Source organism: Oncorhynchus clarkii, chromosome 33 (assembly GCF_045791955.1).
Source record: "Oncorhynchus clarkii lewisi isolate Uvic-CL-2024 chromosome 33, UVic_Ocla_1.0, whole genome shotgun sequence".
Classification (NCBI taxonomy): domain Eukaryota; kingdom Metazoa; phylum Chordata; class Actinopteri; order Salmoniformes; family Salmonidae; genus Oncorhynchus; species Oncorhynchus clarkii.
The window spans coordinates 3,724,957-3,835,388 of record NC_092179.1 but is presented as its reverse complement, the minus strand read 5'-3'; the positions used below and the strand labels follow the sequence as shown (position 1 = coordinate 3,835,388).

The 110,432-nt window shown below is 43.9% G+C and overlaps 3 protein-coding genes and 1 pseudogene across 4 annotated transcripts; 1 reads left to right on the top strand and 3 right to left on the bottom strand.

Moving 5' to 3' along the window:
- Positions 1-6,235: 6,235 nt before the first annotated feature.
- Positions 6,236-23,218, top strand: LOC139392906 (septin-5-like). Its single transcript, XM_071141230.1, has 12 exons — positions 6,236-6,320; positions 12,946-13,347; positions 15,390-15,486; positions 15,646-15,732; positions 15,899-16,022; positions 18,342-18,476; positions 18,616-18,733; positions 21,358-21,459; positions 21,574-21,670; positions 21,933-22,095; positions 22,279-22,390; positions 22,575-23,218. The coding sequence occupies exons 2-12, from the start codon at positions 12,997-12,999 to the stop codon at positions 22,644-22,646; spliced, it is 1,458 nt and encodes a 485-aa protein (XP_070997331.1). The 5' UTR covers positions 6,236-6,320; positions 12,946-12,996; the 3' UTR covers positions 22,647-23,218.
- A 3,257-nt stretch (positions 23,219-26,475) lies between these two features.
- LOC139392910 (MAX network transcriptional repressor b) lies at positions 26,476-42,958 on the bottom strand. The gene is made up of 5 exons (XM_071141234.1): positions 42,668-42,958; positions 36,416-37,025; positions 34,744-34,897; positions 30,675-30,867; positions 26,476-27,275 (listed from the first exon to the last, which is right to left on the bottom strand). The coding sequence occupies exons 1-5, from the start codon at positions 42,738-42,740 to the stop codon at positions 26,509-26,511; spliced, it is 1,797 nt and encodes a 598-aa protein (XP_070997335.1). The 5' UTR covers positions 42,741-42,958; the 3' UTR covers positions 26,476-26,508.
- A 681-nt stretch (positions 42,959-43,639) lies between these two features.
- Positions 43,640-44,376, bottom strand: LOC139393290 (coiled-coil domain-containing protein 43-like; annotated as a pseudogene).
- Positions 44,377-49,878: 5,502 nt separating this feature from the next.
- LOC139392737 (lissencephaly-1 homolog B) lies at positions 49,879-93,602 on the bottom strand. 2 transcript variants are annotated; one of them, XM_071140950.1, is made up of 11 exons: positions 93,411-93,602; positions 79,627-79,778; positions 76,780-76,864; positions 76,562-76,636; positions 71,853-72,059; positions 60,808-60,976; positions 54,409-54,511; positions 53,957-54,185; positions 51,621-51,722; positions 51,155-51,311; positions 49,879-50,980 (listed from the first exon to the last, which is right to left on the bottom strand). In XM_071140950.1, the coding sequence occupies exons 2-11, from the start codon at positions 79,656-79,658 to the stop codon at positions 50,907-50,909; spliced, it is 1,233 nt and encodes a 410-aa protein (XP_070997051.1). In that variant the 5' UTR covers positions 79,659-79,778; positions 93,411-93,602; the 3' UTR covers positions 49,879-50,906. The 2 variants fall into 2 exon arrangements, with proteins under 2 accessions (XP_070997051.1, XP_070997052.1); XM_071140951.1 differs by lacking the exon at positions 93,411-93,602 and adding an exon at positions 93,286-93,338.
- Between the last annotated feature and the right edge of the window lie 16,830 nt (positions 93,603-110,432).

Here is a 110,432-nt window from a genome sequence, read left to right as displayed (position 1 = left end):
TACAGGGTGTGTTAAGTAGTGGTGTCCCATCCTTTCAGGCTGAAGTAGAACTAAATAGATTCAAATAGTTGAGTATGGTATTTATTATTATTTTTGGTGACTATAGTGTTAGATGGTAGGGTATTTGTTGTATTTGTATTATTATTATTATTATTATATACATGTATATATTAAGCAAAGTATATGCGAGTTATACACCAGTCTTGTAGATGGTGATAATGCAACATTTATTGGATGCCAACCATCGTTAAACCTCATTGAAGAAGAAGGCCCCATACTGGTGCCCACAAGTCGTGATGGATGGAGGCTAACAACATTTTTGTCTAAATAACACTATAGTGACTTGGAAATAAGATATTGCTGAAGTAAGCAGATGTTTAGTAGGAAACAACTTTCCCATCATTAACATGTCGTCAAATGAATGGCAATGTTGTCAATAGCTAACAAAGTTATCCCAAAATAGCCAGCAATGTTAACGGTAGCTAGCTAAAATCCGAGTTGGAAACCGAGTTGGTCTCCCCCCAATCTTAGCTAGCTAACGTTATACTGCATCTGAAGTCAATTCGGATGACATTGAAATTATGACTAAATGTTTTCCTACACATTTTTATACTTTTTATACTCCCTTTAACATTCTTATTTTCAATGGCTGCCTACCCCAGCCAAACCCTCCCCTAACCTAGACGATGCTGGGCCAGTTGTGCGCCGCCCTATGGGACTCACGATAACGGCCGGTTGTGATACAGCCTGGGACCGAACCCGAGTCTGTAGTGATGCCTCTATCACTGCCGGTGCAGTGTCTTAGATCGTAGCGCCACTCAGGATCCCTTAGTAATGTCGTTGTATTTCCAAGCCACTGTAACACGGAACCCAAACCGGCTGCGTGCGTGCGCCATCGTACATACATTTATTTTGTCCCCCACACCAAACACGATCACGACACAAAGGTTTAAAAAAATAAATAAAAAAAACTGAACCAATTATATTAATTTGGGGACAGGTCGAAAAGCATTAAACATTTATGGCAATTTAGCTAGTTAGCGTGCAGTTGCTAGCTAATTTGTCCTTTTTAGCTAACATTGAACGGTCAACTGAATCGTTTCTAGTCATCTCTCTCTTCCAGGCCTTTTCTTCTCTTTCATAAATGAGGTGCATTACCGCCACTGACCTCGTTCATCTTTCAATCACCAACGTGGGTATAACCAATGAGGAGATGGCACGTGGGTACCTGCTTCTATAAACCAACGAGGAGATGGGAGAGGCAGGACTTAAGGCGCGATCTGCGTCAGAAATATAACTGATTTTATATTTTAGCCCTTGGCATCGCAGACGCTCGTTGGCGCGCGTAATAATTGAATAACATAGATTTCAAAATGTATTTTGCAACGCGAGTGGTGGAGTCAGACTGTAATGGACTTTTGATTAAGTTAGCGCTCATCGAATATGCTCCACCAGTCAGTCGGACATGCTTCTCAGATAGGGGCTTGCTTGTTCTTGAGAATAGCCATAGCTAGCTACAATAGTGATCCCCTCGAGAGTAGTTCATTTCAGTGCATCATTCAGATAAAGCTTTCTAACTAGTTGGTTGTGCTAGAGAATATATAATCATGCTAGCTAATTGTTTCACTGTTCAAATATGAAATTACAAGACAAAAAGGACACTTACCTAAACTGTTCCTCTATGTCCTCTTAGTGGTGAAGGTAAGGTAGCTAGCTAGCTGATCTCCTTCCCAGAGACTTCTGCCCAATGCAGTCCATGGGGTCTAGAAGTAAATGTCTGACTTTGTTTTGGGTCACCACATAAATGTATCAGAACGGGTTAAGATGCATTAGTTAGTATCCATGAAATGTCCCATGTCCGTCCAGTTGATCAAGAAGGAATAACGTTATGTTAAGGAGGTCCGATTGTTTTTCCATCTGCTGTAGAGCAATTGATAACTCACATTTCACCGCAATGTATGTAAACTAATGACAACACCATCTACTGTATATTGCTCAATGACACTAATATCTCCAAATGCCTCAAACCAAGGACAAAATAAAAGTTGATTAACTCAAGCAAACCATCCACAATATGATCCTGTGCATGAGACGAAGCCAAGCTTGCCAAGTAGCCTATGCTAACGTTTTAATAAAGGCCATTTTGCAAAATAATGTACAACTGGATGATTTCTTTCTGATAATAACGAGACAATGGACTACTTCATTATAATGAGTTATTTAATTATTTCATAACGTGATCTTATCTTATCTCATATATATATATATATACACACAAGTTGAAGTCAGAAGTTTACATAAACTGAGTTTAAATATATTTGGCTAAGGTGTTTCTCAATTCCTGACATTTAATCCTAGTAGAAATGTCCTGTCTTAGGTCAGTTAGGATCCCCACTTTATTTTAAGAATGTGAAATGTCAGAATAATAGTAGAGTGATTTATTTCAGCTTTCATTTCTTTCATCACATTCCCAGTGGGTCAGAAGTTTACATACACTCAATTAGTATTTGGTAGCATTGCCATTAAATTGTTTAACTTGGGTCAAACGTTTTGGGTAGCCTTCCACAAGCTTCCCACAATAAGCTGGGTGAATTTTGGCCCATTCCTCCTGACAGAGCTGGTGTAACTGAGTCAGGTTTGTAGGCCTCCTTGAGACCAAGCTTTAACTTCCTGACTGATGTATTGAGATGTTGCTTCAAAATATCCACATAATTTTCCTCCTCATGATGCCATTATTTTGTGAAGTGCACCAGTCCCTCCTGCAGCAAAGCACCCCCACAATATGATGCTGCCAACCCGTGCTTCACGGTTGGGATGGTGTTCTTCGGCTTGCAAGCATCCCCCTTTTTCCTCCAAACATAACAATAGCCGTTATGGCCAAACAGTTCTATTTTTGTTTCGTCAGACCAGAGGACGTTTCTCCAAAATGTACGATCTTGTGGCTTCTTCCTTGCTGAGTGGCTTTTCAGGTTATGTCGATGTAGGACTAGTTTTACTGTGGATGTACACTGCTCAAAAAAATAAAGGGAACACTTAAACAACACAATGTAACTCCAAGTCAATCACACTTCTGTGAAATCAAACTGTCCACTTAGGAAGCAACACTGATTGACAATAAATTTCACATGCTGTTGTTCAAATGGAATAGACAACAGGTGGAAATTATAGGCAATTAGCAAGACACCCCCAATAAAGGAGTGGTTCTGCAGGTGGTGACCACAGACCACTTTTCAGTTCCTATGCTTCCAGGCTGATGTTTTGGTCACTTGAATGCTGGCGGTGCTTTCACTCTAGTGGTAGCATGAGACGGAGTCTACAACCCACACAAGTGGCTCAGGTAGTGCAGCTCATCCAGGATGGCACATCAATGCGAGCTGTGGCAAGAAGGTTTGCTGTGTCTGTAAGCGTAGTGTCCAGAGCATGGAGGCGCTACCAGGAGACAGGCCAGTACATCAGGAGACGTGGAGGAGGCCGTAGCAGTGCAACAACCCAGCAGCAGGACCGCTACCTCCGCCTTGTGCAAGGAGGAGCAGGAGGAGCACTGCCAGAGCCCTGCAAAATGACCTCCAGCAGGCTACAAATGTGCATGTGTCTGCTCAAACGGTCAGAAACAGACTCCATGAGGGTGGTAATGAGGGCCCGACCTCCACAGGTGGGGATTGTGCTTAAAGCCCAACACCGTGTAGGATGTTTTTCATTTGCCAGAGAACACCAAGATTGGCAAATTCGCCACTGGCGCCCTGTGCTCTTCACAGATGAAAGCAGGTTCACACTGAGCACATGTGACAGACGTGACAGAGACTGAAGACGCCGTGGAGAACGTTCTGCTGCCTGCAACATCCTCCAGCATGACCGGTTTGGCGGTGGGTCAGTCATGGTGTGGGGTGGCATTTCTTTGGGGGGCCGCACAGCCCTCCATGTGCTCGCCAGAGGTAGCCTGACTGCCATTAGGTACCGAGATGAGATCCTCAGACCCCTTGTGAGGACCATATGCTGGTGCGGTTGGCCCTGGGTTCCTCCTAATGCAAGACAATGCTAGACCTCATGTGGCTGGAGTGTGTCAGCAGTTCCTGCAAGAGGAAGGCATTGATGCTATGGACTGACCCGCCCGTTCCCCAGACCTGAATCCAATTGAGCACATCTGGGACATCATGTCTCGCTCCATCCACCACAGACTGTCCAGGAGTTGGCGGATGCTTTAGTCCAGGTCTGGGAGGAGATCCCTCAGGAGACCATCTGCCACCTCATCAGGAGCATGCCCAGGCGTTGTAGGGAGGTCATACAGGCACGTGGAGGCCACACACACTACTTTTAAAGAATGACCAGGCATCCTCAACTGACGGGATGAGGTCAATATCCTTTGAGAAGACAGTCCCCATGAGTGACAGAACACTGAGCCAATCACGGCGCAACTAGAGAACATTACCAACCCCTACACTCCGTATTTTCCGCTGGTTGCCCCACAACAGCTAGCACTGATCTAGGCTTAAACACCTGCTTTTGTCCAGACAGCATCATGGTCTACACATACGGAGACAGAGGGGCGCTGTTTCGCTCGCTTTATGCTTTATGTGAGATTGATGCATCTTTCTGTTGGCGCGCCTCGTCAAATAAATGATCAATATTTTACATGGCCAGCCCATAATGCCGGCCCTGAATGTCCTGTGTTTCTGTTAACCATGGCAGCCAGCATTGGGATCCTTTCCCTTAATGTATTGTATTAATGTAGGTAGGGATGTCCTTGTCTCATCGCGCACCAGCGACTCCTGTGGCGGGCCGGGCGCAGTGCGCGCTAACCAAGGTTGCCAGGTGCATGGTGTATCCTCCGACACATTGGTGTGGCTGGCTTCTGGGTTGGATGCGCGCTGTGTTAAGAAGCAGTGCGGCTGGTTGGGTTGTGTATCGGAGTACGCATGACTTTCAACCTTCGTCTCTCCCGAGCCCGTACGGGAGTTGTAGCGATGAGACAAGATAGTAGCTACTACAACAATTGGATACCACGAAATTGGGGAGAAAAAGGGGTAAAAAAAATGTCTGGACCTCCTTTTGTCCAGACAGCATCATGGTCTGCACATACGGAGACAGAGGGGCGCTGTTTCGCTCGCTTTATGCTTTATGTGAGATTGATGCATCTTTCTGTTGGCGCGCCTCGTCAAATAAATGATCAATATTTTACATGGCCAGCCCATAATGCCGGCCCTGAATGTCCTGTGTTTCTGTTAACCATGGCAGCCAGCATTGGGATCCTTTCCCTTAATGTATTGTATTAATGTATTTTTAAAGAAACACCTTTATTTCAATCTCTAGTTCTGGTCACGAAGTTCCAGAAAATTGCGGTAAACAGTGCCACACAGACAGAAAACTGAATGTTCTATTCTAAGCCAGGACCATCTTTTTAAAGTAAACATGATTTAATTATCTTTCTATTTGAACATAATAAGTAGTACTGTCGTGAATATTGTGATCACAAGAACATTCTAACAATTGAGGTAAAGAGCGTCACAGTCATGCAGAAAATTCTGTATGTGAGAACAATTAGTTTCCCTGGCTGACATTTAGCTGCTACTTAAAATACTATAAGAGTAAATTAATAGATGATATTCAATATAAAAATTGCATAGCTAACACAGACCCACCGGAGTGACCGGACCTTTGACAAAGTATCTGTGTGAAAAGGCATCCCATGGTTTTTGTCAACGAGCTCAATGAATTCCAAACATTGGTGGTAACCAGATGATCCCAATAATTTAGTTAGTAAAGATGCCTCAGTTTCTGACTTAGAATTCCAAGTTGGATGACGATTTCTCCCCAGTCGGATCTAGATTTCTTTCAAAATTCAGAGTTGTCTTGAACCCACTGAAATCAGATATGTCGGCAACTCTGGTCTTGGAGTGGTGCAGGCACTTCATATTAGTTATTTAACCGACCCCGGAAGAGCAGGCGTGTTGAAGTGAACTGATGAATGAAAAACGGGGAAGGGCTGGGTTGTGGGTTCAAAATTCACCGCTGCCCTTTTAAATAGGTCACTCTTTGCTGCAAGCCACACCCCCGCACACATCTCAAAGTCTGTTCAAGAACGTTTTGGGAAAACGTACAAAGTACAAACTGTTCTGCAGCGTAGCAAACGTTCAAGCAAACTGAACGTACCCCTGGTTTAGGGCCAAGTTGGAACAAAATCCGGTCAATGACGGAGCGAGATTGTTTTGACAGACACCGAAGGTACGCGATCTTAGCCGTCCGATGACCAGCTGACAGCGCACTGCACCGCAACATGGACCACATGTCGTCGCCTGTCAGGTTACGTAGCAGCTTCAAACCTGGTAAATTCTGGGTGCAGTCATGGGATCTAGCCCTTTGAAATAGCAACTGCAATATTTTTTTTTAAATAGCCTGATTTAACATTTTCTACTTTTACTTGCAGTTATGGTGTAATGTTGGATGTTTTTTGTGCAATAGATGGTCTATAATTTAGTTTATTCTGCTGTCTTTTTTTTTCTTCTGATATCCGTTTGGCCAGGTCAGACAGTTTTACATTGATCAATTAATCTCTTTATTGATTGAACAGCATGTTATCTTCCCATAACTTCTTGTGTCCTCCATACTCTCTCCTATGGTCTCTTCTGCACTCTGTTCAGACATCCAGGTAGGACCTTTAGTACCCCATTTATAGACTTTAGTGCCTATAAACGATAGTATCTTTATTAAGAGCCCAACACATCCTCTAATAACTCGCACTGCTTGCGGTACTGTTTTGGAAACAAGGAATATATCTTTCATATCAGCAAGAAGTGATAAAACAACTAAAGGTAAATTACTACACACCTTTTTTATAGGGTTAAGATTAGTGTTCCCACATTGCCAGATCTCCATGTTTACAGGGCTTGTTTTCGGGAAAGACTGGCCCCCACCTATGCTAATTAGCTAACTGCTTTGAACACCTGTGTGTAGTTAACTTGGGGGGAAGTGTAGTTTCTCAACTGGAGGCACACACATTGTATGGATCTGTGCAAAACTGCTACAGTAAGTGTCTCTTTTTAATTTGAAATATTATTTCTCGCTTAAATGAAAGATAAGAGGCATATCAGTATATGTTTAGGAAACCCTTATTGAAAGCGCTGATTTGACGTTTCTAAACGTTAAAATAGTGTCAATTGTAGTTTACACAGAGCCAAATGTGGGCAAATGTAATTGCTGAAAACCCTACATACGGAGAAGAGTTTAAGATATATTCCTTTAGTTCCATCTATATTTGTAGAATTGTTGTAGGTTACAATGTACTGTAGTAGGTAAACAAGTGTGTGTGCTAGACTAAGTCTCCAACCCCCCCATCCTCTTACCGGAGATCAGCGTATTAGAGAGAGCCTAGCGTTAAGCCCGTTGTAGTGGGTTGTGGGTAATATGATGTGACGGGTACGATTGGGCCCATAGAATTAGAATGATTAAAACAGTGGTAACCAACCGGTCACAATCGACCAGTCGATCTTCAAGGCATTCTTAGTCGATCACCAAACATTTTTGTAAAAAAAAACGAAAACCTTGCATTACAATTTTTTTTTTTTTTTGCGCTGTCAATTAGCAGCCCTCGCGCTGGAAAGGCAAATGGTGTCCAGAGAGCAAATCATCTCCGATCACTGTGTCTGTACAGCAGAGATCATCAACTAGATTCAGCTACGGCCAATTTTTTTCTTGAGCAGATGGTCGGGGAACCGGAACATAATTGCAAATCATTTGTTGACTGCAAATTGACAGCAAGAAGCCCAAACATATGTTTGACTAAAACATACATTTCCAACCTTGCTTACATTTTTACACAATCACGTGTCTCTTTATTATGTATGGGAATACTTGGGAACAGATTTCTGAAATAAAATCATATGGAGCTTATTTCCTGGTGTTTTTACAGTCTTATGTCCAACAATAAATAAGTGTGTGTGTGTGTATGTATATATATTACACACAATATACTAGTCAAAAGTTTGGATGCACCTACTCATTCCAGCATTTTTCTTTGTTTTTACTATTTTCTACATTGTAGAATAATAGTGAAGACATCAAAACTATGAAATAACACATGGTATCAGTTAGTAACCAAAAAACTGTTAAACAAATTAAACTATATTTGAGATACTTCAAAGTAGCCACCCTTTGCCTTGACAGCTTTGCACACTCTTGGCATTCTCTCAACCAGCTTCATGAGGTAGTCACCTGGAATGCATTTCAATTAACAGGTGTGGCTTGTTAAAAGTTAGTTTGTGGAATTTCTTTCCTTCTTAATGCGTTTGAGCCAAATAGTTGTGTTGTGACAATGTAGGGGTGGTATACAGAAGATGGCCCTATTTGGTAAAAGACCAATCCATATTATGGCAAGAACAGCTCAAATAAACAAGGAGAAAGGACAGTGAAGGATAGTCAATCCGGAAAATGTAAAGAACTTTGAAAGTTACTTCAAGTGCAGTCGCAAAAACCATCAAGCGCTATGATGAAACAGGCTCTCATGAGGACCACCACAGGAAAGGAAGACCTAGAGAAACCACTACTTAAAGACACTAATAAGAAGACTTGCTTGGGCCAAGAAACACGAGCAATAGCATTATACTGGTGAAAATCTATCCTTTGGTCTGATGAGTCCAAATTTTTGGTTCCAACCGCCATGTCTTTGTGAGATGCAGAGTAGGTGAATGGATGATCTCCACGTGTGGTTCCCACCGTGCAGCATGGAGGAGGAGGTGTGATGGTGCTTTGCTGGTGATGCTGTCTGTAATTTATTTAGAATTCATGGCACACTTAACTGGCATGGCTACCACAGCATTCTGCAGTGATACACCATCCCATCTGGTTTGGGCTTAGTGGGACAATTATTTGATTTTCAACAGGACAATGACCCAAAACACACCTCCAGGCTGTAAGAGCTATTTGACCAATGAGGAGAGTGATGGAGTGCTGCATCAGATCACCCGACCTCAACCCAATTGAGATGGTTTCGGATGAGTGAAGGAAAAGTAGCCAACAAGTGCTCAGCATATGTGGTAACTCCTTCAAGGCTGTTGGAAAAGCATTCCAGGTGACTACCTCATGAAGCTGGCAAGAGTGTGCAAAGCTGTCATCAAGGCAAAGGGTGGATACTTTGAAGAATCTAAAATATGTTTTGATTTGTTTAACACTTTTTTGGGTAATACATGATTCCATGTGTTATTTCATAGTTTTAATGTGTTCTCTATTATTGTACAATGTAGAAAATGAAGAAACACCCTTGAATGAGTAGGTGAGTCCAAACTTTTGACTGGTAATAAATATATATATCAGCAAAAAAAGAAACGTCCTCTCATTGTCAACTGTGTTTATTTTCAGCAAAATTAACATGTGTAAATATTTGTATGAACAAAACAAGATTCAACAACTGAGACATCAACTGAACAAGTTCCACAGACATGTGACTAACAAAAATTTAACAATGTGTCACTGAACAAAGGGGGGTCAAAAGTAACAGTCAGTATCTGGTGTGGCCACCAGCTGCATTAAGTACTGCAGTGCATCTCCTCCTCATAGACTGCACCAGATTTGCAAGTTCTTGCTGTGAGATGTTACCCCACTCATCCACCAAGGCACCTGCAAGTTCCCAGACATTTCTGGGGGGGAATGGCCCTAGCCCTCACCCTCCGATCCAACAGGTCCCAGACGTGCTCAATGGGATTGAGATCCGGGCTCTTCGCTGGCCATGGCAGAACACTGACTTTCCTGTTTTGCAGGAAATCATGAATAGAACGAGCACTATGGCTGGTGGCATTGTCATGCTGGAGTATCATGTCAGGATGAGCCTGCAGGAAGAGTACCACTTGAGGGAGGAGGATGTCTTCCCTGTAAAGCACAGCGTTGAGATTGCCTGCAATGGCAACGAGCTCAGTCTGATGATGCTGTGACACACCGCCCCAGATCATGACGGATCCTCCACCTCCAATTCGACCCCGCTCCAGAGTACAGGCATCGGTGTAATGCTCATTCCTTCGACGATAATTGCGAATCCAACCATCACCCCTGGTGAGACAAAACCGTGACTTGTCAGTGAAGAACACTTTATGCCAGTGCTGTCTGGTCCAGCGAGTTGGGTTTGTGCCCATAGACGACATTGTTGCCGGTGATGTCTGGTGAGGACCTGCCTTACAACAGGCCGGTCTACAGACAGTCTGAGCACTATTGGTTGAATTGTGTGTTCCTGGTGTAACTCGGGCAGTTGTTGTTGCCATCCTGTACCTGTCCCGCAGGTTTGATGTTCGGATGTACCGATCCTGTGCAGGTGTTGTTACACGTGCTATGCCACTGCGAGGACGATCAGCTGTCTGTCCTGTCTCCCTGTAGCGCTGTCTTAGGCATCTCACAGTACGAACATTGCAATTTATTGCCCTGGCCACATCTGCAGTCCTCATGCCTCATTGCAGCATGCCTAAGGCACGTTCACACAGATGAGCAGTAGAAAGGCCTCTTTAGTGTCCTAAGTTTTCAGAACTGTGACCTTAATTGCCTACCGTCTGTAAGCTGTTAGTGTCTTAACGACCATTGCACAGGTGCATGTTCATTAATTGTTTATGGTTCATTGAACAAGCATGGGAAACGGTGTTTAAACCCTTTACAATGAAGAACTGTGAAGTTATTTGGATTTTTACAAATGATCTTTGAAAGACCGTGTCCTGAAAAAGGGACCTTTCTTTTGTTGCTGAGTGTTTTTTATATATATATACACACACACACGAATACAGTTGAAGTCGGAAGTTTACATACACCTTAACCAAATACATTTAAACTCAGTTTCTCAATTCCTGACATTTAATCCAAGTAAAAAAATTCCCTGTTTTAGGTCAGTTAGGATCACCACTTTATTTTAAGAATGTGAAATGTCAGAATAATAGTAGAGTGATTTATTTCATCACATTCCAGGTGGGTCAGAAGTTTACATACACTCAAATAGTATTTGGTAGCATTGCCTTTAAATTGTTTAACTTGGGTCAAACATTTTGGGTAACCTTCCACAAGCTTCCCACAATAAGCTGGGTGAATTTTGGCCCATTCCTCCTGACAGAGCTCGTGTAACTGAGTCAGGCTTGTAGGCCTCCTTGCCCGCACACACTTTTTCTGTTCTGCCCACAAATGTTCTATAGGATTGAGGTCAGGGCTTTGTGATGGCCACTCCAATATCAAATCAAATCAAATGTATTTATATAGCCCTTCGTACATCAGCTGATATCTCAAAGTGCTGTACAGAAACCCAGCCTAAAACCCCAAACAGCAAGCAATGCAGGTGTAGAAGCACGGTGGCTAGGAAAAACTCCATAGAAAGGCCAAAACCTAGGAAGAAACCTAGAGAGGAACCAGGCTATGTGGGGTGGCCAGTCCTCTTCTGGCTGTGCCGGGTGGAGATTATAACAGAACATGGCCAAGATGTTCAAATGTTCATAAATGACCAGCATGGTCGAATAATAATAAGGCAGAACAGTTGAAACTGGAGCAGCAGCACAGTCAGGTGGACTGGGGACAGCAAGGAGTCATCATGTCAGGTATTCCTGGGGCATGGTCCCAGGGCTCAGGTCCTCCGAGAGAGAGAAAGAAAGAGAGAATTAGAGAGAGCATATGTGGGATGGCCAGTCCTCTTCTGGCTGTGCCGGGTGGAGATTATAACAGAACATGGCCAAGATGTTCAAATGTTCATAAATGACCAGCATGGTCGAATAATAATAAGGCAGAACAGTTGAAACTGGAGCAGCAGCACGGCCAGGTGGACTGGGGACAGCAAGGAGTCATCATGTCAGGTAGTCCTGGGGCATGGTCCTAGGGCTCAGGTCCTCCGAGAGAGAGAAAGAGAGAATTAGAGAACGCACACTTAGATTCACACATTTTTTTCTTTGTAGGATAGCCCAATACCAGATTGTGGCTTTAGCTAGCTATGAAGTTGTGCCTTGTAAGACCGCTACAAAGATAAAGCCAGGCACAATCCACATTCAGGTATGGGCTGAATAAAGTAGAAACATCCTCTTCATTATGCTTGTTTTAATATTATTGTTGGCTGCCAAAAGAGCTCTGTAAGCAACCTGGTTAGCCACAGAAGATCTGTTAACTAGCAAGCTATTTAACAACAGCATGCGTCAAGGTAACTTAGCTAGCAAGCAGATGATGGTCCTCTTCGTCTGGGCGCAGCTGGTTTCTTCCGAAGACCTCTTACAGTCAATGGGGCAAGTTGGGGTTCATTCAGGGGAATTTGTGCATTCGGGTAGGTCAGGTTGTGTGTTTTGATTATGTCAGGCCATTCCTTGAACCAGGGAAATATTGTTGACATATTCTGGTCGGGTGTACTGGCACCCCCTCAAAATGCAGTTTACATACAGATGTCCACTTACTACTTTTACGTCTGTCATTAAAGTGTTCCAAATTGCTTGTTGTTTTGGGTCAGTCGGTAGTTGGTGAAATTGCACGTTGTGTCATGTGGAATCCAACCGGCAGTAGGGTACACAGCAGTTTACTTTGTTTATGTTGTGTCAGCTGTGTTGTGTCAGTTGTGTTTACCTCAGACTTTGCAAATTTACCACCTATCGATCCCAGAGTGAAAGCGCTGTTTAAGGTGTGAAGTAGGGCAATTCTATGGTTAACTAGTGTGAGAAGGTAGACGGGCCTGTTGATCAGACGGTTCGTGTGTGCTGAGTCTTCCCTACGAAGCCCTGCATTCAGCACAAGAGGCTTCCTTTACTCATGTCCTTCAACATGAAATGACGAGACAGATGTTAGTAATGTGGTGGACAATCTGTTCTGCAGGTATATATCCTAGTTTCCCTCCTCCACTATGTTTCTGCTTTGCTTGCGCTTCAGTGTCTAGGCCGGTATTTGTTAAGCACTTTCAGACAACTGCTGATGTAACAAGGCTATATGATTGATATTTGGCTTTATAACCCCCTCCTCCCCCAGTTGTCCAGTCTGTCTATTGAGGAGCCAGAGGATGCAGAGCTGGCCTACACCATGAGAGACCTTCCCCCCACCCCCCCACCCCGGGGTGCATCTGTGGACCAAAACACAACTCCGGGATGCCACACACCTGTCGTTGACCGAGAACCAGAAGGAACTGGGCTTGAGATGGGGCGATCCCCTCACACCCCAAGAGGGACACCCCTGCTTTCTCGGCCCTCCCCTAGTGGCCCCCCTCCCTTCACCCCCCCCAGGACCAAACGTGCCCCACTGGAGGGAGAGTTTGAGCCGCTGAAGTTGAGGAAGTACCAGCTGACCTCTATGGGGTCGCGGTCCATGGACTCCTCCCCTCAGTCCCGGCCACGCAGCCCCTGGGGACACTTTGACCCTTACGACTCTGCAGAGGTGGGTGAGGTGTGGATACGTGTGTGAGTGAGACCTATGTGTGCACTGATGTAGTGCTAGAATCATTATGAAAACTTCAGGAAGAGTGTGCAGAAGTGTGATAACATTTTTATCTAATGGTGTAGTGACCAATAAGCATCTTTTATCACGTGAAACTACAGTGCATTCGGAAAGTATTCAGACCCTTGACTTTTTCCACATTTTGTTATATAACAGCCTTATTCTAAAATATATTACATTGAGGAGGAAAACAATCTACACACAAGTGAAAACAGGTTTGCAAATGTATTACAAATAAACATACCTTTATTTACATAAGTATTTAGACCCTTTTGCTATGAAGACTCTAAATTGAGCTCCGGTGCATTCTGTTTCCATTGATCATCCTTGAGCTGTTTCTACAACTTGATTGGAGTCCACCTGTGGTAAATTCAATTGATTGGACATGATTTGGAAAGACACACACCTGTCTTTATAAAAGGTTCCACAGTTGACGGTGCATGTCAGAGCAAAAACCAGGCCATGAGGTCGAAGGAAATAAACGTAGAGCTCCTGGACAGGAATGTGTCGGCACAGATCTGGGGAAGGGTACCAAAAAATATCTGCAGCATTGAAGGTCCCCAAGAACACAGTGGCCTCCATCATTCTTAAATGGAAGAAGTTTGGAACCACCAAGACTCTTCCTAGAGCTGGCCGCCCGACCAAACTGAGCAATCGGGGTAGAAGGGAGGTGACCAAGAACCAGATGGTCACTCTGACAGAGCTCCAGAGTTCCTCTGTGGAGATGGGAGAACCTTCCAGAAGGACAACCATCTCTGCCGCACTCCACCAATCAGGCCATTATGGAAGAGTAGCCAGAAGGAAGCCACTCCTCAGTAAAAGGCACATGACAGCCCACTTAGAGTTTGCCAAAATCCAACTAAAGGACTCTCAGACCATGAGAAACAAGATTCTCTGGTCTGATGAAACCAAGATTGAACTCTTTGGCCTGAATGCCAAATGTCACGTCTGGGTGAAGCATGGTAGTGGCAGCATCATGCTGTGGGGACGATTTTCAGCGGCAGGGACTGGGAGACTAGTCAGGATCGAGGGGAAAGACGAATGGAGCAAAGTACTGAGAGAGCGACTCCGGGATGCTGGCCTTTTAGGCAGAGTTGCAAACAAAAAAGCAATTTCTCAGACTGGCCAATAAAAATAAAATATTAAGATGGGCAGAAGAACACAGACACTGGACAGAGGAACTCTACCTAGAAGGCCAGCGTCCCAGGGTTGCCTCTTCACTGTTGAGGTTGAGGCATGTGTTTTGCGGGTACTATTTAATGAAGCTGCCAGTTCAGGACTTGTGAGGCGTCTGATTCTCAAAGTAGACACTAATGTACCTGTCCTCTTGCTCAGTTGTGCACCGGGGCCTCCCACTCCTCTTTCTATTCTGGTCAGAGCCAGTTTGCCCTGTTCTGTGAAGGGAGTAGTACACAGCGTTGTACAAGATCTTCAGTTTCTTGGCCATTTCTCACATGGAATAGCCTTCATTTCTCAGGACAAGAATAGACTGATGAGTTTCAGAAGAAAGTTCTTTGTTTCTGGCCATTTTGAGCCTGTAATCCAACCCACAAATGCTCATGCTCCAGATACTCAACTTGCAGTTTTCAGCTGTGCTAACATAATTGCAAAAGGGTTTTCTATTGATCAATTAGCCTTTTAAAATTATAAACCTGGATTAGCTAACACAATGTGCCACTGGAACACAGGAGTGATGGTTGCTGATAATGGGCCTCTGTACACCTATGTAGATATTCCATAAAAAATCTGCCGTTTCCAGCTACATTTGTCATTTACAACATTAACAATGTCTACACTGTATTTCTGATCAATTTAATGTAATTTTAATGGACAAAAAATGTGCTTTTCTTTCAAAAACAAGGACATTTCTAAGTGACGCTAAACTTTTGAACAGTAGTATATGTAAGTGAGATATTTCTGTATTTCATTTAATACATTTGCAAACAGCGTGTTTTATGTCCCGTCTTCTGTCTTCCCTACAGGACATGGACAGGGAGTATGTGGGCTTTGCCACTCTACCCAACCAGGTACACAGGAAGTCAGTCAAAAAGGGTTTTGCCTTCACCCTCATGGTAGCAGGTGAGACATCTAAATTACTCAGATTACTACTGAAATGAATTATAGACAGAAAATAACCTATTCCAAATAACTTTGTTTTATTTAGGTGAACATTGCCCAACATTTATTTGTGCAGAAAAAAGTAGATAGAAGAATGACTGACTTGCCTTCTTTCTCTAGGAGAGTCTGGTCTGGGTAAATCCACTCTGGTCAACAGTCTGTACCTTACAGACCTCTACAACAACAGGAAGGTGCTGAATGCAGAGGGTGAGACAGAAATATTGTCAGTAAAACTCATTTCTCAATGTGTTCATTGCTATTAACTACTATTATTGTTTTGCTATAACAGCAAGTTGTGTCCTTTTTGGAATGAATTGCCTGTTCTATTACAACCCTGATCTTCAAGATTGCTTTTATACGTGTGTGTGTGTAGAGCGGATCGTGCAAACAGTGTTCATCACCAAACACACCGTGGGTATCGAGGAGAAGGGGGTCAGACTCAGACTCTCCATCGTAGATACACCAGGGTTTGGTGACGCTGTCAACAACACAGAGAGGTACATGGGTTATCTAGGCTGGAATCATGATTATCTCATGATGATTTGCTGCTATCATAGTCCCTCATGGAATGACGATTCAGTGGCCACGCCCCTCTACTGGGGGCACAGATGTATAAAAAATGTTTTTAAAAAATCCCTCATCTGCCCGTTGGCACCAAATCACATTAGTCCCAAGGTTGTCTTGTTAAATCTTGTTCCTACTTTTAAATTAAATACTCATTAGCTAGGAATGCTGTTTGAAATATCTAAAACAGAATACTTTGGTGACATTATTATCAACCTGCTGCATACCCCTTAAAAATATACATTTACGTGTGCAGGTTGTGCTAACACTCATTAATACAGACTGGTAGATTAGCTAGCATAGCTAGCATTCACTTGTTAAGTAACTTGAGTGTAATGGAGTTGACTGGACTATGACATATACAGTGGGGCAAAAAAGTATTTAGTCAGCCACCAATTGTGCAAGTTCTCCCACTTAAAAAGATGAGAGAGGCCTGTAATTTTCATCATAGGTACACTTCAACTATGACAAACAAAATCAGAAAAAGAAATCCAGAAAATCACATTGTAGGATTTTTAATGATTTTATTTGCAACTTATGGTGGAAAATAAGTATTAGGTCAATAACAAAAGTTTATCTCAATACTTTGTTATATACCCTTTGTTGGCAATGACAGAGGTCAAACGTTTTCTGTATGTCTTCACAAGGTTTTCACACACTGTTACTGGTATTTTGGCCCATTCCTCCATGCAGATCTCCTCTAGAGCAGTGATGTTTTGGTGCTGTTGCTGGGCAACACGGACTTTCAACTCCCTCCAAAGATTTTCTATGGGGTTGAGATCTGGAGACTGGCTAGGCCACTCCAGGACCTTGAAATGCTTCTTACGAAGCCACTCCTTCGTTGCCCGGGTGGTGTGTTTGGGATCATTGTCATGCTGAAAGACCCAGCCACATTTCATCTTCAATGCCCTTGCTGATGGAAGGAGGTTTTCACTCAAAATCTCACGATACATGGCCCCATTCATTCTTTCCTTTACACGGATCAGTCATCCTGGTCCCTTTGCAGAAAACAGCCCCAAAGCATGATGTTTCCACCCCCATGCTTCACAGTAGGTATGGTGTTCTTTGGATGCAACTCGGCATTCTTTGTCCTCCAAACACGACGAGTTGAGTTTTTGCCAAAAAGTTATATTTTGGGAGAATGTCATATGGTCAGATGAAACCAATCTTCTTCTGGATCATCCAAATGCTCTCTAGCAAACTTCAGACGGGCCTGGACAAGTACTGGCTTAAGCTAGGGGACACGTTTGGCACTGCAGGATTTGAGTCCCTGGCGGCGTAGTGTGTTACTGATGGTAGGCTTTGTTACTTTGGTCCCAGCTCTCTGCAGGTCATTCACTAGGTCCCCCCGTGTGGTTCTGGGATTTTTGCTCACTGTTCTTGTGATCATTTTGACCCCATGGGGTGAGATCTTGCGTGGAGCCCCAGATCGAGGGAGATTACCAGTGGTCTTGTATGTCTTCCATTTCCTAATAATTGCTCCCACAGTTGATTTCTTCAAACCAAGCTGCTTACCTATTGCAGATTCAGTCTTCCCAGCCTGGTGCAGGTCTACAATTTTGTTTCTGGTGTCCTTTGACAGCTCTTTGGTCTTGACCATAGTGGAGTTTGGAGTGTGACTGTTTGAGGTTGTGGACAGGTGTCTTTTATACTGATAACAAGTTCAAACAGGTGCCATTAATACAGGTAACGAGTGGAGGACAGAGGAGCCTCTTAAAGAAGAGTCTGTGAGAGCCAGGTCTGTGAGAGCCAGAAATCTTGCTTGTTTGTAGGTGACCAAATACTTATTTTCCACCATAATTTGCTAAATAAATTCATTAACAATCCTACAATGTGATTTTCTGGATTTTCTTTTCTCATTTTGTCCGTCATAGTTGAAGTGTACCTATGATGAAAATTACGGGCCTCTCTCATCTTTTTAAGGGGGAGAACTTGCACAATTGGTGGCTGACTAAATACTTTTTTGCCCCACTGTATACTTGTGTATGTGTGTTTACTGTATATCATTCACGACATTTGGACGGGAGCTATAATTGGAGAAATGCTTTTAACTATGCGTGTTGTTATTTCTTGAATTCGGGCTTGGCTTGACTACTTTCAATGGGGAAAGATTGCTTCTATGCCCCACTTCCGTGATTTTTGTAGAAAACGTCACTTTGCCGAGTGGAGCTATAGTGGAGAGTGTACATCTATCATCATGTTGATCCACCATGTTTGTAGTTTCCTCTGAGTGGTGTTTGTGCTCTTTATAGCTGGAAAGAGATAGAGGACTACATTGACCAGCAGTTTGAGCAGTACTTCAGAGACGAGAGCGGCCTGAACAGAAAGAACATCCAGGATAACAGAGTCCACTGCTGCCTCTACTTCATCTCTCCCTTCGGACATGGGTACCAGACTACACACACAATACATATTTTCTTTCTCTCTCTCTCGACACAAGTATGAGGTAGATACACACAGTTCTTTCACAGTAAACCTGCTTTTCAACAATTATTTAAATCATTTTGCCTGTGTGTGACTCTCCAGTCTGCGGCCGTTGGATGTGGAATGTATGAGGGCTCTGCATGAAAAGGTGAACATAGTCCCTGTTCTGGCCAAAGCTGACAGCCTCACACCCACTGAGGTCCGCAGGAAGAAGATGAAGGTAAGAGACTGTACCTGTGCTATGGTAATCTTTAATTATCTTTACCAGTGCTAATTTTACCTGTGATATTCCTATCTGTGCTACAGAATTTCTGTAATCTATATCTGTTCTATAATGTTGGGGTATATACTTGCCCTGTGCTATTAATGTTGGAGTATATACACTGCTCAAAAAAATAAAGGGAACACTAAAATAACACATCCTAGATCTGAATGAATGAAATATTCTTATTAAATAGTTTTTTTCTTTACATAGTTGAATGTGCTGACAACAAAATCACACAAAAGTTATCAATGGAAATCAAATTTATCTTCCCATGGAAGTCTGGATTTGGAGTCACACTCAAAATTAAAGGGGAAAACCACACTACAGGCTGATCCAACTTTGATGTAATGTCCTTAAAACAAGTCAAAATGAGGCTCAGTAGTGTGTGTGGCCTCCCTACAACGCCTGGGCATGCTCCTGATGAGGTGGCGGATGGTCTCCTGAGGGATCTCCTCCCAGATCTGGACTAAAGCATCCGCCAACTCCTGGACAGTCTGTGGTGCAACGTGGCGTTGGTGGATGGAGCGAGACATGATGTCCCAGATGTGCTCAATTGGATTCAGGTCTGGGGAACGGGCGGGCCAGTCCATAGCATCAATGTCTTCCTCTTGCAGGAACTGCTGACACACTCCAGCAACATGAGATCTAGCATTGTCTTGCATTAGGAGGAACCCAGGGACAACCGCACCAGCATATGGTCTCACAAGGGGTCTGAGGATCTCATCTCGGTACCTAATGGCAGTCAGGCTACCTCTGTTGAGCACATGGAGGGCTGTGCGGCCCCCCAAAGAAATGCCACCCCACACCATGACTGACCCACCGCCAAACCGGTCATGCTGGAGGATGTTGCAGGCAGCAGAACGTTCTCCACGGCGTCTCCAGACTCTGTCACGTCTGTCACGTGCTCAGTGTGAACCTGCTTTCATCTGTGAAGAGCACAGGGCGCCAGTGGCGAATTTGCACAACCCCCACCTGTGGATGTCGGGCCCTCATACCACCCTCATGGAGTCTGTTTCTGACCGTTTGAGCAGACACATGCACATTTGTGGCCTGCTGGAGGTCATTTTGCAGGGCTCTGGCAGTGCTCCTCCTTGCACAAAGGCAGAGGTAGCGGTCCTGCTGCTGGGTTGTTGCCCTCCTACGGACTCCTCCACGTCTCCTGATGTACTGGCCTGTCTCCTGGTAGCGCCTCCATGCTCTGGACACTACGCTGACAGACACAGCAAGCCTTCTTGCCACAGCTCGCATTGATGTGCCATCCTGGATGAGCTGCACTACCTGAGCCACTTGTGTGGGTTGTAGACTCCGTCTCATGCTACCACTAGAGTGAAAGCACCACCAGCATTCAAAAGTGACCAAAACATCAGCCAGGAAGCATAGGAACTGAGAAGTGGTCTGTGGTCACCACCTGCAGAACCACCCCTTTATTGGGGGTGTCTTGCTAATTGCTTATAATTTCAATTTGCATAACAGCATGTGAAATGTATTGTCAATCAGTGTTGCTTCCTAAGTGGACAGTTTGATTTCACAGAAGTGTGATTGACTTGGAGTTACATTGTGTTGTTTAAGTGTTCCCTTTATTTTGTTGAGCAGTTTACTTGCCCTGTGCTATAATGTTGGGGTATATACTTGCCCTGTGCTATAATGTTGGGTTGCAAAATTGGATTTAAATGGATTTGTCTTTTTAATTTTTCAATCTACACAAATTACTCTCAACATGGAATAACATTTTTAACATTTGTAAAAAAGAATATGAAAAATAAAACATCTTGATTAGATAAGTAATCAACCCCCTTGAGTAAGTACAGAATTACCTTTAGCAGTGATTACATCTGAGAGTCTTTCTGGGTAAGTCTCTAAGAGCTTAACACACCTGGAATGTACAATATTTACCCATTATTCTTTTCAAAATTCTTCAGCTCTGTCAAATTGGTTGTATATCATTGCTAGACAACCATTTTCAGATCTTGCCATAGATTTTCAAGCAGATTTAAGTCAAAACTGTAACTCGGGAAAATGCACTGTCTTCTTGGTATGCAACTCGTGTAGATTTTGCCTTGTGTAGTAGGTTATTGTCCTGCTGAATGGCGAATTCATCTCCCACTGTCGGTTTCTCTAGGAATTTGCCTGTGCTAAACTTAATTTATTATTTTCTCCTGAAAAATGACCCAGTCCTTAACGATTACAAGCATACCCATAACATGATGCAGCCACCATTATGCTTGAATATATGGAGATTGAAACTTGGTAATGTGTTGTGTTTAAGGTAAATCCAATACAACACAACATTTTTTGCAGTATTTCTTTAGTGCCTTGTTGCAAACAGGATGCAAATTATTGTGACTTGTTAAGCACATTTTTATTCCTGAACTTATTTAGGTTTTCTTAACAAAGCGGTTGAATACTTATTGACTCAAAACATTTCAGCTTTTTATTATGTTATTCATTTGTAAAAATCAAGACAAAAAAAATCTATTTGACATTATGGATGCAATTGAATCCATTTTAAATTCTGTCTGTAACACAACATCGTGGAAAAGGTCAAGGGGTGTGAATACTGTATGCGTGTGCCTGTGTAGATCCGAGAGGAGATGGAGAAGTTTGGCATCAACATCTACCAGTTCCCAGACTGTGACTTTGATGAAGATGAGGAGTTTAAACAGCAGGAGCAGCTGCTCAAGGTGACTTCAGACCTGGGGAGGATAGAGGGCTATTAGGGCATCTCTATGTTTTGTCCATTGCATATAGCACTGACCACATGGCTTAACCATGAAAACCTTGATCTCTCTCTCTAGGACAGTATTCCTTTTGCTGTAATAGGCAGTAACATCCAGGTTGAGAGTAAAGGACGCAAGTTCAGAGGTCGGCTCTACCCCTGGGGTGTAGTGGAAGGTACGCTGCACAGGCACACCTTCACGTTTACACTACAGATCTCACACACACACACAACTGAACTTTCGCTGCGGTGAACAGCAGAGTTGGGCCTCACTGAGCTTGCCTGTAAAAAATACACATTCGCACAGATTACCGTGACTGCAATCTCCGCGAACTACAAGGAAATTACTTGTCGACAGTGTACTACCTTCGATTGAATTCCAGCCTAAATGTCTTTCTGTGAAAACACACTGACCTAATAGCAGTGTTGTGTTGTCAGTGGAGGACCCGGCCCACAGTGATTTCCTGCTGCTGAGGAACATGTTGGTGAAGACTCACATGCAGGACCTGAAGGATGTCACCAGAGAGACACACTACGAGAACTACAGAGCACAGTGTATACAGAACATGACACGCATGGTGGTGCAGGAGAGGAAACGCAGGTTGGTACTACACACACACACACACACACACACACATAGAATAGACGTACACAGAACTACCCAGACCCATACACACTAAAGTTGTACTGATGTACAACACATTTGGCACAACGGTTGTGCTACAAGGTTATTCTGCACAAAAAGAATGACAATTTATTTGACCTTTGTTTTGTTCTGTGTTAGCTTGCGTGATAAGATTCAGAGTGAGAGCAGCGCTGACTTCCCCATGACCCCACTCCCACTGGCCCCTGTAGACCGCGAGACAGAGAGGCTCATCTGGGAGAAGGACGAGGAGGTGAGAACACCCACGTGCACTCCTAGACCGACAACACACACACCCGTACCTGGATGTATTGCACTGCATAGAAGTTGGTCTTCTTCCAGTCTACGTTTTGGAACGTTCTTCTTCAGCGTCTCAAAAAACCTAGACCGACCGACACACAAACACTAACTTTCCTTACCTTCTCTCTCCCCTCTAGTTGAGGAGGATGCAGGAGGTGTTGGAGAGGATCCACGAGCAGATGCAACAAGGACAGAAACCAGACTACTGATTTACCAACAATCCTCCTGGGCCTCTGAGGTCCATTCCCGTAGACACCTAGAAAAGGGAAGGAGGGAATTTGCATCAGAGGAAGAAACGTGACAACCTCACTCAAACCAGCACCATTCTCCTCAGTGGTGTATCAGCCTTCGAGGTCTCCATGGCGATGAGATGGGTCAGGAATCCTCTGCATCTGAATGTTCTGAACCCATGTCGTTTTTGTTCCCGGAGAAATATGGAGGTCCTGTAAACGTTGTTAGTAATGCTGTGGCCTAGTCTAGATTACCGACATACCTGAGGTGTCAACTTAGACCGTTGAAGTGTCAGAAAGAAAGAAGCAGCACAAACAGTGTGTAGTAAATGTAATATGATTTATTAACAATCTTCATTATTATTTGTTTTCATCATACTTTTGTCCTAATGAATAGTTTGTAGTACTGTTGTTATCTTTAAACATGGTGGACAGTTGGATCCAAAAGGCAGCCCAAAGTGTACAGGCGATATATAACTTCAACTTTCTCCATAGGGAAAACATCTGTGTTTTATATTTATATATATAATAACATTGTAGCATGAGGTCCAAGATCCTGCCCACATCCATACAATATTGTACATGGTCCCAGAAAGAAACATACAAAAAAAAAAAAATACATTGAAACGGAACCTAAATCGCAATCTACATGCAAGGTTAAAGAGTAAAATACACACATGTATATGCAAAAACAACGTGCATACAATCACACATATACAAAAATACACCCATACGTACCTACATACATATATTAGAAAAGTCAAACATCAGAGTGTTCTAAAGAGAAAATATTTAGTCCCCCCCCCCCCCCCCCCCCACCACGTTTCAGTCGCTCTCCTACCAAACACACACACTTGAACACAAAAGGGACATCACACCCACTGCTTTTCTGCTTGCTCTCAGATCATCTCCGGGTGTAGATCAAGGTTGTCACAGTGCTATGGTTGAAGGAGAATGTTATGACTGATTACACACCGACAGGAGCGCGCTGCATGCACACACACACACACACACACACACGTCAAATTGCTACAACAGAAATAGAACCATGCACCAGGAACAGTAGATTTATCCACCATAGTGTAGAATAGAAAACCTACTGAATATAGGCATACGCGCACACACACACACACCTGAAACAACCAGTAGGACCATATGAGATTGCTTACATACATATATGATGGTGACTCGAACGTAGTCAGACATGCATAGGCTGGCAAAGGGGCATATAATTCACTATCTCTCACACATACACAGCAGGTATGCTATGTGTCCAGCCCCCAGAGCTGTTCCCTTGTTCTAACACCAGGATAAGGTTTTCAGTGGCTATGATGGGAGACTGGCAGCAGGGGGGGCTATTGAGCAGGAGAAGAGCAGTCCTGGATGAGGCTGCAATGTTGTGGTACGGTTTTATGAATGAATGAGTAGGACCCCTGATGCCTGAGTGAATATTCATCTTATGTTAGTGCGTCTGAGGAGATGAGAGAGGGAACGAGAAAGACTGGCGGCGGGTAGACTGAACCTGTGTCTACAGGTGACTTCTACCCAAAGCAGGCTCTGGCTGTAACAGGAGTCGGTGTCCTCGAGAACAATTCATGTATGAGTTCATCCATGGATCTGTCCCAAATGGCATCCTATTTCCTATTCACTTCCTATTTTGACTAGGGCCCATAGTAGTGCACTATATATGGAATCGGGTACAATTTGGGTGCTACCCATAAGTCTTGAGAGTTAATGTTCTGGGGAGGAATGTTCTGGTCACAAATCCTGTAGTCTGAATCAACCTGATCATGTACTCCTTGGTACCTGGGATCAATGAGCACCAACGGCTTCACTCGCTCTTTCTCTTCCTGCCCTCTCTGTCAGATTGTGATTTGAGTCCAGGGTTGCATTCAGTACGACAGAACGGTGTGCAACGTTGAATTCAGCGGAAACTGTACTGAACGACCAGTTGATAAGCTTTGTGATCACAGAGGCAAAGTTGAACTGTCGCACCCTCCCTCCCTCTCTCTCGCACCCTCTCTCTCCCTCCCTCTCTCTCTCTCCCTCCCTCCCTCTCTCTCTGTCGCACCCACCCTTTCTCTCTGTCGCACCCTCCCTCTCTCTCCCTCGCTCTCTCTCCCTCGCTCTCTCTGTCGCACCCTCCCTCTCTCTCTGACACACCCTCCCTCTCTCTCTGTCGCACCCTCCCTCTCTCTCTGTCGCACCCTCCCTCTCTCTCTGTCGCACCCTCTCTCTCCCTCCCTCCCTCTCTCTGTCGCACCATCCCTCCCTCTCTGTCGCACCCTCTCTCTCACCCTCTCTCTCGTTCCCTCCCTCTCTGTCCACCCACCCTCTCTCTCTGTCACCCTCTCTCTCGCTCTCCCTCTGTCGCACCCTCCCTCTCTCTCTCGTGTCGCACCCTCTCTCGCACCCTCCCCCTCTCTCTCTCTCTGTCGCACCCTCTCTCTCTCTGTCGCCCCCTCCCCCTCTCTCTCGCACCCTCCCTCTCACCCTCTCTCTCTCGCACCCTTTCTTTCTGTCATACCCTCTCTGTCGCACCCTCTCTCTCTCTGTCGCACCCTCTCTCTCTCTCTATCGCGCCCTCGCTCTCTCTGTCGCGCCCTCGCTCTCTCTGTCGCGCCCTCGCTCTCTCTGTCGCGCCCTCGCTCTCTCTGTCGCGCCCTCGCTCTCTCTGTCGCGCCCTCGCTCTCTGACGCGCCCTCGCTCTCTGACGCGCCCTCGCTCTCTGTCGCGCCCTCCCTCTCTGTCGCGCCCTCGCCTCTCTGTCGCGCCCTCCCTCTCTGACGCGCCCTCGCTCTCTGACGCGCCCTCCCTCTCTCGCGCCCTCCCTCTCTGACGCGCCCTCGCTCTCTGACGCGCCCTCCCGCTCTCTGTCACCCCCTCGCTCTCTGACGCGCACCCCCTGACGCGCCCTCGCTCTCTGTCGCCCCCTCCCTCTCTCTCTGACGCGCCCTCTCTCTCTCGCGCCCTCCCCTCTCTCTCTGCGCACCCCCCCCCCTCTCTCTGTCGCACCCTCCCCCTCTCTCTCTGTCGCACCCTCCCCCTCTCTCTCTGTCGCGCCCTCCCCCTCTCTCTGTCGCGCCCCCCCCTCTCTCTCTGTCGCGCCCTCCCCCTCTCTCTCTGTCGCCCCCTCTCTCTCGCCCCCTCCCCCTCTCTCTCTGTCGTGCCCTCTCTCTCTCTGTTGCGCCCCTCTCTCTCTCTCTGTCGCGCCCCTCTCTCTCTCTGTCGCCCCTCTCTCTCTCTCTGTCGCGCCCTCTCTCTCTCTGTCGCGCCCTCTCTCTCTCTCTGTCGCGCCCTCTCTCTCTCTCTGTCGCGCCCCTCTCTCTCTCTCTGTCGCGCCCCTCTCTCTCTCTCTGTCGCGCCCTCTCTCTCTCTGTCGCGCCCCTCTCTCTCTCTCTGTCGCGCCCCTCTCTCTCTCTCTGTCGCGCCCTCTCTCTCTCTCTCTGTCGCGCCCTCTCTCTCTCTCTCTGTCGCGCCCTCTCTCTCTCTCTCTGTCGCGCCCTCTCTCTCTCTCTCTGTCGCGCCCTCTCTCTCTCTCTCTGTCGCGCCCCTCTCTCTCTCTCTCTGTCGCGCCCTCTCTCTCTCTCTGTCGCGCCCCTCTCTCTCTCTCTCTGTCGCGCCCTCTCTCTCTCTCTCTCTGTCGCGCCCTCTCTCTCTCTCTGTCGCGCCCTCTCTCTCTCTCTCTCTGCCGCGCCCTCTCTCTTTCTCTCTGTCGCACCCTCCCCCTCTGTTGCACCCTCCCTCCCCCTCTCTGTCGCGCCCTCCCCCTCTGTCGCCCTCTCCCTCCCTCCCTCTGTCTCTCGTGCCCTCTCACTCGCTCCCCTGCCTGTCCTGTCTCTCAGGCCAGTTTGAGTGTGCTAACAGGGAAGGGTGGTACAGTCACCATGGTGACTGGGTTGAGGACGGTGGTTTGTCCCACCAGCTGTGGGTGGTGATGGTGGTGGTGGTGGTGGTGGTGGTGGGCCAGCATGGTTGTGGGCTTCCCCAGGGACGAGCCACACTGGCCAGGCACAGCCGCCCCATTGACCTGGGGCACGTTAGCGGTAGCATGGCTAGCCTGGACGTGGGGAAGGGTGTGGTGGGTGAAGGTGTGGGTGATATGCCCCAACACCGTGGGCTGGGAGACCGTCAATCCCTGGGGGTACATGTGGGGGGGCAGGGGACCCCCCAGGTGGGCCACAGGGTGGACGGTGATGTGTCCGATGGGCTGGGCCGTGATTGTCTGGTGGGCAGCGGCGGCGGCTGCTGTGATTGGCTGCGAGATGGAGGAGGCAGGACTGGGAGAGGGAGCGATGTGCGTAAGGTGTTTGTGATTAGCCGGGAGGACGTGATTGACAGCCTGGATGACGGAAGGGTGGGTGATGACTTTGGGTGAGACTTGGACGGTCGGATGGGGGTGAGGTGGGGGGGCAGGGGCGATGGCTTGGGGGTGAGGAGGGGGGGCCAAGAGGGAGGGGCTGGTCAGAACCCCAGAGGAAAGGGTCTTGTGTGTGATGGAGAGGTGAGGAGTGAGGAATGATTTGGCCTGTATAATGGGGAGGGAGAAGGGTGGAGGAGGAGGGGAGAGGTCTTCATCAATGTCCTGGTCAAAGTTGTCTTCTCCTTCTGAAAGAGAGGGAGAGCGATTACTCATACAGCACATGTCACTATAAGAACACATCACACATATTGACATGTATGTCTACACCAGGGTTTCTGTGGCGCTGTACAACGTGAACGGGAAGATTTTAATATACCGTCCATCCGACAAATTTACCGGACCCATATGCATTGGGTGCGTAACCCATTAGGGCATCCACTCACGGTGCTCAGAATGACAGAAATCACATATAGATTATGGTCATTCATTTTAGAAGCACATGCAACTCCTGTATTGAAGTAGCGAATAAAACACAATTTTCAAACCAAAATGTAATTTGAGGGAAAAGTCCATTCTAAACAGTGAAACTGAGAAGAGCAGTTTGTGATAGAGATGAAAACGTGTTAAAACGTAGATTTGTTGTTGACTAGGTGCCTTTTGGCTTCTGGACGACGGAAGAAAGTTGATATGAAAACACATAGAAGAGGAGAGAAATGGCACATGAAGTCTTTCATAGGCGGCGAGTCAAATAGGCTAGGAAGTAGACAAAATTATAAAATAATTCAAATTATAAATAATTACTTCTGTCTATACATAAATAAAATAAATCACCAGAAAGCATGACTTAGCCACAAAGGAATCGAGGATCATTTTAAAAAAGTGTTTTATATAGCTGTGGATTGTTTCAAATCACAAGCTTGTAGGCCTATGTCTATTTGGGATCACAGCAATCTGGGCAGAGTGCATGGCAATAGGACTCGCCGATTGAGTTGCGGCTGTCAGTGAAAAGTATCTAAGATATGTGGCTCAAGTATAATTTCTAATGTTGAGACAAGAAGAAGGGAAGAGGTGTGTGGCATAGATAAGAGGTGAGTCTCTCTCCAGAATGGCTGGCTCAGCTGTCTCCTGACAATTCTTGCACATTTACTGTGTAAATTATTTGCCCTTTTGAATGTTAATTTTTGTTGATCAATTCCCCCATTGCATATGTCCCCAGCAGTAAACGTATGTAGGCCTAACGGGGAATTGACCAAAAAGAGAGGAAGGGGGGGGCAGTGAGGCGAGTAGAGAGGTGAATCAACCTGAATTGATCATGTTTTTATTTGTTGGTTTTATGCATTTCGACTTAGTTGACAATGGGAGTTCTAGGACTACCGCTGCATTGGCCTATAGGCTATGAGTTGCGCTCGTTTCTTTAACTGCCAAAGGATCACGTGTATCAATGTGACGTGCTCTCGCATTAGTTACATTTTTTTACTTTTACATTTCTACGATGAGCCACGTGACAATGACTATGAGAAACAAAAAACGGTTTTATTAGAAAGAAACTGTTCCACGAAAATGTGCATATGAAAATCATGACTGGCACACAGATCGATAGAAATGGGAGGAGAAATTATAAGGTACCCCCAAATTTGAAACTCACGCATCGCCTAAGACGTCTATAAAAGATTTGCCTCCATGTTTCCATGGTCAGATTTGCCTACAGGCTCCTATGAAGCAAGGTTAGACGTTCCTGGTCAGATTTGCCTATAGGCTGCTCTGCTATGAAGCAAGGTATGACGTTCCTGGTCAGATTTGCCTATAGGCTGCTCTGCTATGAAGCAAGGTAAGACGTCCATGGTCAGATTTGCCTATAGGCTGCTCTGCTATGAAGTAAGGTAAGACGTTCCTGGTCAGATTTGCCTATAGGCTGCTCTGCTATGAAGCAAGGTAAGACGTCCATGGTCAGATTTGCCTATAGGCTGCTATGAAGCAAGGTAAGACGTTCCTGGTCAGATTTGCCTATAGGCTGCTCTGCTATGAAGCAAGGTAAGAGGTAGATTTGCCTATAGGCTGCTCTGCTATGAAGCAAGGTAAGACGTTCCTGGTCAGATTTGCCTATAGGCTGCTCTGCTATGAAGCAAGGTAAGATGTTCCTGGTAAGATTTGCCTATAGGCTGCTCTGCTATGAAGCAAGGTAAGACGTTCCTGGTCAGATTTGCCTATAGGCTGCTCTGCTATGAAGCAAGGTAAGACGTTCCTGGTCAGATTTGCCTATAGGCTGCTCTGCTATGAAGCAAGGTAAGACGTTCCTGGTCAGATTTGCCTATAGGCTGCTCTCCTATGAAGCAAGGTAAGACGTTCCTGGTCAGATTTGCCTATAGGCTGCTCTGCTATGAAGCAAGGTAAGACGTCCCTGGTCAGATTTGCCTATAGGCTGCTTTGCTATGAAGCAAGGTAAGACATCCCTGGTCAGATTTGCCTATAGGCTGCTCTGCTATGAAGCAAGGTAAGACGTCCCTGGTCAGATTTGCCTATAGGCTGCTATGAAGCAAGGTAAGACGTCCCTGGTCAGATTTGCCTATAGGCTGCTATGAAGCAAGGTAAGTCGTCCCTGGTCAGATTTGCCTATAGGCTGCTCTGCTATGAAGCAAGGTAAGTCGTCCCTGGTCAGATTTGCCTATAGGCTGCTCTGCTATGAAGCAAGGTAAGTCGTCCCTGGTCAGATTTGCCTATAGGCTGCTCTGCTATGAAGCAAGGTAAGTCGTCCCTGGTCAGATTTGCCTATAGGCTGCTCTGCTATGAAGCAAGGTAAGACGTTCCTGGTCAGATTTGCCTATAGGCTGCTATGAAGCAAGATAAGACGTCCCTGGTCAGATTTGCCTATAGGCTGCTATGAAGCAAGGTAAGACATTTATAATATGAAGTAAAACAGTCAGGTTTCAAACTATTAAGTAGGGTTGTGTTTTCAGAATGCATACTGCCTCCATCTCACATTGTAAAGTGGTGGTGACCCACTGATAGCCTGTTGCCTGCACTTTAATGGTGAATGGGAGGCGTGCTTCAATTAGGCTACCAGTTGAGAAATAAAAATAGTAAGCCTAGTTCTTTTTAATTGTTCACCAAAACTTAACACAAGATTGCATTTCAAATTGTTGCACAATGAACGGGCTTTTACAAAAGCACGCGTTGTACTTCAGCAGCACCAGCCGAGGAGCTGCAGGAGAAACATCCTGCTCAAAATAGGCTCTGTATGCTGTGTACGTGTGACAGTTGTGTTGGATAAATAAGATAGGCTACATGATGACTAACGAAAATACACACACAGCAATTTAATTCCACTATATTATGCAAATGAACCTGTAGACCAGCATTTCCCAAACTCTGTCCTGGGGACCCCAAAGTGTCCCTGTTTTGGTTTTTGCCCTAACACTATATAGCTGATTTTAAAATAAAGCTTGATGATTAGCGGATTGATTTGAATCAGCTGTGTAGTGCTAGGTGACCCTTTGGGGTCCCCAGGACCAGGTTTGGGAAATGCTGCTATAGACTGATAAGCATGACGGTCAAATGTGTTTCTAACGGAAACCCTGGTATGCACACAGCATGCTTTCTTCTGCAAATGTATGTGTGTGTGTGTGTGTGTGTGTGTGTGTGTGTACCTGAGGCAGTAGAAGTAGAAGCCTGGTCGTCCTCTGGTTGTACGGTCTGTCTGAGGACCTTGTCTATCTCCATAACATCCATACACTGACTCAGCTCGTTCTTCAGCTCAGCCAGTCTCTGCTGCGTGGAGATCTTCTCTCTCGCCAGACGCTCCATCTCGTGTTCATACTCCTTCTCCTTTCGCTTCAGAGTCTGGGGGACAGGGAGACACACACACACACACACACACACATCAGCATATGTAATACCAACACACTTGTTACACATTACCGTAAATTAAACTCATTCTCAAAATCTGAGAAAAGGACATTAACACACTCCTTGCTCATAACACACATGCAAACACACATTTCACGTAAACCAATAACAGCTGCCCAGAACTGACCCAACCGTGTGCGTGTGTGCACTCCAGACAACATGGAGATGAGAAGAGTAAACTTATGACAGGGAGCGAGGGGAAGACGTGATGGAGGAAAAGGGAGAGAGAGGCGTGCAGTAGTCATGCAGACAAATGGTTCTCGGACCAAGTTACTGAGTGGTCTGAGGGGCTCCTAAACACAGGCACACGCAACTCTCTGCTGAGAGGGAGAAAGGGGGAGTGAGAGAGGAAGAGAGAGCACAGGGTGGAAAGAAAGAGTTAGAGAACAGAAGATCACAAGATGGCGGCGATAATATAGATGGGATAGAGGAGAAGACGGATAGCAAACAAACAAAAAAGGGAGAGAGAGGGACATCACATGATCCGACTACAGGGCACTGAGTTCAGTGAGCAAAGCGGTTTACTCTTAGCAGGCACGTGATGGAGTCCACACGCAAGGTCAGTTTCTCTCCCCACCCCTCCAAATACACTACATTCACTGCTAGCCAGGAACACGTCATTCCGGCTCAACATTCAAAGGGCTCCCATTTCTCTCTGCAGAGGTGTTACTGGAGCTTTGTAAGAGAGATATGTGTGTATGTGTGTAGTCCAGTGATAAGGAGTAGCCTATACGCTTCTACAGTCTGTGTGGTTTGTTGTACCATTAATCATTTTGATAATCCTATATCATGTGAGACAAATCATTCATTTTTTACATTTGCATATTCATTCATCAATATCAGCGAAGAAATGAAACAAGTCATTTTGATAGCTATATGTATGATAGCCTTTCCTTCTCTCAGTGCACCACTGACTATTCATTGACCAACTGGCTCGGTGTCTGGTTGCGAGTGTGTTTGTCTAACTGTGTGTATTGGTGTAATTGTGTGTGTTGGTGAACAGACCAGCTCAACACACACACCTTCCCGATAATGACACGCATGGTGGTGCAAGAGAGGAAAACGCAGGTTGGTGTGTGTGTGTGTGCTCATTAGGTCTACTTGCTTCTCCAACACCACGGCAACAGCTGCCACACATAGCCGTTTCCTTGGTAACAACATCCACAAGGGTTTCTGCGGTTGAGCAGGAGAGTGACAGTTTATAAGGAGGAATCTAATTGGACGATATATAAAGGTGGAATTTCATCTAAAGAGTCATGTAATTGGTTGTTTTCCAGCTTACTGATCCAGCTGACGTCTCCCCTCTCTTCCTTAATCTCCCCTTCAATCCCCCTCTCCTTTCCTCCATCCCCCACTTCCATATACACTATAAGGCCAAAAGTATGTGGACTGGTCATTGAACATCTCATTCCAAAATCATGGACATTAATATGGAGTTGGTCTCCCTTTGCTGTTATAACAGCCTCCACTCTTCTGGGAAGGCTTTCCACTAGATGTAGGAACATTGCTGCTATAACAGCCTCCACTCTTCTAGGAAGGCTTTCCACTAGATGTAGGAACATTGCTGTTATAACATCCTCCACTCTTCTGGGAAGGCTTTCCTCTAGATGTTGGAACATTGCTGCTATAACAGCCTCCACTCTTCTGGGAAGGCTTTCCACTAGATGTAGGAACATTGCTGCTATAACAGCCTCCACTCTTCTGAGAAGGCTTTCCACTAGATGTAGGCACATTGCTGTTATAACAGCCTCCACTCTTCTGGGAAGGCTTTCCACTAGATGTAGGAACATTGCTGTTATAACAGCCTCCACTCTTCTGGGAAGGCTTTCCACTAGATGTTGGAACATTGGAATCAAGTCCCCGCAGCATTCAGCTATGAGCGTTACTGAGGTCGGGCATTGATGTTGGGCGTTTAGGCCTGACTTGCAGTCGGTGTTCCAATTCATCCCAAAGGTGTTCGATGGGGTTGAGGTCAGGGCTCTGTGCAGGCCAGTCAAGTTATTCCACACCGATCTCAACAAACCCTTTCTGTATGGACCTCACTTTGTGCATGGGGGCATTGTCATGCTGAAACAGGAAAGCACAGAATCATCTAGAATGTCTTTGTATGCTATAATGTTAAGATTTCCCTTCACTAGAACTAAGGGGCCTAGCCTGAACCATGAAAAACAGCCCCAGTCCATTATTCCTCTTCCACCAAACGTTAGTTGGCACTATGCATTTGGGCAGGTAGTGTTCTCCTGGCATCCGTCAAACCCAGATTTGTCCGTGGGACGGCCAGATGTTGAAGCGTGATTCATTACTCCAGAGAATGTGTTTCCATTGCTCCAGAGTCCAATGGTAGCGAGCTTTACACCACTCCAGTCGACACTTGGCATTGCGCATGGTGATCTTAGGCTTGTGTGTGGCTGCTCGGCCATGGAAACCCATTTCATAAAGCTCCCGACGAACAGTTTTTGTACTGACGTTGCTTCCTGAGGCAGGTTAGAACTCGGTAGTGAGTGTTGCAACCGAGGACAGACAATGTTTATGCGCTACACACTTCAGCGGTTCTGTGCTGTGAGCTTGTGTGGCCTACCACTTCGCAGCTGAGCCATTGTTGCTCCTAAATGTTTCCACTTCACAATAACAGCATGTACAGATGACCAGGGCAGCTCTAGCAGGGCAGAAACTTTGCAAACTGACCTGTTGGAAAGGTGGCATCCTATGGAGGTGCCACGTTGAAAGTCACAGCTCGTCAGTAAGGCCATTCTACTGCCAATGTTTGTCTATGGAGATTGCATGTGTGTGCTCGATTTTATACACATGTCAGCAACGAGTGTGGCTGAAATAGACATCCACTAATATGAAGTGGTGTCCACATACTTTTGGCCATGAAGTGTATCTCCTACCACCCTCTAAGGTTCCCTCATCTCTCTTTGCTCCCCCTCTCTCTCTCCATCACTAGGATGGAGATCTCCTGCCGATACCCTCCCAGAGATCATTGTATCAGTGACCAGTGTGCTTCCGGAGATATCTTCCTCAAAACAACCACAGCACCTATTTTTGAAAAGCCTTCGTCATCATGATCCTCATCATCAATCAGCATAATATTTTTCATTTTGTGCTGGTGTGAGTACAAACCCTGCAGACTTAACACACAATTCCACAAACACATCCTTGTATAAATACACCCGGAACACAAACACACACACACACACACTGAGTAAAGAATTGGACATCCTGCAGTGTTCTGACCACCTGCCGCCTGTCTCTATGGTTACCAAGTGTTCTAAAGGGCAGAAACTGAGAGGGGGAGGAGAGAAAGAGAGGAAAAGGGGGAGAGAAAGGGATGTATAACTGGAAAGAGAGAGCATGAGAAGGAAAGAGGGATGACAGTGCAAAAAAGAGAGAAACAGGTAGACAGAAAGAGAGAGAGGGAGGTAGAGACAAAGAGCTGAGCAGCAGCAGAACAGAGTGTGCTCAGTGTGTCTCTCTCACTCTGCCATGTGGGTGAGGGAGGGGCATAGCCAAGCGGGGCAGAGGGAGGGAGGGGGGTTGACGTCACTGAGCTCGCGTTAGCCATGTGCTCTCAACTCACGTGGCCAAGGATCCAGGAAAAGAGAGGGAGGGAGGGAATGAGAGAAAAAGGAAATGGTAGCTTAATTAGAATACAGCTCTAATCGCTATGTTTTCTGTGAATTTTGGCTAATAAAGAAAAAAACATTTATTTGAATTGGGAGTGAGAATGAGAACAAGAAAAGCAAGATAAACGGCAGAGGGAAAGAGAAAAGGAGAATGCACCACCCTAACATCACACACGTAGCCTACCTGTATGTATCGCAGGGCACTGCGTAGAACACTGAGGTTGGAGGTCTTCTTCTCATCAACGTTTGGAACGTTCTTCTTCAGTGTATCAAAACAATCCTTCAAGTGAGCTCTTCTGTTCTTCTCCAGTTTGTTGTGCACCTCTCTGGTTCCAGCTCTGCAAAACGCAACATCTGTATAAAAACTGACTTCCGCACCAATTGTTGGTGTTTGATGACATGCCGTCATGTTTGACTACACTGTGCGTGTTCGATTACATGACATGTTTGTGTTCGACATGTTTGATTACACTGTTTGTGTTCGATGACATGCCATCATGTTCGATGACATGCCATCATGTTTGACTACACTGTTTGTGTTCGATGACATGCCATCATGTTTGTGTTCGATTACATAACATCATGTTTGACTACACTGTGCGTGTTCGATTACATGACATCATGTTTGACTACACTGTGCGTGTTCGATTACATGCAATCATGTTTGACTACACTGTTTGTGTTCGATTACATGCAATCATGTTTGACTACACTGTTTGTGTTCGATTACAGGACATCATGTTTGTTCGATTACATGACATCATGTTTGACTACACTGTTTGTGTTCGATTACATGACATGTTTGACTACACTGTTCGTATTCGATTACATGCCATCATGTTTGACTACACTGTTTGTGTTCGATTACATGACATCATGTTTGACTACACTGTTCGTGTTCGATTACATGCCATCATGTTTGACTACACTGTTCGTGTTCGATTACATGCCATCATGTTTGACTACACTGTGCGTGTTCGATTACATGACATCATATTTTACTACACTGTTTTTGTTCGATGATATGCCATCATGTTTGACTACACTGTTTGTGTTCGATTACATGACATCATGTTTGACTACACTGTGCATGTTCGATTACATGCAATCATGTTTGACTACACCGTGCATGTTCGATGACATGACATCATGTTTGACTACACCGTGCATGTTCGATGACATGACATCATGTTTGACTACACCGTGCATGTTCGATGACATGCCATCATGTTTGACTACACTGTGCGTGTTCGATGACATGCCATCATGTTTGACTACACTGTGCGTGTTCGATGACATGCCATCATGTTTGACTACACTGTTCGTGTTCGATGACATGACATCATGTTTGACTACACTGTGCGTGTTCGATGACATGCCATCATGTTTGACTACACTGTTCGTGTTCGATGATATGCCATCATGTTTGACTACACTGTGCGTGTTCGATGACATGCCATCATGTTTGACTACGTTTGTGTTCGATGACATGCCGTCATGTTTGTCTACACTGTTTGTGTTCGATTACATGACATCATGTTTGACTACACCGTTTGTGTTCGATTACATGACATCATGTTTGACTACACTGTTTGTGTTCGATTACATGACATCATGTTTGACTACACTGTGCGTGTTCGATTACATGACATCATGTTTGACTACACTGTGCATGTTCGATGACATTCTAATTTGTTCAACTACACTCGTGGTGTTCCACTGTTGACTGGCTGATCTACAAATCACCTTACATCCTAAATAACTACTCATTATTATATTCGTTATTATTATCCTTAGTTGGTGATCAGTGAAAATCCATGCAAAATGTATGCCCTCAAAAGCGAGGACTCTCTCACCCTCCAGGTCGTCTCTTCCCGTCCAACCCTCTCAGGTCATCCATGATGGTTCCGTTTGGGCGTGGCTGCGTGGGAATGGCTTGCTGTGGAAGTAGTGCATGTTGGGAAGCGGCTTTGGTGATGATGGAGGTTGGGTACGGAATCTGAATTGGAGGTTGGGATTGGCTAGGGCTTCCGCCCGTCTGTGGTGTCATCGAGTTAGGCTCCGCCTTCACCTGGGCTGCCAGCTGGCGCTGGATTGGCTGCTGCTGAGTAGGGGAGGAGCCTCCCTTCATCACCTGGGTGCCTCCGAGGTGGAGCGAGGTTGCCGCAGCAGCGATAGTCGTGATGACGGGAAGAGGCGGTACAGAGGGCGTAGCTGTGACAACGGGTACCATGGGGATGACAGCGATGGAGATGGGGGGAGGAGGGAGGGAGAGGGGAAGAGCGTGAGAGGAGGGAGAGAGGTGCTGGTGCTGACAATGTTGTGATGACTCAGGCCAATGCTGTGATGGCCCCCAGGTGACATGGTTGAATCTGATTGGCTGGTCCGCACAGGTCACAACCTCTGCTCGTCTGGACTCTGCCTCCCGGCTGTGAAGCTCCGCCTTCTCTCTGCAACGCTCCTCCTCTTTGGGCGAGGAGAAGAATAACATATAAGAGGAAAGAGAGAGGGGGATGATGGTTAGAAATTTAGGCACTTCAAGGCTTCATCTCGTATAGCAGTACAAAAATGTAGTAGAATTCATATTTCACAGACAAAACTGTCTTAGGTGAAGTGGTGACTTGGTCCAGGCCTGTGATAGGCTGGTGGGTTGAATGGGTCTACTCAGCGGTGTCATTGGAGCCGGCAACATGCGCAATGCACACCAAACACGGTGTAGCTAACACGCATATGCACACGTACACACGCAGGTCAACACATATGCACATCAATAAACACAGCACACAGCAGACACACAGGCAAGCAAAATCACACACACACTAGACAAAAGGGGTTTGTCTTAAATGAGCATGTTCAAAGAAACGTCAGTAACCATAGATCCAAGGCAAAATTAGATGCACACGACACGAGGGATCCCACAGGCAAGAACACTAACTAAAAAAGGTGACACCACGGAGTTCACTCATGCTTAAATGTACTACATATCAAATATACACTGTACATACAGTTACAAAACCAACTGTGTGAACATTGCTAGAAGTTTGACAGACACACATTGAAAAAAGGCACAAGTTTCAGTTTGTTCCACCTGAGCGAGTCTGACCACAAGTCAGAGACCATATGGATGACACACCAAATGGGTTTGATGAATCGCGGGAAAGGGCTTTTGTAGGCTACAGTCCAATGGTGTGACTGCTGTCAGTATCCAAGGATTATCCAGTACATCCAACTGGAGATAAGGACGACAGCAGGGGTGTGGCCTACGGGCGATATGGATATCACTTATTGTTGATATATCTACATAGCCCAATGATGTGAATCACACTGCTGCTGCTCTCTCATTTAGCTAATTGCACCTTACGGTTTTTATTTCAACCTTAATTTAACGAGGCAAGTTAGTTAAGAACAAATCCTTATTTACAATGAAGGCCTACCCTGGCCAAACCCAGGCCAATTGTGCAACGCCCTATGGGACACCCAATCACAGCCGGAAGTGATTCAGCCTGGATTCGAACCAGGGTGACGCCTCTTGCACCGAGATGCAGTGCCTTAGACCGCTGCGCCATTCAGGAGCACGTTGTTGTGGAAGGCTGTAAACAAATGTAGGCCTATGTCTGTATTTGAACCCAATAATGGTTGAATTGTAGAAGTTTAAGCTGCCTTTCAAGCATTGTTTTTGCAACCATTGGACAGCCAGTGAAAAATGTGCTCTTGCAACAGCTGCATAGTGAGTATCCAGTCTGTGTGGAATAAACGTTTGAGGGTGTTCCTCCCTTAACTCCTCCGTGGTATTGTGCTTTACATACGGGCAAAAATTAGTTTCATATAACACGACCATGACTGGGGCTTTTATTGCTCAATCTAATTTGTCCTGGGATTTTTTCCATAGGCCTAACATGCTCATGCTCACTTTTGATAGACTTTAAACAGCTGCAAATGATCAAGGTATCAAAGTGTAACCAACAAAAAACGTGAACAATAGGCCTATAACAAATGTAGCATATTTCATTCATTTTCACATGCAAATAGGCCGTCATTGGAAATAAGAATTTGTTCTTAACTGACTTGCCTAATTAAATAAAGGTACCAAAAAAAAATTGGGTAGTGCATAAAGCATGCCATTCCATGAGAGCAGTATTTATTTTGCAACTCGAAGCAATGAGCCCAATCAGTTCTTCATGACAACAAAATCCTAAACAACAGAGTAGGCTAATAAGTCCTTAGTTTTACCTGAGCATAACCCCAAAACAATTTGGCTAATCTATATATTTCTAAGTCCAAGTCTTGAAGATCAAGTGGTATTAAATTCATTGGAATGACTTGAAATCTGACAGCCTAAAGATATAGCCTAATCAAATGAATATCTCTATTGAAGTAGAAAGCAATGAGTTAGAAGAATCCTACATAAGCACACTTTCCAGACTCCCTGACCTTTCTCTTCCGCTCTGAAAAAGTTCTCACACATACATACAAAAGTTTGTGGTCGCCTTTTCAAATGACTGGATTTGGCTATTATTATTTTTTTTGTTGTTGTTTTTTTACCCATTTTTCTCCCCAATTTTGTGGAATCCAATTGTTTAGTAGTTACTATCTTATCTCATCGCTACAACTCCCGTACGGGCTCGGGAGAGACGAAGGTTGAAAGTCATGCGTCCTCCGATACACAACCCAACCAAGCCGCACTGTTTCTTAACACAGCGCCATCCAACCCGGAAGCCAGCCGCACCAATGTGTCGGAGGAAACACCGTGCACCTGGCAAACTTGGTTAGCGCGCACTGCGCCCGGGCCGCCACAGGAGTCACTGGTGCGCGATGAGACAAGGATTTCCCTACCGGCCAAACCCTCCCTAACCCTGACGACACTAGGCCAATTGTGCGTCGCCCCACGGACCTCCCGGTCGCGGCCGGTTACGACAGAGCCTGGGCGCGAACCCAGCGTCTCTTGTGACACAGCTGGCGCTGCAGTACAGCGCCCTTAACCACTGTGCCACCCGGGAGGCTAGGATTTGGCTATTTCAGCCACACCCGTTGCTGACAGGTGTATAAAATTTAACACACAGCCATGCAATCTCCATAGACAAACATTGGCAGTAGAATGGCCTTACTGAAGAGCTCAGTGGCTTTCAACGTAGCACTGAGCAGCCACACCCAATCACCATGTGCAATGTCAAGCATTGGCTGGAGTGGTGTAAAGCGGTGTAAAGCTTGCTGCCATTGGACACTAGAGCAGTGAAATCGCATTCTCTGGAGTGATGAATCGCGCTTCACCATCTGGCAGTCCAATGGACGAATCTGGGTTTGGCAGATGCCATGAGAACACTACCTGCCCCAATGCATAGTGCCAACTGTAAAGTTTGGTGGAGGAGGAATAATGGTCTGGGGCTGGTTTTTTGTTGTTCTTTTTTTTCCCTTTTCGAACTGTACAACCGTTTTCTCCCCAATTTGTAGTTGTGATTTTGTCTCATTGTTGCAACTCCCCAACAGGCTCGGGAGAGGCAAAGGTCAAGTCATGCGTCCTCCGAAACATGACCCGCCAAACCACGCTGCATCTTAACACGCTGCTCGCTTAACCGGACGCCAGCCGCACTAATGTGTCGGAGGAAACACCGTTCAACTGACGACCGAAGTCAGCTGGCAGACAACCGGCATCGCTTGAGTGCGATGGGCAAGGAGGACCCCCCCCCCCCAGCCAAACCCTCCCCTAACCCGGACGACGCTGGGCGAATTGTGAACCGCCCTATAGGGCTCCTGGTCACGGCCGGCGGTGACACAGCCTGGGATCGAACCCCTGGGGCTGTCTTTCATGGTTCGGGCTAGGCCCCTTTAATTCCAGTGAAGGGAAATCTTAACGCTACAGCATACAATGACATTCTAGACAATTCTGTGCTTCCAACTTTTTGGCAACAGTTTGGGGAAGGCCCTTTCCTGTTTCACAATACCCCTGTGCACAAAGCCAGGTCCATTCAGAAATGATTTGTTGAGGTTGGTGTGGAAGAACTTGACTTGCCTGCACAGAGCCCTGACCTCAACCCCATCGGACACCTTTGGGATGAATTGGAACGCCGACTGCGAGACAGGTTTAATCGCCCAACATCAGCGCCCGACCTCACTAATGCTCTTGTGGCTGAATGGAAGCAAGTCCCCACAGCAATGGTCCAACATCTAGTGGAAAGCCTTCCCAGAAGAGAGGAGACTGTTATAGCAGCAAAGGGGGGACCAAATCCATATTAATGTCTGTGATTTTGGAACGAGATGTTGGATGAGCAGGTGCCCACATACTTTTGGTCATGTAGTGTACATGCATGCAACACACACACTGTTTCTGTTCAGCCCTGCTCCAGATTTAAAAACATGCTAACATTAATTACATAACTCTTTCATTGAGAGAGGGAGAAAGGTGTCCATATACTTTTAATTTGAAAAAAAAAGGAAGAGATAGAGGGAGAGAAAAGGGGGGGTTGCCCTACTTTCCCCCCACTGTGACCTGTGCGCCAGTCATTCTGGCATGCACGTGGTGGTCGGGGGCAGGTCCTCTTAGGCACACGGTATACATGTGCCACTGGGGGCGTGTGGATGAACTGACACGTCACCAGATGAGTGAAACAAAAAGCCTTCTTCCCAATATGTGGTGATAAATCACCAACCGTCGATGAAATATCCTGTGAATAACTGTGATTCAGTTCACAACCCCGTTAAACGGACACCCATGCTGTGTTTGACGTTTCACACACACAGCTGGACAGGGAGTAAGGTTGTGTGTGTGTCCCGCCCCGGAGTGTCATAAGATATCTGAGCAATGTCAGAGCATTATGTAAAAGAGAGAGCCTGCTTGCAGGAGCCTCTCCGGTTGTTCTGCTGCCTGCCACCGCCCTATGCAACCTGGTATCAGATAATTTTGTATTATTCTGTACGTAGACAGTCCATTTAGTATGATATGTTATGTTTTGTATGGTATGTACTAATTTGTGGATGTCCAGCACCCATTTCGTACGATATGTTACAAATTACAATTCATAATATATGTTACGAATTTGCTAAACATATGATATGTTACAAATTCTAGTTAGGTGGCTAACGTTAGCTAGGCCAGGGGTTTGGGTAAGTTTTTAAGTTAACTAACATGCTAAGTAGTTTTAAAGTAGCTAAAATGTAGTAAGTAATTGAAAGTTGCTATTTTACAAAAATGATAAAGTTGTCTGTGATAAAATTTGAACTGACAACTTTTGGGTTGCTAGACTTCGCATTATACACCCACCCGTGTCCACCTCAACCAACCACCCTTCTTTCGTTTTTGCCTTAAGTAACCATCTGTCTTATGTAACCATACCAAACATAACATATCATGTTAAATAGTGTCTCAGATTTATTTAACGAATAATACGAAAATGCTCTGAGACCAGATTGCAACATCGACCATCAATAGCCTTGCCAAAATTCTGCAATCATTAGTCTACTACTGCAAAACAAGCTACAAATATAACCCTACTCGACCTATCTTTTACGCCCAAAACATGTTAAGAATTTCCAAGAGTATAAAAGACTGAAGACTAATGACGACATAGTACATGTAATGTACTGTTGTAACATAGTAACACGCGTGTGTGTGATCCACAGTTGCAACATTGTAGCAAGCAACAACACATGCTTTGGAGCCAACCCGAAACAAATACAGAAGCGTTCTGGAGTGCAGAACGCGCGGCAATATGTCAGTAGATACAGCGTAACTAGCCACACATAGACAGAGTGCGCATATTAGTAGCAGCAAAGCTATATATAGCTGGGATTTAACCCGGAAACGGAGGTAGAAAAATACCTCCTGCTCCCGTATTGATAAATTAAAATAAATGCATTAGTCAAACTATAGAGGGTCAGTCAGGCTATGTTCATGAATGACCGATAAAGGGTCCATGAACAGGCTATTGAGTGAAAACAATGTTTCCCAGCAGGACCTAGGCTGATCGGTGGGAATGCATGACGGTTCGGGGTTAAAGTAGGTGTGGACCCCCCAATATACCGACCAAGCCTAATCCTGCTATTCCAAAGGTTTACCTAGACTGTAAACTCCCGCAGGCCCCCCGCCGGTTCCCACCCGAGTACCCCTTTCTTACCATGTGTGATCTGTTGTTGCTGGGCTTGCCATTCCAGATATCTGGCCGCTTCCAGAAGAGTATCGATGCTCATCGTGCGCCCCTCACCGTAGGCTACCCGATCGCCCAGGACAGAAGAAAAAAGGCACAGCCGAGATCCGCCGGGGAGCACTGTCTGGAACGCAGCAGACACGAACGCGCACTTTGTTTATTCCTTTCTTCCTCTCACCGGAAAGAAAAGGAGTAAAAATATATTCCTTGGATAAATCCTTTCTCACACGTAAAAGAGGGATTGCAACAAGATGGCGATGCGATCACGGGAATACATTACAAGGCGAATGTAGTCAAGGCCCGCCCTCCACGTTTCTACCCCTCCCTGTTACTACAGCCTGGGGTAAAAGACGGCAGGGTGAGCGCTACTGTATGTAGAGGACATCAGAACCAAACAGAGGGGTTATACCGCCTGTGGCCTGCTGCCTGCACACACTACAGGCCAGACACCGTCGCTCCAAAAGTCCAACTTTATTGCGTCTATGAATATGAAAGCGTTTGGGTCGCTTTTTGACATTAAACTGCGTGGCATCAACGCCTGGCGGGACTCTGAAGTCCCTGAGAGATTCCGTCCGTGTGATCCACTCGGGACCGCTCTCCAGGGTTTAGCCCTTCCCCTGGCCCGCAGCGCATTAAAACATGTCGATGCGAATTGGCCAATGAGTGCACAGAACAACAAGGCATGGTGCCTGTCCACATGGGCACCCGCTCCGCCCGAGCGCGGCTCATTTACATGCGCTCCCTCTCGCCCGGACCTGTCAGTCACACAGAGGGGGGCGGGGCATCTGCTCGACAACATAAAGATGTCATCTTATATTTGCAATAGTGCTAATCTGCTTTTAATGTCTATAGTGCTCCTATGGGATAGGCAAAAATAGACGTGTTTTTGTTCGGGAACAAAACATTTCATCTAACAGTGTCCCAAAGTGTCATTTGTTTTTCTTATCTTTTGTGTTTCCCTTTTTGTGTGCGTTTCTTTTCGTTGCCCTTCCTGTCCTGCTTGGCTAGTTTATCCTTTTCATTATGTATCTTGTCTGTTTCTTTCTTCTTATGTAAGTCTTAGCCTGGTCCCTCTGCCACTTCCTCCTGTTCAGAACCTCCTCCATGTTGGAGTTGTTTAACAGGGATTTATCACCACTGGGGGGGAAAGCAGCTATTGGCATATTGAGCCAGGATTGCTTCTTTGGTTTATTTCCTCTTTCTGGACTTCTGGTTCACCACAATCTGCGCCTGCTAATCTATTCGACTGGCAATGGTCAATACGTCAATATCATATTTGTTCTTGGTTGCAGACTGAGCACAGCTCTCTACCCACATTCTAATGATCTCTCTGCAGACGCCTTCAAGTTTCTCGCCCTCCAAAAAAAGCGCAGATAGCCTTCCAAGCAGTGTGTCGTCCTTCTTTTCGTGACTCTCCTCCTAACCTAACATAGCAGGCGTACAAGAAAACGCTTGAGTGGAGTTCCCACATCCGGTTTTCAGCAAAAAAAAAGGAAGCTAGGATGAATTAGCTGTATCCCTGAAAACCCAGAATCATTTGCTTGTTAGCAACTCCGCTAAGACCACTCTCCTACTTTTAAAATATAAGCTCCACACACCTCCTGGTCAACTTCTAAGGAGTCTAGTCGTTCATTCAGGTACTTCTCAAACTCCTCGGTATCTGCTATGGACCCGGCCATCTTGGCCGTTCCACATCCTACCCGACCACTATGACCAACAGCAGAAAGCAGCACTAATGGATCTCACTGCCCATTTATTTACTTTGTAAAAAATCGGATGGTCATTGTCTTGATGTTAAAGCATTTTTGTAGTTGTTGCCACTTGCAATACTACCTCAATGGCCAGCCATTCTCTCTCTGTCTCTCTCTCTCTCTCTCTCTCTCTGTTTCTCTCTCTCTCTCTCTCTGTTTCTCTCTCTCTCTCTCTGTTTCTCTCTCTCTCTCTCTCTCTCTCTCTCTCTCTCTCTCTCTCTCTCTCTCTCTCTCTCTACCATTTACTTTCTATTTCTCTACCATTTACTTTCTATTTCTCTCTCCCTAACTATTTTACGTTATGTCGCTCCCAGCTACTCTCTTTCACTCCTTCTTCTACTTCTCTCACCTCCCACACGCTCACCCCTAATGTTGTCATTTTTGAGACTTGGGGGATGGCTCAGAGTTTCAACACAAGCGAGGGAACCAGTGTGTGTGTGTGTGTGTGTTGTTGGACATGCATGTGTGTGTCAATATGAGTTGTTGACTATGCATGTACAGCGTGTGTGTGTGTGTGTGGATGTGCTGGTACAGTGTGTGTCCCTGCATGGTAACAGTCTGTGATTGGACAGAGCTCAGTGGAATACCCTCTGCTCTCATCACAGAGTCGGACTGTCTCGACCAATCATAACAACTGTTCAGAAGTGCGTAAGGGCTGCTCTAGCTTTACTGCACGCTCGTTCTCTCTCTCTTTCTCTCTCACACACACACACACACACACACACACACACACACACACACACACACACACACACACACACACACACACACACGTGCGTATGGATAAGCCATTTACCCTCCTCATTAACACTGAACCCAGACATTATCCCCTACCACCAATGTAGGTGTGAAAGAGTATGTGTTTGTGTGTGAGCGTTTGTGTGTGAGACTCAATGAGCACATTGGCCTCAGAAAAAGACACAAAATGCACACATACCAAAGCCATGCATGATTCACTATGATCAGTTCAGGGAGAAATATTCTACCTCCATGTTGATTACAGACAGAAAAGGTGCTGATCAATCGATGAGTGCAGATATATTTATGGTTCAGCCATTTACCCTCCTCGTTAACACTGAACACCGACACTACTAAAGGGAGGGAAGAGAGCAATATAGATGAGAGCAAGCAAGAAAGAGAATATAGAGACAGAAGGAAAATGCTACAGATTCATGAAAGAGACAGGGAAAGAGCACAAGCGAATGAACTGGGGATAGACACAGACAGACACGTACAAGCCAAATCTGTTGTTCTCCGTTCTGAAAAAATAACAATCAAATCAACTGATAAATACTGTACCAAATTAGCATGTGTATGACAACAAACCAGGATTATCTCTGGGATTAGTCTCACAATGTTGCGGGTGTGGAGAAAGAAGTAGGCTAGAGTTTCTGTTCTAGTGGTTCTCTGGAGAAACAGAGTTCAGCTCAGGGCAACCTGGGTCTAGGTAGGTGTCTCTCCTCTAACCCCTTCACACTCCATCCTTCCTCTCATCCCCTTTCTATCTTCTCTCTATCCTTCAACTCCACCTCCTTTACTCCGTTCTCTCCTCCCATTTCCCCTTTTTGATACAAAATTGTAGGAAGAAAATAGTGTATTTGTATTTATTAAGGATCCCCATTAGCCAAGATGCCAAGGCAGCAGCTACTCTTCCATGTGTGCGTGTTTGTAGAGTGTGTCTTATCATATGTATGCGTGTCAGTGCCTGTGAGTGTGTCTCTTCACAGTCCCCGCTGTTCCATAAGGTGTATTTTAATGTTTTTTAAAATCCGATTCTACTGCTCGCATCAGTTACCTGATGTGGAATAGAATAGTACTGTGTGCCTCCCATAGTCTGTTGTTGACTTAGGGATTGACAATCCACCTCTCTCTCTCTTTACAAAGGCTGCAAAAGGTGCTCATGCATTCACCGTCGTGGCAACTGTTGCCAAGATACGGTCCTCCGTGATACAGTAATAGCTCTGTGGGTGAATGAGGGAGGGAGTGAGCAGGTGTGTTTGAGCAGTGAACGGTGCATTATTAATAAGGTGACCTGAAAATTTGGACACGCCCACTCATTCAAGGGTTTTTCTTAATTTTTTACTATTTTCTACATTGCAGAATAATAGTGAAGACATCAAAACTATAAAATAACACATATGGAATCACGTAGTAACCAAAAAAAGTGTTCAACAAATCAAAATATATTTCATATTTGAGATTCTTCAAAGTAGCCACCCTTTGCCTTGATGCCAGCTTTGTACAATCTTGGCATTTTCGCAAGCTTCATGCGGCATTTTAGGCCATGATTGTAAATAAGAATTTGTTCTTTACTGACTTGCATAGTTAAAGGTGAAATAAATAAATACAAATATTGAGGTAGTCACCTGGAAAGCATTAGAATTAACGTGTGCCTTGTTCAAAGTGAATTTGTGGAATTTCTTGCCTTCTTAATGCGTTTGAGCCCAACAGTTGTGTTGTGACAAGGTAGGGGTGGTATACAGAAGATAGCCCTATTTGGTAAAAGACCAAGTCCATATTATGGCAAGAACAGCTCAAATAACAGAGAAATAACAGTTTCTTAAAAGTGCAAGTGCAGTCGCAAAAACCATAAAGCGCTATGATGAAACTGGCTCTCATGAGGACCGCCACCGGAAAGGAAGACCCAGAGTTACCTCTGCTGCAGAGGAGAAGTTCATTAGTTACCAGCCTCAGAAATCGACAATTAACTGCACCTCAGACTGGAGCCTAAATACAGTGGGGCAAAAAAGTATTTAGTCAGCCACCAATTGTGCATGTTATCCCACTTAAAAAGAAGAGGCCTGTAATTTTCATCATAGGTACACTTCAACTATGACAGACAAAATGAGAAAAAAAATCCAGAAAATCACATTGTAGGATTTTTAATGAATTTATTTGCAAATTATGGTGGAAAATAAGTATTTGGTCAATAACAAAAGTTTATCTCAATACTTTGTTATATACCCTTTGTTGGCAATGACAGAGGTCAAACGTTTTCTGTAAGTCTTCACAAGGTTTTCACACACTGTTGCTGGTATTTTGGCCCATTCCTCCATGCAGATCTCCTCTAGAGCAGTGATGTTTTGGGGCTGTTGCTGGGCAACACGGACTTTCAACTCCCTCCAAAGATTTTCTATGGGGTTGAGATCTGGAGACTGGCTAGGCCACTCCAGGACCTTGAAATGCTTCTTACGAAGCCACTCATTCGTTGCCCGGGCGGTGTGTTTGGGATCATTGCCATGCTGAAAGACCCAGCCACGTTTCATCTTCAATGCCCTTGCTGATGAAAGGATGTTTTCACTCAAAATCTCACGATACATGGCCCCATTCAGTCTTTCCTTTACACGGATCAATCGTCTTGGTCCCTTTGCCCGGATCAGTCGTCCTGGTCTATTTGCAGAAAAACAGCCCCAAAGCACGTTTCCACCCCCATGCTTCACAGTAGGTATGGTGTTCTTTGGATGCAACTCAGCATTCTTTGTCCTCCAAACACAACGAGTTGAGTTTTTACCAAAAAGTTCTATTTTGGTTTCATCTGACCATATGACATTCTCCCAATCTTCTTCTGGATCATCCAAATGCTCTCTAGCAAACTTCAGACGGGCCTGGACATGTACTGGCTTAAGCAGGGGGACACGTCTGGCACTGCAGGATTTGAGTCCCTGGCGGCGTAGTGTGTTACTGATGGTAGGCTTTGTTACTTTGGTCCCAGCTCTCTGCAGGTCATTCACTAGGTCCCCCCGTGTGGTTCTGGGATTTTTGCTCACTGTTCTTGTGATCATTTTGACCCCACGGGGTGAGATCTTGCGTGGAGCCCCAGATCGAGGGAGATTTATCAGTGGTCTTGTATGTCTTCCATTTCCTAATAATTGCTCCCACAGTTGATTTCTTCAAACCAAGCTGCTTACCTATTGCAGATTCAGTCTTCCCAGCCTAGTGCAGGTCTACAATTTTGTTTCTGGTGTCCTTTGACAGCTCTTTGGTCTTGGCCATAGTGGAGTTTGGAGTGTGACTGTTTGAGGTTGTGGACAGGTGTCTTTTATACTGATAACAAGTTAAAACAGGTGCCATTAATACAGGTAACGATTGGAGGACAGAGGAGCCTCTTAAAGAAGAAGTTACAGGTCTGCGAGAGCCTGAAATCTTGCTTGTTTGTAGGTGAACAAATACTTATTTTCTACCATAATTGGCAAATCAATTCATTAAAAATCCTACAATATGATTTTCTGGATTTTTTTTTCTCATTTTGTCTGTCATAGTTGAAGTGTACCTATGATGAAAATTACAGGCCTCTCTCATCTTTTTAAGTGGGAGAACTTAAACAATTGGTGGCTGACTAAATACTTTTTTGCCCCACTGTAAATGCGTCACAAAGTTTAAGTAACAGACACATCTCAAAATCAACTGTTCAGAGGAGACTGCGTGAATCAGGCCTTCATGGTCAAATTGCTACAAAGTGGTGGTGTGATGGTGCTTTGCTAGTGACTCTGTCAGTGATTTATTTAGAATTCAAGGCACACATAACCAGTATGGCTACGGTCATGGAAATTCTTACACAGGGACACTCAAAGTCAATCTTAAATGAATCATCCTTTATTGGTCAGTGCGCTGGAGAGGTTCCAATCAACTCAATGCAGCATGGTACATGTAAATCAGGAGCTCACTTTGGGCAAACCCAGCAGTTGTCTTATATACGGCTATACACAGACAAGTTATATATATGCATGATTTAGCATAATTCATTAATCATTATCGTTTTGTTTCATAACATGTGACAGACCAATACCGCACAAGGCTTCTTCTCTCCAAGCCGAGACCTTGAAACTGATATATTTTGTTCTCGTTCTCAAAATAAGGTCTGGGCGTACTGCCAAATTCCAGATACTGTTAAGTGAGGATTCGTTAAATCAGTCACTTGCATGAACACATCCATTGGTTATTAGAACACAGAAATGAGTTTTAAGAAAAGCACAAACATTTAAATTCCCATTACACTACCAAAGCATTCTGCAGCGATACGCCATCCCATCTGGTTTGCGCTGAGTGGGACTAAGGAAAAGCAGCCAATAAGTGCTCAGCATATGTGGGAACTCCTTTCGAGACTGTTGGAAAAGCATTTCAGGTGAAGCTGGTTGAGAGAATGTCAAGAGTGTGCAAAGCTGTCATCAAGGCAAAGGGTGGCTACTTTGAAGAAACTAAAATATATTTTGATTTGTTTAACACGTTTTTGGTTACTACATGATTCCATGTGTTATTTCATAGTTTTGATGTCTTCAATATTATTCTACAGTGTAGAAAATAGTACAAATAAAGAAAAACGCATAAATGAGTAGGTGTCCAAACTTGACCGGTACTGTAGTTTGGCGTCCCGAAGCTGTGCAAAACTTGTACAACATTGATAAAAAAAAAATAAAAAAAACAAGGCCAAAGTTATATTTACAGATTTTTATTTTTTAATTATGGTGCAAACAATGACATCCAGATATATTGATACACAATTTTACTGTGCGTGTGTATGTGCATCTGTGTGAGTATGAGTGTATGTGTATATGAAAAGAGAGAAATAGCGAGCGAGCGCACAGAACTTAGTGAGCATACTCCTATGAGTAGCTACTAGAAGCCAGTCAGTCAGTCAGAAAGAGAGGGAGTAAAAACAGAGGGAAAGAAGCCTTGCCTCCACAGAATTCTCTACATCTGTATAAACAGACGACCACACAGAGAGAGAGAGATAATGATAAGAGGTTATCCTATGTACACACGTACAGTACGCATTGCACGCACGCAGATGAACAAACGCGCACACACTATGTTAATTTCTATTTTTTGTCCCCCGCTCCCCCCCCCCCACATCTTTTTATTCTACTCCTTCTCCTCCCCACTTCATCCTCTCTTCCTTCTTTCACACTCCTCTCCTTCCCTCTCTCCCAGGTAGCGTCAGACTATAACAGCGGAGGCAAGACACTAAATAAAACCCTTAAAGGACATACGTGATTGGGTTGCGTGCACTCTGTCACAATTACCCAGCATCCACTGGGACAGAACACAAACCATTTACCCCCATCAGGACGTCATGACAACGGTATGCAAATTTACAGTTTACAAGTTTTGGGTGAATTCACCATGCAAGGAATACTTTTCTCTTTTAGTGTGTGTGTGAGAGAGAATGTGTGTGTTAGTGTGTAACATTTATTAAGCGTACTCTATATCCAGAATAATTTACATAAAAGGACAATATTTATTTGAACAGGGCAGGGCGGAAAGCCTGGGTAACCATGGTATGGAGTGCGAGAGTTGGGGCTTAGGTGAGTGTCAAAGAGACAGGGTAGGATAGGGGGGGAGGGGGGGTTATAGGGCTGCTGTTTGGGGGGGATAAAGGAGGAGGCTGCGGTGAGTTTTTGGGAAAAGAGGTGGTTGTGGGGTAGAGAGGAGGATGAGGATAGGGAGGTTGCAGGGCAGACTCAGCGACACTCCCACACTTTGACTGTCTGATCAACGCTGCCTGTTACCACGTATGGAGCAGTCCGGTGCATATCTGGAAGACAGAGATACAGATGTAAGAGACAATGGAAGATGGACTGGGTGGAGGCAGAACTGTGGAACTGGCAGAAGTGTGTTGGAGATTACACACAGAAACAGGTGGTTGTGACGAGACGTACAACAATGTGAGGGAATGCCCACAGACACGTGGATACAAACACACTCTTACCCAGAGAGGTAACAAAGTGTTCGTGGGCACACAGGGTCTTCATGCAGCGCTTGTTCTTGTAGTCCCAGATCCTCAGAGTCTTATCATCAGCACAGCTCACTATGAACCTGCCTCCAGGGTGCACCAACACACCACGCACCCAGTTATCATGACCCACCTAGACGGAGGATAGAACACGTTACACACACTAGACCAGTGTTTCCCAACTCCAGTCCTCGAGTACCCCCAACAGTACATGTTTTATTGTATGCCCAAACAAGCACACCCGATTCAACTTAATCATCAAACCCTTGACTTGAATGAGGTGTGTTTGTCTGGGGCTACAATGAAAATGTGTACGGTTGGGGGTACTTGAGGACCGGCGTTGGGAAACACTGTACTAGACCAACCTGTGAAAAAAAACACTGGAAACCAATCGGGTTACCTGATTAGGAGGTCACACACACACACACACACACTCTCTCACCAGAGTCATAAGGCACATGCCAGTGCTGATGTCCCACATCTTGATGGTCTTATCTCTAGAGCCAGAGAGAAGGAACGGACCAGACTTCCCATTCTTCTTACTCTACAGAGAGAGAAAGAGGGAGGGGGAGAGAGAATATGCTCATCATTTAAAAACAAGTGTGTATGCACCGTTACATTGTTAACCTACAAAAGTACCCAAGGTTTTGAAATTAATATCTAGAAAATTACAGAGGGTTACAGAATGGTTTGACACTAGCTGCCCTTTTCATTTCTCATGGTTAAAATCCTGCAATCTTGTGGCCTATTGGTCTTAAACCACTGCCTCTGGATCACATTTACCGCTGTCACATGGGTTTGAATCCAGCCCACTGCTATTGCACCAAAAATCATCGTTCTACTGTCTCTTCTCTATCCAATAAAGCATAAAATGCCAAAAATATGCCTTTAAAAAAAATCTGCTATCTTATTGGTTGAGCTCTGGTACTATGTTCACTGGTTTTCAAAGACACCACCAGAGAGTCTTTAAATTCCAGGTTTCACAGACACCCTGGTTGGAGGCTTACGGATTTCCTGCTTATTCCTGCCTGATTCTGGAAATCCTCCAACCAGGATTTCTGGTAAACCTTGGAATTTTGGTAGAGTTACCAAATCTTTGCAACCCTAACCAAATGTGACTCACCATCTGGATTTGGTCTTATGTAGCAACATTTTAAATTGTGTTTTTTTACATTGGATAGTAGAGACAAAATGGTACATCATACACTGATTTTTTGTGGAACAATGGGAAAGTAATTCTGCTTTGAAAGTTGCTAAACTTGTAAACTCACTTTTGAGAAAATGGACCTTGAATATTTTGGTACCTACTATAGAGCTCTTATTTGTCTAAACCCATTCAGCATCGTTCACACCCTCTTAAGCTTTAGCCCCACCCATCTCCTTGCGTTCAGAGTGCACACTTGAGGCTCTGGTCAATGATTTGTTTACCTCTGGATAACATGAAAACAGCCTAACCAGCTCTGCTGGCAACAATTTCATTACACTTTTATTGCCGACGTTTACTGACACTGGCTATATTCAACGCGTGCTGTATCCTTTAGCTTAAGACACGTAGCTAGCTAGCTAGGTAAACAATGAACCTAGCTAGGTAAACAATGTTCAAGATCAGACACACAAACACACGTCACATAACGTTAGCTAACGAGCCAGCCAGCAAACGTTAGCTAGTTAAACAACAATGAACATAGTGCCAAATCATGCCGTTACTACCCTGCATGAATCTGCAGGGAGCTAACCAACCAGGTTCAATGTTAGCTAGCTAACATTAGTCTTTAACTAGCAAAGCAAACGGTTCTGGGATACGAATAGTCATACACATAATGTTAGCTATGGAGCCAGCCAGCTAACGTTAGCCAACTAGCTAATAGTACACTTTAGCTTGAAATTAAACCACTTTCTGTCAAAATTTGAAAATGAATATCTGAAAACATAGCTAGCTAGACTATCTTACCTATATACATCATCGTGCATGGACGTGTCTCCCTGTCATGAAGACCATGCCACGGTTCCCCTTAGTTTGAAGATGTAATCCGGAGGCAGGTGTTTCCTCCATCTCTTTAACTATCATACTCTAATTCCACTGATTTCAAAACTTGATCCTCCAGGAAGTGGAGAGGAAGTGGAGAGCAACACTTATGCAGCTCCACTACACAATACATTTAAAAAAAGCTGCGTTCGACAGGATTACCAACACAGACTGACCAGCTCAAATAGACCGAAGCCTTCTATATGGCAGACCAATTCAAACTCCTCTCTCTGCATGTCCAGCCCACTCATTATCTCAGTCAATAATGGCTAGTGGGAAGGTTGCTGGATTTTTCTGTGTGCTTAATCAACAAGGCTTGTAATGTAACAATTGTATTCGTATTTACAGATGGCATACAAGTTTGTTATTAAGGCACATGAAAGTTTACATGTTCAAGATGGTATTTCTGCCCAAAAAAGCATTTTGATAAAAAATGAATGGCTCTCTTGTGAAGTTGATACTTGCGACATACGCCAAGTTTCCTGAAACGGGTCACAAATAGGGTTACTGCAGTGTTTCCCAAACTCGGTCCTGGGGACCACAAGGGGTGCATGCTTCGTTTTCTGCTCTAGCACTATACCGCTGATTCAAATAATGAAAGCATGATGATTAGTTGATTAGTTTGAATCAACTGTGTAGTGCTAGGTGAAAAACAAAATGTGCAACCCTTGGGGTCCCCAGGACAGTTTGGGAAACGCTGGGTTACTGAGTCAGGATTAGGGTTAGTGTGTGTACATAGAGGTTCTCCTCACCTCCGAGCTGGTAGCCTCCAGGATGGTAGGGTGAGCGGTATCGGGGGCCCAGGCGATACACTCCACCACGTGTTCGTGCTCTCGCAGCTCAGCCTTACACTCCTTGGAGGTGGCCACCCACACACGCACCGTCTGGTCGTTGGAACAGCTGGCGATAAGAGAACCATCCTGGTTGGGCCGGACCATCCTCACCCACTCCCTGTGGCCTGTAAATGTCTTTACACAATACCTAGAGAAAGAAAACACTCAAGAGTTATATACATACACTACTGCAGCAACACTCATATACGAGACATTTTGCAACACCAGAATGTGTCTGCCACTAGATTAATAAAACATGAGATTAAGTATTTCAGCACCTGATAAGTGAGAAGTCAATCAAATGTATTTCAATCAAATGTATTTATAAAGCCCTTTTTACATCATTCGATAAGTGTGTTTGTGTGTCTCACCCAGTGGCCACCTCCCACATTTTGATGGTCTTGTCTCTGGAGGCGGACACTATGTGGTCTCCGTTGGGCATGATGGCTACAGACGACACGTTATGGTCATGACCTGAAACAGACGGCGGAGAGAGGGAAAGAGATATCAGTAAACCTAATACAAAAGAAACAGTTCCACTTTACAGTAATTACATAGTAGTAACCAAATTATATAGAATAATTATATTTCTTTTTAGAAATATTTATTCAGGGTTTTCAGGTCATGTTTCATACATACACTACATGACCAAAGTATAAGGACAAATGCTCTAACATTTAATTCCAATATCATGGGCATTAATATGGAGTTGGTCCCCCCTTTGCTGCTATAACAGCCTCTACTCTTCTGGGAAGGCTTTCCACTAGATGTTGAAACGTTGCTGCGGGGACTTGCTTCCATTCAGCCACAAGAACCTTAGTGAGGTCCAGCACTGATGTCGGATGATTAGGCCTGGCTCGCAGTCGACGTTCCAATTCATCCCAAAGGTGTTCGATGGGGTTGAGGTCAGGTCTCTGTGCAGACCAGTCAAGTTCTTCCACACCGATTTTCAACAAACCATTTCTCTTTGGACCTCGCTTTGTGCACGGGGCATCATCATGCTGAAACAGAAAGTGCCTTCCCCAAACTGTTGCCACAAAGTTGGATGTCATTGTATGCTGTAGAATTCAAGGCACACTTAACCAGCATGATTACCACAGCATTCTGCAGCGATACGCCATCCCATCTGATTTGCGCTTAGTGGGACTATCATTTGTTTTTCAACAGGACAAATGACCCAAAACACACCGCCAGGCTGTGTTAGGGCTATTTCACCAATAAGGAGAGATTGATGGAGTGCTGCATCAGATGACCTGGCCTCCACAATCACCCAACCCAATTGAGATGGTTTGGGATGAGTTGGACCAAAGAGTGAAGGAAAAGCAGCCAGTGCTCAGCATATGTGGGAACTCCTTCAAGACTGTTGGAAAAGCATTCCTCATGAAGCTGGTTGAGAGAGTGTGCAAAGCTGTCATCAAGGCAAAGGGTGGCTACTTTGAAGAATCTAAAATATATTTTGATTTGTTTGATTCCATGTGTGCTATTTCATAGTGTTGATGTCTTCACTATTATTCTATATTGCAGCAAACAGTAAAGAAACCCTGGAATGAGTAGGTGTGTTCCAAACCTTTGACTGGTACTGTATGTGTATGTATACAGTGGGGAGAACAAGTATTTGATACACTGCCGATTTTACAGGTTTTCCTATTTAGAAAGCATGTCTGTAATTTTCACATTGTATGATTTTTAAGTAATTAATTTGCATTATATTCCATCTTTCACAGTTGAAGTGTAATAAATAAAATGCTAATTAATTATTTAAAAATCATACAATGTGATTTTCTGGATTTTTGTTTTAGATTCCATCTCTCACAGTTGAAGTGTACCTATGATAAAAAATTACAGACCTCTACATGCTTTGTAAGTAGGAAAACCTGCAAAATTGGCAGTGTATCAAATACTTGTTCTCCCCACTGTATAAAAATAATACATATTTCATGGTTTACAATTTCAGATAACTTCAGTTAGATACAATGCATTCGGAAAGTATTCAGACCCCTTGAATTTTTCAACATTCCTACGTTACTGCCCTATTCTGAAATGGATAAAATACGTTTTTCCTGAATCGCCACAATATCCCATAATGACAAAGCAAAAACAGGTTTTTAGAAACGTATTAAAAAAAATACCTTACGTAAATAAGTATTCAGACCCTTTGCTATGATGCTCAGGATGGTCGGAATACTTTCCAAATGCACTGTATCTTTAGATGGGTTATGTACATGTAAGGATTTGGACATTTTCACATTGTTAGACGGCAGTGCTTCTGTTGTCCCGGGGACCGAAAGGGGAGAATTTGTCAGCACGTCCAACTGGCCTCACAGACCACGTGTAACCACGCCAACCCAGGACCTCCAATCAGGCTTCTTCATCTTCGGAAGCATCCGAGACCAGCCACCCAGACAGCTGATGAAACTGTGGGTTTGCACAACTAAATAATTTCTGGAGGCACATTGTCATGCCATTCATCTGCCGCCATCACATTTTTCAGCATAATAATGCACGGCCCCGTGTCAAGCTGAAAATGTTCCAGTTCTTCCATGTCCTTCATACTCACCAGACATGTCACCCATTGAGCATGTTTGGGATGCTCTGGATCAACGTATACAACAGCGCATTCCAGTTCCCGCCAATATTCAACAACTTGGCACAGCCATTGAAGAGAGGGACAACATTCCGCAATCAACAGCCTGAGATGCGAAGTAGATGTGTCACACTGCATGAGGCAAATGGTGGTCACATCAGATAATGACTGGTTTTCTGATCCACGCCCCTACTTGTTTATTTTTTTACGGTATCTGTGACCAGAGGTATATCTGTATTATCAGTCAGACCCTAATCTATGGATTTCACATAAGTAATTTATTTCAATTGACTGATTTATGTACAGTGGCAAGAACAAGTATGTGAACCCTGTAGAAATACCTGGATTTCTGCATAAATTGGTCATAAAATTTTATTGGATTATCATGTAGGTCACAACATTAGACAAACACAGTCTGCTTAAACTAATAACAAACAATTATATATGTTTGTCTTTATTGAACACACAGTGTAAACATTCACAGTGCAGGGTATGTGAACTTTTGGATTTAATAACTGGTTGACCCTCCCTTGGCAGCAATAACCTCAACCAAACGTTTTCTGCCGTTGCGGATCAGACCTGCACAGCGATCAGAAGGAATTTTGGACCATTCCTCTTTACAAAACCGTTTCAGTTTAGCAATATTCTTGAGATGTGTGGTGTGAACTGCTCTCGAGGTCATGCCATAGTATCTCAAATCGGGTTGAGGTCAGGACTGACTGGGCCACTGCAGAAGGCGTATTTTCTTCTATTGAAGACATTCTGTTGTTGATTTACTTTTGTGTTGTTGTCCTGTTGCATCACCCAACTTCTGTTGAGCTTCAATTGGCGGACAGATAGCCTAACATTCTCTTGCAAAATGTCTTGATAAACTTGGAAATGCATTTCATTGATAGCAAACTGTCCAGGCCCTGAGGCAGCAAAGCAGCCCCAAACCATGATGCTCCATCCACCAAACTTTACAGTTGGGATGAGGTTTTGTTGTTGGAGTGCTGTGCCATTTTTTCCTCCACACATAGTGGTGTGTGTTCCTTCCAAACAACTCAACTGTAGTTTCATCTGTCCACAGAATATTTTGCCAGTAGCACTGTGGAACATCCAGATGCTCTTTTGCAAACTTCAGACGTGCAGCAATGTTTTTTTTGGACAGCAGTGGCTTCTTCCGTGGTGTCCTCCCATGAACACCATTCTTGTTTAGTGTTTTACGTATCCTAGACTCGTCAACAGAGATGTTAGCATGTTCCAGAGATTTCTGTAAGTCTTTAGCTGACAGTCTAGGATTCTTCTTAACCTCATTGAGCGTTCTGCGTTGTGCTCTTGCAGTCATCTTTGCAGGATGGCCACTCCTAGGGAGAGTAGCAACAGTGCTGAACTTTCACCATTTATAGACAATTTGTCTTTCTGTGGACTGATGAACATCAAGGCTTTTAGGGATACTTTGTAACCCTTTCCAGTCAACAATTCTTAATCTTAGGTCTTCTGAGATGGTTCACATCAGGCAACGCCTCGTGAATAGCAAACTCAAGTTTTGTGAGTGTTTTTTATAGGTTAAGGCAGCGTCTACATTCTCGTCTCATTGATTGGACTCCAGGTTAGCGGACTCCTGACTCCAATTAGGTTTTGGAGAAGTCATTAGCCTAGGGGTTCACATACTTTTTCCAACCTACACTGTGAATGTTTAAATTATGTTTTCAATATAGTTAATAATGTGTGTGCTATTAGTTTAAGCACACTACGTTTGTCTATTGTTGTGATCAGATCACATTTGATGACCAATTTATGCAGAAATCCAGGTCAATCCAAAAGGGTCATACTTTTTCTTGCCACTGAATATGAACTGTTACTCAGTAAAATCTTTGAACTTGTTGCATGTGTATATTGTAAGAAAGAAAAGAAAAAAAGAATGAAATCAGCGATAAACCTTTGTAAGACATTCATTTTCACAGTATTTATGCATCCAGATAAAAGGGAAGAAGCAACCAGCGCTCAAAGTCAAGTTCTAGTACCTTCTTAAAGTTTGCCTTTAGGTCTTTAAAATGGCAGGTTACAGACAACCAGTATTCAGACTCACTTTTTGTTAAGTTACAGACTTATTCTAAAAACGTCTTAAAAACATTTTGTCCCCGATTCAAACTACACACAATACCCCATAATGACAGCGCAAACAGGTTTTTAGAAAAAAACAAAAAAACAGAAGGTATTTACATAAGTATTCAAACCCTTTGATATGAGACTCGAAAATGAGCTCATCCTGTTTCCATTGATCATCCTTGAGCTGTTTCAACAACTTGGGAGCCTGCGGTAAATTCAAGTGATTGGACATGATATGGAAAGGCTATAGTTTGTTCAGTTTGGCTGGGCGGCCAGCTCTATGAAGAATCTTGATGGTTCCATACTTCTTCCATTTAAGAATGATGGAGGTCACTGTGTTCTTGGGGATCTTCAATGCTGCAGACATTTTTTGGTACCATTTCCCAGATCTGTGTCACGACACAATCCTGTCTCGGATCTCTACGGACAATTCCTTCGACCTCATGACTTGGTTTTTGCTCTGACATGCACTGTCAACTGTGAGACCTTATATAGACAGGTGTGTGCCTTTCCAAATCATGTCCAATCAATTGAATTTACCACAGATGGACTCCAATCAAGTTGTAGAAACATCAAGGATGATCAATGGAAACAGGATGCACCGGAGCTCAATTTCTAGTCTCATTGCAAAGGGTCTGAATACTTTTGTAAATATTATTATTTATTTTTTTTGCAAAAATGTCTTAAAACCCGTTTTCGCTTTGTCATTATGGGTTATTTTGTGTAGATTGATGGGAGAAAAAATGCATTTCATCCATTTTAGAAAAAGGCTGTATTATAACAAAATGTGGAATAAGTCAAGGGACCTGAATACTTTCTGAATGCACTGTATAATATTAAACAGGTGTCTCAAATTTGAACAATAATGCCTGTTTTTAATTAATCCTGTCTGATCGGGGTTAATTATGGAAGGTAAGTGCTAGGGTTTTAGCTTAATATCCAATCCAAAAGCGAGAGAGGGTCCTTATCTTTCTTTCGGATGAGTGATATAGTGGCATGATAAAAAGTCTGGAGTATAGAGATTTATCAAAGCAGTGGGAGTAGGCTGAAGCTAGTAGTGGACAGAGTTGTTTAGAAAATGTCTTAAAATTCAGCTGAGAACCCGTCTGGTCCCGGTAAAAATTCTGAAGTGGTAAATGGTTTATCAAGACCCATTCTCACTGCATCTGTTAGCTTGGGTATTGGTAAACTTGAGAGGAAAGCATCTGTCAAGTGATCTCCAGAGGCTTCAGTGCGATATAAATCAAAACTCATTTGAGATCAACCCTGCTTCGGTACGATATTAGGTGGGAGGCTGTGGATTGTCTTAATTGGTGGGCTAGAATTCTGCTAGAATTCTATTTCTATGGTAGGAACCATGTAAGTACACTAACAGTGTAGGTAGGTCAGGGTTTCTGTTAGCCGGTAAATGCCGGCTTTAGGACATGCTGTAGCGGTTTGTCACATGCAATATGCTTTGTGGACTTCACCAGACAGAGGTTACTCTCCGGTTTTGTGAGTAAACAAAAAGGTGTGGTGAGGTATCTCCTGATTGTTTCGGCCTTTAGGCATATACAACGGCTCAATCATGGCTAGAAGGGATCCAGCTTTTGTCAAATTAACGTCAAAAGTAGATTTTCTTTGCATTTTAGATAACCCCAACTCCGTTACCCTTACCTTTTCCTAACCTTAGTCGGTTAGGATTATTCGGTTATGTTAATTATCCTAACCTGCAATGAAAAGTCAAATATGACGTTATTTGACAAAAGCTGGATCGCTTTAAGCCATGACCTGCTGGCCCTGCTGTTCGCAGACAGTCATGTTTTGTTATTTATTAGGCCTAATTAAAATTGTTCATGCCTAGGCTCAATTGAAGAGGCCTAACATTTTCAAACAAATAGCCTATAGGACAAGTCGTTTGCAAATAATATTATATTTTGAAGTAGTGCTTTATTACTGTATATACATATGGATGTCCAATTAATTCTAATCTTGCTGGTCACATTGTCCGGCGCCAAAACATAAATCCTGAGGTAGGTAGTGCTTGTTATGCTGTTATACCACTTGGAGGAACACACACACACACACACACACACACACACACTCAGCCCCTCACCGTGCATGGTGCGGATGCACTCGAAGCCCTGGAAGTCCCACAGCTTGATGGTCATGTCTGCAGAACAGGAAGCCAGCAGCTTGCCCGTCTGGTCAAAGGAGATGTCCTGGACAGAGTCTGTATGGCCCTTCAGTGTCCGCTCAAAGTCCCCTGCCTCATAGTCCCACACCTAGAGAGATACACACACATTACAAACACACAGTCAGTTAATATCACTTTGAAACCTTTTCAACATTACAATAAACGTCCTCCGGATCAATGCAAATGAGCATACAATGTTTTGGAAATTGGAATCATACCCAATGCAAATGAGTGAGAGAGAAAAAGAAAGGAGAGACGACAACAAAAATATAAAGAAAGAGTAGAGGGAAAGAGAGACAACGAAAGAAAGGAGAGAAAGGCGGTGAAAGAAAGAGCAGGAGAAGATTTGCATGTATCCCAGGGTACAGTACTCGGTGCTCTGCCAGCGTTGCCCCTGGTTACCAGAGCATCACCCCATCTCAACGTAGATAAGCAGTGACACAGCAGAAAAGAGGGAGGGAGATTGAGAGAAAAAGCAAGAGAAGAGGCTGAATGAACAACAAAACACTGATATGAAATTGTATGAAATATTTTTGGGAATGGCCTCGTCTCCGAGGGACGACGGCAGGTAGCCCTAAGAGATATTCTGTTGAATCTGACAATTAATCTTAATGGTTGTACAGTCGTCTCAAATAAAACTGTGAAGGACCTCAGCGATAATCTGGACCCTGATCTCTCTTTTGACGAACATATCAAGACTGTTTCAAGGACAGCTTTTTTCCATCTACGTAACATTGAAAAAATCAGAAACTTTCTGTCCAAAAATGATGCAGAAGAATGTATCCATGCTTTTGTTACTTCTAGATTAGACTACTGCAATGCTCTACTTTCCGGCTACCCGGATAAAGCACTAAATAAACTTCAGTTAGTGCTAAATACGGCTGCTAGAATCCTGACTAGAACCCCAAAATTTGATCATATTACTCCAGTGCTGGCTTCCTGTCAAGGCAAGGGCTGATTTCAAGGTTTTACTGCTAACCTACAAAGCATTACATGGCCTTGCTCCTACCTATCTCTCTGATTTGGTCCTGCCGTACATGCCTACACGTACGTTACGGTCACAAGACGCAGGCCTCCTACTTGTCCCTAGAATTTCTAAGCAAACAGCTGGAGGCAGGGCTTTCTCCTATAGAGCTCCATTTTTATGGAATGGTCTGCCTACCCATGTGAGAGACGCAAACTCGGTCTCAACCTTTAAGTTTTTACTGAAGACTCATCTCTTCAGTGGGTCATATGATTGAGTGTAGTCTGGCCTAGGAGTGTGAAGGTGAACGGAAAGGCTCTGGAGCAACGAACCGCCCTTGCTGTCTCTGCCTGGTCGGTTCCCCTCTTTCCACTGGGATTCTCTGCCTCTAACCCTATTACAGGGGCTGAGTCACTGGCTTACTGGTGCTCTTTCATGCCGTCCCTAGGAGGGGTGCGTCACTTCAGTGGGTTGAGTCACTGATGTGATCTTCCTGCCTGGGTTGTGCCGTGGCGGAGATCTTTGTGGGCTATACTCAGCCTTGTCTCAGGATGGTAAGTTGGTGGCTGAAGATATCCCTCTAGTGGTGTGGGGGCTGTGCTTTGGCAAAGTGGGTGGGGTTATATCCTTCCTGTTTGGCCCTGTCCGGGGGTCTCATCGGATGGGGCCACAGTGTCTCCTGACCCCTCCTGTCTCAGCCTCCAGTATTTATGCTGCAGTAGTTTGTGTCGGGGTGCTAGGGTCAGTTTGTTATATCTGGAGTACTTCTCCTGTCTTATCCGGTGTCCTGTGTGAATTTAAGTATGCTCTCTCTAATTCTCTCTTTCTCTCTCTCGGAGGACCTGAGCCCTAGGACCATGCCTCAGGACTACCTGGCATGATGACTCCTTGCTGTCCCCAGTCCACCTGGCCGTGTTGTGCCTGTGATTATTATTATTTGACCATGCGGGTCATTTATGAACATTTGAACATCTTGGCCATGTTTTGTTATAATCTCCACCCGGCACAGCCAGAAGAGGACTGGCCACCCCTCATAGCCTGGTTCCTCTCTAGGTTTCTTCCTAGGTTTTGGCCTTTCTAGGGAGTTTTTCCTAGCCACCGTGCTTCTACACCTGCATTGCTTGCTGTTTGGGGTTTTAGGCTGGGTTTCTGTACAGCACTTTGAGATATCAGCTGATGTACAACAGGCTATATAAATAAATTTGATTTGATGTGGGGCTGCTGGCATCGAAACCCACCCCACTGGGGAAGAGGAGCTCCAATGATGTGCCTTAAGGTTATTATAGCTGGTGGTGGTGAGGGTGGTGGATGGTTGTCGAAAACTGTTGCTGAAAAACAGCAAGTGAGACAACGAGGGTAAGTTGACATATACAGTTGAAGTCAGAAGTTTACATACACTTAGGTTGGAGTCAATCACTTCACACATTTCTTGTAAACAGTAGTATACTTGAACAATTGCAGCCCATAAAACGGAACTCCTTCCAAATAATGGCGCCATTCTCAACTGCCCACAACACACTACTTTCCCAAAGTAGAGTAGTTGTACTCTGCCCCTTTCAGACCTCTGGAGGAATATGCTATGACCCTCTCATCCCATTGATTTTCTGTGTCAGGACTGCTCCCAAGACCCACGGTGCTGGCGTCAGTGTGTACCTGGAAAGGCAAGGTCAGGTCAGGTTGTGAGAGCCGGAGGCTTTTCTAGGGCGATGCAGCTGGTCCACACACTGCTGGCATTTCTCAGTCTATTCCCACTTCACTCCTTTCTGCATGAGGTTGTTCAACGGAGAGGCAAGGTCAGCAAAGTGGGGTATACAGTGCATTCTGAAAGTATTCAGACCCATTTACTTTTTCCCCATTTTGTTACGTTACAGCCTTATTCTTAAAATAGATTAATCCAAACACAATACCCCATAAAGAAAAAGCGAAACCAGGTTAAGATTTTTTTGCAAATTTATAGAAATACCTTATCTACAGAAGTATTCAAACCTTTTGCTAGAAGACTCGAAATTGAACTCAGGTGCATCTTGTTTCCATTGAACATCCTTGAGATGATGTTTCTACAACTTGATTGGAGTCCACCTGTGGTAAATTCAATTGATTGGACATGATTTGGAAAGGCACACACCTGTCTATATAAAGGTCCCACAGTTGACAGTGCATAAAATAGCAAAAAACAAGCCATGAGGTTGAAGGACTTGTCAATAGAGCTCAGAGGCAGGATTGTGTCGAGGCACAGATCTGGGGAAGGGTACCAAAACATTTCTGCAATATTGAAGGTCTCAAAGAACAGTGGCCATCATTCGTAAATGGAAGAAGTTTGGAACCACCAAGACTCTTCCCATTGCTGGCCGCCCAGCCAAACTGAGCAATCGAGGGAGAAGGGCCTTTGTCAGGGAGGTGACCTAGAACACGATGGTCACTCTGACAGAGCTCCAGAGTTCCTCTTGGAGATGGCAGAACCTTTCCAGAAGGACAACAATCTCTGCAGCACTCCACCAATCAGGCCTTTATGGTTGAGTGGCCAGATGGAAGCTACTCTTCAGTAGAAGACACCACAGCCCGCTTGGAGTTTGCCAAAAGGGAGCCTGAAGAACTCTGACCATGAGAAACAAGATTTTCTGGTCTGATGAAACCTAGATTTAACTCTTTGGCCTGAATGCCAATCTGGAAGAAACCTGGCACCATCCCTACAGTTAAGCATGGTGGTGGCAGTATCATGCTGTGTGATGTTTTTCAGCTGCAGGGACTTGGATACTAGTCAGGACAGAGAAAAAGGTGAACGGAGAGATCCTTGATGAAAACCTGCTCCAGAGCACTCACACATCAGACTGGGGTGAATGATCACCTACCAAAAGGACAACGACCCCAAGCACACAGCCAAGAAAATGCAAGAGTGCCTTCAGGACAAGTCTCTGAATGTCCTTGAGTGGCCCAACCAGAACCCGGACTTGAACCCGATCGAACATCTCTGGAGAGACCTGAAAATAGCTGTGCAGTGACACTCCCCATCCAACCTGACAGAGCTTGAGAGGATCTGCAGAGACGAATGGGAGAAACTCCCAAAATACAGGTGTGCCAAGCTTGTAGAATCATAACCAAGACTCTAGACCGTAATCGCTGCCAAAGGTGGTTCAACAAAGTACTGACTAAAGGGTCTGAATACTTATAAATGTAATTTCAGTTTATTTTTTATTACATTTGCTAAACATTTCTAAAAACCTGCTTTCACTTTGTCATTATGGGGTATTGTGTGTCGATTAATGAGGAAAAAATGCATTTAATAACTTTTAGAAAAAGGCTGTAATGTAACAAAATATGGAGAAAGTGAAGGGGTCTGAATACTTTCGGAATGCACTGTAGGTTTCCAGGGTCCACACAGTACCATGCCACACAAGTGAATTGGGTTTTTCAAATAAAATCAAACTTTATTTGCCACATGCGCCGAATACAACAAGTGTAGGCTTTACCGTGAAATGCTTACTTACAAGCCCTTAACCAACAGAGCAGTTCAAGAAGAAGAAAATATTTACCAAGTAGGCTAAAATAAAAAGTAATAATAAAAATTAGCACAATAAGAATAACAAGGCTATATACAGGGGTACTGGTACTGAGTCAGTGTGCAGGGGTACAGGCTAGTTGAGGTAATCTGTACATGTAGGTGGAGGCAAAGTGACTATGCATAGGTAACAAACAGCTAGTAGCAGTACCCCCTATAGCTAGTAGCAGCAGTGTACAAGAGGGATGACTGGGTGGGGGGGGGGGGGGGGGTTAATAAATTGTTCAGCAGTCTTATAGCTTGGGGGTAGATGCTGTTGAGGAGCATTTTTTTGTCCTAGACTTGGAACTCCGGTAACACTTGCCGTGTGGTAGCAGAGAAGACAGTCTATACTTTGGTTACTGGAGTCTGACAATTTTCTAGACTTTCCTTTAACACCGCCTATTATATAGGACCTGGATGGCAGGAAGCTTGGCCTCAGTGATGTACTGGGCCGTTCGCACTACCCACTGTAGCGCCTTACGGTCAGCTTCCTTCAGCTGTGTCTGTGTGTGAGAGACTTTCCATCAGTGAGCACAAAGGCTCTGGAATCCCACGTGATGAGCTGGTCACGTGGTTTGGGCAACTGCTACCATAGCTGCTTCTGCATCAAGCTTAAGGTGTATCCTGTATCTAACACAGCCTCCACTTGGGTGCCCCAAACTTCTATGGGGACTATCAGTAAGGCAAGAAACTCAGCGTGCTATGGCCATGTGTTTAGTAGGTCTACCATCTCTTATGATTGGTGGTTATTCACCTTGGCCCAGTAATCCTTATTTGAAGCCATGTCCTTTTCCACTATAGAGCAGACTTTGACAAACGTCTCAACGGTCATGACGGATCCTCTTAAACTGCTAGCAAGAGTTATTATTCAAGAGCTTTCTCGCCATCGCAGTCTCTGACATGTCCGGCTTCCATTTCAGGCACAATGCCCTGTAATCATAAGAAAAGTCCCGAATCTATCGGTCTGGATGTTGAAAAATGTTTCTTCCCCTGTTCTTCAACGTCAGTCAGGTAATCAGATGGTAAGAAAGCAAAACAGGAAAAAACGATTGAATTCTGCCCAATTGTTAACATATTTTTTTTTTAGCGACCCACCAGGTCCCGTGAGGACTATGGAAAAGCTTTGAGTACATGGAATGGGAACTTCATGATGCTCCTTTTGGTATATTACTGAGATCAGGGATGTGACAGCAGAATATTATATTAGAGGATGGGGTGCTTGTGGATTTGACTTTAGAGATCTCCTTGTCCCATTTCTCCGCTCTTCTGAGCATACATTTTACCACTGCTTGCTCCAGGTGGGCTAGTGAGTTTTTCATTGTCACTTCCATGGCCTCAAATCGTTGCTCCTCAAACTCTGAGGCTGGCCTCTCTGTTCACAGCATTCTCCAGAGTGTTTACTTGATCTTGGAATCCTTTGACAGTGTTGTTGACTCCCTCCAAATCAACTGTAGTAGTAAGTGTGGCACTTTTACCACCACCATCATCATCTTCCTCCATACTGTCAACTCACACAACAGTGATGATATATTTGAGCCACAGGATTTCAAAAGGTAACGCCAGGCCCAGGGTTGAAGGGCGGTGTACCTTGGCCTGCTTCATCTTGCCCTGGGTCAATGTCTGTTTGTACCTCTAAATGGCTACGGTCAGACCCGACACCAGCCATATTAGCAACATAACTCTCATAAAAATAAAATGAACAAGTCTCCCAGTACTGGCCACCAGTCGAAAAATCAGCTTGCATAGCAAACTATGCTATCGGAACTAGAAGCACAAGCATTTCGCTACACTCGCATTAACATCTGCTAACCATGTGTATGTGACAAATAAAATTTGATTTGATTTGATTAAAAGTTCCAAGAAACAAGGTGTTCATATGAGTGACCGAAGCAAGACAGACAAAATAAATAACGTGAGCAAAAGAAGCATATTGTCATGTAAAGTGTATAAATTCACAATCTCAATTCAATTAGACCCCAAATAAAGTTCTGAATGTCCAAGTCCCGAGCCCAACAAAAAATGGTCCCAAAGTCAATCAAATCAAAAAATGAGCAACCCCCCTTCAAAATACAAAAATATAAGTAATCCAATACAGGCACAAACTAATCGAGTCAACAGAATCAATCTCACCGGCTGGTTGAGGAAGAGGAAAATCCCACCTGGTGGAGATTTCCTTATCAAATCAAACTTTATTTGTCACACGCGCCGAATACAACAAGTGTAGACTTTACAGTCAAATGCATACTTACAAGCCCTTATCCAACAGTGCAGTTCACGAAGAGTTAAGAAAATATTTACCATTTAGACTACAATAAAAAGTAATAATAAAAAGTAACACAATAAGAATAAAAATAACGAGGCTATATACAGGGGAACTGGTACCAAGTCAATGTGCGGGGTTACAAGCTAGTTGAGGTCATTTGTACATGTAGGTGGGGGTGAATGCATAGATAATAAACAGCAAGTAGCTGCGTGTACAAAAGGGAGGGGCCAATAAATTGACCGGTGGCGGTTTTATTAATTGTTCAGCAGTCTTATGGCTTGGGGGTAGAAGCTGTTGAGGAGCCTTCTGGTCCTAGACTTGGCGCTCCGGTACCGCTTGCCGTGTGGTAGCAGAGAGAACAGTCTATGACTTGGGTGACTGGAGTCTCTGACAATTTTATGGGCTTTCTTCTGACACCGCCTATTATATATAGTTGAAGTCTGAAGTTTACATACACTTAGGTTGGAATAATTCAAACTTCTTTTTCAACAACTCCACAAATTTCTTGTCAACAAACTATAGTTTTGGCAAGTCGGTTAGGACATCAACTGTGTGCATGACAAGTCATTTTCCCAACAATTGTTTACAGACAGATTATTTCACTGTATCACAATTCCAGTGGGTCAGAAGTTCACAGACTTAAGTTGACTGTGCCTTTAAACAGCTTGGAAAATTCCAGAAAATTATGTCATGGCTTTAGAAGCTTCTGATAGGCTAATTGACATCACTTGAGTAAATTGGAGGTGCACCTGTGGACGTATTTCAAGGCCTACCTTCAAACTCAGTGCCTCTTTGTTTGACATCATGGGAAAATCTAAATAAAATCAGCCCCCAAAAATTGTAGGACCTCCACAAGTATGGTTCATCTTTGGGAGCAATTTCCAAACACCTGAAGGTACCACGTTCATCTGGGCAACCAATAGTACATAAGTATAAACACCATGGCACTACGCAGCCGTATTAATACTAGGTTTAAATGTCAGGAATTGTGAAAAACTTTCGACTTTCGACATCCCCAGGGATGTACTCGGCTGTTCACACTACCCTCTGTAGCGTAGAGCAGTTGCCATACCAGGCGGTGATGCAACTGGTCAGGATGCTCTCGGGCAGCGCAGCTGTAGAACCTTTTGAGGATCTGTGGACCCATGCCAAATCTTTTCAGTCTCCTGATGGGGAAAAGGTTTTGTCGTGCCCTCTTCATGACTGTCTTGGTAAATTTGGACCATGATAGTTCGTTGGTGATGTGGACACCAAGGAACTTGAAAAACTTTCGACCTGATCCACTACAGCCTGTTAATGTGAATGGGAGCCTGTTTTCTATGCCTTTTCCTGTAGTCCACGATCAGCTCCTTTGTCTTGCTCACATTGAGGGAGAGGTTGTGGTCCTGGCACCACAATACCAGTTCTCTGACCTCCCTATAGGCTGTCTCATCGTTGTTGGTGATCAGGCCTACCACTGTTGTGTCGTCAGAAAACTTAATGGTGTTGGAGTCGTGCTTGGCCACGCAGTCGTGGGTGAACAGGGAATACAGGAGGGGACTAAGTACACACCCTTGAGGGGCCCCAGTGTTAAGGATCAGCGAGGCAGTCGTGTTGTTGCCCACTCTTACCACCTGGGGGCAGCCCATCAGGAAGTCCAGGATACAGTTGCAGAGGGAGCTGTTTAGTCCCAGAGTCCTTAGCTTAGTGATGAGTTTCGTGGGCACTATGGTGTTGAACGCTGAGCTGTAGTCAATGAACAGCATTCTCACATAGGTGTTCCTTTTGTCCAGGTGAGAAAGGACAGTGTGGAATGCAATTGAGATTGCATCATCTGTGGATCTGTTGGGGCGGTATGCGAATTGGAGTGGGTCTAAGGTGTCTGGGATAATGCTGTTGATGTGAGCCATGACCAGTCTTTCAAAGCACGGGGCAGTAATCATTTAGGCAGGTTACCTTTACTTCCTTGGGCACAGGGACTATGGTGGTCTGCTTGAAACATGTAGGTATTACAGACTCGGTCAAGGAGAAGTTGAAAATGTCAGTGAAGACACTTGACAGTTGGGCCACGCATGCTTTGAGTACACGTCCTGGTAATCCGTCTGGCCCAGCAGCTTTTGTGAATGTTGACCTGTTTAAAAGGTTTTGTTCACATCGGCTACCGAGAGCATTATCACACAGTCTTCCAGAACAGCTGGTGCTCTCGTGCATGCTTCAGTGTTGCTTGCCTCGAGGTGAGCGTAAAAGGCATTTAGCTCGTCTGGTAGGCTTGCGTCACTGATCAGCTCGTGTCTGGGTTTCCCTCTGTAGTCCGTAATAGTTTTCAAGTCCTGCCACATCCGACGAGCATCAGAGCCGGTGTTGTAGGCTTCAACCTTAATCCTGTATTGACGCTTTGCTTGTTTGATTGTTCGTCTGAGGGCATAGTGGGATTTCTTATAAACGTTGGGTTTAGTCTCCCGCTCCTTGAAAGCGGCAGCTCTAGACTTTAGCTCAATGCTGCCTGTAATCCATGGCTTCTGGTAGGGATATGTATGTACAGTCACTGTGGGGACGACGTCGTTGATGCACTTATTGATGAAGCCTGTGACTGAGGTGGTGTACTCCTCAATGCCATTGCATGAATCCCGGAACATATTCCAGTCTGTGCTAGCAAAACAGTCCTGTAGTGTAGCATCCGCGTCATCTGAGCACTTCCGTATTGAGCGAGTCACTGGTACTCCCAGCTTTAGTTTTTGCTTGTAAGCAGGAATCAGGAGGATATAATTATGGTCAGATTTTCCAAATGGAGGGCGAGGGAGAGCTTTGTATGCATCTCTGTGTGTGGAGTAAAGGTGGTCTAGGATCTTTTTTTCTCTGGTTGCACATGTGATTTCCTAGTAAGAATTTGGTAGAACTGATTTAAGTTTGCCTGCATTAAAGTCCCCGGCCACTAGGAGTGCCGCTTTTGGGTGAGCGTTTTCTTCTTTGCTTATGGCCTTATAGAGTTGGTTGAGAGCGGTCTTAGTTCCAGCTTCGTTCTGTGGTGGTAATTAGATGGCTACAAATAATATAGATGAGAACTCTCTTGGTAGATAGTGTGGTCTACAGCTTATCATAAGGGACTCTACCTCAGGTGAGCAATACCTCAAGACTTCTTTAATATTAGACATTGCGCACCAGCTTTTATTGACAAATAGACACAAACCCCCACCCCTCGTCTTACCAGAGGTAGCGTTTCTGTTCTGCCAGTGCATGGAAAATCCCGCTAGCTCTATATTGTCCGTATCGTCGTTCAGCCAAGTCTCGGTGAAACATAAGATGTTACAGTGTTTAATGTCCCGTTGGTAGGATAATCTTAATCGTAGGTCATAAATGGTATTTTCCAATGATTGCACATTAGCAAGAAAAACATATGGCAGTGGGTGTTTACTCGCTCACCTACGGATTCTCAGAAGGCTGCCCGATCTGCGGCCCCTTTTCTTCACGCAAATGGCGGGGATCTGGGCCTGTTCCAGTGAAAGCAGGATATCCTTCTCGTCTGACTCGTTAAAGGAAAAAGTTTATTCCAGTCCGCGGTGAGTAATCGCTGTTCTGGTGTCCAGAAGTTATTTTCAGTCATCAGAGACAGTAGCAGCAACATTATGTACACAATACGTTTAAAAAAATAAGTTACACAAAACGCAAAAAAACTAACAAAATAGCACAATTGGTTGGGAGAATGTAAAACGTCAGCCATGTTCTTCGGCGCCATCTTATAACAGCTCAATGTTCATGGCATCCTCCAAAACACCCAACATATAAATGATTTGAAGTTAACAATTCACAAATGATCAACAATTATTACATGGAATGACAAATATAGGTTCTTACAGACAGGTACACACCAAACATTAGAAAATGATCCTCCATTTCTAAAATAGACATGCTGTCTTAAAGGAAAAGCCCACCAAACTGACAATGGCAGCCATCTTAGATTTGACAGTGAAAATAATGCAGTCTAAACTGGCAGATACATAATACAATAGCATGAAAATATACATTAAGTTTCACCTTGCAAGGATTTTTTAAAATCTTTAAAACCTATCATAAGTATATGTCCATGTTCCTATCACCTCATACTTGTGCAAGCATCCCAACTATGGCTCCCTGGTCCACAACTATGGCTCCCTGGTCCACATACACTTTTGCTGTACTTTTAAACCAAGAGCTTAGCAAACGATTGAAGCACACGCACACACCTTGATGGTGGCGTCCTCGGAGGAGGTGACCATGACGGAGAAGACAGGATGGAAGATGACCCGTGTGACGGGGGAGCGGTGGCCGCTCAGGGCGTATCTCTCTGGGGGACGGGGGATCCACTCCTTAGGGTCCCTCTTCTGGGCCACCGGACCCCCTAGAGTGATCTCCTCTTTGGCCTCATTCAGCTTCGACTCCAGCTCCATCACCTGGAGGAGAGAAGGGGTGGGATTGGGAAAGAGCGACGAGAGAGGTATAAAAAGAAGGAATAGTTGGAAGATAAGGGGTGGAAAAGAAGACAAGAGAAGAGAGGAATAAAGAGGGGATAGTTCAGTTGGTTGTTTATTATTCTCCAACAGTGTTGTTTCACGCATACTCCAGATATACACTGCATTCAAAGTATTCAGACCATTTCACTTTTCCATATTTTGTTAGGTTACAGCCCTATTCAAAAATGTCTTAAAATACAAAACAATGTCTTAAAATACACACAATACCCCATAATGACAAATCAAAAACAGGTTTGTAGAAATGTTTCAAATGTATTAAAAATAAAAAAAATAAAAACCTTATTTACATAAGTATTCAGACCCTTCGCTATGGGACTTTAAATTGAGCTCAGGTGCATCCTGTTTCCATTGATCATCCTTGAGCTGTTTCTACAACCTGATTGGAGACCACCTGTTGTAAATTGAATTGATTGGACATTAGTTGGAAAGGCACATACCTGTCTATATAAAGGTTGACAATGCATGTCAGAGCAAAACCATAAGGTAGAAGGAATTGTCCATAGAGCTCCGAGGCAGGATTGTATCTGGGGAAGGGTACTAAAAATGTATTGCAGCATTGAAGGTCCCCAAGAACACAGTGGCCTCCATCATTCTTAAATGGAAGAAGTTTGGAACCACAAAGACTCTTCCTAGAGCTGGCTGCCCGAGGGAGAAGGGCCTTGGTCAGGGAGGTGACCAAGAGCCGATAGTCACTGACAGAGCTCCAGAGTTCCTCTGTGGAAAACCTTCCAGAAGGACAACCATCTCTGCAGCACTCCACCAATCAGGCCTTTATGGTAAAGTGGGCAAATGGAAGCCACCCTTCAGTAAAAGGCAGATGACAGCCTGCTTAGAGTTTGCCAAGAGGCACCTAAAGGACTCTCAGACCAGAAGAAACAAGATTCTCTGGTCTGATGAAACCAAGATTGAACTCTTTGGCCTGAATGCCAAGTGTCTGAATACTTATGTGAATGTGATTTAAGTTGTACATTTTTAATACATTTGCAAATATTTCTAAAAAAAAAATGTTTTCTTTGTCATTATGGTGTATTGTGTGTAGATTGGTGAGGGGAAAATGTTATAATAAGGCTGTAACATAAAATGTGGAAAACGTCTAGGGGTCTGAATTAGGGATGCACGATATAACGGTAAGCATATAGGAATCGGCCGATATTAACTAAAAATGCCAACATCGGCATCGGCCCGATGTGTAGTTTAACGCCGATGTGCAAAACCGATGTCATTGCTGACGTGCGTACTTATATATATATATATATATATATATATATACACATACACACACACACTACCGTCCAAAAGTTTGGGGTCACTTAGAATTGTTCTTGATATCCATAAAAACGTACATGAAATGGGTTGCAAAATGAATAGGAAATATAGTAAAGACATTGACAAGGTTATAAGTAATGATTTTTAACTGAAATAATTGGGTCCTTCAAACTTTGCTTTCGTGAATGAATCCTCCATTTGCAGCAATTACAGCCTTGCAGACCTTTGGCATTCTAGTTGTCAATTTGTTGAGGTAATCTGAAGAGATTTCACCCCATGCTTCCTGAAGCACCTCCCACAAGTTGGATTGGCTTGATAGGCACTTCTTACGTACCATACGGTCAAGCTGCTTCCACAACAGCTCAATAGGGTTGAGATCCGGTGAATGTGCAGGCCACTCCATTATTGACAGAATACCAGCTGACTGCCTCTTCCCTAAATAGTTCTAGCATAGTTTGGAGCTGTGCTTTGGGCCATTGTCCTGTTGTAAGAGGAAATTGGCTCCAATTAAGAGCCGTCCACAGGGTATGGCACAGTGTTGCAAAAGGGAGTGATATCCTTCCTTCTTGTGTATAAGGTAGTCATTGTGAATATGTTAGATTACTTGTTAGATAATACTGCACTGTCGGAACTAGGAGCACAAGCATTTCGCTACACTCACATTAACATCTGCTAACCATGTGTATGTGACCAATACAATTTAATTTGATACCCTGTACAAATCTTCCACTTTACCATCACCAAAGCACCCCCAGACCATCACATTGCCTCCACCATGCTTGACAGATGGCATCAAGCACTCCTCCAGCATCTTTTCATTTTTTATGCATCTCACAAAAGTAATTTTTTGTGATCTGAACACCTCCAACTTAGAATGGTCTGTCCATAACACTTTTCTCCAATCTTCCTCTGTCCAGTGTCTTTGTTCTTTTGCCCATTTTAATATTTTCTTTTAATTGGCCAGTCTGAGATATGGCTTTTTCTTTGCAATTCTGCCTAGAAGGCCAGCATCCCGGAGTCGCCTCTTCACTGTTGACGCTGAGACTGGTGTTTTGCGGGTACTATTTAATGAAGCTGCCAGTTCAGGACTTGTGAGGCGTCTGTTTCTCAAACTAGACACTAATGTACTTGTTCTCTTGCTCAGTTGTGCACCGGGGCCTCCCACTCTTTCTATTCTGGGCAGGGCCAGTTTGCGCTGTTCTGTGAAGGGAGTCGTACACAGCGTTGTATGAGATCTTCAGTTTCTGGCAATTTTTCACATGAAATAGCCTTCATTTTTCAAAACAAGAATAGAGTGACGAGTTTCAGAAGAAAGTTCTTAGTTTCTGGCCATTTTGAGCCTGTAATCGAACCCACAAATACTGATGCTCCAGATACTCAACTAGTCTGAAGGCAAGTTTTATTGCTTCTTTAAATCAGAACAATAGTGTTCAGCTGTGCTAACATAATAGCAAAATAGTTTTCTAGTGATCAATTAGCCTTTTAAAATGATAAACTTGGATTAGCTAACAAAGTGCCATTGGAACACAGAAGTGATGGTTGCTGATAATGGGCCTCTGTACGCCTATGTAGATATTCCATTAACTACAATAGCCGTTTACAACATTAATAATGTCTACACTGCATTTCTGATCATTTTGATGTTATTTTAAAAATGGACACAAGTGACCCCACATTTTTGAACGGTAGTGTAGTTAGATGATGTAATGACGTCACGAAAAATACAGCACTACACGTGCAACACAGCATTCCAAACCTAGCCCACAATGTCTGCTGTGTGAATCTATTTTGAAGTTTCAAAGGAAGATAAAGGCCATTTGCAATGTTTGTGCTGCTATTATTTCCAGAGGGGAGAAAGTGAAATATTTCAATACCACAAACCTAATTACTCATTTGAAAGTGCATCACCCCCAGACGTTCAGCGACTACTTAGAAAAAAAGCACATTTCCAACACCTAACAAGTTAAAGTCGAGCAGTCATTTGAAAGAGTAAGAACATTTCAGCGAGACAACTCAAAAGGTGAAATCCATTAACGCCAAGATAATGAGATTCATTGCCCTTGACAATCAACTGTTCTCTGTCGTGGATGATGTTGGCTTTCGCCGACTGGTCGAGCACCTTGAGCCCCAGTACACAATACCAAGAAGGCGCTATTTTTCCAATATTACCCTACCGGAGTTACACATTCTTGTTGAAAAGCACATCCATGAGCTCCTTGCTGTGGGCGTCACTGCTATTAGCTTCATGACTAACAATTGGACCAGCGATGTCAGTCAGCCCCATGGGCATGCGGAGTCTGGCAGCACAGTTAGCCGACGAGGATCGTGTAATATGGAAAACAGTATTGCATGCTCAAGAATGTGCTGGTTCTCCTACCACTGCTGCCATTTCAATGGAATTTGAACACACTCCAAGCTCCATTCGAACAACTGACTCAAGAAATAAGCTCATCAACTGTGTCTGCAGCAGACGTGATACCGTCTGTCATGGAATGTAAACGCCTGCTCAACTACACTGCCGACACAGACCGTGGGGTTATAACTTGCAAAAGTACTCTACTTGTGGCTGTGAAAATACGATTCGGTGGCATTCTCTCTGAGCCTCTTTACTGTGTTGCCACCATACTCGATGCTCGGTACATGGACCGCTACTTCGATGCAGACACAGCTGGACAAGATGGAAACGGACACAGTGACAGTGCCCACCGAAGAAGAGGACCCACGACAGAAGAGGCGACGGACAGACAGAGCTAAAACTTTACCGCTTGACATGTATGATGAAATCCTGGTTGAGAATGAAACGACTGAACAAATGAACAGCAAAACAGCACAGCAAGTAAATTAAAGAAATAAGTTTTGACTATGTTTTACTGGTAATGGGGACATACGTAAATGCCAACAAAATAACGTTTTGGTGTGTGTGTTTTTCAACTATTTAACTTAACTAGAATGCTTAAAAAGGCAGCTAAACTGTTAAATATCAGTATCTGTTTTTTTGGCAAGGAAAATATCAGATATCGTATCAGCCAAAAATGTAATATCTGTGCATCCCTAGTCTGAACATTGCATTTGGAAAGTATTCACACATACAAGTCACAGTCAACTGACATACACATCAAATACCATAACACCACAAACGTGACGTCAACAATCACCTTCTTCTGTAATCTGATGACAGAGGTCCATTTCTTTTCCAAAAGACCAGCGTACTTCTTATCTAACTCCTCATTCTGTGGAAGAAAGGGAGGGGAGACAGAAATGGAAATATGAGAGAATGATCTCTAGGTTTAAAATTGTTGTGAGGAAATAAAATAATAGGTTAGTGTTGCAAATCGGGAATGTGTGGGGTTAGTTAGTGTGTGTGTGCTCTTACCATATCTAATTCAGCCTCTTTCTTGAAGGTGGAGTAGGCTTCCTCATAGCCATTGGAGCGTAGGTAGTCTGCTATAGCTCGGTTTCTAACACACAGAGACAGAGAGAGAGACAGAGACAGAGAGAATTTGAACGCAGTGGCTGTACAGACACATGCTACACATAACGTCAGGGCTCAGGTTCTCCGCTTCACAGCGCTGTATAAGTTTTGACTGACAGCCATTATAAAGTTGAGCAACACGCGTGACAAAATGCCTCCATCCCCCTCGCTAATTGGGCTACTCTGAGTGAGGGAAACATTGAGTATTATAACACTGCTTTGATGTCACAGAAGAAAACCACACACCCTTGAGTCCAAATGTGCACTACACATTTTCATTATCAAATATTTATTACTGCCATGTTTGATCCACAGTTACAAAGATGACATGCGTGACACCCTGCGTTGTCCTGAAAGAATGAGCCTGTTTGTCATATTGTGAAGAACATCTGCTGTGGAACACGCACTTGAAAGCACTCATGATTGGCAACAGATATATCAGCAGTTCTACCTTAAGAGAAATCTCAGTTCCACCTTAAGGCAGAAAGAGACCACACCCTGTCTGTCTGGCAGAAGCTGTGCTGCAGTGAAAGTGGGTGTGTGTGCTCGAGTGTGAAGTCCAGTGATATGTTTCCTCTAGGAAAACGACACTGAGAATTGAATCACAGATGGTGTGTTTATGGTTGTCATGGAAACATGGCGACACTCAGGAGAAGCAGATCGACCAACACGACCAAAACCGCATGCGCGCACACAGAGTTGTATGTCTGAGTGGCAGCCTGGTTCCATTCTCTGATGAGGGCTACATTTTCTATGAGCAGCAACAAAAAATCTCTGACATCATCAGCACTCCTCAAATGGCTGTTGGATAATTGTAATATGTGTGAGTGTCGGAGAGAGGGAGAGAATGGGAGTGTGAGTGTGTGCGCACAATTTTTTCAGAGAAAATGTGGTATGTGTGTCACATTTACATAAGTATTCAGACCCTTTACTCCGTGCTTTGTTGAAGCACATTTGGCAGCGATTATAACCATGAATCTTCTTGTTATGACGCTACAAGCTTGGCACACTTGTATTTGGAGAGTATCTCCCAGTCTTCTCTGCATATCCTCTCAAGCTCTGTCAGGTTGGATGGGGAGCGTTGCTGCACAGCTATTTTCAGGTCTCTCCAGAGATGTTCGATCGGGTTCAAGCCCGGGCTCTGGCTGGGCCACTCAAGGACATTCAGAGACTTGTCCCGAAGCCACTCCTGTGTTGTCTTGGCTGTGTGCTTAGGGTCTTTGTCTTGTTGGAAGGTGAACCTTGACCCCCAGTCTGAGGTCCTGAGAAGGTTTTCATCAAGGACTTTGCTCTGTTCATCTTTCCCTCGATCCTGATCAAGTATTTTTCACTGTGTGCCTAAATTTCTTTGTGTGCGCCTACTTTTTTTTATTACTTCGAACACCTTGCAAAAAAGGGTAAGCGTAGAGCCCTGGGGATACAGAGTTCTAAAAAACAGCCTGCAGTTCCCCGGTTAACATTATCCTTCATGGCTTCAATGAGAGGGAGCTGTCATTCTCCCCTGGTTTTACAAGAAAATACATTTTAATATCATAGCACATCTTGCCCTCCGGTCAGCCCTGACAACCATATGCTATTTTCCCCACTTCAAATGAGCCTACAGGCGTGTACAAACCGAGGGTCCACAAGACCTGACACAGATCAAGGCAAAAAAACACAAAATAAATAAATAATAATAATCTGAAATCAGTTTTATGATGGCAAACAGCAGACTTTTCACTGTTTTTAGCGTAGGCTACTGTTGCCCCAAAACTCCCCGAATATTACCCTAAAAATATGTTTGCATTGTTTGCTGTGGCCTTTTTAAGCATAATTCTGATTGGTCAAGAGACTAGAGCAAATATTTTCAACTATCCGGATATCCCCCAAAAAATAATGATATTATTTAAATAGTGAAATAATTTCAAATGCCCATCTAAGGGTGTTTTCTCACGTGTTCGCTTTCAGCAAATTTTTGTGAACTCATGTGCAGTTCGCTTAAAAAGGAACTCAAACCCCCTCAAAAGAGCCCCTGAAGCAAACCGAGACCACCTCCGGTTCCCTTTTTAGGACAATGTTAATGCAAAGCTCCCCAAGCTTGCATGTCATAATTCCCACACCAGCCACTAGAGTACTGCAACACCGGTTACTCTGCCATAAACCCTCACATTGGTGCCACAAAAGAGAGAACTCAAAAAAACCTCTGTTCGCTTCACATCGGGGGCTCTTTTGAGGGGTCTGAGATCCTTTGGAGTGTTCAAACTGCACAAAAAAAAATCAAGCAAACCGCACTAAGTAAAAACATTATCTGAAAGGAACCAAGTGTGAAAACATCCTAATACACACCCAAAAAAATTGGGGCTGGGAATTGCCTGGGACCTCACAAAATTATGTGTATACGATATGTATTGCGATTTGATACTGAGATTTTATTGCAATCTGATGTTCCAAACATATTGCTCACTATATTCCTGCTGCAGAGAGAAAAAAAAGAGCATGACAAAATTTGTTTTGAGCAGTCAAGGAAATAGGTGCGGAAAAGATGTTGCTGCACTTTTTAAAAAGATTGAGAACAAACCATAGGATGAAAAATATCAGCGTTTTGGCAAATGTACAGCCAGCTATCGCTAGCTAATGCTACCTAGCATTACAAATCGATACTTTGAGTCAAAGTATCAATGTAATATCGCCAAAACTAATATTGCGATATGTAACTATCGATCCCCTCCCACCCATATCACTAGTGTGTGTGTGCGCGCGTGTACTTACAGTTCGTCTCGTTGTCTCTGTGACAGCACCATGTTGGCTGTAGTGGCTGCTCTCTCCCTCTGAGGGAGGCGGGTGGGACAGGGTGAGATGGTGTAGGGGGGTTCTCAGGTCCCTCGGTCAGTCGTTCAGACTTCAACCCTCAGAAACTATAACTGGTATTCCACAAAAGACAGACAGACAGAGAGAGAGAGAGGGAGAGAGAGACAAAGAGACACAGAAAGAGAGAGAGAGGCAGCCAGAAAACACGGGGGAGAAAAGCAAAACAGAGGTAGAGGGAGAGTGGAAGAGAAAGACAAAAATTTACTGTTGACGGAAAAACAATTACAGATAAGAAATGAACACGGTACACAAACAATGACTGATATCTTCCATTCTGCCTAATGGCAAGGCTCACTACTCCTTTCAGTCTGGACTGACAGGTGTGGAACAGGTTTAGGCTAATAGAGCTATATAAACTCAACAAAAAAAGAAACGTCTCTTTTTCAGGACCCTGTCTTTCAAAGATAATTCATAAAAATCCAAATAACTTCACAGATCTTCATTGTAAAGGGTTTAAACACTGATGGTTCAATGAACCATAAACAATTAATGAACATGCACCTGCGGAACGGTTGTTAAGACACTAACAGCTTACAGACAGTAGGCAATTAAGGTCACAGTTCTGAAAACTTAGGACACTAAAGAGGCCTTTCTACTGACTCTGGAAAACCCAAAAGAAAGATGCCCAGGGTCCCTGCTCATGTGTGTGAACGTGCCTTAGCTATGCTGCAAGGAGGGATGAGGACTGCAGATGTGGCTAGGTCAATACATTCTAAGAAATGTCAGTACTGTGAGACGCCGAATACAAGGCTAAAGGGAGATGTGGTAGACCACGTGCATCAAAAACCTGCACAGGATCAGTACATCCGAACATCACACCTGTGGGACAGGTACAGGATGGCAACAACTGCCCGAGTTACACCAGGAACGCACAATCGCTCCATCAGTGCTCAGACTGTCCGTAATAGGCTGAGAGAGGCTGGACGGAGGGCTTGTAGCCCTGTTGTAAGGCAGGTCCTCACCAGACATCACCGGCAACAACGTCACCTATGGGCACAAACCCACCGTCGCTGGACCAGACAGGACTGGCAGAAAGTGCTCTTCACTGAACGAGTCGCGGTTTTGTCTCACCAGGGGGGATGGTCGGATTCGCGTTTATCGGCGAAGGAATGAGCGTTACACCGAGGCCTGTACTCTGGAGCGGGATTGAATTGGAGGGTCCGTCATGGTCTGGGGCGGTGTGTCACAGCATCATCGGACTGAGCTTGTTGTCATTGCAGGCAATCTCAATGCTGTGCGTTACAGGGAAGACATCCTCCTCCCTCATGTGGTACCCTTACTACAGGCTCATCCTGACATGACCCTGCAGCATGACAATGCCACCAGCCATATTGCTCATTCTGTGCGTGATTTCCTGCAAGACAGGAATGCCAGTGTTCTGCCATGTTCAGCGAAGACCCCGGATCTCAATCCCATTGAGCACGTCTGGAACCTGTTGGATCGGAGGGTGAGAGCTAGGGCCATTCCCACCAGAAATGTCTGGGAACTTGCAGGGGCCTTGGTGGAAGAGTGGGGTAATATCACACAGCAAGAACTGGCAAATCTGGTGCAGTCCATGAGGAGGAGATGCACTGCAGTACTTAATGCAGCTGGTGGCCACACCAGATACCGAATGTTACTTTTGACACCCCCATTGTTCTGGTACACATTATTCCATTTCTGTTAGTCACATGTCTATGGAACTTGTTCAGTTTATGTCTCAGTTGTTGAATCTTATGTTCATACAAATATTTACACATGTTAAGTTTCCTGAAAATAAACGCAGTTGACAGTGAGATAATGTTTATTTTTTTGCTGAGTTTACAGTTGAAGTCGGAAGTTTACATACACCTTAGCCAAATACATTTAAACTCAGTTTTTCACAATTCCTGACATTTAATCGGAGTTAAAATTCCCAGTCTTAGGTCAGTTAGGATCACCACTTTATTTTAAGAATGTGAAATGTCAGAATAATAGTAGAGAGAATGATTGATTTCAGTTGCTTTCATATCTTTCATCACATTCCCAGTGGGTCAGAAGTTTACATACACTCAATTTGTATTTGGTAGCATTGCCTTTAAATTGTTTAACTTTGGTCAAACATTTCAGTTAGCCTTCACAAGCTTCCCATAATAAGTTGTGTGAATTTTGGCCCATTCCTCCTGAAAGAACTAGTATAACTGAGACAGGCTTGTAGGCCTCCTTGCTTGCACACGCTTTTTCAGTTCTGCCCACAAACTCCCAATAGGCTTGAGGTCAGGGCTTTGTGATGGCCACTCCAATACCTTGACTTTGTTGTCCTTAAGCCATTTTGTCACAACCTTGGAAGTATGCTTGGGGTCATTGTACATTTGGAAGACCCATTTGCAACCAAGCTTTAACATGATGTCTTGAGATGTTACTTCAATATATCCACATAATTTTTCCTCCTCATGATGCTTTCAATTTTGTGAAGTGCACCAGTCCTTCCTGCAGCAAAGCACCCCCACAACATGATGCTGCCACCCCGTGCTTCACGTTTGGGTTGGTGTTCGTCGGCTTGCAAGACTCCCCCTTTTTCCTCCAAACATAACGATGGTCATTATGGCAAAACAGTTATATTTTTGTTTCATCAGACCAGAGGACATTTCTCCAAAAAGTACAATCTTTGTCCCCATGTGCAGTTGCAAACCGTAGTCTGGCTTTCTTATGGCAGTTTTGGAGCAGTGGCTTCTTCCTTGCTGAGCGGCCTTTCAGCTTATGTCGATATATGACTCGTTTTACTGTGGATATAGATACTTTTGTGCCTGTTTCCTCCAGCATCTTCACAAGGTCCTTTGCTGTTGTTCTGGGATTGATTTTCACTTTTCGCACCAAAGTACGTTCATCTCTAGGAGACAGAACGCGTCTCCTTCCTGAGAGGTATGACGGTTGCGTAGTCCCATGGTGTTAATACTTGCGTACTATTGTTTGTACAGGTGAACGTGGTACCTTCAGGCGTTTGGAAATTGCTCCCAAGGATGAACCAGACTTGTGAAGGTCTACAATTTTTTTCTGAGGTCTTGGTTGATTTCTTTGGATTTTCCCATGATGTCAAGCAAAGAGGCACTGAGTTTGAAGGTAGGCCTTGAAATACATCCACAAGCACACCTCCAATAGATTCAAATGATGTCAATGAAGCTTCTAAACCAAGACATAATTTTCTGAAATATTCCATGCTGTTTAAAAGGCACAGTCAACTTAGTGTATGTAAACTTCTGACGCACTGGAATTGTGATGCAGTGAATTATAAGTGAAATAATCTGTCTGTAAACAATTGTTGGGAAAATTACTAGTGTCATACATAAAGTAGATGTTCTAACCAACTTGCCAAAACTGTAGTTTCTTAACAAGAAATGTGTGTGTGTGTATGTAAACTTCCGACTTCAACTGTACATATGAGATGAGTAATGTAGGGTATGTAATCATTATACACTGCTCAAAAAAATAAAGGGAACACTTAAACAACACAATGTAACTCCAAGTCAATCACACTTCTGTGAAATCAAACTGTCCACTTAGGAAGCAACACTGATAGACAATAAATGTCACATGCTGTTGTGCAAATGGAATAGACAACAGGTGTAAATTATAGGCAATTAGCAAGACACCCCCAATAAAGGAGTGGTGACCACAGACCACTTCTCAGTTCCTATGCTTCCTGGCTGATGTTTTGGTCACTTTTGAATGCTGGCAGTGCTTTCACTCTAGTGGTAGCATGAGACAGAGTCTACAACCCACACAAGTGGCTCAGGTAGTGCAGCTCATCCAGGATGGCACATCAATGTGAGCTGTGGCAAGAAGGTTTGCTGTGTCTATCAGCGTAGTGTCCAGAGCATATTTTTTTTTACATTGGAGTATTGTGTAGATCACTGATTTTTAAAAATATAATTAAATCCATTTTAATCCCACTTTGTAACAACTACATTTGGAAAAATCAAGGGTGGTGTGAACTCTTTCTGAAGGAACTGTATCAGTGAACACGTGAATAACTAATGCAGTCCAGTCAAACTTTCAGTTTTGCGCCAAAATGTCATGTAGCATGCACCACAGATCTCAAGGTAGATCTTAGCCAGTTGGTCAGTTACTTGTCTCCTGTCCATCTCTCAATCTGTGAACTACATCATACCCAACAGCCAGACCGTATAGTAAGTAATACCACAGTAGACTTAGCTAAGAGACTAACTCTCCAAACCATCCAGAGAGTCACAGACACACAAGGCTCCTATAGACAACTGGGTTCTTAGAGAGGAGCTAGGGCTAGTATTACTGGACAACATTTAGGCCACACACAAAGGGATGGGCATTTGACTGTTCGTGTACTGGCCTAGGCTGACCAAATTTGAATGGCACTAGCAGTTCGCAAAGTAGCCTAAGCGGAAAATAGACAAAGAAATTATTTCAAAACTGCAGCTCGTTGGAACACCTTTTACTACTTCAAATCAACCATCTAGAATTTGTGATTAAACGGTTGTCATTTGGCAAGGAATGCTTGTGTTAGATACACATCTCATTCTAAAATCATGGGCCTTAATATGGAGTTGGTCCCCTCTTTGCTGCTTTAACAGCCTCCACTCTTCTGGGAAGACTTTCCACTAGATGTTGGAACATTGCTGCGGGGACTTGCTTCCATTCAGCCACAAGAGCATTAGTAAAGTCGGGCACTGATGTTGGGAAATTAGGCCTGGCTTGCAGTCGGTGAGGTGTTCAATAGGGTTGAGGTCAGGGCTCTGTGCATGCTAGTCAAGTTCTTTCACACCGATCTTGACAAACCATTTTTGTATGGACCTTGCTTTGTGCATGGGGGCATTGTCATGCATAAACAGGAAAAGACTTTCTCCAAACTGTTGCCAAAAAGTTGGAAGCACAGCGTTAAGATTTCCCTTCACTGGAGCTAAGGGGCCTAACCCAAACCATCAAAAACAGCCCCAGACCATTATTCCTCCTTCACAAAACTTCACAGTTGGGACTATGCATTGGGACTGGTAGCGTTCTCCTGGCATCCGCCAAACCCAGATTGGTCCATCGGACTGCCAGATGTGGAAGCGTGATTCATCACTCCAGAGAATGTGTTTCCACTGCTCCAGAGTCCAATGGCAGTGAGCTTTACACCACTCCAGCCGACGCTTGGCATTGCGCATGGTGATCTTAGGCTGGTCGGCCATGGAAACCAATTTCATGAAGCTCCTGACGAACAGTTATTGTACCGACGTTACTTCCAGACGCAGTTATGAACTTGGTATTGAGTGTTGCAGCCTAGGACAGATGATTTTTAACGCGCTGCGAGCTTCAGCAATCAGCGGTCCTATTCTGTGAGCTTGTGTGGCCTACCACTTTGAGGCTGAGCCGTTCTTGCTCCTAGAGCAATAACAGTACTTGTACTTCACTGGGCAGCTCTAGCAGTGCATAGATTTAACAAAGTGACTTGCTGGAAAGGTGGCATCCTATCACAGTAAGGTCTACACCTGTGGTATTCGATGCATGAGACAAATAAAACCTGATTTGACGGTGCCATGTTGAAAGTCATTGAACTCCCCAGTAAGGTCATTCTAATGTTTGTCTAAGGAGATTGCATGGCTGTGTGCTTGATTTTATACACCTGACAGGAAAGGGTGTGGCTGAAATAGCAGAATTCAGTCATTTGAAGGGGTGTCCTCATACTTTTGTGTATGTAGTGTAGATAATATCCCCATAATCTAAAATAGACAGAAAAGGGGCCTTGACAATGTATTTCCTGTTAAGAAAATTCAGACATGCTTGGTTTCTGTAAAAGAAACAAACCTTGAACTTCAACTTCTTCACCAGCTCAGTGACATGTTCTTTAAATTACAGTTTGGTATCAAGCCAAATACCAGGATATTTGTAGGAAGGAACTCGCTCAAATTGTGTACCGTTTGGGGATGTGGCGATCATTTCATCAGATGGTGATTGTCAAGCAAATAACTGGTCGGTCTCAAGGTAATTGACCGTTAATGAACACATTTAGCATCTCCTGGCTTCAACGTATAGCCTACAAGCCACTGATGCAGACCGTTGGAACATTTTAAAAAGTCTAATAAATCCATCTAATATAGCCTACACCTTCACAACAAATCCATGAGTTATTTTAGACAGGTCTAAAGAAACACGATACGAAGAAAATGTAGTCTATTTCAGAAGAACAGAATAGCATAGTCTGAGTAAAAAAAATATATATATATATATACATTATTTAACTAGGCAAGTCAGTAAAGAACGACAGATTTTTACCTTGTCAGCTCGGGATTTGATCTGTTACTGGTTTAACGCTCTAACCACTAGGCTACCTGCCGCCCCTTATGTTAGGTCCTGATCTGGCTATGCCAAATGGCTGTGGGCTACACATTTAGCATTATTTTATAGTATGAAGAATACAATTGAACAAAACTGAATAAAATATAACATTTTTCTCCAAACGATTTGAGGGAGTGCGCACATGCGGCTATTCTGTGTTGAGCGGTTAACAAAGAAATAGGTACTCCTATATGCTTAATTTAGAGTTATTAATGTAACTTTAGTTGTTCTACATGTTTTGATGTTTAATACATTGTAAGGCTGCATGATGCAACTACTGATGATTTGAAAAAAGTAGCTTGAAAGGCATGAGCTCTGCTTTGGTTTTTTTGCGCAGGGCGTACACACTTTATCAGTCTCTCATTCACAATTTGACAAGCACTTGATAATGCCTCACATTTCATGGCGGCATCCCCTCTGTGTGGCAGTAATGCACCCTTAAAAAAAAAATCCATGCCTTTTGCTTCCAGTGGGAATTGCGCCCTTGGCCCGGAGCGCTGCGTTGCGCCCTTCCTGAGCGCTGCGTTGCGGAGCGCTGCGTTGCGCCCTTCTCCCTGAGCGCTGCGTTGCGCCCTTCTCCCTGAGCGCTGCGTTGCGCCCTTCTCCCTGAGCTCTGCGTTGCGCCCTTCTCCCTGAGCGCTGCGTTGCGCCCTTCTCCCTGAGCGCTGCGTTGCGCCCTTCTCACAGGCTACAAATTAAGACAGACACATCGGGGACGCAACCTTATCAAATTCCGAGATGCATATTGAAGATATTGGAAGAACTGTCCACATGTACTTTTCATCAGCAAACAACAACAAACATCAAAAGTGCTAGCCTATGTCAATCTACTATCCCCCATAGTACAAAAGTTGAACTATTCTATGCTAAAAATAATATTCCACACATAGTCTGGGACAGTTGTGGGATGCGATAGATGCCAAATTAATACAAATACTAGCATCAAAAAACGTTTTACGCAATGTGGCTGCCGCAGCAGATCAGGAATTTTAGCTTAAAATGTTGATAAACTATTAAGCTATTTCTTCACATTATAAGCACAGCAATGCGCACATGGTAGTAGACTATACGCGTGAATGTTCCATTAGCAACAAAATACCATTATCAAAAGTGAATGCAATTATGCTACGCTACATGAGGTGCGCGACTATGAGTTGAAAAAGTCACAAAAAAATCAGTTTCTTATGCTGGGCATCATCCACAAGCGATAACAGGCTATTATTGTCACCCATCAGACTATTCTTGATTTAATCTCGTCTTTGCATATACTAAATAATAATAATATATATGGGTGAAATGTGTTTTGATGCAGCCGTCTCCAAACAGGGGCAGCGGGAAAAAATGCATGTCATCTATGCACTTAAACAGCAAATGGAGGATGCTTTTCCCGTGGTTAATTTTCATGCCAACCAGGTAGGCTATACAACCTGCTCAGCACTTGTGGGAACTTCAATACTTATATAGTGTGGTATAAGCACAGCACGTATTAATGAATAAAGAGTTCCTATTTACTATTTTACCATTATGAGTTCTTAACTTAAGTTAATTATGTATTTATTCAGGCAGCCATGCATAAGTAGGCTCAATCATTAAAATTGAATATCAAAATGCGTTAAAAACATGTAACACATAGCCTACCGATTACAAGGTGCAGCCTGTGTCCAAAACATTGGAGTCTGGTCCAGTCATTCAACGCGACATGTTTAAACTTCTCCCTTAATTTTGTTATACAGTGTTGGGATGGCGACTTTGGAGAAATATGTGCAAGATGGAATCTTGAATCTCCTGTCCAGCTTGTTTATCATATTCTTGAAGCTGTCTTTGCAACTGTAAATATGAACCATGTATTTGGCTATGTGATAGGTGATGATGTGTCTGCGGGATGTTTTAGGTAGGGCATTATACTTGAAAACACATCGGCAATCAATGCCTGTTTGACGTAGGTGGCTGGTTGTGGCTGAGGGGCTTTGCTGCTGTTGGGCTTTTTTTTCCACCACCATTCTTCAAATGATTGAATCAATTTGTTGTGTTGCCTCTTGTAGTCGTCACAAATTTGAGGTACTTTTAACAACTTGCATTTGGTTGTCATTGGTTTGCCTGGTGCCAAAATACTGCCATACCACTGAAGAGGCACCCTTCTTTGGCACCATATACGACACTGTCGTCAGTACTAACATCACTCATGTTTCCAACACACACTCGGAGGTAAAGCCACAGAGTTTCTAAACCTCATACTGTACCGTCTTTGGTAAAGCACTTTCTCTCCTCACCCACCAGCACCTAACTGCGTGCTCTAAGCGGGGAAGCTCGTGATTGGCCTGCATGTGCATTCCAAGCGGAGTGAATGAACAGTCTACCCTAGATCGTCTCATTGGAGGAGGTACCGGAGTCTAGTTGTTGTTGTATTAACAGATCGTCAAATAAAGAAGAAAAATCACAGCCTCTTGCGATATGGATATTGCACATACCAATATCTCAATTTCGATCTGAATTGCATTAATCATGCAGCCCTAGTTTCGATGTTCCAAACATATTGCTCATCATGTCTTCTGCAGAGGGAAATGAGTAATGAGAAAACGAATTTTGATGAGTCATGGAAATATGTGCTGAAAACAAATTGGCTCCCTATTTAAAAACAAGCTACGATATAACGACACTGGAGCTGTGGTGCAGGTACAGCCAACTAGCTCAACATTCTGAACGCGATATTGTCGCTACATCGCCAAAAATAATATCCCAATATTAGGATGCACATTTCGGGCAACTTTGCTGCCGACTCACCGAACCTCATTCACCAGTCACAAATTGTTTAAAAAAAATTTCCAAACAAAATGACGTGACCAACAGAAAATACTATGCATGCTTGTACAAAGAACTGACATTTTTCAGTAAGAGCTTAATGAAAACATGCAACAATAGCACACCCATTGTCTTAGTGTAAAAAGTCTATAGCCCATTATTGAACATGCAACTGCCGTAATGAAGCCGCTAAATAAACATGTTCAAACATTTACCAAAATGCAATTGTGGAAAAACACTGACATAGGGCTGGGCGGTATACCGTATAGGCACGGACGGGTTTGGGTTTTTACTTTACCTTCTATAACGGCATTTGAATGTTTGGTTTGTTACATGTGATACGCCGTGTGTAACGTCCGTTTTTCATAGTTTACTCCGCTACTTGAGTCCTCTCTCTCGCTCTCCCTAGTCCCTGTCACTCAACGAGCGCATTTGTTGTTGCTTGACCACGAGACACTTTCGTTCAGTCTGCATGGTCAATGCAGCACATGCAACAATGTTGATGACAACGATGTTGTTTCCACTTTGATCTTAATATAAATCCACAAGTGTTCCATAATTACAATATTAGTTTGTGTTTCTTACATCTGAAAACAACTAGTTTGTATTTTCTTAGCAAGCTACTCGAAATTGTGTTAGCCACTAATGCTAATCGCTATAGATAAAAGTACTGAGTCAGAGCAAAGGTATCTAGCTAATACAGCCTGATACCAGTACTGGTGGAGGCTTAAATCAGCATGTTGTTTGTGCAACAGTATCTTCTAAATCAAAGAGGAATAGGCGAAGCATGAATATGTTGGCTATATGAATGAAGATTTAATGTAGCCAAGAATTATAGGGTACCCTAGGAAACACTGAACATCACATTGGTTGACTACCCTGTCACTATAACACGTCAATGGCATTTTCATTCGTTGTCATGTCAAACACTGTATTCAAAGTGCACACTATTATTTATAATCTAACTATAGAATTATAATAAACATTCTATTTCCATGGTTCCAGAAGTTCACCCAAGTGTTTTGATCTAAATCGCAATTGCAACATTTGGTTAAAAATAAGGCCTGGTATTTTTGCCCACATCGTGGCAGTCTGGAAATGATCTCAAATGAGTGCAACAAATGCAAAAATTGATGGAAATTGTTTTAGGTTGAAGTTGAACTGAAAAGTATAAAACAAATCAGAACTGAGAAAGACCCATTGAAATAATTTAGAATATGTGTTGCCACCCACTGCTGATAAAGCAAATGTTGAACTTGTATTAATCAAAAACATAAAATACTGTCATACCATCAAAGATTTGAAAAATACCATACATTATATTTTGGCCATATCACCCAGCCCTAATCTGACAGAGACAAACATTTATGTTAGAAACTTAGAAAGAGAGGGAATATAACAGCAACAAATAGTATGGGTTGCTAATATGACTAGGATTGTGCATTTGGGTTCTGGACAACGGAAAAAATGTTTTGAAAACGGTAGCTAAAAGATTAACATCACTACCTAATATGTAACTATCAATTTTTGCCCCCATCACTAATACCTACTGTAAAACATAGTGGTGGAACTATGTTATGGGGCTATTTTGCCTCCACTGGTCCTGGGACCCTTGTTAAGGTCAATGGCATCATGAACTTTACCCAGTACAAAGACACACACACGCACGCACATACATACACACACAAAAAAACTAATATATATATATATATATATATATATATATATATACACACACACACACATGTTTGCCTCTGCCAGGTGGCTGCAACTTGGCCATAAGACAAGTGGATCTTCCAGCAAGACAACAACCTCAAGCACACATCAAAATCCACAAAGAAATTGTTAATTAGCCACAAAATCAATTCAGTCTCCAGACATGAAGAGGCCAGTCCATAGGTGCAGATGAATGATATCAAGGATATGGAAGGATTCTGTATGGAGGAATGGTCTTAGCTCTCTCCCAATGTGTTCTCCAACTCTTAAAACATTTTAGAAAAAGGTGAAATATTGAAAGGTGTTAAAACATGGTTGTCAATAATTTTGACCCCCACCTTTGAGAGAAGAAAAAAAAGTATTAGTTAAACAAAATCTCATTCTCTGAGCAATTGTATTAGTATAAAATATGATCTCACTACTTTAATGATAATGTTTGCTCATCCTTTTTAAGCGTGTCAATTTCAGACCCAACTGTACATGCACTAATAATAGCAGACTGACAAAAACAGTGAAGTTTAGCACAGGCTCATTAATTGTTGTTTTTAATGTCCTGTTGCTCGCTGTTCATTCCACCCTCACTCAAATCATGGATGACAGCTGCCTACTAGCTTAAACGCAAATAATGACCTAGAATTCAGATCAGGTGTACCTTGATGTTTGGTTAAAAAAAAAACGTTGAATTGTTAGTGGGTTCAAAGGGAGATTATTTGCCAGGTAATGTCTGCCTACATCACAAACAGCTGTGTCAAGACAGCATTGGGAGAGTTCGTTTTGTATGGCACTGTGCTGCAAGTTTGCTGAGTTAATTAAGCAATAAGGCACGAGGGGGTGTGGTATATGGCCAATATACCACGGCTAAGTGCTGTTCTTAAGCACGACGCATAGTGGAGTGCCTGGACACAGCCCTTAGCCGTGGTATATAGGCCATATACCACAAACCCCTGAGGTACCTTATTGCTATTATAAACTGGTTACTAATGTAATTAGAGCAGTAAAAATATATTTTTGTCATACCCATGGTATACCACGGCAGTCACCTAATCAGCATCCAGGGCTCAAACTACCCAGTTAATAGTGCATTTTAGACCATTCAATTGGTCCTCAAGGGTAATCTCCACCCACTGGGTGGGCCATGCAAAACAAACTCGGCTAATAGAGCTAGCCAGTTTGAAGTCCTAAAAAACGGAAATGAGTTACCTCTGGTTCATTCAGCCATTCATATGGGGAAATTGGGTTTTGGGATAAACACCAAAAATAGGGTCTAAGGTTAACACAGGCTTAGGAGATTGTATATTGTTTTTTTTCTTATGAAATAAAGAGTCTGTTAACATGACCTTTATGAATTATGACGCCTTTATATGCGGCAGGTAGATAAGAGCGTCTGCTAAATTACTAAAACGTAATGTGCTTGTTCCGATTACATAATTCAAAATTCACAAAATGTGACATTAGCTGCATAAGAGCATCTCAGAACAATGTGTATAAGATCTAAGCATGCGTTTACCACAGACCTTATACGCCATTCATTTTCACATGGGTCTCTGCCAACGAACCATGGCGGATTTAGTGCTTACAGAAATACGCCATTAACGTTACTTTTTTATTTTCTACGAGTCCCCTCCAGTGACAGCTAACGTTAGCTAGCTAGCTCAAACTACGTTGTCTTTGCCATAAAGGCTCATGAAAATACCATTCTGGCTTGCTAACTGTTGACAACACAAATCGTGAATCTAACGTTAGCCAGATATCTAGCTTAACGTTATACTATCTGAACCGAAATGTAGATATAAACCCAGCCAATGTTCGGTGTAGAGTAGCCACTAGACAACCAGAGACCACTATCTGTGTAACGTTATTCATGATGAACACCATATTGCCAAAACTCCACCCTGTTAGACTTACATTCTGCTGGCAAACAAGCCGTTTCATCACATGAACGATGTGATTTATTTTGGACATTCAGCCCAGTTAAGCCTTGATCGACATGTGTGTATATATGTTCGAGGAATCAACACCAGAAATGTGATGTTACTAATTTAACTCAAATGGCACGCAAGATCGTTAACGTTACCTAGTTAACGCCCTAGTTAGCTAACGTCTAACATTAACGTTACTATAGTTAGCCATTTTCCAAAAGTGCTTACACAAGTAGACAACTCCTTACCTTAGCTAGATTAAATATCGGCGCAGGTGGTACAGCAAAGGTGATACTTAATAGGTGGTTTACTAGCCAACATACCGGTAGGTGGCTACATGATCTAGCATGGAGGGAATTGGCTATCCAAGGTTGAAGCAATGACCAACATACGCCCTTCCAGCCAGTTAGCTAGTTGACGAATGCAGCTTGTTACGTTAGCTAGTAAGACCGAAATTTAAGCGGTTCGTTAGCATTTTATCTTGCCCAAGTCCTCTCACCAAACATGAAATTATCACATACTATAAGCAAGAAACCTATACTATATTCTATAGTTCTGTAATTTCAATCAAGCATTCCGCATTCGGACCATTTAATGTCGAACCAACTGATCCGTGGCTAATTGCTATGCTGACTTGCTATGTTAGCTACTAAAGTTTAAAACCTTAGTAAGCTAACGTTCCACGTAAACAAACTCGATGTGAATGCTAGCCAAGTTTCCAAATGTCATGGATTAAAACTACACGTCGAGACAACATTGGATACATGTATCAGAGTAAGATAGGTCATGATTTAGCTACAATAATCAATTTCCCAACCGTGTGTTGTTGCTGTAACTGCCTCTCCGCCATTTTGAGACAGACGGGAAGCGCAAAACAACTGCAGCCACATCGTCATCAATACCGCTTCGTTGTATCAAGATAATACAATCAACTCAACTCACCCCTCTATGTATGATCTGTCTCAAAGTCCGTGTAATGTGATCTAAATAGGCGATAAAATGTTATGTTTTTGCTGGGATATGTCCTATCACCAGGCAGGATCAATCTTGTTTTCAGTACGCGCACGGGTTGGTGTTGCTTCGCAGGCGGTGACAGCGCAGTGCGCACGCCCGGTTCAGATGAACAATAATAATAATAATAATAATAATTCTTCTTCTATGATATCATGGCGGTCCGCAAACAATCGTTTAAGTGCACGTCACCACCTACTGTGGTGGAATGTACGATCAATCATGGTCTACCCAATTCTGTAGTACCATGAACAAATTCTAAACAAAATAAATCCCTAACTTCTTCCACACCCTCCTCCAAACCCCCAACCCCATTTAACTTTATCTATATCATGCTGAAACACTCCACCCATAGGTTTGTTCAGCATGTCAACAACCATTTCAACAGTAACATCTGTTACTCCCAATATCTATTTTTCCATCTCCACAATAACCTTCAACCTGGCATTTCTGCTTTCCACAACCCGAGTCGTATTGATAACCTTACCAATAAAAGCTATGAAGTCCACTTTATTCATTATCAAAGTTTCCTTTGCCGCTGCACATTCATGAGCACAGATTTCTGAACAGGCCTCGAAACCATGCCAGGACCATCAGAAGCACCAGCCCTGACAGTAGGTCCACTTAGTACAGGAGCATCCATGTAAGATCCATCAGTCTGACAGTAGATCTACTTACTGCAGGTACATCCATGTAAGATCCATCAGTCTGACTGTAGAATTGCAGAAAATAACTGTTACACACGACTGTTACATGTCATTATTATCATGTCAATATTAGCTAGCTAGCTATGAACCTCAGCTATCATAGCCGGGTGTATTGACATCAACACAGCCTGAATAGAATCAATGAAGCCTATGGACTGAATAGAATAGAATATAATATTTTTGTGCCAAAGATGAAAGTCATACATACATGTAGTTATTACCAAGCATGAGTTCGCCACATTGTAGCCTGTACATTGAATATATTCACTGATCATATACTCTACCTTGGCAAATAAAGGTGTGGTTCAGGTATGAATGCCTGTGAGACATTATTTTTCAGTCATATCCAATATCAGGTGTATCAAACTTCAGTCTTTAAATGATGCTGTGTGCATGTATGTATTACAATAATGCACTTCAACAATGTTTACCAATCCTGGTCCTGGGACATTAATGATTACACATTGTAACTCTGCAATGAACTACAACACATTATTTAACTAGTTAAAGGCTGATTTGTAATTCATATATATATATATATAGAACCAGATTTTTTTTTAAACCTTACACTACATTTCCTATGCGTCATGTAAATACTCTAAAACAGGTTCATCTCCATATCTAATTTCCTTCATCTGCACTGATCTGAGGACACAGGGTAGGTGTAGTATGTCATCAAATGAGACTTAATTTCAACCAGTAGAGAATGTGAACCAACTCCAGTAGAGAATTTGAAAAGCTTTAATGAAAGAAGTTCATTATTCGTGTGTTATAAATACATAGTACATGCATTATACATATTATAATTGTAGTATGATATTATGAATACAAGTTCAAGCTGTACTTCAATGCACATCTGGTGTGCATAAAAAACACACAGGAAGAAATACGTTTGGGAGAGGGGTTTGAGAGTGTAAAAGACAAAGGGAAAGAGTTAAGAACTGAGGATTAGGGAAGATAGCATATGATGAATGAATTATAGTGCTACTAAACTTCATATTTTCTCAGGTCAACACAATTACATAAGTGTCTAGCAGTGTTTCCTAACCAGCCTTGGGCACCCAGTAGGCCCGTCAGTTATCTTAGAGCAGGTGAGGTGGCAATGACGGGACTGGGAGTTGGTATCCCTCACATCAAAACATACAGTACCTGCAGATGAGAGAAAGAGCATGATTAAGCCTTATGTTATTTTAATCCCAACACTGTCAGTCATCATAATCATTAGGAGGTGAATGCAAAACTGACCTTGGATCCTTAACTCTGGGACTACTATATCTCTATCTGTATTTCAATGTAAACATCTCTTTAATAATACTTCATGTTGACCTGACCAAGTGACCTTTCACCTCTGATCATGATGTGCCCTCTGTGTCAGGCAGTTCACAAGCTGGAGGGGTTTACCGACACAGCTGATATAACCTAGATGATTTAGGGAGAAGGGGGAGAGAGATGAAGTGAAGGAGAGAGACTTATTGAAAAAACAAGGTAGTTAAAGAGACAGTGTTCAACAGGAATATTTGTGTGTGGCCTCACCTGGTGTCCCACACGGAGTGGCTGCAGAGTACTTTATACTGAAAAACAGACAAGGCACACTAGGACAAACAAATAGCATCGATGCATAAATATAAATAATTAAGTGTCTTATTATTCTTCATGGTTGGTCCTCTTGCTTATTCTTTGAAGGTGGAAGGAGCCACAGTTATACAGTTATACAGGGGAGCCTGCTTACTGCACAACACAATCCATCAATCAGATTGATACACAAGTGTGTACTGTAGGTTGGGTTATAGGGTGTTGGGTTATAAATTTTCAATATGGGTGACTCTTAAAAGAGCCTGTTGTTTTTGTATAGACATCCCCTTATCCTGAACAGCACCCTCACCTGAGAAGTAGAAATCCAACAGAGAGAAACTGGTAATTGAATAACTGTAGTTGACATCGCTAAGTAAATGGAAGAATACTCTTATTGCAATGTGGGTGGCTCTTAAAAGAGTTGTGCATAGAGTAGTCTTTGGTGTTGCCAGGGAACAGCACCCTCTTCGAAGAAGTAGGAGGTGAAGATCTCCCGCATACGGATTGTCTCCCGTGCTGTGTTGTTGGCCCCCATCCTTGCAACATCCTGCAGAGCAGCAGACCTCTCCTATGGCAGTCGGCGGCGAGCTGCAGGTCCCCTCCTGGTCCTCATGTCCATCATGAAGTTATGCAGGACACAGATGGCTTTCCCACATACTTGAATTCCCCCACGAGGCAGTGCCCTACATGGCAATTGTCAGCAATTGTTTTGAGGGAATTTCCAGTTGGAAGGTATCTACAGGAATATGGAAGATAATGTCATTATTAGGCTTTTACATAACCAGGTCATTGTGAATTAGTCATGTATAATATTATAACAAATCATGATAACATTGGATAAATAGATAGATGCATGTGAACACACATAGCAAGATCATACCAAAGATAACATCACAAATGCATACATGAATACCACTTGAAGCTTGATGAGTTGATCATTTGCATCAGCTGTGTAGTGCTAAGGCGAAAACTAAAATGTGCACCCCTTTGAGTCCCCAGCACCAGGACTGAGAACCACTTCTCTTCATTGAGCCCTCTTCATCTGCAAACAGGCTTTCACAGCTCTCTGTATCTGAGGACAGAAAACATCAAAAGAAACAAACTTTATTATACTCGAATTAGACAGAACCAGTGGTGACATGTCATTTTGCATGTTATTTTGGCATTAATACATTTGCTATCAATAAATGCATTTGTTTTCTTTCTTGAGTAAGGCTGCTCCAAAATGCAGGTGTTTCAGCCTAGATCAGTGCTTTCTGTGTTGGTGGGGCAGCCAGTGGACAATACAGCCAGTGGACAATAGGGGTTGGTATTGTTCTCTAGTTGCGCCGTGATTGGTTCAGTGTTCTGTCACTCCTGGGGACACTACACCACTGCAAAATCTACGGGTAGAGCTAGAAAATTCAAGCCTCTTGGGTGCTGCCATAGAGTTACATCAGAAGGCTCAAGGTCATTCGCCACAGATAAAATGACAGTAAATCACATGATATCTACAGAAGCTTTGATTGGACTTAACATTTTTAGCTAGCAGTCATCATGAATCAAGTCGACAATCTAATGGCAAATCCTTTTCAATCATTGTAATATAAAGAGAAATAATGAAGAGAAATTATAGATAAAACGTATCTGGCTCACCAGCCATTGAACATAAACATTACACAACATGTTGGAAATCACAAATTTAACAATGAGTGGTTTGGAAGGAATCGGTCGCTAACTGCAAGCATCACAAATCAATCATTAGCCTACTATTCAGTGGAGAGGTTGTGTGGTCCAAGTGTGGGTTTAGGGGTCTCTTTTCCAAGCTTAAAAGGACAAACATTAGGCATTCTGTCAATCCAACATTCTGCCGCACTCAAAACAACTGGAAACTCGGAACTGAGAAATATCAGACTTCAGTGAGTTCAAGACCACTGGGACCTCGGGAAAAAAACAAGCTCTGACTGGGAAAATACGCTTTGAACGGTCATCCAACTCAGAATTGCAAGTCGGGAACTTCGTCCTCTTTCTAGAGCTCTGACCTGAAGATCACTGACGTCATGATTCAACTCTGTTTTTTTTTCCACAGTTCCCAGTTTGATATAAAAGCACCATAAATCCAGAGAATGCCAGACTTTGATGCCAAAGTTTGATGACATAATTTGCCCACCAAGGTCTGCCGTGCCACCTTTCTGTTCAAGTGAGCACAGCACAACAAGGTGAGTCCAAAATGTCTTGTATGTTGCTACATAAATGATGTAATATGCTAGGGAGATACACTACCACTACCATTCAAACGTTTGGGGTTATTAAAGAAATGTCCTTGTTTTTTGAAAGAAAAGCACATAACATAAAATAACATTAAATTGATCAGAAATACAGTGTAGACATTGTTAATGTTGTAAATGACTATTGTAGCTGGAAACGGCAGATTTTTAATGGAATATCTACATAGGCGTACAGAGGCCCATTATTAGCAACCATCACTCCTGTGTTCCAATGGCACGTTTTGTTAGCTAATTCAAGTTTATCATATCAAGGCTAATTGATCACTAGAAAACCCTTTTGTTATTATGTTAGCACAGCTGAACACTGTTGTTCTGATTAAAGAAGCAATAACACTGGCCTTCTTTAGACTAGTTGAATATGTGGAGCATCAGTATTTGTGGGTTCGATTACAGGCTCAAAATGTTTCTTCTGAAACTCGTCAGTCTATTCTTGTCCTGAGAAATGAAGGCTATTCCATGCGAGAAATTGCCAAGAAACTGAAGATCTCGTACAACGCTGTGTACTACTCCCTTCACAGAACAGCGCAAACTAACTCTGACCAGAATAGAAAGAGGAGTGGGAGGCCCCGGTGCACAACTGTGCAAGAGGACAAGTACATTAGAGTGTCTACTTTGAGAAACAGACGCCTCACAAGTCCTGAACTGGCAGCTTAATTAAATAGTACTCGCAAAACACCAGTCTCAACACCAACAGTGAAGAGGCGACTCCGGGATGCTGGCCTTCTAGGCAGAGTTCCTCTGTCCAATGTTTGTGTTCTTTTGCCAATTTAATCTTATTTTTTTGGTCAGTCCGAGATATGGCTTTTTCTTGGCAACCTTGCCTAGAAGGCCAGCATCCCTGAGTCTCCTCTTCACTGTTGATGCTGAGACTGGCGTTTTGCGGGTACTATTTAATGAAGCTGCCCGTTGAGGACTTTTGAACAGTAGTGTATACAGTGGAGAGAACAAGTATTTGGTACACTGCCGATTTTGCAGGTTTACCTACTACAAAGCATGTAGAGGTCTGTAATTTTTATCATAGGTACACTTCAACTGTGAAAGACGGAATATAATGCAAATGAATTACTTAAAAATCATGCAATGTGATTTTCTAGATTTTTGTTTTAGATTCCATCTCTCACAGTTGAAGTGTACCTATGATAAAAAATTACAGACCTCTACATGCTTTGTAAGTAGGAAAACCTGCAAAATCAGCAGTGTATCAAATACTTGTTCTCCCCACTGTATATACTGTAGCTAAGAAAGTAATACTAAGTGAATGTTGTGTAGTAAGCTCTTAGTAGCCCATGTGCCTCACCCTAATAATTTGGTCCCTTTCCCCCTCATAAATTAGCCTACTGTTCTGACTTGGTGCACATGTAGCCTATAACCTGTTTTAGAGAAATGAAATCATCGAATATTGTTAGTGCTTTGATTGTCTGCTTATATGCGCCCTTTATTTGTCCTAAGGTTCAGATTAGGTGTACAGGGAGAATACTGTAAGAACGGCCCATGTTCTGAATTCTGTACATTTCAAAAGTGTTAAAACAAATAGTTGTATTGACTACATCCATCCTAGCACGCTCATTAATGTCTTAATTAGGGATAGCCCCCTTTTTTTTCAATTTTCACCTAAAAAGACATACCCAAATCTTACTGCCTGTAGCTCAGGCCCTGAAGCAAGGATATGCATATTCTCGGTACCATTTGATAGGAAACACTTTGAAGTTTGTGGAAATGTGAACTGAATGCAGGAGAATATAACACAATAGATCTGGCAGAAGAAAATACAAAGAAAGAAACAACCGTTTAAAAAAAAATCTATTCTACCACCGTCTTTGAAATGCAACAGAAAGGTCCCAAATCTAGCCATCAATCTGGTTGTAATTCCGATGGTGTGATTGTGCAAAGTCAGACTGATAACTTGAATTATGAGCAAGCTACATGACATTTAGTGTGAAGTCACCCAGGTATATTTGGGCAAATCGTGAAGGACATATTTACATTTATATTACATTTTTATGCAAGAATATCATCAAATCTGTATACTTGGACTTTGATTTAGCTTTTTCAGTATTAGTAGCCATATTGTAAGTTCAACATTTTCAAAACACCCAGTTTTCATAATTCTCCATATTCTTGCAGTGTTTGTCCAAAAAGAAAAGGCTTGCTGTCGCACAAGGTTAGCAGCAAAAACGTGTGACAGAAACAGGGTTTCCATAAAGCCCAGCTCATTGGCTATCTAGCTAGCTTTGTTTGACCCCGATTAGTGCTTATTTGACAAAGTTACAGTCATTCAAGTGAAGACCGCTCGTGTTACCGGCGTGCCATGGAGCCGCGCTCTCTGACCAAATTTGGTGTCCTATAGGATATACTACACTCCTAATGATATAGTGAAGTCTGGTTACTTTCTAGGATCTCTGAGGAATAAATACGAATGCAATTTGACTGGTTGAAACAACGTTTAGGGTTAGATTTTCACAGATTCCTTTCTTTGCTAATTGAACGAGTGGAAATACACAATCGATCGTGCATATGGACCTTTTTAGGATATGAAAAATGATTTTATCTAACTAAACGACACTTCATGTTATCTCTGGGACCCTTGGGACGATAAATCAGAGCAAGATTTCAGAATGTAAAGACACATTTCACCTTCAGAGGTGAATTTATCAAACCTATCGTGGTGAAAAGTATTTTGTTGTTAGGAGCTCTCCTCAAACAATAGCATGGCATTTTTTCGCAGTAGTAGCTACTGTAAATTGGACAGTGCAGTTATGTTAACAAGAATTTAAGCCTTCAGCCAATATAAGACACTTATATGTACTGACATTTGTTGTTTCTCTAAAATGTGCAATCATGACACACGGCGCTACATGATTTTACAACTGTCCCGTTGATGGAACGCCTTAATTGAAATTACGGATTGCCTCTTATTCGCTCGTCGTCCCCTTATGCCATAGTTTGTACATCTCAATTGTCAGTAGAAACTACATTTGTTTAAGCAAGTCAGCCATATCAGCTATGTTTTTTTTAAAGGCAGTAAGTGAGACTGAATGAACTGTTTTGCGGCCAGACAAGGCTCCGCTGACAGCCAGGTGTAGCAGTGGTAAGGTGTTGGGACTGCTGTTGGGACTCTGCTGTTGGGACAGTTTATGGGCACCATTTGTCATCGTTATAGTGCAATTCATGTATTGTTTTGTGTTGTGTTGTGTAGTGGCTTTACTGGCATGCATCTAAAAACAATGTGTGGGAGTTTGCTTCACCACGATTGACATGCTAAAATCGCCACTGGAAAACACTGAATATTATGTTTCTATTATCTCTGTTCTCACATTCTTTCTGGGGACTGGAACTACACAAAAGTGCCTGACCTATCCAGAATAGCCTACTCTCTCCCTTTTTAACAGTTGGAGCTGCTATCTGTTAGCCAATATAAAGTTAAGAAACTGGGGATATGTAGTTCCCTTAGCTAGCTACACAGTATGTAAAGTTGTCTGGATAGCTAGCTACATTAGCAGCTCAGTTGAGTTAGCTAGCTACAGTGCAGGCTATCGTTTTTTTTTACATTTTCAAAATGTATTTACTTACTTGAATAGGTTCTCCCAGCCATGTGGACGATTGGAAAAGTTTGTTTGTCACCATAGCAGTTTAGATTATATTACTATTTACCTGTGAATAAATTCATGAAATGGACAATGGATTAAACTAATTGTCGATGCACAACCGAACTGCTGCCATATGCTCCTAGCACGCTCACAAGCAATCCACTCTGGGCACTGAAGCAGCACCCGGCAATTGTGTACACAGGCCGAAGGTTACGTATGTAACCACGGTTATGTGAGCTATATGGATCACTCCAATATATTGGTATCACTCCGCAGCAGAGGGATACATCCGAGGTGAGGATTTACAGATTCACTCCCGTGTACACCTGTGTCATGGCTGGGTCTACCCCTATCTATAGACACCATGGTGGCGACTACATCATTTTTGAGGCACCTCTAGCACCGTAGAGGATTGGAGTGATCCATATAGCTCATAATCGTGGTTACATACGTAACCTTCGTTATGTTTCACTCCAATATATTGGTATACCCGTACCAGATTAGTCGGTGCAAGAGGGACCTGGCCAGCCAGCGGCAAAGTCCCAGCGTGGGATTGAGATGCAGGGGCTGTCAATGTGGAAGGGGGGGTCCCGGCACAGTACTTTGATAGCCCAGCCTCCAGGACTCTCTCACCATAGCAGACAAAGAGCTGGTCTATTGTTCTCACTGACCGTGTCCACTCCACATAGGCAGCCAGTGCCCTCACAGGGCACAGCATGCCGGAGGGAGGCCCAGACTCTCCCGTCACTGCAGTGGGGTCGTAAGCAGACAGGATAAAAGGGATGTTCATATGCCTTTCTGACAGAACCTTTGGGAGGAATGACAGGTTGGGGCAGAGAGATATACTCCTCCCCCCTCCATCCGGTAGCACTCAGAACTTACCGAAAGAGCATGGAGCTCACCCACCCTGTTCATGGAAGTAATTGCTACCAAGAAAACCACTTTCATAGAGAGGTGTTTCAGGGAGGCAGACTCCAACTGTTCGAAAGGGGGCTTTGCCAAAGCTGCAAAGACCACTTCCAGATCCCAGCTCGCCATTGAGTGGGTCCTAGCTGGACGTAGGCAATGAACCCCGTTCATAAACCTGGAGACCAAGAGATGGCACCCCACTGACCTGTCCATCCACCCCGCACGGCAGGCAGATATAGCAGCCATATACCCTCTCAGTGTAGAGGCTGCCAAGCCCTCATCCAAATGAGACTGAGGGTATTGGAAGACATATTGCACCTTGCGTTGGCAGGTTAGGCCGGATACCACCCATCCCTCCCGAAAGTGGTCGAAGCAAGATAAGATTGCCTAAACCCTTCTAGTGGGCAGGCGCTCTCTCATGAGGACTAATTCCAGTTCCATGCCAATGAAGGTCACCCTCTGGGTGGGCGTCAGATTACTATTCTTATCATTTACAGTAATGCCCAGCCTGCCGATGTGGGTCAGGAGCATGTCTCTGTCTGACAGGACCTCGGTCCTGGTCGGTGCACAAATCAGCCAATCGTCCAGGTAATTGACGATTAACACGTGAGAGGTGGGACGTGAGAGGTGCCAGGACAGCGTCCATGCACTTTGTGAAAATGTAGGGTGCCAAGGAAAGGCCGAAGGGAAGAACTATGAATTCATAAGCCCTCCCTTCGAAAGCGAATCAGACGTACTGCCAATGTGCTGGGTGAATAGGAACATGGAAGTACGCATCCCTCAGGTCCAGCATCACAAACCATTGGTCCCTTGACACAGACTGCAACACACGCGCTGGGGATAACATGTGGAACCTCAGTACCTTCAAGTACCCGATGAGGTTGCGGAGGTCCGGAATCAGTCGAAACCCTCTGTCTCTTTTTGGGACCACAAAATTGGTGGAGTAGGCAGCCAAGAGAGCAGAGGGACCAATATGTTGGTTTCAAGTCCTCAAAGACTCTGGGGGGTTCCGGCTTCAGTCGCGGGTTCTGCCCTATAATCTCCCGGTCGGGTAGGACCATGGCAGCTATCATGGTGTCCATGGTCGGGTACTCCCGGAGGCCGAGTGACTCTGTGCCAGCAACATAACTCCATGGTCCAGTCTCTGCTGTGATTTGGAAGCGCCCCCTGGCAGAGAATCAGCTCTCCTGCAAGGCTTCGCAGAACTCAACAAAGATGGGGACAGATGGAGAGTCATCACTGTCCACCAGTTTGATGTCCAGTGCAGTGGCAAGCCGAGTGAGTAGCACCCCCATTACCTCTCAAGTTGCTTGGGGTGATGAAGCCCCACCGCCGGCTTCTGATGGCCTGTCAGCCTGGTAGTCCTGCTGGCCATGTGGTCCAGCTGCTCCAGGCTGCAAACAGCCAGTGAGTATACTTCCACGCAAGATATTACACTTTCCACTTACCAAGTGAACAGAAAGTTTGTACCTCAAACCATAAAAATAATGTTTGTCACGGTCATGGTGTCTATATATAAGGGTGGACCCCGGCCGTGACACAGGTGTATCCAAGAATAAATCTGTAAATCCTCACCTCGGATGTATCCCTCCACAGCGGAGTGATATCAATATATTGGAGTGATCCAATATAGTGAAACATAACATACGTAGGGTTTCCACCACTTCCGAATTCACCAGATGAATTTCTGCCCCAATTCATTTTCAACGGGAGCACATGGAGCAATGCGCAGTGGACTGTGGGAAGGTGAGTGGTGTTTGAATGTTAAATGACGAGACAGAGGAATTGATGCGAGTAACCAGTCTTGTTCAGTACATCACAACACATCCGGGTATCTCAAGCACCCCGGTAAAACACAAGAGTTGCAGTAATGAACATTTACCAACAGATGGCATCACTGTGCCATCTTACACCCATAGCATCTTCCATTTAATAAAATAGGACAGGAGGTATCAATTCACTAACAAAACAAACGTAGTAACAATTTCCAACATGAACAGTTTAGTTTTTTTTTTCAGGTAACAACAACACATTTTGTTGGCCATCAGGGTTCAGAGTAGGTGCTGGCTCAGCAATCCGAAGGTCAATCCTGTTACGACGGTACAGTGATCCATTCACTTCAACCAAGTAGGAGCGTGGTGCCACTTTCTGTACACAGGATCCGAGTCTCCAGAGGCCTGTCCGGTCCCCTGGTAGTGGCTTCATTCGCACTGTTTCACCCACCCTGAGCTCAGGTAAGTCTTTTGCTGATTTGTCGTAGATGAACTTGGAGACCTGTCTTCTGTGACGTAGCTTCACCAGCACGTCTGTCACCACACATGGCTCCAGGAGAGTGCTTGCTACTGGCAGAGCTGCTTTTAAGCGCCGTGCCATGAGGCGCTGTGCCGGGCTGCTATCCATGCCTATTGCGCCACTGCCGGATTGCTTTCCAGGCATCTTTGCCCTCTCGCAGAGCCTTTTTGCAGAGGTTCTTTGCGATTTTTACTGTGGACTCAGCCTTCCCATTAGCTTTTGTGTGTCGTGGTGATGAAGTGACGTGCTCGAATTCCCATCCTGCAGCAAATTTTCGGAACTCAACGCCGGAGAATTGGTGTCCATTGTCTGAAATTACCCTATCTGGCTGGCCATAGCGGGCAAACTGAGCCTTGCAGCGTTTGATCGTTGTCTCTGCTGAGAGGTCGGGGAGGAGCTCAATCTCCCAAAAGTCTGAGTAATGATCGACTACCAGCAGAAAGTCTTTGCCACTGTGCTGGAAGAGATCTAGACTTACTATCTGCCAGGGGTGCATCGGTAGCTCATGGGACATCATCGTCTCTCTCTGTTGCTCAATGGCATATTCATTGCAGACTGTGCATTTACTGACATAGTCATTTGATTTCACTCTGCATTCCTGGCCAATACAGTGTGTCACGTGCTTGTCTGTAACAGGCCTCACCTTCTATGTTACTTGAGTGCACGTGCGCCAACATCTCAGGGCGCAGAGACCGGGGAATAATGACTCTCTGACACTTGAATATTACTCAGTTTTGAACACTGAGCACCTCTTTGACTGGCCAATATTCTCTGAAGGCTAAAGCAGTTTCTTCCTTGCAGTCGGGCCAGCCCATCAGAATCACAGACCTCAATGTCTGGAGTTGCTCGTCCCTGTCTGTGTGCTGTCTGATTTGTATAAGGCGCTGGTCCGTAACATTGAGGTAGTCAGCCTGGTTGATGTGTTCAACATCCGCTTGCTCTGTTTGTAAGCTGCACACTGCGTGTTGTTCATGCATGGAGCGTGTGTGAGTGCCTGATGCAGTAGCCCTGCTGAGCGTGTCACTCACATACATCTCTGGCCCTGGCTTATACACCACCTTGAGGTTGTAGTTTTGTAGGGCCAGTAGCATGCTCTGCAGTCGTTTTGGGGCATTCAGAAGAGGCTTGCTGAATATAGCAATAAGGGGCTTGTGATCTGTCTCTGTGGTAATATTGTCGCACCCGTACAGGTAGTGGTGGAAGCGTTGGCATGCAAACACAATGCTGAGGCACTCCTTCTCTATCTGGGCATAGTTCTGCTCTGTTGGGGTGAGTGCCCTAGAGGCGAATGCCACAGGCTGGCCCTCCTGCATGAGGCAACAGCCAAGTCCATACAGGCTTGAGTCACTCTGAATCGTGACAGGTTTTGACACATTGTAGTATCGCAGTACAGGTGTCTGGGTGACCAGTTGTTTTATTTCCCTCACCGCTGCGCATTTTTGGGAGCCAATGCCAGATGGTGTCCTTGTCCATGAGCCTCCTTAGTGGCTCACACACTTCAGAGAGCCGCGGTAGGAATTTGGTCAGGTAGGTGACGAATCCGACGAAGCGCTGCAATCCCTTCACGTCAGATGGGTGGGGCATTTCCAAGACAGCCATCACTTTTTCAGGATCCGCCTTCAATCCGATGGAGGACAAGATGTGCCCATGAAAGCGGACCTCTGGCACTTTAAACTGAAGCTTTTTTATGCTTCACCTTAGCTTGACCTGTCTGCATCTGACCATCAGGGCCAGCAGCTTGGCGTCATGGTCACATTCTGCCTCCTCATCACTGTCCCCACAGCCCACTACGACGATGTCATCTGCTATGGGTTCCACGCCACTGAGTCCCATCAACAGCTCATGCTGTTTCCTTCTGATACACCTCTGGAGCCACAGAGACACCAAACGGAAGCTTCAACCACCTATTCCTGCCCCAGTGTGTCCAAAAGGTGGTCATGTAGCTGCTGGGCTCGTCGAGCTTGCACTGCAGGAAGGCATCTCTGGTATCCACGAGCGTGAAGACTCTGGCCTTTGGAAGCTTGTAAAGAACATCCTCCAACGTGGGCATAATGTAATGTGAACGTCGCAGAGCCCGGTTGAGGTGTTTAGGATCAATGCATATCCGTAGCTTGTCTGGTTTCTTGACGATCACCATATTACTTATCCAGTCTGTAGGCTCGGTGACGGATATGATGTGGCCATCTGCTTTGTATGTGTCAAGCTGAGCCTTCGTAGCTGCTTTCATGGCCACTGGTACATTGCAGGGTGCACACTGGACAGGCTGGATTGCTGCATCCAACTCAAAGTGGACTTCCCCAGGAACTGACTCGACCGGTGCGTTGAAGACATCATGGTACTTGCTTAGGAGTGTCTCCTTGCTCAGGGGCCCAGCCTGGACTTTGTCTATAATGTTAAGATCAGCTCAAGCCCAAGGCGCTTGCATGTAGAACCTGACAGTAATGGCTGTTGACTAGCCTCAACTATTTCAAACTCAAGGGTGTATTTCTGGCCACGTAAAACACACTCTGTCACAAACAGGCCTAAAGAGGTCATGAACTGGCCTGAATACAGTTTCAGCTTGGTGCTACTCTGTGTGAGTTTGTCTCTGGGCGTGAGCCTCCTTTTGTCTTTAAGGCTCATAACGTTGCATGTGGCCCCTGAATCTAGCTGGCATTGCTATGGTTTATTATTAAGTAGCAGAGTGACAAACCACTTTTGTCCCCTATGCACTCGCTAGCATATACATCCTCTGTGCTGTCGTTCCCTTCATCTGTGTTTGTTTCCATGGAGTGCACTTTACCCTCCTTTCTCTTGCTTTTCATGCAGACCCTTGCGACGCGATTAGCTGTACCACAGGAATTGCATATTTTTCCATAGGCTGGGCAGTGTTCTTTTCCTCGTCCATGAGAAATGCCACAATATCGGGTTGTCTACTGCAGAGTTGGCTGTAGTATTAGCATTAGTTGCAGCAAAGGGGAATTTCTTTACTGGCTGCCTGAATGTAGCATTGACATATGTTGCCTTTCTAGCTCCATGGACCTTATCCGTATATCAGTAAGCTCTGCTGCACGGCATGTCTCCACTGCCAAGGCCAGCGTCAGGTCACGTTCTCCCAGCAAACGTCTGCGGGTGCCCTCATCAGTTATGCCAAGCACAATCTTATCTCTGATCAGTTCATCTCTTAAAGCACCATAGTCACATGTAGCTGCCTTTTCCCTTAACCTAGTGACAAAGCTGTCAATGGACTCCCCGTCCTCCTGTTTGCAACGACCGAAAACATAACGCTCGTAGATGACGTTCTTTGCTGGCGTAAAGTAATGTTCAAGAGCTTGAAGAATAGCTACATCATTACCTTGCTGAGCTGCTGTTAGGTTCAGGTTGTGTTTGTATACGTGTCGGCATTCACTTCCCATTATAGTCCTCAAAGTGGCAGCCACTACCTCATCTTCCTTTTCCAGAAGTCCCGTTGCTAGTGCATAGTCCTCCCATTCACCTCTAAACGTATCCCAGTTCGTGCTCCAATCCCCGCTGAGCTTCATAACGGCGGGAGGGGGAATGTTCGCTGCCATGTCTAAACGGTGCTAACAACACTGAAGCTAACTAGCTAACTCACTCTAGCTAAGGCCAATTCCGGGCAAAATTTTACACAAATAAGCATTTGTTTGGTAAACCAGACCAGGTGACTCTAATTTGCGGAAAGCATGGTTAGTTATCCCACTTCTGACACCATGTTTGAATGTTAAATGACGAGACAGAGGCATTGATGCGAGTAACCAGTCTTGTTCAGTACATCACAACATATCCGGGTATCTCAAGCACCCCGGTAAAACACAAGAGTTGCAGTAATGAATATTTACCAACAGATGGCATCACTGTGCCATCTTACACCCATAACAAGTGGCGCAAACCCTGCTAGCAGAGCGATACAAAAAAATTAGCTCTACCCTGCTTTATGCAAATTGTATGTGGTCACCGCTGTTGTTAAATAATCAGGTGAGGAGTAGATGTTTGCTTAAAAATCTTCCCTTCATGAAACAGAATTTCACCTTTCATTAAGTCCGGGCAAGCACAACCAAAAAAAGATGGAGGAAGCCAAATCATCGTTGGGTCTCGTTTTCCAGTTGTATATGATTATGCTTTGCTAGAATACAGAGACAAAATCAGAAGGTCAATGACATGGAGGAGGATTGCAGAGATTGTTGGTGTTGATGGTAGGTGAAGAGAGATTGGCACAACAATGTTTGTTTGTGTTGCCTGCTAGCTATGAACATCAAGCAACCTTAACCTCAAAACTGTGATCAAAGCCACCATTTGTGATTGTGTTGAGTAAATAAAAATTTGAAATTTGCCCACCAAAGGACAGAAATCACCAGTAACACGCATTATAACATTGTAAACAATAAACTAAGCATGAATTTCCCATGTAATTATGCTACCAATTGGTATCTTAACATTATGAATTATTATGGTATCTTAACATTATGAATCTCGTATTTTATAGCTTATGGATCTTTAATTATTCTTGTCATGACATTGATGATTATAGCTCACTTCTTGTAAAATTCATAGGCCTACAGGACATTAGGAAAGTATTCAGACCCCTTGACTTTTCCCACATTTTCTTACATTACAGCCTTATTCTAAAATTGCTTAAATCGTTTTTTCCTCATCAATCTACAAACATAATGACAAAGTAAAAACAGGTTGTAATGTGTGAGGGTGTGAAGCAATTACAGTGGCTCCTGAGGCAAAATTGAATTCTGTACCGCATCGCTGTGTGCATCCCAAATTGTGTAACAATGCAGAAGGCTCCGTATAGCTCCACATTGACATGATTGGTTGACGATTGGTGGGGGTGGGGGCGGGGGTGGGAGGCCCTGTATAAAAACAATATCACTTCCTTGCCAACAGCTCTGTGCTGCTCCGTGAAGCGTAAGAAGTATGAATGCCTTGACTTCTTCAGAGGCCATATCACCGTAAATGCTGCACGGCCAATGCTGAGGTCAGCTTGACCATGCAGTGCTTTTTAGATGGATCTTTATCTTATCCTAGCTTCAACCAAACTAACCACAAATCAAATTGGTTACAAACTATAAAATAGAGATTTAGATGGAAAGCCTATGTAACATCCGAAACAACAGTCAGATTTTCAAATCAAATGTTATTTGTCACATTGATCATGAACAACAGGTATGGACTAACAGTGAAATGCTTACTTATGGGCCCTTCCCAAAAATGCAGAGACAGAAAATAGAGAAATATTAGAAAAGTAAAACACATAATAATAAATACGCAATAAGAAACGATAACTTGGCAATATACACAGGATACCAGTACCGAGTTGATGTGCAGGGGTTTGAGGTAGATACCTGTATGTACATATAACTAGGAATAAAGTGACAGATAATACCAGCAGTGTATGTGATGAGTCAAAACATTTGCTACAGCCCATGATGTCATTTTATTGTCTTATTCTGGGTATATGATACGTATTTTGCCTGACTCAAACCAGACATCGTTGCAGGTCTCATGGTGGTCGTCGTTATTGAAAACAAATCTTTAAATGTTTTATCTTCTCATCAAACTTCTGGGCGCTGCTTGGTGGTGACCCGCGCGCGGCTTGTGTTTGCGCCTGGC

Coding starts and splice junctions, on each gene's coding strand:
- LOC139392906 (XM_071141230.1), top strand. CDS start 12,997: ATGAGAGACCTTCCCCCCACCCCCCCACCCCGGGGTGCATCTGTGGAC. Junction 15,487..15,645: donor CTTCACCCTCATGGTAGCAG/GTGAGACATCTA, acceptor TTCTTTCTCTAG/GAGAGTCTGGTCTGGGTAAA. Junction 15,733..15,898: donor GAAGGTGCTGAATGCAGAGG/GTGAGACAGAAA, acceptor GTGTGTGTGTAG/AGCGGATCGTGCAAACAGTG.
- LOC139392910 (XM_071141234.1), bottom strand. CDS start 42,740: ATGAGCATCGATACTCTTCTGGAAGCGGCCAGATATCTGGAATGGCAA. Junction 34,898..36,415: donor GGGAAGAGACGACCTGGAGG/GTGAGAGAGTCC, acceptor TGCGTTTTGCAG/AGCTGGAACCAGAGAGGTGC. Junction 30,868..34,743: donor GTGCCCTGCGATACATACAG/GTAGGCTACGTG, acceptor CCTGTCCCCCAG/ACTCTGAAGCGAAAGGAGAA.
- LOC139392737 (XM_071140950.1), bottom strand. CDS start 79,658: ATGGTGCTGTCACAGAGACAACGAGACGAACT. Junction 72,060..76,561: donor TCATCAGATTACAGAAGAAG/GTGATTGTTGAC, acceptor TCTCTCCTCCAG/GTGATGGAGCTGGAGTCGAA. Junction 60,977..71,852: donor CCGAGGACGCCACCATCAAG/GTGTGTGCGTGT, acceptor GTATCTCTCTAG/GTGTGGGACTATGAGGCAGG.